At 42.3% G+C, this 143,029-nt stretch overlaps 2 long non-coding RNA genes across 3 annotated transcripts; one reads left to right on the top strand and one right to left on the bottom strand.

Moving 5' to 3' along the window:
- The first annotated feature begins 24,912 nt into the window (after positions 1-24,912).
- Positions 24,913-28,583, top strand: LOC125325250. The gene is made up of 3 exons (XR_007203248.1): positions 24,913-25,276; positions 27,040-27,181; positions 27,496-28,583. It is a non-coding gene; the product is annotated as an uncharacterized LOC125325250 (long non-coding RNA).
- An 18,286-nt stretch (positions 28,584-46,869) lies between these two features.
- Positions 46,870-97,663, bottom strand: LOC125325594. 2 transcript variants are annotated; one of them, XR_007203420.1, is made up of 5 exons: positions 97,404-97,663; positions 57,757-57,835; positions 54,487-54,601; positions 54,061-54,145; positions 46,870-48,773 (listed from the first exon to the last, which is right to left on the bottom strand). It is a non-coding gene; the product is annotated as an uncharacterized LOC125325594 (long non-coding RNA). The 2 variants fall into 2 exon arrangements; XR_007203419.1 differs by lacking the exon at positions 46,870-48,773 and having other exon boundaries at positions 53,575-54,145.
- Between the last annotated feature and the right edge of the window lie 45,366 nt (positions 97,664-143,029).

Below are 143,029 nucleotides of genomic sequence, written 5' to 3'. Positions count from 1 at the left end.
AGTCAATCTGTGACTCTTCATTGTTGATTTCTGGGGTAACTCTAACGCAGTTCATGGTACACAGCATTATTGGGTACCCCGAGCTTGTCCCCTGGGAAGGCTTGGAAGGCTTGATCTCGCCATTGGCAGTGGCCATGGGACTGTGGGGAGAGATGTCCCTGCAAGCCTGGCAGGTAGTGCTAATTATCGGTCACTCTGCAGATACTTTGCAGGGCACCGTTCCTGCGAGCCGGCGCTGGCAGCACAAGCTGCCGAGGAGCAGCGCTGTTATCGGGTAACATGTCTGGTTACTTTATAGACCCAGTTAACAAGAAGGGAGGTGGGGGAGAAATTCCTACATTGTGCAAAGGACTCTTTTCTCCCCCCCTCCCCCGTTGTTGGGATCTTTGCCAATGTTTAAATTTAAGCAGATTTGCTATCCCAACATCTGCAGTTTGATTATTTGACTATTGCCTGGCTCTGGGTCAAACCACAGCAGAATGCACTAGTCTGTGATTTACAGCCTGGGCTGTGATTATAATGGTTTTATTTTAGTTGGACCCCTATTTACAAGCTCATTTGTATTAGTGCACAGTGTTGTAATAACAATGGTAGAATTATTAGGTCTCGCAGAAACAATCGCACACAGTAAATGGCTGCAGCTCACAGGGTGCTGCCCAAGTGCTCCCGCAGCCCGGCGATGCCTGCAGCACAGAGGTTGCCATTTTAATAGCAAGGTGGGGAGGGGAGCGAGAAGGGGACCGGAGAGGGCGGAGGAGCCGAGGAGAAACGTGGTTGTTATTCCTTCTTTTCTAAGTAAATAGAAAGGACGTGTGTTTCCTGGATAAGCTACTGAAAACAAATGCTGAGAGGGGAAGGAGCCGGTGTTTCCCTCAGCCGGGTTAAATAAGGTACTCTGCCTCGGCGCCGATGCCCGACGGCTGCTCGGAGCCGCCCCGCGTGCCGTGAGGAGCCCCTCGGCGGCCTGCCGAGGGGAACGCGTGGCAATGGGGAGGGTTCTGGGTAGCCCTGGGTGTCTCGGCTTGCCCTGGAGAGCCCATGGCCATCCGTGGTGGAAGTGCCTGAGGTGCAGAAGCTCAGCCCCAGGGGCCTTTCCTGGCCGCAGGTGGGTGGAAGGACGAGGTGACGTCGGGGGGTTTTGTGGCACCTCTGAGGGGCCTTGCTGAGGCCTCTCCACAAGCAGCGGCCCGGGCTGGCGTGTGACATTGTCAGGGTGTCCTGCCACCACACAGGGCTGAGGCACAGCTCCACAGGCATTTTTGGGACTTGCCTTGGGACCCTGTCTCAGGGACATCCTCCCTTGTGAATAGCAGGAAAGGATATTGAGGGTTTTACCTGGCAGACCACAGGTGCCGACCCCACCAGACCCCAGCACAAGAGCTTGGCCACACATGGCTGGAGCCGGCCACTGCTGCAGGCCTCATGTGTTCGACCTGCCAGTGTGAGGAGCACTGGTAGCTCCTACTGCAGACTTGCGGGTGTCAGGCATTTCTGAAAACTAGGTCCTTTATGTGATTTGTGGTCCTGGGGGGTCAGTGGCAGGGGGGACAGGATGGAGGGGAAGCCAGGCTTCAGTCCCTGCCACTCTCCCGCTCTTCCTGAAGGGAACTGGGAAAGGACAGCTTACCCACTCTGTGGCAATCCTGTCTGAGGACTTCCATCTCCTGCCCCACCACTGGCTGAAAATTAAATACTAAAGAAGTGACAATTCTCTACCATCTTCAAAATCAAATACTAAAAATCAAAGGAAGAGTAGGACCAAGAGTTATTATCATGCATTGTGAAGAAGGTAAGACAAGGAAACAGCCCTGGTCCGACTCAGAGGGCTTAAGGCCTTTCTCTGATTCGACTCCCTCAGCCGTCACCTGAGTCTGCACATAAAGAATAGATGAGCTGAGTCAACCTCTCTCCTGACTATGAAAGGAGCATAGACCACAAAAGCATTTCTTATGGGTGTTTCAGATAAATTACTCAAGATGCCTGAGATTAAATCAGATTTAAGATATCCTGTTTAAGATGATGGTTATAAAATTCTGTGTCCTTGAGATGTGTCCTGTGCTTAGCTACCCTTCCTCTTACAGGTGTTGTTTGGTATTGCTGACCAGCTCTGTTCAAGGGTAAAACCCTTCAAAGCTAAGAGAAAAAGTAGTATTTCTTTCTCTGTCTGTGTGCCTCTCTCTGTTTAAAAGCTGCTGGTTTCCTGGGTGTTTTGGTCTTTTAGAAAAGAACCTTCTGACTAGAATTCTGTATAGTGAGAGTTTTTAGGGGTTTCTGCAGTCCCTTTGTACTAATTGATTCCCCAGTGCATTAGCATTGCCAAAGCTAGATTAATCTTCTTTTCATTTTAGTGCTGAGATCAATGTCTCTGTCAACATAGTTTATTGAACCTGGTACAGTTTTACCACTTGCCTTTACCTCCTCTGAGATGGCTTTTCTCTTAAGTACGTCCTGAGAAAAGATCCCACTTTAAAACTCTCTCTGGCCAAGCTGCCGAGCAGAATTGCTCTCCTGTGGGGCCCAATCCACTGCCAAAATTCCTCCTGCTTCATCACAGATGCAAAATTTCCCAGCAGCTGGCATGTTGTCCTGTAGCTTTAGGAATCAAGCTGTGTCTTTTTGTCAGGGAAAAATTAGGATGGACTCCTCTGCTAAAGGCAAGGACTAGCAGGAGATAGATTCACACATAGGCTGTGCAGTCTGGGCTCTTCTCGTGGACATAACACAACAGTTCTGCAGTACAAACTTGCTTTCTGATGGAGTCAAATATCTTCCCTGTATTTTTCAGGAGCCATTGAATAATCAGCCTGAGAAGTAATTCCTATGTAATTACCCAGCCTTATAAAAGAGCCTGCAAAGAAGAGGGTTTATAGACAGTCTCGCCTGAGCTCATTTATATCATGCCCCAACAGTCTGGGAAAAGCAATCTTTCTGCTTGTTTTTGTGGATGGCACAGACAGCAAAGGGTCCAGCCCTGCCCTTGGCACTGTGCCTGCTGAAGCTGCTGCTAAATTGCCACCAACTCCAGTGGCAGATGCACACAATCTCTTTCAGATTGGGTTTGCGCTGTTTTCTCTTCTCTTGGCTTAAATAAGGATCAGTCCTTGCAAGCCTTCTGTGCATCGACTGCTTCCAGCAACCTCAAGGATGTATTTGAGAGGATGAAGATTATTTCCTCATATGTGGCTTGCAAGATTAGAGCTGAAGATGCACAAATCCTACCTAAGAGGGCTGAAACAGAGCTTAGCTTACTCATCTGCTTCTGCCACATGCAGTGAACCTGACTTGTAGCTCTGCTCTGGCTTCAGCATGGTGCTAAATACTTTGCAGCACAGCACTTCCCAGAAATGCTGGGAACCCTACATCTGCAGGGAAAATCAAACAAACAGATTGGAGAAATTAATTGTAGCGTTCCCACACACAGTTCTGCATTTAAAATGAGTACAAACAAATAGATCTGACAAGCTGGGCTACTTGAAAAAGAAGTGAGCAGTGCAAACCAGAGAAAAATCCGTTTGCATTCATGATATTTTAATCACTTATACTTTAATTAAACAAAATACTTAAGTAGATCTTATGCTTCAATGAAGTTGAAGGGACTTGAGTATATGCTTTAAATTCTGTAAGTGCTTAAAAGTGCTGCCAAGCAAGGATGCAGGTCCTCAAAGTGCTTGGGCTGAGAGTATACTTAAGTGTTCTGCTGAATCAGATCCATGGTGTCACAGAGTCTCAAAGTGAGCTCAGAGGTTTCAGCTGAGATGAAGGATAAAGCCAAACAGTATAACAGGAAACTCTCAGGATTTTCCAGAGTCTAGTGCATAATTAGATTAAATTCACAATCCCATTTTGGGATTATGAGTGGGTTTGGGGTTTTTTAGACCATTAAAAAGAGAAGGAGTCTTCCTTTGCAGACATACACAAAATCTACCAGGTAACTTTTCCTATGCTTGCACTTTCCTAGTATGTGGCATTTCAAAATCAAACAAATGTCAGTGACACTGCAGTTTAGTTCTGAGTAATAAAAAACGCCCAGCTTGTAGAAACAATTTCTTCTCCTGTGTTCATCTAGACAGCATTAAATTATTTCCCAAGTTTTCCCTGAGAAACTAAGTGGATTGCAATGGTATTGCAAGTAGAACATAACACTGCCATAGCAATTACATCTGAGCTTTGCTAACTGTACATTTCAGCAAACAATTCTTAATTATATACTTTATGGTGCACATAAGTATATTTATTTTAATATAAATATTTAATTTACAGGTTTTAAATGTTTCTCCTACCTCTGATCTGTGTTAGCCACATCCATTGCCTGCAGAAATGCATTAAGCAAAGCAGATTGAACAGTTTTGTCCCACTGCTTCATGTCTTCATTCCCCTTAAAATTCTATCCTGTTACTTGGCCACAGCTCGACCATGCCCTTCAGCACTACTGAATTTCAAAGAGGTGATAACTGCTTTGAAATTGATGGAAAGAGCCATAAAGGAGACTAAAGACATAAAAAAGTCTTGTTACCTTCATGCTGACTTTGTCTGCAACTGCTATGTGATTCCTTTCCATTGTTTGAATGTATTCAGTCAAACCAGAACAAGTCCTGAAACTGTACACTCTGTCAAGCATAACTTAATTGGTTTTATCAAAGACAATGCACCTCTGAGGAGCACTAGACAATCTCTTGCACTTATCTACACTAATCTTACGCTTCATTCATCCTGTTCGCTGGTGTTCTGTAACCTCCCCAGTCCAGGGCCCGGGCCCTTGGGGCAGGAATGTCTGCCAGACCCTGTTAGCTGGGCTCAGGTAGTCCCAAATATGGGTGACCTGCCAGGAGTTGAGCTTGAATGACCCAGGTTGACAACTTGCAGAGACACTGGGGTGTCTGCACTACGCGCTTCAGGTAGCAGCTTTTCCCTTTTCTGGGATATCTCAGCAGTCCCCCATCACCTTCCTCCCTCCCAAGAGCTGGCTGGGGAACAGAACTTGATATGCACTGATGCCTGGAGTTGGGATCACAGACCAGACTTGACTGGCCAGGGCTTTAGCAAAAATGAAAGCAACCCTAAATTGTAAAAGCAGCTTCATTTCCAAGATGTTGTTGGCTTCCTTTGCCTTCCACACTCCCTGTATATCTGACTTTAAAGTGGGTTAGCACTATGGCTTAGCATCCAGAAGTTATGAAGATATGTGAGGGTTTGATTCCCTGTGGGCTCCCCTTCCTCTGCTGTGGCTCCTCCAGGATGTCAGAGCAGGTCTGTGCGATGTAGCCCAGACTCAGGATGAGCCCCCTTTATCCAGCACATGCAATCTGTGCCAAGGGCCCTCCTTGGGGGTTACAGGCAGCTGCTCTGTCCCAGCTCCTGTCTCCTCACCTCACTCTGCACACAGTTGTGTAGATCCCACACTTGTCCTTTTTCTCAGGCTTCAGCTCCACAGTGCAGTAGCCAAATGCAGGGAAAGCCATAAGTTGCTATTTTCTGCTGTCGGAAAATTAGTGCACATAAAAATCCAAAAGGAGGTGTGGGGGCAAGCACAAAATGTTGTTTGCATGGTGCTTGGTTGGTGCTGGCTGCTGCTCCAAAGGGGACAAAACCTGGGCATTGACTTCCCATATACATCTTTAAAGGTTGACTGTAATTACTTTTTAAAAATACCATTATATCAAAATGGATAATATCCTGCCATGTCAGCTTTAAAATCTACTGAATGCAGGACCAGCCAAGATCTAGACCTCCTGTGAGTGATAGGGACCTCAGTAACAAGGAAATTAGCAGCTGGAGGATAAAGATGCCAAGGACAAATGAACCAAATAGACCTTTCAAAAGCACTTGAGAAAATATCATTGAGATTGCTCAATTAAATTTGGATATTGTTTAAAATGAATGGGCGGAGGCAGCAACAGGCAAGGAACAGCTGTGCCTGTTGAATCCCATCCCTTTGTTTGAGCAACAGCACAAATCCCCACACACATGGGATCTTTTTTTATTATCTTTGCCACCACCCCACATAGACTTATCTTTATTTATAGGATCTCTAACAGCATCTCAGGTTGTAACCTTGATTTATAATACTGGAAATGCTGGCGCCCCATTCCATTTGCATGGAAGTGAGGTAGGTGGATTGCATAGCTGAACTGTAATGTTGCTGTGAAGAATAGCAGATGTTTAGCTGTTTTCATTTCCACTCCTCAGTGGACAATCAACAAGGTCTGATAACTTCTCTTGCTTGCTGTGGGGTGGCCCAGAAATCTAAGTGGGGGGTCTGGCCAGAGAATAGCACACTCTACTGGATCAGCAGAATACCTCCGTCAGCATTTACATAGGCAATGACAATAGATAACTCAGAACTGGGGCACTGTTTAAAGCTTTTCTTGTACTTCTGATTGCCCTCGGTCTATTGCCAAACTTTTTTTGGGTTGTTTTGCATATGTGATACTGTCCTCTTTTGAGACTTCCCACAGGAGGTCAGGCACCTTTCTTATCTCTTTTCAGGAACTGAAAGTACACAGTACAGACGGATGAGAAACATTTTCCCCCTAGTAAATATTTTCACTTAAACAGAAACACCTTTATATAACTGAATTTCCTGTAAACTCTTGATCAGAAACCTCCTGCTTTTCAGAGGAAAACAAACAGGCAAGCAAAATCCTCAACCCCCCCTTGTGTTCAGCAAGTTCCTCCAGGTAGGAGTCTAGCCATATCTGCAAAAACTGTGTTGTGTAACACCAAGGAAATGCAAGAAACCAACAAGCACTCTCGTTCATCCGTCAGCCAAGCTTTCTTCCCACTCTTTTCCACTTGATTTAAACTAATACCTGTCTAGTGACTGCAGGGGAGCTTCTCTCTGGGGAAGTCATAGACTGCATGATGCAGGGTCTGTGTCGCCCAAGCAATGTCATTATTTGCACCTCTACAAATCAGCTTAGCTTCTCTCATTACTCTTGATTGATCACATGCATTGGAGCCTCACTGAATTGTAAACCAGTTGAGTCAAGCCAGTATCAAAGATGAATGAGCGTAGATTGATCTAAAATTACCCAAGAAGTGTGGCTACTTGAAAGGGTGTTAACTTCACCAATGTCAAGGGAGTTACTCTTGTTTTATGCCACTATAAACAAGAGCAGAGCTAAGCCATGAGTCATCACTCAGTTCTCTTTTGCTGCTTCTATTTTCAGAGCAGATCTACTGGCTTTACTGCTAGATGAGCTTGCAGAGATGCTTTTTGGAGCTTCTTGCTGGTTAAGCAGGGGTAGACCTTGTTCTCTGTGGGAGAGCAGAGAGAATCAGGATGTTATGACCTGGGAAAGGCTGAAACCCAAAGCCTCACATGGTATTTTTAGTAGTATTATAAAATACAGGTGCCCCAAAGCCTAGGTTTTATCTCAGCTGGTAACAAGCATTTGAGGGCAGTCATTCTGTGGCCATACTGTGTTCCCAAAAAAAAGTGCTTGTCTGAGCAATTAAAATAGAGGTACCAGGAAAAAGTGTTTATGATATTACTTGGACCTGGACAAAGATGCCTGAGGGGAATAGGTGCTTTGAACCCCTGAAATATCTTTGCATTGTCATATAATCAGAAGGTCTTTTTTGTAGGGACAGCTATTTTTAAGCTCGTTCTTCTGACACAGGCATGCACAGGCAGGATGCATCCATTTTCTAAGGCAGGCAATGTAGCAATCTGTCAGCTGAGAAACATCTGAAAAAGAGTGGTTTTCCTCCAAAGGAAAATGGCTAAAGAAAGCATGTGGCTTTCAGAGGAGGAATACTTTATTATTATTATTAAAGAATCCAGTCTCCAAAACATTTTTGGTCTGACATTTAGCATTTGAACTGTACCATGTGGTCCAGCATTGTAGCTATTAAAATCACTTGTTTGCACCTACCAGCCAGCAAGTAATTCTGTGGCCAAGGTGCTGTGTTCTTATCTTCCTTTTCCACCCAAGCTGTCCTTAGCTGTCTGGTCTTGGCTTCCATAAACCACTCATTGCTTTCACCAGGCCTGAAAACAAGATGCGGTAGGAGCCATCACAAATTAACAGATCCCGTTTGCAGGGATGGATACCGTGACCACAGGAGCTAAAGAGAGTCATGTCTTCCATGCTCACATTGCTTTTGGGTACAGTTTGTCCTGAAGAATGCCATGCTGGCAAAGATCTGCAAACTAGGATGAAACTCTCCCCTGTGCAGGCAGCCAGAATGGGATACGTGCTTTACCACAGTCTCCTTTGAGCTTTATTTTGACAATACAGTAATGTACAGCCATTCTGTTGGTCCTCTGGAAATGAGTGAATTCCAGTCTCAGAACTTAACTGGTGCCATATTGTTATGAATCACCACTTAAATATTTTCAGTGCTCCTTGGAAGAAATAGAAAACTCAAGCAAAAGCAGAAGAGCTAAATAGGAATTTAGTCCTTACATCAAGAGCCATAAAATTACTCTAGTTAGAGCCCTGTAAGTCTTGATATAGAATATTCTGACTAGAGTTGCCTCTTTGTTTCTTTCAGGCTACATTTCCCTTCATTTGCAATCAGGCTGAGTTGGGGTGATTTGTGTTTCTGTGCTGCAGCCCAGCAATCAAACAAAATAACATACCATGCTAGCAAACATAAAGAGAGCTTGTGGACTGCAAGCTCCACTCTGGCATGTGTGCAGGCATCTGTAGATATGCCTGGGTCAGGAGAAATTGGAAGAGATCCTCCTACCACTAGGATGGGTTGTGCTGCTATTGTGCCCAGGCATTTTTTGTGCAAACCTGTTGACCTTGGTGGAGTTACTCCATCCACATGGCAAGAATCCCTAAAACCGAATTTGGACTACGGGAACTCGGTGGGAACTGTGCCACATCCATTGGCTTCAGGAGGAACAGGGATATTGTCAGCTTAAAATTACAGTCAGCTTTCAATTTTTATTTCTGGCTTAGGAGGGAAGGACTTGAAGAGGAAAATGGGTAGAGAAAAACATTGATTAAAAGAGTTTGAGAGCTTTCTCAAAACAATAGGAACAGAACGCATCTCCAGAAGAATGTAGGCTGAAGTCAAATTGCAAGACTTGTATATTTTTCCTTAGGAAAAATGCTGTGGTGAAAAAAGTTAATGATTTTTAAATAATGCTCCATTTTGCAGAGAACAATTTTCCAAGCAGTCTTTGCCTCCAAAGCAATTGCTGACCATTTAATGACATAGTAAGTATCAAATACTGGAAGAAAGTGCATGTGGTAAGGACCATATAATCACAAAGTAAATTCACCAGTATTTTTGCCTTAAAAACCAGCACACGTGTTAAATGATATTTTTGGATCTACCGTGTATAATTACCAAGCACTGTACACTTTGGGAATACATAATTATAGGTATACTCCTTGCACCAGGAGTATACAATTACTCCCTGAGTATCCCTTGGATGCTGTGACTGCCCTGCCTGAAGGACCAAGCATAAGCCCAAATATAGGACCCTTAGTGACTAGGATTTTTGGAACTGTCACATAAAGAGCCAAGTCAACATCTTACCCTGTTATGGTTTCCTTGAGAATACTTTGGGAGAGGCCAAGACCTGGAACAAATGTTGCAAAGGAACTACAGGTTGATTTCGTTGCTTTAGCTTTATTACAAAGATGCTTCATCTGCCTGTGTCTTCCTCTTGCTGTTGCATTACTGCACTGAACGATGCTGTGCCCACCATCAAAAGGAGCTAGAAAATTTAAAAATAGGTGCAGGAAGAAGAATGACACTGTGGCTGGAAAACATGCCTGACATGCAGACACTTCAGGCATCAACAGGAAGTTCAAAGGGGTGACTGAAGAAAACACCGAGTACAAAGTCAGCTAAAGGCACAACAAAATGGGTGCAGGCAGATTGTATTGATGTATCTGCCCGAGGCTTAACTTCTCAGACCCTCCACCTGGGCAAATAAACCATTATGTGGAAGGAGAGTGGTAAAACCACCAGTCATGCAGCTGCTGGAGTCCTAGAGGGAAGAGACAGAGAGCTGACTCCTGGGCTGAACAACTGAATGAATCCCTCAGGGATGCTTCTTGGTGCTGTGGATGTGATAGCCAGTGTCAGTATTTTACAGGAGAGAGAAAACCAGAACTATAGCCAGGCATGATATCACACCAGATTTCCAGAGAATGCACAGTATGATTAGCTGGAATAAAATATTTTGCCAGAAAACTGCCAGTTCTATAAAGCTATTTTCTATTGACTGCAAATCTCTAAAGACCTGTTAAATCCCCTTGGTGAGGAAGAATAATCCCTTTTATCTGTAAGAGAAATAACTAGATGATTTTCATCTGATATCTTTCAGTCCTGGGAATGTTCATTGTGGACTTTTTTCAGCCAAGTTCCCAAAGCACTGAGTGAAAATATTCTCTTTTTTTTTGGGTTCCCACTTTGAGATGTCTTTTCCCATATGGTCAGTAGTTGACAAGAGGTCGCTTGTCATTTCTGAGGAAAGGAAGAACATCACTTGAGCAGGTGAATATAACCACAGGACTGTAAACCCAAGTCACTAACACTCTGCTATGCCTTCCTGTGACTTAGTGACCCTGGTATATCTGAGGCATGTCCTGGCGCCCTCTTTATCATTGTCTCACCAAGTACTCGATGCCCGAGTTTGAGAAACCTTTATTAGTCAGAGCTGTGCTGTATTGTTGGAGGTAGATAAGGGCTCCAGGTCACTGCAATTCACTGTGTGCCTGGCTTGCTTAATCTGAAGCCCATTATATGAGGGAACAATAATCTTGATTTTCTCTGTCTTCACATTTGTAAGTCTGCAGTCTAGGGATCTCAGAGCAAAAGCTAATTAGTAAAGCTCTCAATTTAAATTTAAAATGTACTGTAAGATTTTGAGAGAAAGTAAAATTTTGCTTCCACAAGCACACTCCCACTAGTCCTAACCAAATCCTGTCTGTTCCTATTTTAAAAGTCTTCTGTATAAATATAACAAACACTAATTATTTTGCCATCAATTGCCAGTGGAAAGCAACTGAGTGCTGTTTCAGTGTGAAGCATTTTGCCATGCATCTAAGTAGGTGATATAGCAAACCTCAGGCTAATGTCAAAGGTCCAGATGGCTCAAACATTTCAAGGCTACTGCACTTTGCACTGACTGATGTCTGCGGTGGCTCAGCTGCAGAGATTTGTTCGGGATAATGCTTGTAAGTATTTCCTTTGATGTTAGATAGCATTAAGTGAGTAAATGAAAAGGAAAAAAAAAGAAGAAAAGCCAACCCTGAACCTAGAATCCAATTTTTTTGAAATATTCAAGATAACAGTCTGTTTTCACAGTCTGTCTACAAGAGACTGTTAATATCACATTAGTTCCTTATGCTGATTAGTACTCCAGCACCAACATACATTTTGTAATAATTTCAAAACTGTGCAGAAACTAGGGTACAGTTTTCAGCCTGTGCTGAGGAAAGTTCCCTTGTGTCATTCTCCTTGTCAGAGCCTTCAGTCAAGCCTGATGTGAGCAGGAGCAAACTGAAATCTACAGTCTTTATTTGTGAAGAAATAAAAATAGCGGCAACACAGGAAATATCTGGAGGCAGTGTGACTCAGGGGGTTAATAACAGTGACAAATGGTCCTTGTCAAATTACAGCTACTCACTTTTGGTCCTGTATCACAGCCACTGCATTTCCTTTGCCTAGATGTAAATGACCCAAGGAGAGGCCTGGCAGTGGCAAGTTAAGCCCTACATGAATATCTCAGATCTTGTGGGTAGTGACAGGCAGGCAGTGTTGCCTGAGGTATGTGGTGCAATATCCCTCGGTGCACCTGGACGCTGAGGCATTATGGAACAAATAGTGTGGGCAAAACTGGATTGGATCTGCCTGCAACTACACTGAGCAGCATCATCGCACGGGAGTGCCGGCAGCTGGATGGGAACTGTGGATCAGGAAGAACAGAGAGACAGAGTTAAGAAAGACCGTGGGTGTTCAGGAGTGCCTCCGAGACAGACAGAGAAGTTGTTTTGGCAGAGAAAAGGCAGCAGGAGCCTGGACAGCACAGCCAGGTCTGCAAGGTCTGGGGAGCAGGAGGGAGCATCTGCATGAAGTGCAGCTCTTTTTGCCAACTTTTGTTGTTTTTTCTTCCTCTTCTCAAAATAGTTACTTGTTAGAACAAGCTTCTTGCCAGGATGTCGCAATTGAGATGTTTGTTCTTGATCCTGGCTGTGATTCCTGTAGCACAACTATGCTGGGTAAACCAACCCCCCTGCTACAAGTGGCAGAAAACACAATCCTGGCTGCACTGAAAATAACAAACTTTGACTCACTTCCTCTTCAGAAACTCTTCAGTATGCCCCATTATGCAATTCTCCAGTCTCCTGGTACCAAGAGAGAGCTAATATCCATTTAATCCCTGAAGAGCAAGCTTCTAGGGGACACTTTTTCCTGCACAGATCCTTCAGTTGTGGTCATGTTAAAGTGGTGAAGCCCTGTGCTATCCAAGGAATGCTCTGCTACTATCACCAAGTATTTTTTATGTGTGCGTGTGATCCAGATCTCTCCTTGCTATTTATTTCACAGTAGATGTGAGGCGCTTGGCATTTTAGTTAGAACACCTCAAATCCATAGCTTAGACTCCAGTGGTTCAACCTTTCAGCTTTTCAGGGGCAGTGCAGTCTCTAGGAATTATCCCAACTCTCTGTCTTCAAACCAGCACCTGACATTAAAAATAATGTAGGTTCTACCTCAGTGAATAACATGCATTCCTCGGGTGACTGCTGGGAGGTAAGCAGGGAAAAAGAGATGGAAAATTGCTTGTATATGAAATATGCATGAAGAATATTTTCATGAGCCCAGACTGCAATCTTTCTGGGTTTCACATCTGTCATTAAGCCCCTCAGACTTCTGAGCTGCAGCAATAAATCCTTTTTAATTTTTTTTTTTGTTGTTAATGGCATCAAGGCAGCATGGTAACTATTTAGGCAAAACTGTCCTGCACGCACACATACAGACACATGCCCTTTTGGTGACTGGTAGTTGGAATAAAAATATTCAATAGATCAAGGGCAAATGTGCAAAAGTAAAAATACCTTCTTAGTCATTGATGTGAATGAAGCTTTACTAAATAAATGACACGGGTGAAAAGAATTTCCATTAATTCAGGTGCTGGCTCAGCAGCTCAGTCTGTAACAGGACTGCTCCTCTGCTGAAAACTCAGGCACATGCATATGACCAGTACTGTATCCAGGGAAAACCAGGCAAGTCACAGCATCCTTTTTAGCCAAATCACCCCCATGTTACCTGCAGTTTCCCACTGAATACAGCAAAATGCAATACCTACCCCAAGCATGAGGAAATGTAGCAACATCGATACATCGATAATGTACCATGAGGATCAACACTCAGTGCTCACCTCTGAATTCAGTGCATTGTATTGTGACATCTTCTGGTGTATCATTGTGGAGTTTTAGCAAAGCAGAAATACCTTTAATAGGGGCAGAGGACAGTCCTTTTGTAAAAAAACCCTATTTTCATTGCCACCCAGAAAGATGCCAGAAATCCTCCTGCTCACAGGAATCTACTCTTAACTCCTAGTAAAACACCTAACTGCTTTTGAAATCTGGACTTCTGTGTTTTATTAATGCCCCCACCACAAACAAAACCCTATTGCCCCAAGCTCTGTTCACACACACCTCTAATCCTCCAGAATTTATAATTTAAATAAACATATCAGAGATGTTAATCTAGATCATCTAAGAGTCTCTTTGGGGGTTTTATTTCAGATTCCAGTCAAAGAGATAAAGAGCTGGGATCTGGAGTCTTCTGTAGTCAGGTATTTCTTCTAAAACTGGGATAGGGTTAGGAAGAACGCCTCTGGCTGACTCTGGGCAGCTATATCCCCTCTCAGATCATGTCAGCTCTGCTGCATGATGAGTTCTTATTTGGGGGTCCCACACAGTTGGGACTGATGAGGCAGCTGGCAGTGAGGTGGGCAGCCTCTCCCTTGTGACTCCTCCAAGGTGCTGGTGGTTTGGATGCAGCCAAGCAAGCTGAGTGCTCTTGTGGAGATGCACACAGAAAGTTAGCAAAGCACCTGCCTTGCTGAAGAGGCTGGGTTGCTGGAAGCACACGCTCAGTGGGCAGAAGCCTGCTCCTTCCAAATCTGGAGGCAGCCGTGGCCTGGCTGACCCTGTGACAGGCAGCCCACGTGCATATGTGCTGCAGGGAAGGACCAAAAAGGCAGTGGCCCACCTGCCTGGGCTTGCCTGGAATGACACACCCAACTCCTGCACAAAACCACTGCCTTCATTGTCTCAGAAAGGTAAAACTACCGCGGTTGGTGGTTACCTTTGGAGAACTTGCTTACTGTGCCCATTCCCGTGGAGAAAACACCATTAACATTTATGGGGCTTCCCATAGATGGCCACGACACCAGGTATAGTGACCATCTGAGCTACCCATCCTTCTGCCCCACTCTTTCACAGACCCAGGTGACCCATGCAGGTTCCCACCGAGATGCTCTCCAAGGTTCAGTCAACACCCATACCTGGGACCCTCCTTCAGGGCTGCTGAGGATCTGCACCATTTCAGGTGCCATCTCACGTTAGCAAGGGAAATGCAGCTTTGAAGTGGCAGTTTGATGGCACAGTCACTGCCCAGCTGGAAGGATGCCCTGAAGGAGGGAGGCTGCTCTGGCTCCAGCATAGCTCAGTGTCTTCAGTAGTGATGCTGAAGGTTGATAGTGATGGTGTTTGATTGATCTGAGGAAGACACAAATCTGGGAAATCTGTGGTGCATCAGGGTGAGGAATGGAATTTAAAATTATCTCATCACCATAGGAAAACTGACTGGAGAAAGTAGGATGAAATTCAGTAGAGACACTTGCAGGATGTTGTACTTATTGACCATACAATTCCTTAAATCTTTCACCTTGAAAGAGTAAAAAGGAGTCCTATTCTGCTAAGCCTTGGAAAAACTTCAGCTGGATTCTCATGCTCAGTTTCATGATCATCTGGAAGATCATATCTCTACAGAATTTCTTTATGACTCAGTGTAAAACAGAGACTTTGTAAACCAAAAGACAGTAGCTGTTTAAAGATCTGTCATCATCCCCCTCTGGCACAAATATTTCTGCTGGTTTGGTTGACAGCATAAGCTTCGGGGACTGCAGTCTGAGAGCAGCAGTATTAAACTTTGAATTTCTCCTGGAAGGTGGTGACTAGGAAGTGTGTTGGAGACACCCTTTGAGTGGGAGAAACCATGATGATGTGATTGTGCTGGGGAATATGTGGGGAATATGCCTTGCTTTCCTCTGGTGCTTCTCCAAGTCGGTAGTGTTATTACTCCAATAACATCAAGGGAGTTAGGCTTGTATGAAACTGGAAATAATGCAGTGCTTAATTAGATGATTTTGATAAGAAGAACCTAGGGTAAAGTGTAGCTAGAAAAGATTAATTGCAGCTTCATTTTCCAGGGTAATTCCACATAGGATTGCCTCTGGTCACAACACAGTTTCACTGTAATGGTGCTGTGCATTGTTAAAAGTCAGCAGTCATTTATTTTGTGCTGAACAGACTACATTATGAAGGACATAATCCAGTTTGCTGTCATTTTGGCAGCTTGCTAATGACACAGGGCAGCGTAATATTGCATGGGTCCGGAATTCAGCTGCTAAGCTTCAAGATTTATACTTAGCACATACTGTCATTCTTCAGAAATAGTTTTTGCTTTATCCCAAAACTCTGCTTTAAATTTATTGTCACTTTCCGGCTAGTGTCTAAAGGGCAACCAAATGACATTTTTCTTCATGCCTGGTAAATGATCTAGTATCGGGTGAGGGCAGGGGGAAAACTCCGGCAATTAACAAAGCCAGAGCCTTTGCAAGAAGCAGACAGAATGGAAAAGAGAACAGATTTGAGCTGACTCATTCAGAAGAGGTTTTAACAAATCATTCATTGTTCTAAATCTATGTCTTTCATCTAGAAGGAAAGAAAGTCCAGTGGTGTAGATATTAGCTTAGAACCTGTGTATGGCTAAGAACTGCCTGGGCCATCCCCTCCCTCCCATACTCCATCCCTATCTCCTGATTTCCATGTAATGAGAAGTCAGGCCTGTGGCCCAGCCAGGAGCCAGGCACACTCAGCTGGCCTCAGGTTTAAGGCCAGAGAGCAGGGGAAGGTGAAGCTCTACGAAGGTGAACTTCCATAGTATCCTATGGATATGCTGGCCCTCTGCTCTTTGGCACTTAGGGGGATTGCCCAGCTCTGCCCTCCAAACACAGCCTGGTGCCCTTCCTAAGGCATGGGAAAGCATAAGAAGTTTGTGCTGGGGCATCTGCAGCTCTTGCTGGCACAGTGTCTGTGGGCACAGTAAAGCTTGTCTCCTAGTTCTGGTTTGCATGAGCTTATTATATCTTCTAAATTTTACTTCAATTTTCAGGAAGAAAAAAGGGAAAATCGCTGAAAATGGGTAGCTCATTGGCATTTGTGCCACACATTGTCAAGATTGCTCTGCGCTATATTGAGCTCTCCTTGGCCAATTTTGCCATAGGTTTGGTTTTTCAGTGTATTTCATGCTTAGAAATAGTTTCAGGTTCACAGACCATAACAAACTCTTACGTGAATCCTGCAGAGTTTGTTTGGTGACCTCTTGGGTTTGAGATTTGGTTTGGTTCGTTAGTTTGACTTGGTTCATTGTATTTGGAGGTCCCCAAGGAGTAGAGGGCAATGGGATCTTCTGCTTGCTTCTATTCATAAAGGGTGGGAACTCAGGCACCCTCTGACAGTGCAGGCCTTATAAGGGCAGGTAGGCAGAAAGATCAGGCTGTGGAGAGCATTCAGAGTGGATACAAAAAGCCTGACCTTCGTGTCCTGAAGCCAAGGGAGTTTGAAGAGTGAATCAAAGAGGACAGGAGGAACTGACAGTGGGCGATTGATGGGCAAAGAATATGATCTCAGCAACTGCATTTTGAAGGGAGGCCTTCAGGAAAAAAAAAAAGAAGAAAGAAAATGAGATCAAGCATTAAAGTGTTATCAAAAAAGGTTGACCTTTACTGATGTTAACTGCTATGAATAATATCAGTTTGTACTAGCAGAGGAATTGGGCCTGAATTTATTTTTCTTATAGACTTCCCTACTAGATTAATTCATTGGTGATGAGATAAAAGTAGGAGGAAGCTGAATGCTGATATTGCTAACAGCAAAGTTCACCTCTCAGGCCAGACTTTCATACAAAATAGCTGTGATCTCATACTTTTGTGCCTTATGAAAAAGACTGAAATAAAGTCAAAACTGTGCTGTGCTGCACTGAATGGTATTTATAGCAGTGGGAGGCATACCAGGACCTTGATTCTGTCACCCTTCTCCCTGCTTCCCACCCAGTAAAACACAGCCAGTGAAAAAGGGTGTAATATTGACTGAGATGAGATCTGGATTAGGTCCTCCTGGACATGAGTGGGTTGCCATGCTGAGTCCACTGGGGTTTGTGGCTGGTGTGAGGAGCAGAAGCTGAAGTGTTCAAGGCCAGGTTGGATGAGGCTCTGAGCAACCTGATCTGGTGTCCCTGCCCGTGGCAGAGGGTTGGAACTAGACGATCTTTAAGGTCCCTCGCAACCCAAACCATTCTATGATTCTGCAATGATTCTGTGATTACAAGGAAAATACTTGAGTGGCACCATAAAATGGAGCTCGGCAAAGCCAGGCTCTCAGCTCAGAACAGGTGGTCAACAAGTTAAAACATGTCCTTTCAAATGTTGCAGTCAAAACGAAGAAAGACACCAACTGGTAGTCTTAGAATGAAGAGAGGAAAGAGAGGAAAAAGGAAGCGTATTTTAATGGTTGGAATGCTCTTAGATACAAAGAGTCACCCTGGATAAGACAATACAGAGTAGGCAGAAACAGCAGCATTTCTGAATGGCTCAGAAACAAGGAAGGAAGGAAAGCTAAGAGCTGAAGATGACTCATTCCAAGGACCTGAATGAGAAGGAGGATTCAGCAGTTTCCCACGAAGCACCTTTAAAAACAAACCCTACCTTTCAAAGAAAAAAATGTAGGAGAAAAAACCCCAGAAGCCTCTCATGAGATTTTGAATAATTTATAAATGTCTTTTGCATTTTTCTCATCCTTCGAAAATTCCATAAGAAATCAGTGGATCATTATTGTAGGCGGGAGCTTTCATCACCATATTGAGTGAGCAACAGTGTTCATGTCAATCTCGTGCCTTTGGATCACGTAAAGGACTGTGTGTGTCATCACAACGGCTGCGTTTGCACAATGCCTTAAGACACTGCTGCTGATGCTTGTGGAAAGTACAAAGCAGTCCCCGGAAGGCACTGTGCCCCATTGTCCCATACATCTTTTTTTCCACTCTTTATCAGCTGGTGATAGAGATAAATATTTGTTTTTCTCCTAACATTTTTGGTTCCAGATTTGTATAGGGTGTGAGTGAGAAGTATCTCCATCAACACTCTTAGATTTACAAGGTTTTGAATTAGTATGCTGAGAGAGTATAAGCATTCTGGACTCAATTTGTATAACCCCTATTTTACAGAACTGTTTTGGTTTTTTGGTTTGCTGTTATTGTTTTTGTTTGGGTTTTTTTAACCTTTCTCTCTCTGGAGAAAGTAAATTAACAGTATGACACCATGGTTTGAGATGCCCATATCTTTATATGCAGAATAAGGAAAGATCATCTTAATCCTTCACCCATTAAGACAAAAAGCCCCCCGTTGCTTCATGCAGTTTGGGATGTATGGGCATCTTTTCCTCTCTCTTGCTGGCTTCTTAGTCTCCTCTGCCATCTCCATCTGGAAAGACCTTAAAACTCTACATACTCTGTAGGAAATAAGACTCAAAGCATTTCCTATGCTTCTTCCCATTACCCTTTCTCCTGCCTCCATACACCAGCATGCTCTTAGTTCTCTACTGCTATACAGGAGAGAAATGAGTGCATTTCAGGTAGGTATCTGTGTGCAGGACAAGATTCCCCACTTTATGTGGGAAAAACCCTGCAAGAGGGAATGCAGTGAGTCTCTGGGGTTTCCCGTGCTGTGGAAACCTGGGTGGTCTTTCTGATGTGAGGTGATAGGTATAATGGGGAATTTTGAAGCCGCTACCATTGCTCCCTCTCCCAACTCCTCTTCCTCACTCGGGTGTGTTAAAATTTGTCCTAATCAAGCTGAGCACCATCCTCCAGGAGCAGCTCTTGTTTCTGGTGCCTGTTTTCGCTGAACAACAGAGCTGTACATAACCACCTTGCAGCACTGCTCTGTATCACATTTACAGGGCTACTTTATCATGCTCATCCTGTTGTTCCTAGATAAGTAATTCCACTCTCCACTGAGTGCTAAGCCCTTGCAAATATTTATACACACCTCTCCTTCTACCATCACTCAGCCAGTGCCTTCAAACTTTCTTCTAAAGGCCTTCACATTTCTGGTAATTGCTGCTATTCTTTTCCTCCACTCAGTACTCTTCAGGCAGCAGCCTGACCACTATATACATTTCTCTTTAAACTTCTTATAGACCTACCCCATAGGCTACCCCTTCTTCCATAGGCAAAAGCTGTTGTGACTGTGATGGTGACATCCCTGCTCTTCTGTGACCAGAACAGGTGCAGGTATTCCCAAACTGCACATCTGGGTGTTTAGAGTCCTGTGGTGCTCAACTGCTATCTGTAAACCAACAATCTCTTGCAATGCCCCTGTGTGGGAAATTATTTCCTCCCTGTGTCTTCACCATGTGTTAAGTTGTAATGACAGAAAGTAAGTTGCTCACTGTTCTGGTTCATATAATTAAGTATTTGGAGCTTTAATTAGAATGCCACGAAAATCAAAGAAGGCAAATGAATCTTACTCTAAGACATTATTTAATCACCTAGATGTATTTTCAAATTAAGACAGAGCTCTTGATAGCAAAGCCACTTCAAACAACCCTCATCAGTAATCTTATTTACTAAGGGATCATGCACACGCCACCACCTGCATCCATCAAAACTAAGGGTGCTCTAAATCATCCAGTGCCAAAATTAATGCAAACAGCCAGGAAAAAGATAAAGAACAAAGAAAATAACATGCCTGTCCTGGGGCTTTTCTCTCTAATCTTTGGAAGAGCCTTAGGGTAGACACGTCAATTATTTTCTTTGTTCCTCCTTCTGTACACTGTTTGCATTACAATTTGGCATAATTATTTAAGAAGCCCTGAGTTGTGTTGGATGTGGGTGGTGGATTCATGGCCTGGAGACTGTAGTGTTGTTGTTGTTGTATATTACTGCCTAACTCTCAGGAGGCTGAGCTTACTGTACTCCATCTGCAATTAATTTATCACTTTGCCTGTGTGTTTTTATATAGTGTAGATATTATGTATAATGCAGCTATTAAGCAATGCAATTCTGTTTTCCCCTTATTGTTGTAGACAGCAAACATCTGCCTAGCCTTCTCCATTTTTGATCACCTAAAACATGATAGAGTGAGTTTTGCGTCATGTGGTTGAGTGAACAGTAATGTCAGTTTTCTTCTCATGGTAACTGTTCTCAAGCTGCAATGGCATAACTACAAACAGATAGCAAGACATTGCAGGTACACAGCAAGATCTGCAGTTTATAGGTTGACTTGGGTATTCAGGCAGTTCATCCTAGTTTTCCACTGCTAAGGATTTGATTCCAAAAGCTGTAATCTGGAATCTGTGATATTTCTTCTTAATGAACATGATAGCAGAGACATTGAACACATTGAGTCAATAAAATTGTGCTGGAATAACTAAAAGAAAGATATGCTCCATATTAACTGCAGGCTGTACCATTGGCACATCATCCAAGAAAGCTGAAATAGTTGCATTCTTCTAAGATTCAAGTATGCTTTGAGGTGAAAATACCATTTAGCAAGCACATATATCAACAATTCGATTTGTGGCCCTCTTCCTTAGTACTGCAGACTCTAGGCCAAATTCAAGACCAATGTCTGCTCCCTGGCTTCAGTGGGCTTTCATCCAAGCTAATATTTGGTGTCTTCCACTTAAACCAGAACTGAGCTCCTGCAGTGAAACACATGCCAAACATTAAGGGCAGTACTGGAATATATGTAGGTAGTGAAATTGCTACTGAGGAAACTTTATGCTCTAAGTGTAACTGGACACTAAACAGGAAGAGAAACTAATCATTGAAAGCATTGGTAATTCTCTCCTGAGCTGACAGGACAATCGATTTGGTAAACTGATCCTTTGGCAGCACAGCAAACAAGCCCCATCACTTTACAGAACAGATATTGACTGGATTTAGTCACACCTGTTAGGAAATGCTCTGAGCTGTACAGCAAATAGAGCAAACGGTAGTTTTTCAGTATTGTCTGGGTAATAAGGAAACTCTGGGAAAAGCAACTTGTCTGTCCTTCCTAAACTGTTGCACTGGTCTAGTTCACCATCATACTCTACTGAGTAGGTGCGTGGAGGAGAGCAGAGCTGATCCCTCTCCACTAAACTCCTCAAAACCACAAAACATGGGGTACACAGAAGCTGGACGTTAAACCAGCCACTCTCTTGGGGCCACCTTCTTCCTTGCAGATGCAGGGACCGATAATAACCTTGTCCTGGAGCAGGCTTTGTGGAACAAAGGATCACATCATGCCCAGCTGCAGGGAAACCTGCAGATGGTTTCTGCTACATTGGGGCAGGTAGGAAATGAGTAGACAGCAGATGCCTGGCAAGTTGTGTCATGGCGCTAAAGAAACGTGGGAGAAAGTTCTGCTGCTTTAGTTTTATCTTCATCCTCCCTGCAAAGCAGATAGTTCTGGATCATACTTATTCCAGAAACTAGACAGAAGACCTACGGATAGAGAATCATGTCTTTTGTATGAGTTCTTCAATGTAGGAAAGAAAGAGGCCTCCAAGACATGATCTGTGAACATTTTCTGTGGTAGTACTATGGTAATAACATGGTTTTTAAATTCAGAGGTGTAGAGTCAAGCCCTCAATGATGCAATAAAAAAGTCATGTGGCAGCACAATGCTTCTCAAGAGTAATTGTTTGGCCATTACTGCTGTGTAAGCAGAGTATACAATTCAGACATTAATAAAATTGTACTAAAGTGTGAAAAGCAAATCCTCTTATTTACAAGTAACTAGATAAGCCCAACCCTCACTGAAAATTTCTGTGTAATTTAATCATTATGTCCATGGCTATAATTGAGAGGCACAAAAGGGTATCACAGAGGATATATAGAGTTGTTACATGTCAGGGGTCTGATTTTCATTACGTTTGTAAGGTGTAGTTGTGTAAGTTTCTGCTTACATCCTAATTTATGAGGATGTGGGTCAAAGCCATTTTCTACAGCTCAGAGTAAAGCCAGGAGATACGTTCTTTACCTATTATGACTAATGTGACATCTGTAAAGAGTTAAATAAAGAGCATCTCTCCTCCACGGGTTTTTTTAGCACCCTTCTACTACTGTAATGTGAAATAAATTCCAAGTTAAAGAGTCATTATAACACTAAAACCAACAAAGCAAGGACAACCTCGCACGTGTGTCTGAAACCTAATGAGCTTCCAGAAGAGCTCTAATGTCTGAGCCAGAGTATGTGGAAGAAGTTGAAGAAAAATGGAAATTGTGTGCTTGATTCTGTACTCAATTATACTAGTTGGAAAGATGAAGTTTCAACAGTCCGATTCGATGATTAGAGAGTGATAGTGTGTTCTTTTAATTAAAAATGTTGCTGACCAGTTGATCAGCAAAGCTATGATACAACCCTAAAAACTCAGTAAGAAAGTAGATGCACTGTGTAAGAAAGGTATTGCATCATAAGATTATGAAATCTGCTCACCCAGGTTCAGCTCCAGGTTCTGCCACTGGCCTCTCCTGTCATCTCAAATCAATCAAGAGGGTTCAAATAAGTGATCATTATTTTGCATCTTACTGTCAAAGCCCTAAGCCTGACTTTTTGCAAGTCCTTGAAACTCCAGATTAAGTTGAATATTTTTCAGCTGGGCAGAACATTTGAAAATCAGGACCAAAGTAGTTTGATTCTGAAAATTAGAAGGCACTTATTACTTACATATGCACATCACAGACCTAATTCAAGGCTGAACCAATGATATGCTTTAAATCTTGGGCTGGAAAATAATTCACACAATGAGTGGCAGGTTTATTCTTCTGCTGGTGCCCAGTCTTTTTTTCTCACACACAAAGAATTTTGGTTTAAAATGTGGTTTATTAGCCATTTTGATGTTTTAAGGAGTGGTCCAAGCAATTATAGGATTATACCTACACATGATGTCCTAGGAACATTTTAAGAAATGCAATGAGATTTGAACAAGAACTTGGCCTTGATGCAAAACAAATAGCAGGATAAAACATCGCCTCAAAACTTGAGATGCTGGCTGTGACTTGTGTTAAGTAGGGTATTTACTGTCTTGTGACCCAGGTGAAATGTAATCACCTGGTGCATATGTCCTAAAAAGAAGTTTTGCAAAGGGTCAGCCTCTGGCATCAATTTACAGCTGATGCTTACCCAGTGCTCATGAAATATTAAAGAACACAACTTGCCTGGGCAGTTTGTTCACAGGATCCTCTGGATTTTGATATTTAGAAGCCTCGCTATGCCGAGATATTCATATTGATCAAGAGGAAAGGGGTATTCACAAAGTTAAACACTGGATCCAAGAGCGACCTTGTTATGCCCATTACACTGCATGGAGAAACATGAATCACCATGAATGAAGCCACTTGTCCCTGTGTTAGCACTGTTCACGTCCCAGAGACTCCTGTTTTGCTTACCCATGACTGCTCAGACGAGATCTGGGCGAGTTGGGTCACAGTCAGTGAGGATGTGATTGCTCTGCTCTTGAGCATCTCTCCCACTGCTGCAGCCACAGTTGTGTTTCCCTTTTGGATCATACTGTCCACCCTTGCTTATTCTGTATTTTTCTTTCTGACAAAATTTAACTGTCAAAAATATCTAGTCTGTAGATTATAACAGAAGTTTCTCTTGTATTGCAAATGAAGGTTTGTATCCATGTGTGCTGGTTTCAGCTGGAGTTGAGCTGATTTTCTTCACAGTGGCTGTTGTGGGGCTACATTTTTGAGCAAGTGGCTATGTGGTGCCTGGTTGCTGACTGGAGTTAAACCACGACACCATGCAACTTCTCTTGGGTGACTGACTTCTTTTAAAGAGGCATTGCTTTGAAATTCTGTGCTGCCAAAAATGCTCAGCACTTTTGTCATCCATAGCAGCAATGATTCTAAACTCACAGCATGTGTAATAATATTTGAGAAATCTGACATCAAATTCGAAAGGATTTTTGCCTTTTTCTTACTTCTCCAAATTTTCCTCTGACATTTCCAGCTCTCTTCTCTTCCCTATTCCTCTGAGATTTTTCCTCAGGGAAAAATGTCACAGGGAAAAATTTCCTCAGGGAACTATGTCACGGTGATTTCATTAGCTATGATACTGTTAGCTCTGCTTGTGATCTGGATTTTCTCAGAAGTTTCTCATTTTAAAGCTTGTAAAATTTTTTCTTCTGGCTTACAACATCCACTACATGATATCACAGGAATAAAACTTGTAATGGGAGACATGGGAAGGACAGACCTCTTCTGCCCTGTCTCCAGTACTTACTACATCAGAGTTGGACACAAGCTCAAATCTTTGCTGCAGTACAGCTCCCAGATGTCAGGACTCACATAGTCAATATGTGTCAATTTTTGAGAAAGGCTGTGAAAATTTGGTATTCCCAAACTGGGTAAAAATGCAGAGCCAGGTGAGGTTAATTTTTGAAAAGTCCTTAAAAGCAACCTTTATGTTTTTACGACTTTAATGTGGAAGCCCACAGAAAAAAGTTCAGTCCTGCAGAGGATCCTAAATCTTTTCATGCTGACAGTGACGAACATGTACAGATTATCCCTATCCCTAATGCTGAGTGATTTCACCAACCTAGTGGGAAATATCCTCCTCTTAATTACACAGGAACAAGTAGGGAATTGCTGTAGTGACGTGAATGGAGTTATTTTGGATAGACACCAATACAGGAGAGAACACAATCTGGCGCCTTGAATGCTGCCAACAAAAGCTCAGTTGTACTATCCCGTGATTTGACTGTGGCAGGCAGTCTCACTGAAGTGATGTCTGACCTAGCTCCCACTGAAGTCAATGTGAGCCTTTGCACTGATTAAAATGCTTTTCAGGAGACCCTCTCGGCAGCCGGATCAGATTTCGGATCATGGGCTCCCTCACTAACTTCGATTGAAACTCACATCCTCGATGGCGTTGACCTAAATGTCATCTTATCTCAAGACTGGCCCAGCTTTGGCTGGGGTTGTCGGATCAGGCAACCTTCTGAAGGCTTCTCAGGTATGAAATACTCTCTGTGACTTGGTAGTGAATAGGGCTGTGGAAGACACAGCAGTGCTCTCGTCCGTCAGCCCAAGCTGCTCTTTCAGTGGAAGAAAGATTCCTGTACAAGCATCCTTGGGAATGCCAGGCATTATTTAACCATTGTATTAGCATACCTCTGCTTATTACCTTACAATGCTCTCATCGTGTTACAACATAGATGAGGACAAGTCCCAGACCCCAGAGATTTATCTTCTCTAAAGGAATGTTTCCAAGACTTTAGCCCAGTAAACACTGGAGTTTAGCTGGGATTTAGAAGGAATGTATTTTCCTATTTGGTTTGCAAGGTTTTTGTTTCCTCCCTCACTACAGATTTCCAGAATTTTGATTGATAGGGTTTCATTTAAATAATTCAAACTCCCAAGAAAAAAATCAAGCACATTTAATTTTTCATACAGAAAATATCTCAGATGACACAGTTTTGGACCTATGTGCCGGTGAGAACAGACTGCTAAAAAATAGTTTCTGCAGGATCCATCCAATCACTAAGGTTTGTGCCCAGCAAAGTTTGCTTTAAATATTCACTTTCAGGGCATCTGGCCTTTGCAGTTTGTTTCCTCTTCCATCCTAATGTGAGTTTTCGCACATTGAAAAAAGCTATTTTTTTTTCCTGTGGAACTTTGGACCAAGGATGGGGATATGGTAGAAAGATTAAGTAAGTGTGTGAAAAGGAGTACCTATTAAAAATCAGAAGGGAAACAAAAACAGAGTCTCTCTAGACCTGACCTTTCTGCCAGATTCCTCTGTACATCTTGGATTATGGAAAGACTGATGATCTGTCTGACTGACCACTGAAACATATTCTTCTTCATTACTGCTTTTGACCTGAAGAACATCTTCTGAATTGTTGACAATGTTCCCTCCACTAGGCAGATCACACACTCATAAAAGGCAGGCTCATCTCTACCCAATCCTTTTCCTTCCTCTCAGAATTCAATGTCACTGTCCTAATTTGGACAGGTTTTCTATAAAACTGTGTTGCAGTTCGGAGAATGCAGTTCTTTGGTATCGAAGAGATCACATTGGGGTAATTAATCTTCTCCCTTTCCTCTTGAAACTCCAAGCCCACAAGTGGCACATTTATAAAGAAATAAATGGTCCAGACCCCTCCAGATTACCTATAGAGTTGGCTAAATTAAAAAATAGAGGACTCATAGCTGTTGTTATTTAAGTGGAGTATGAAATATTCATAATTAATGGTGAACTAGTCCAAAACTTACCATAATTGCAACGTTCTGACTAAAGAAGACACGTGGCCAAAACCATGAACATTTTGGCAGCCAGCTTGGTACCATACTAAGACACTAAGACAAGCATATCGCATGCAGGTCCAATGAGATTTTGTATGATTATGCTTTTAAACTGGCAGGGTTATACACCCTAGTTGTAGTCAGAAGATCCAGGGCCTGAGATTACTATAATTTCATAGAGTAAAATCTTGGGCAAAGTTTTATTTAATCTGATAGGGCCCACTACTGAAATCCTTACATGGTGAAATGACTCATTGATGTCACTGGAGTTTTGCCTGAATAAGAACTTCAGAATAAGGCCCAGAGGGATTATCTGTGCTCTTCTCTACTTACTCATTAGGTAAATCCCATGTAGACTCTCATGAATGTAAAATGGCCTAAATGGAAATATGGGTCTTATATAAAGTTAAAAAGGATTTACTGGATTTATTGCAGATACCTTAATTTAGGTTACCTTTTTTTTTCCCTCAGCAGAGGACTCTAAAAAGAGCAGGAACAAGAACACCTGTAATCCAGATGTTACAGAAAATCTCTCAAGAACTGTGATTTTTCAACTTTTTTCTTGATGTGGAGAGCTCAAGACAACTTCCAAGGGAAGTGCAGATCTGCTAAGGTACTGTCAGTTGAAAGAGTTTTCTTCATTATTTTTCATGCACCTTTTGAAAGTTGCTTACCCACTGACCCTTGATTTAAAATCAGCGCTGTAAGAGGCTGACTTTTTCTAAAGAGGCAACAACTGCAGATACTTGGGTTGGATTCCATAAGCAAAGACACAAACATTTGAGGGGGGAGCATTTGGATCCAGTGCAGTCACCGGCCAACTCTGGGACCTTGTGGGCAACGTTCTTGCTCCATAATTGTCCAGTAGGAATTGTCCTGCTGGACAAGAATCAGGATCCAGCCCTGACACCTATCCTTCCTTCCCAGTTGATCTCAAACTGAAGAACATGGACAACAGAAGGAGAACACACTGCTGGGGAAGAGAACTCTCCTCCTTTCCCCCTCAGAACTACCGATAACCTTGCAATTTGCTAGCAGCTGGAGGAGAGTAAGATTTCTAATTTCCCAGGCATGATGTTTTTTTTCAGAGACAGTTTCCAGCCATCCTGAAGGAGGTGGTGAAAGTGTGAAGTCAAAAGGATACTTTATAGTCTGACCATGGCATGTGCCCACACTAGATTATATCAGGAGTGCTTGACTTTGTGAGGGACTCTGGCCCCACTGATCCTGGAAAATGGTCTTTTAGTTCCCTAGGTCAGGTTCCTAAAATTCTTGTGGGCTGGTAGATGCTTTAGTATTCATCCTGACAGGTGTCAACATCCTGACAGCTGTATGTCATTCTACCTTGACAAGGCTTTTCTTTGCCTTAAAACAAAAAAAGGAACAAACAAACAGCACCAAAAAGCTGTGAAGATACAAGAAGCACTCAATGGCAACTGTAGCAGCATTAAATTCACTGCCTCTGTTTTCCAGTGCCACAGAACTTCCCATTCCACAGCAAGTCAATGCTGAGAGGCCACTCAATCCTCCCTGGTGCCTTCACAGCACAGGACACCCTCTAATCCTTCTGACAGGCTGTTTCTGCTGCATCCTTGGTGTGTGAAGGTGCTGAGCACCCTTCCCTGTTGATGGCATCAAGGGGAACATCTCAGTTACCCAGCTTGGAGATTGGACAGACAGAAGTAGAAGGGACACAGATAACGCTCAAACCTCTCCCTTCCAAAATTAACACGTTGATTAATTACACTGACATTCAACTAAGATGGGGATGTTAGACCAGGCCTATAAAGTACTAGACTTTTCTGGTGAATACTTTTTTGTATCTCTCATCTTGTTTGGGACAATTCCTTTCCTCAGCCTCTCAAACAAACCCATAAGTGGGAGACTGACCTGAAGTGTTATCCCACTCAATGGCAAAGTAGTTTTTCATATTCTTCCCTAGTACTAGGGCTCTGTTTTTGAAGGCAGAGAACTTAGCTAGCCTTGCTATGTCCCAGCAAGTACAGAAACTATGTTTGTTGTGTCATGAAAATAAACAACATGTTTTCAATGTTAAATAAACATTTATCCAAAGGTTCAATGTGACTGCTTAAAACTTAAGTAAATCAATCACTGTAGGTTAACCTTTGTTCAGTTTTCTTCTTTCTGAAAGCTCTGTAACTATCAGATCTCACAGTTACATGGTTTTTCAACATGCCACTGTCAGGAGAAATACTTAGTGGAGAAATCTGGCACAGGAAATGCTTTTCCACCCAATGCTCTGTGGAGCTCAATAAGTTTATGGGTTGCTGTGCTATATCTTAAGGACATTAAAGATACAGTTTCAGCTACAATCCATCTGGAAATATACCATGAATGTGAAACTATTGAGAGTTTAGAAGAAGTTAATGTTCCTTAGCACATGCATATCAGCGCAGTTCAATTACACGGTTACAAGCATGCTTTCTGTCTAAACTGGCTCTGTGGAACAGATCCTAACATGTTATACCAAGGTGTTTGCAGTACAAAGGCTTATTGTGATGGAGTTCAGCTGAAGGAGATGAGAATATGAAGACACAAGAAAACATTTTCAAGGAATTGAGGCTGTGGCAAACAGTGGCTGCTCTCTGCTCTGACAGAGCAAATATTTTTTTACCTGCAAAGCTTGGTAAGTTGGGTAAGCAGTAAAGTTACCCAGCTTAACTCAAGACCAAAATGGAAATCTGAGAAAAGGAAGGCAGCGTTTTTTGTTTAAGAGTTAATTCCCTCTGCCAGTCAGTACAGATGGCTGTTTCACTCTGCCTGCACATCTGACACAGGTGACAGCACTGCACAAATTCAAGGCAGGAAAACCATATGGATTGACAACAGAAGTGGAGTTCTTTCAGTGATGGGAGGCTATGTTTAGAGCGGGGTAGATGATACAGCAGAGGTGGACAAGGTAGGATCCTTTTCACCACATATGGCTGAGCCAACTAATGTTTGTTCCAGAGGGACTCTTAAAGGATCTTCTCACTTCCCTGGAAATTCCTTTTTTTTCCTCCTGTAAAATACTAGACCACTTTTAGTTTGGATGAGAACCAACTGTGACAGGAGCTGGTACTATGGGGAATATACCTTATGTGTCCTGCCTACCTTTTGGAGGTAATTTTCTTTTGACTAAATGTCTCAGTTTTTCTTCATTCTGCAAAGATTTTCAGTGACAGACAGACAAAATCTTGGCAGTGTTTAAGCCACATACAGCCATGGGATCTGCTTTCTGTGTCTCTACTGAACTGGACTGTAAGCATACTCTGTGGGCTTACAGTGTCCTCCTTTCTCAATCACTGAGGATCCCCTGAAGCCCCAGCGAGCTCTTGCTGCTCTCCCCATATGGAAACTGTTGTCTTTGCCAGACCCAAGAGTCTCTTTCAGGGGTGCTATTCTCTATCATAGGAGGTGGACCTTGCTTCTGCGCGCAGCAGGTATCTGGAGATCCCTTCCTTTCTCTTGTGTAAGTCAGGGCTGCTGCAGTGGTTTACTTCCTCCTTCAGGTTTGTCCTTGCAGGCCTCTAGGAATGATTCAGCCACTTCCTTGCAATGTGTAATCAGGCTTAAATGTATGGCCTGAAGATGGAGAGATACTTAAGGAGTTTATAGGCTCACTAGTGTCTCTTACTCTGTGTTCCAAATTGCATAAGGCCCTTCTCTCCACCCTCTGTGTAGAGATCCCATTTGCAGGGCCAGCCATGTGTATGCCAATTGTATGGACTCGTAAAGAGACAGGCCACTTTGTCACAGCCTCCCTAAAACACTATCATCAGGCATAAAAAGTGCCATAATCTACTTCCACATTGTTTACAAACCCTGTAATTGGTTTCCATGTCAGTGTGGAGCACAATCCATGTCTCCACAGCATTATGTGGAAGCTTATTTCCTTCGTGTCTGCGGACCCTTTGATTTAGGCAACACTCAGCTTTTTTGGCTAAGTGAAAACACAGTAAAACCTTTCAAATCCCAAGAAATTCCAGCCTGCTCCTGGAGCACATGCAAGAGGATACATGAAGCATGTACAGCCTGAAACTCAGGTGATAGTAGGGATGTAAATGGAAGCCAGAAAACCCTGCGAGATTAGTTTCCTCGAGTTTAATGAAGAAAACAGGCACCCGTTACATGAAGGTTCAGAGTAAGCACCTGACTTAGCTGCTTTGCATCTCTCCACAGAGAACACTAACTCTCTGCCAACTAGAGGAGAAGACAAAGAGACAAAGATACCTGTCACCGAGACAAAGATATCTGTTGTGAGTCCCGTTTCTCCCTGACCTGCAGGCTCTCACACGCTCAAAATCTGCAGGGTGGTGGTGTTCTGCCAGGACTGGTAGGCATCTGCTTGTTGCTCAAGTGAGTCTCCCAAGGTGGGAAACAGGACAGTGTTTCACTTTCTACCCGCTGCATCTTGCTGCCATGCAGCCCCTCCACCCTCTGTGGGGGTGTCTAGTGCAATCCCCAGAGCACCAAACCTGACTGATCTCATTCAAATTGCATCTTGGATGGTAGGAAGTTTGGATGACAGACAGCTTCAGGCTATAAATACATCTGCTGAAAAAACATGTAGGTGGGTAAGATACTGGTTTCTCCTGCAATTGCTACTGGGATGCCCTGGTTGTGGATGTTGGCATCCCCACTACCCAGCAAACATTGCTGCCCACTCAAGGCCATGATGGAAAATCCCTGAGTTCTGCCACAGGACTTTCCCTTTTCTCCATGTCTAAGTAATATCCACCAAACACATGCTGCTGCAAAACCACTGTGGCTGTGGTAATCTTCTGGTTAAAGAGCTAAGTGATTTCCTCCATTTTTTGAGGTAAACCACTAACCCAAGTCAATTGTGTACAGTGTTACTGGTTTGAGCCTCACCCTAGAAAAGCTTTATCCAGCAATCAGAGAGGTGTTAATACACATTGTGCCTTCCACTAGTAATGGCAAAATGGGCTGTGGTGGGTGCCATGGGAGTGCCTGTCACCGCTCCCTGCTCACTCTGTGGGCACACAGCTGCCTGCAGGCTGAGGCACAGACACAACCCTTTCAGTGAGTGCCCTGCATGGAAAAATCCAGCAGAGATTTTCCTTTGAAAATTACCACTGCAAGAAAGGGGTTGGCCTTGAAGGTACTACTTTGCTTCAGTCAGAAAAGGGTATTTTAGACTCATCCCTTTGAAAGGAAAACTACAAACAAGTGATTGTTTTTCTCCAGCCATGCAGCAAAGTCCTGTTTGGAGCAATTTGCCCCTGAGGCAGAACATATAAAAGATACACCCCAGTTACAACCAGCTGCAGCTTGCTGGGGAAAAACCACTCCAGCAGTGCTGGATCCCTGCTGCAGAGTGACTCACTAGCGATGTTTATCCTTCATTATGATGCAGGTTTGGTTCATTCATTGCCTAACTATTATGTCACTAATTAGAGACCCTTAACTGACTAGGACAAGGGATGTTCACAACAGCTTGATGTGGTGGAGGGAGTGACAAACATGTCAGGGACTAGATGTGACCTAGCTTTAGAAAGGCAGGAGAGTTGGAAGAATCAGGAACAAAAACTTCTTGTTTGGGGGTCTCTTCTCCAGCTGCCACAAAAAGAAACGTTTTTCTTGCTAGCCTGTGGGCTGCAGAGGCAATGCTTTGCCATAGTTGGCTTATTCTGCACTTACTGTTAATATTGGGAGGGAAGCAGAAGTGGGCAAACAACTGCATCCTTTTAAAGCCAAGTAATTCTCACAAAGAAAGCAACAAACAGAACTAATATCAGTACCCTCTATGGGCAAACTGCCAATGCTTTATGCTGGATGAGTAGAGCATGGCAAAATAACAAGTTTCCCGGAGGAAAATCTGCTCTTTGGCATTATAGCACTTGATTAACCTACTGTAAATATGTGTGGTCTTAGCCCTCAGTAGATGTGAGGTCTCCTAGCATGCTTCTAGGCAAAGACAGCTAAGTGTCCAGCACACTGTACGTTCTCTGCTTCTTGCTCACTCCAAAATGAGTGTGGACCTAATCATTCTAAATAAATGGCTAAAAAAGATCTATGATGGGTCTCCATAGCATCGAAATCTATCAAAGCTGCTAGGTGAAATAATCTAAACTACTCACATGGAAACATCCATGAAAAGAAGGCAGTTCAGCTTGGAAGCAAACTGCCTGAAAGTATGAACTTGAGGAAGTTGAAAAAGCAGGCATCAGTATGTCTGTCCTTCATGTTTGCAATTAGCAACCAAACATATGGGAGAGAGGGAGGGCTCTGCTTGCTCAGAGAGAGCAGCTGTTACACAAGAGGCACAGCAATGCTGAGATTCCCAAGTCCAAGGCACACAAACCTCCCTGTGAAGCAGATGTACAGCCTCGTGCCCTGCATGCCCTGCTGCATGGAGCTGTGGCACTTACAAGTGGGTGATTGCACACAGCAAGCTGGAAGTGGGGTTTCTCATGGTCAGCATTTGATGAGAGTTGTCTCAGATGCCAGCATGTCTCCTGTGTCTCTCCTTCAGCCACGGCATTTCATATAGATACTCCTCTCCAAAGCACTTAGAAATGAAAATAATTTTATAAGCACTAACTAGTTAATGTTTAACCCACTGGTTTTTCTTTTTCCTTTTGTAGTGTACCACTCTGCTTCACATGTTTTGCAGTGGAACCAGCTGTGTCCTTCTTTGAATAAGCCCTTGGCTCTTGGCATTCACTGAAAACATTTTCCAGCTGTGAGATGAAAGGTAAAAGCTTTAAAATTATACAGTGGACAGTAGACCTCTGAAACAGTTTCTTCACAGTGAATCTGACATACTCCCTGCTAAATACCACAGATTATAATAAAACCTTTGAGTGTAACATCCTGGCAACTTATTTTAGAAAATAAAAAAATGGGATGCCTGGGAATCTGAAATCTTTTGGCTGTGTTGCCTGGCAATGGGCAATGTCCACTTTTGTTCTGAGGGTCCTAGAACCTCCCGACTCAACAAGCCCAGTTACATGCTGGTGCTTCCTTTGCTAGGACCCAGCAAAGGAAGCACTGGGCAGCAGCCATTGTCCAATCCTCTAGGTAACCTTTCTGTCGTGATTATTTAGTAAGCAATGTGACAGCTGTATAGAGTCATCCTGCTTAGGGGTCCATGCCCTTTCATCCGTGTATTGTCTTTCCACAAGTGCTTTTCTTTTGGAATCGTAAACTCATTATGCCTTCATCAAGGAAACGCTTGTTCTTCCCCCTCATCTGCCCCCCTCCTTGCCCCATTTGATGGTTTTCTCTCTCTCTGGTTCCTCTTGTTTCAGCTGCTCAGATCATGAATGGTAATATTTTCGTTACGGCTAAATACACCCTCACCTACTCATTGCCACAACATGCCTTTAAACTAGCTAGAGCAAAAACCCATTCCAACGGGTAAAATATTACTGTAGGCTCAAATGAGCCTTGGAACAGTGCAATGCTCTATGAAATGGTATAGGACAGAGCAGATATTGTCTACAGCTGAATTCATTAGGCGTCAACATAAAGGTTGGAGGTGGACCTGTTGGAAACCACAAGTCCTGCTCATTGTGACTGCACACTTCTCTGCTGGACTCACCACATAATTTCCCAGTAGTCCAGGGTGCTTCAGATCCCAAGGTGTTTAAAATCCAAACTCAAATTTTCCTGAAGTTCGAGGTATCTCAATTCAATGGCCAAATGGAGAAAAACCTCAGTGGTGCTATTTCTGTTGCTTGGTCCCAAGCCCAGCATGTGGTTCAGAGATATATCTCTGTAAATTTGCTTTTGGTGGGAAAACCTCAGCTCCAGTCAGCAGCAATCCTTCACTCTGGGAGGCATGTTAGTCCTTCTCTCTGCTGCTCAAGTCTGGTTCAGGGCATCTTCAGTCTTAGCAGGGTGTAAAATATCATCTAGAAGAGCTATGGAAAGAACAAGAGGAGGTGTGACACCTGGCCCGTTCAACACAGTCTCTCAGAAATAAGCATTTGACAGCATAATCTGGCCATTCAGGTCTATAATCTAAGTTGACAACATGGATTGCTGTTACAAAAGAGAAAACTGAAACCATGTTTTCCCAGATTGTGGAGATTAATCTGGTCAGAGGAGATCCCCTTTCCAGAGCGGCAGTAGACGACTCCCCAGCTCCCCCCTGCAGCACCTCTCTCTTACAGGTCACCAGCTGGGATTTGGGCAACAGGGGGTTGCTCAGGGTAGCGAGGCTTCCTGAAGCTTGCAAGAGCAGTGACCTAGAGGTCAGCCCCCAACCTGCAGGCTCAGAAGAGGATGTGAGGGCAGGAAGCCCTCGGCCTCACCCTGGCTGTGACAGAGCATCACGTTTGGAGAGGAGGACTGCAGGGCACAAAGCTGTGTGAAGCTCAGGAGGCTCCCTGTAGCTCCAGCCCAGCCCATGTGCCCTCCTGAGAAGGGCCAGCTATGACAGGTGGCAAACAGTGATTTCTAAGGCCTTTTTGTGGCTGCTACTAACTGATTATTCTATGGTAAAAATGGTCCCTTTGGTTCAGTGCAATGAACTGAGCCAAAGCAGAGAGACAATGCTTAACTCTGGGAAGGAAGGATGGGGCGGTAACCCAAATCCCCACATTTATCAGCCACCAGTAGACCTGCTCTCAGGTGCTCTTCTCTGCAGTGCTGCTGGCAGGGAACACTCTTATTTTGTGAGCTGCCAGGCAGACAGCCCTGGGGTCCAAGCTCCTCTGGGCTCACTTGCACCTTCTGTCTGTTTCTCAGCTCATTGCTCATGCTATAGCTTTTCTGAGGTCCATGGTGAGACCCAGGCCAAGCAAGACCAGGTGGAATTTACTGCAAGGAAGTTTGTGACTGTCTGATTAAAAATTGAGAGGCTTGTGAGTTACTGACATGAAAAATGTTATTCCAGGAATGCTTGTACTGGTCCTGTTAATCACACATGTACAGTGATATGTACAACATAATTGGCTCTTCACTGTTTTTCCCAATAGAGAAAAGTGACTATTTTGACACTGGACTATCACATTTTGCTCTTTTGCGTTACAAAACCACAGAAAAGGTTTGTGTTCCCTCACACTTAGTGTAGGGAAAATGAAAGAAACCACAACCATGCCTCAGTTTCTCTTCAGAGTGGAATAAGAAACAAGCACAAAAAGATACGGTAGCTGAGTGGTCAATAGAAGATGATAAACTAAGTCTAAATTTCTTGACTGTCATCTGAGTGCCTTTTCATGGGACCTTATTATCTTCACTGACTATATTACTTTTTTTTTTTTTAATAACTTTAAAGTTTAAAAGATGCGTTAATTGGGTCTTGGTTATTTAAACTGAAAAAAACCCCAAAAACCAAACCATAAAAGAGGCTAGATACTATAGTGAAATGGCAATGAAGTCAAAAGTAAATGCATGGTTCGAGCCATCATATTAGGATGCAAAATATAAGTGATTTGTTCAGAAAGAAAAGGAAGGTTGACTAGCACATTCTAAATGATCAGAGGCTGAAAACAAGAAGCCTGAATTCCTTTACATGATTTTCTCCTGAGTCTGCAAAGGAGAATATTGACGTAATTAGATCAGTACAAATGAGCCCCAACAAAAGTGGATTGCTTCTTCATGCAGTTTGTTATTAAACCATTCTGAGAAATTGAGTGGTAAATTGAATCAGTCATTGAACTAAATGTTGCATCTGAGGTTAAAGAAGAAATGGATAATTTTGAACTGTAATAACTTTTGCTGCAGAGATGACTAGGGCAAGTCAAATCTGATAATGCAGGACACAGGAGGATATAAACAGGTAACTCTCAGCACTGGGAAGGTGTGGCAACCCTTTATACCCTGTCTGACAGGGCAGAGGGAATAGATTTTCCTAATTCATTACAAGTTGCACTAATCTTAACCTAAATTCCATCAGTACTGATAGAGGAAATGTGGGTGATTTTTTAAGTAAGAGACATAACTGCTCTTTGCATTGCCCTAGTCAGTGGGAAATGCTTGACCAATGCACTTCTGGTGGTGGACTGGACTGGACATGTAAGCACAGGTAGGACAAGCTCAGAGAGCTTCTTACTCTCATACCTACTTGCAAGTGATGTTTTTCTTTGATATTATGCGCCCCTGATCCAGGTGTACTTGGGCCAATTAAGCAATATTACCATTATGAAGTAATATTAATATTACTGAGCTTGAGGTCTGAGTCCAAGATAAATAAAAAAAATGTATTTCTCTTTCTGCTCATGTACTAAGGCATTAGTAAGGACCAGCTCCCAAGCAAACAACTGAAACAAATCAAACCTGCTGTAAAAGGATTTTTTTACTCTAATAAAATCAATATGCATATGAAGAGTTTTGCAAACAGCTTTGCATAGCACTTAATATATGGTAAACCCCACATAGATCTTTGTTATCTGGGTTATAGGATGGTGTTAGCTCCTTCAGAGGAAAAACAAGATCTCAAACTAGTGACAGACAGCCTGCAGCTTTAAATATCAGGTCTGGAGAGCAACTATTTCAGCACAACAGATGCCTTTCTTCTGTGAAATTTCCCAGCACAGGAGATGCTTGGGTTCATGTATGCTTAACTGTTCCATCCTTCAGCACTTCCTTTCCCCAGAGTGAGGGAAAGTTGAGGAGGGCTCCACTTCCAGCAAGGATGCAAATGCTGTTTTGAATTACAAAGAGAAAAGTGAAGGACTCTCCCTGGGCAGTCTGACATGTGTTATAAATGCCTTTATTGGAGGTATAGTCTTGTGTCTTCCTCCAGTGAATAAGTAAATGAGAAGGTTCAAAATGCTTTAGCAACACAAAGAGCCCAGTTTAACTCCCAGACTGTGTGCAATCTTTCCTTCCACCCCTGCTAAAAAACCTCCAAAACAACAGTAGGCAACAGGCTCCCGAATGCTTCTGTTGCTGTTACACTTCAGCATAGCAGAGCTCTGTGGCCACCAGTGGCTTACTTTTTTTTAGCAGGCGAGAAGAAAGCAGGGAGGACTTAGGACAAGCCACAACAAACATGAGCTGAAAGCTGCTGGTGAAGCAGGATGAATTATACAGAGAAGGGCTTCTCTGTGCCAGCATTTCCAAGCCGTTTCTTCCTGATTTGGTCCCATTGCTGCACACAGATATAAGGTTGGCTGTAGGGCTTGTCTTACCCCAAACAGCTTTTTTCTTTACTCTTTCACCCCGCCAGACTTGGAAAGGTTAGAAAATCACCTTTGACATAGTCTACTGCAAGAAGGAAGATATTATCCTGATTATTGTCCTTGCATTGTAGAAGTGTGGGGGGGACACGTGGAGGAAGATTGTGCCTCACAGCATAATGCACAATGGCTAAGAAATAATAGTGAATGCAAAAAAAGAGAAAAAATTACAGGACCCAACAGTCTTTCAAAACTGGTAGTTAAAGATCAAGTAATACAAAATCAAAGGGAATTTGAATTGCCCTGCCCAACAACCAGGAATATAAGCCTGACCAGTAATACAAAAATAGCATCTCCTTATAAAATGAAAAATCTGTGCTAAGCCACAAAGCTTCAAAGCATCATTTGGTTTTTCTGTTAAAGTATCATCCTCCTTTGCCAGACACATTTCTGCTCCTGTCCTTTCAAATAGGAAAAGAGAGAGAGAAAACTGCTCAAACATGATGAAATAGATTCATTAAAAAATTACAGAACCTACAACCATTACAGATACAGATGTGGAAAGGGTTTCTTAGAAGGGAGATTTGTAGTGCTTCTTGCAAATGACTGACACCTGTCACAGTCCTAAAAATTATCACCACTCACTATCTCTAGGACTTTGGCTCTGGGCTGCTCTTCACAGGAATCTACTCTTCTTCCTCTTTATATCTCAGCACCAGCCTTGTATGTCCGACTAATAGAAACATAATGGCTATAAAGCACACTGGATTGTCTGAAGAGGTCTTGGTATACCGAAATTTTGCATTAAAAATATGTTTTCACAGCTATAAATTTTTCTATGTTACTTATTTTTATAAAATCTATAACAGGTGCTTAAAAACACACAGAAAGTCAACAAAAATATTTTGTTTATATGACTCAGCATTTGGAAAGGCAACAGAAAGCTTGGGCCCAGCACTGAGCCACTGGCAGTTTAGTGTCTGCCTTTTCCCCACCCACTTTCACCTCCCTGCACTCTCTCCCCACGCAATTCATTACCAGATCACTTCTAAATCCACTGGAACAGAATTGCTGATGCTGTGTTTTCTCACAGACCTCAAGCTCTCTAAGCATCTCTAGTGTTCTGTGGAGGTCTCTGTTAAAAGCTTTTTAAAAGTATGGCTAGATTGGATCTACCACATTATTCCTTTTGGCTCTTTGAATGTGCAAAATAAGCATCTGAGCTTTGAGTTTGATGGAATTGTGGCAATAAGAAAAGCACAAATAAAATTAATGACTGGTCAATGGTTTACCTAAAGGAATATATTTATTCCTTATGACCTTCATGCAAAACTGTAATATAAGTATTTATTTTTTTCGTGATAAGATCAGTTAACAGTTCAAACATACCAAAATTAGACCTCACAGAGAGGGGTACTCCAGCTCCTTACTTGGTGTGACCTGTGAATACATTCTTTTCTGAGTCCTAAAGCTACTGTAGTTCTTCTTACAACAATCTTCCTTGAGGCTTTTTTCAAGTGCATTTGTGTGTGGAACAGAAAAGGAGGGAGCAGAAAGAAAAGTTAATTATACACCAAGAGAGGGGAAAGAGGGAGAAGATAATCATCCATTAATATAGCTTATGCAATTTCCAGGTATTTGTTAATGAAAAAAACATAGAAGGGATGAAATTAAGAGGAAAACTTAAATAAAAGTACTAGCAAACCAAATTCACATTTGTCTAAAGTTTACTGCAGCTCAGAAGCCCTTTGTGTGGACCCGGACTGATTTATGATTTCACATCAAAACCACTCCAGCCAGGGGATTTTGCATGGTTAGGTTGTGAGACCTGATGATTCTCACTACTTCCAGGGTTTATTCAGTTCCCAGAACACAAAAGAAAAGCCAGAGGGTGCAAGCCTGCATGAGCTGACATAAAAGAGAAAACAGCAAATCTCTGAAAAGAACAAGGGCCAAGTTTTACATAGCTCCAGTTGTGAACTAGGAATTTCCACATATTCTTTCCACACTAGTGATTCCTTTGAAATTGCACCCTCTTCCCCTTCCATCCTGGAGAGCCTGAAGTTACATGTGTCTTGACTCTAACTACATAACTTGGCCCTCTATCCTCATCGGTAACGCTCCATTAAAGTTCCCAGATTCGGGATGGAGGAAGAGCTCCGGAGTTCTGGCGCATGCCCCAAGTCATGTAAGGCAGAAGTGATCCTGCAGCTGCACAGCTCCCTCCATGCTCAGCATGGCTGTCCTGCCTTGCGCCAGGCTATTTTTAAATCACAGTATGCCATTTCCTCATGCTTTTCGTTCTTCTAGCTCTCTATTGCTTAGAAATGTTATTCTCATTTGTTTAAATGTCTGGAATCCCAAGCAGTCACGATTTCCTTTCTCATCTGTGTTGACTGCAGACTGCTGTTTTTCGATTGTGCTTACCCTTTTCAACACAGAATTTACACTCCCCATAAGAAATATGCACCCTCTGACACTGGTTCATCTGCTTCTCTGTTCATTGAAACTGTGTCCAGGCAATGCCAAACTGTCCTGAGAATCCCACAGATGCTCTTTCCCAACATTACTTGGCATGCATTTCCCTCGTTGTAACTGTTCATTACAGTTTCAAATTTACACAGAGGGGATAGCAGTTACTAAGTTAGAGGTACTACATCCTTGCATGTATCATTTCAGGGCATTTCAGGAGTCTATTTCTCTCCTTTGTGGAAGAGATATAGAGATTTACTCAAAAAAGTAGTCCATTTGGGTATCAAATTGATTGACAGTGAAAATAAGAAACCCACAAGTACTACCCCTCTGCAACTAAAAGTCCTTAAATAATTCTGAAATGTGCTCTCTTCTATGCAGCTACGATTATTTCTCCTTGGGATTTGTATTTGTATAGCTCATCTTGCAGTGATCTCTGGGAAATAATACAACTAGCACGCTACCTAGAGGTTTGCAGACTGACAGACAAAAGGCACACCACTAAGTTACTGGGATGTAAATGGCCAGCAAAAAAGAAGGATGTGTCCTCTAGTGCTTGCAAACATCAAGGACCAGAGGCCTGAAACTCTTGCTACTGCTGCCATTGCCACTGCTGGTTTCCAAACCCATGAGGAAGCTGCCTCCTAGGTGATTACTCCTACTCTGAAATCACCATTATTTGCAATTCTCTCTCAAAGACTGAAATTATTCTTGTCTGAATTTGGTCATGTAAGTATCTGTGTTTTCAACAGATTTTTCACTTCATCTTCTGGAAATGCGGTCAATTCTCCTTTTGTTTCTAGCAGCTGTTGGGCAGGTTGCACTGCCCAGTCCTCAGCTGGTGCAGGGCAGCGTAACTCTTTCCCAGTAAATGGGGTTGATCCACACCATGCCGTGGAGGGTGTCACACCGTGGGACAGTGCTTGCTCTGTAAAGTGGTTGATACTCACCTGCCTAAGGCTTGTTTATGGTTTTCTGCATTTGTTTACTGGCTGTGACATAATGGTGTGTACCATACCTGAGTTGTTCTTGTGCTGCTGACTGACTGAAAATGCATCCTGTTGTGAATTGGATATGTGTCATCAACTGGTATTTTAGATTAACAAATATGTTCTTGGGGAGACAAGTCCGAGGCCAAGATTTTTCTTTTTTTTTTTTCCTAAAAAAACCCCCAAAACAACAACAAAACCAAAACCCTTGAAGAGAAAATCAGAAGTGGTTACAGGCTGTGGTTCTGGGTGATCCATTCACCCGTTCCTACTCCTTGGAAGATTTCTCATTACACAAGCCCTGTGCCACTGGAAGAGCACATGCTGCAGAGAATCCTGGCATGGTAATCACAAATCACTTCCCATTCCTGGGTGTCTCAGGCATTTTTCATATTAAGTAGTAGTCCAAATTTACAAAAGTTTTAACATATTTAAATCAATTAGAGGTCTGATGAAAAGGCTGAGAAAGAAAAGAACACTATGAGCTTCATTTTTTATATCAAACTGCTGAGTGTCTCCTGGGTTGGTCCCATTAGTAAAATTTTCCAAGTCAATTAGACTTAAGATGCCATCTTAATCTCTGTTTGCTATGGGGCTTCTCCCAGACTGCCAAAGGATGCAAAAAAGTAGCACATGTTGAAACAAAACTGCCAAATTTCCACCTCCTTGACAGCCACTTAGATGTGAAACAAGTTGGCACTTACCTGAAGTCAGACCAGGCTATAGGACTGTTGGAAGAATTTGACAATTTCAATGCCTCAGACTACTTTCAGGCACACTCTCTGTTGGCTCCTGTGCAGCTGTCAAATCTGCGTGGTTCCTGGCTTGGATCTGACTAAGGACATCTTTTTCCAACTGGGAAATTAATTCAGATTGTGCAATGTTTTCAGGAGGTTTAGAAATTTAAAGCTAAACCTGAAATTAAGCTTATTTTACTGCATGCTTTCCTGGCTTGTGCTGTATCTTTCAAACAAGTTTGTGCAATGCAGCCTTATTTGTCTTTTTGTGGGGTTTGGGCTCGAACAAAAAAAGAAGATAGTTCATAGAAGCTGGCAGGGTAACAGAGAACAGGAACCCTACCCATCATTTCATTTTGCTGTGTGTGTACAAAGTCAAATGCTTTCAGTACACATTCACCCTAATCCTCTAGTTGCCATATGAGAATGGAGAAGAAAGGATATCTTCATTAATATGCTGGTTAATTCATTCAATTTGATCTTTGAATTAATTAGAAAGATGTGCTGACTTCCATATCTCATAATTTCAAAGAGTCTGCACAGTCCTGAGAGAAAAGTCTGAACAGATTTCAGCTTGTGACACTGGGTTTGTGTCCCCACTGCTGGGATGGTCGCTGCTGATGCTGTAACCAATGAAGTGCAACAGCACATCCTCTGGCAGTGGCTTTTGGGCCTAGAGGGTCTAAAATAACGAGGAGTCATTCTGCAGTGTTTTCCCTCATTTTGGATTTTAAAAAGTTACATAATTATGTAAAATCTTACCCATTTAAGAGTAGTTATTTTCAAAGCAGTTGAAAATAGTTGCAGTTATCACTAAAAGAACATGAGAAGAATAGAAATGACATGACATCTCTTTGATAAGATGTTCTCAAAGCAATTTTTATCTCTCATAGAAGGCTGAATGATGAATAATCCCAGCAGCACACTGTTGTACACTGATCTCTCTTTTCAGGATTTTTTCAGAATATTAAGAAACCTATGCCATCTCATCACTTTCTCATCTGGCATAATCTTTAGGATAACTGCTAAGTAGTTATTACTCTAGTTATTCCATGTAAAATTGCTGTTGATTCTCTTTTTGAGCTTGTAGAAAACACCACTTTTAAAAGACATTGTGTATAATAAAATATGTATAATCAAATTCATCTGGTATACTGCAAGGCCAGCTTCATAACTTTAACACTTATATTTTTAGGTTAAAGACTGCATGTGTGTTTGCAAAGCCCAGTGCTTTTTTCCAGTGCTGTTGTATCTTATTAATGTCTTGCTCATTAAGAGTGACCAGCATCAGTACATAAGAGAGAAAAATAAAAGTAGGAGAAGCACCCAGATTACCGAATGCCCCATCAAAAATTACATTCTGTCATTCTTAGCTTCCTTCACATTTTCTACATCAACAAATAGGCCCTTGCAGTAATAAGTCCTCCTTGATTGTGGTGCCAGCACTATTATCAAACAGGTCAAGCCCAACTGATGACTTTAAGCAATTGGGCAATACTGGTTTGAATTGTCCTTTTTCCTTTCTGAGCTACAAGAAAGGATGTAGCTGCTTTCCAGCAGAATCTAATGGGTTTGGGTACCCCAAATCAGAAACCTCACAGATACTGTCCACAGCTAGGAAGCACTGAGCTCCCTGGGTAACAGGCTCCCTGCAGGATTCCCAGCTTGGGCACAAAACAAAATGAAAACTTCAGCAAGGAAGCAATCTCCCAGGCAGCAAGAGCTGATGTCCTGGTGGGCTGATTGTACCTTGCAAGAACAGCACACATGACTTAGGATAACTTTCCTTCAGTATCCTCATTCAGCCCTTCGTGTCTTTTGTGAGCTCTCACAATTCATTGGATGTTCTGAGGGGCCTCTTTGTTACTCCCATTCATCGCTCTTTTTTGTCTTGTCTGACAAGTGCTTCTGCTGTGCTTCACCAGTAGAACACTAATTTCAGTGTAAACCCTGTCTCTGAAGACCAGGCTGGTTCACTGCCCCCTTCTCCATTCCCCTACTCTCTGACTCCATGCTGCCAGCTTGCTCAATCACTGAATTTTCACCTGTGTTTTTGCCAAGTTAATGCTTTCCTTATAGACTGAATAGATGGGCATTTCTTCCTTGCTGCTTTCCTTTTCCTTCTTGAGTTTCAGAAATGCACATAACTTTAAGCTACTCTCCAATTACAGCTAAATTATTCCCTAAGGCAATTAAGGTGAAACATTACTTCGGAAGACTTTGCTAGTGTTTCGAATTAACAGCAGCATTTGATACAGTTGACAGTATTTTTCCATTAACAGTGCTAACCTCCCCACCCTCCCTGCAAACCCATTAAATTGATCTGATTCCCATGGAGCTGATGGGAATAGTCCAGGTGCAGTTTCTCCCAGTGAAGTTGAACTAAAACATTTGCAACAACAGGCTGGTTCTCAGATCACCCCACTTCATTTATTGATCTCTTTCATTCAGTGCATTACAATTCAAAAACCTCTCCCTCCCCCTTTTAATCGCCTTTAATCAGTGGTAGATCATGTTTCAGCAGGGCTTTAATGGATTCTTGAGGATAGTTATGGAGTGCTTTACCCTTACGACTTGGCGGCTGTGTAATCAGTCCACTGGCTTAAAATCCATCTGATTTTCTGGAATTCTTCTGAAGAGAACTGAAAGGAGGCCGACAATGACAGAATTACACTGCAGCAGGGAAGCCTGCTCATGCACATGGTATGTGCTACTGTATTCTTCTCTCCATATGCCTACCAGGGACAGTGCAGGATATGCAATGAGAGAGCAATGATGCTCATCCATGGGATTTTGAAAAGGCCTGGTTATCCATGTGTGCACAACTTATTTCCAAGTCTTATTTCCAAATTACACTGTCCAATGCAGCACTCCCTTTGCACTATTTATACAGCCTGAGTTCTCATTCCCTATTGACAGAGGATAAAGATAATCTTTGGGCAACCTAATTCTCTAAGATACAATCAAGGTCCATATGATCTATCATTGCTTGAGTAATGCTGGCACCAAGCTAAGCTGAATGACAAGGTCATTTTTGCTCAGCTAATGCATATTTTTTGAGGATGACTTCATGCATAGTTCTTGCGTATAATTATTAGCCTGCTTTTTTTTAATTATTATTTTTTGGTAGATTTTAAAGCACATAAACATTAAGATATTGCTCAGTTGTAAGTGTTTTTAGATTAAATCTTTTGAGATAAGTAAAGGCATGCAAAACTCTTCTCCATTGATATACTTGTGGAGAAGGATATATTAAAATGTCCAAGCTGGTCATTCAAGTACAGTGGCAGCTACAATGCTTGGAATACTGGGCTCTAGAAGTACCTGAGGTTGGAAACAAGTTAGTCTCATAGCATTCCCCTGATAAAATTCAAAAAAAACCTCTCTGGGTTTTGCATTTATAGATAAAACCCTCATGAGCATTGTAAACATTCTGTATGCAGTCAGCAAGTGTCCTGAATAAATAATTAGGCATAACAGGAGCCCCAGTGCAAGGACAGCTCTGGTGTGCACCCTGAAGGCACCGTGGCGTTACCCTGAGCGTCTGGCCAGCACAGTGTAGATATGCTGGTAGCTGCTGCTCCTGAAATGTCTCACAACTGGTTCCTGTTCCTGCCACAATCCTTCTTTAACAATGATGGGTGTCACAGGCAAGCAGTGCCGTTTGAAACGGAGCTTAATAACACCTGTTGAGAAGGTAAAGTTTTGAGCTAAGGCTACAGTTTTTGATAATTTTGTGGCCAAGTTTGTATACCCAATTCAACAGTTCTACCAGACCAAAAAAAACTTGATCTTTTTTCCCTAGGTCTTTTCTTCATATTATAGTAGATCTCTCCATGCCTGATGGCATTTTGACACACAAGTACCAAGCTCACTTGTACAGCACATCGCTACCACGTTCACAAGGAAAACAGTCCAACATAGGGCTCTTCCATGTAAAGCACCTTTTGTTCTCCCCAGAAGTCTATGATCTGACCTCATAGCTCAGTTCAGAAGCCATGGACAAAGATCTGTAAGACTTTACACAAACAGAACGAGGCACAGAGCAAAGAACCCATAATAAACTGGAGAAATGAAAAGAGCCAATTGTCTTTCTCAGGAAAAATGGAAATGGTTATGTGCACTACAGACAAAACCACTTTGAGAGAAACCATTCTCTGCAGATGTCTTTATGATTAATTCTGCAGGAATTAATCTCCACATCACAAATATTTTCACTACCAGTAAACATCAAGGAAAATCTACAGATAACAAAATTACTGCTGTGTATGGCTACAGAACCTGTCACTACCTTGGCAACCTGCAGATCCAGCACTCCAGGACAAATGTGTCCTTCTGCCTTGCCTTGGGCTTCCTGAGTGAAGGTAACAAGTGCATAAAATATATAAGAACCAATGCCATGCTGCTGTTTAATTTGAAGCCTGTTGTCTGTCCTGTCAGCTCTCAGCCATGGAATGCTGTTGTCCTACACTGAGGGCCTGATGCTGAATTCATACCTGGTGAAAGATGTGCAATTCTGCTGCAAATTGTTCTAAAAAACAACTTCTAGGAATGGAAATACAAATAAATTCATTAGATTGAGTTCTAGGCTTTCTCTTAAAGGCTATATGAGCTCTGAGACAAGTCAGACTTAAAACTTAAATTTGATAGATAGTATTTTCAGTCATCTTTACTTTTTCCAAATATCCAGACAATAGTTGACCCTGCTTTGTGCAGGAGGTTTCTGCTCAGAGACCTCCTGAAGTCTTCTCCGACTTGAATCCTCCTGTGATCCTGTAATTAAGAATTACTTGAGAACTGGGAATTCATAAATCCAGCTTAATTAGTTTGAATAAGCATCATGTCTACTTTAAAAGCATTCAGGTCTGTCTGTCCTTCTTCAAAGTGCTCAAATGAATGCTCAGCAGTAGGCTGCACCTGTAACAGCTACTGACATAAAGAGGCACTGAAAGAGGTAGCACCCCTTCTTTTGCTGCATTTGAAGCTGCTAGAGAGGGTGTTCCTAAATATTCACATATTTCATCCTCTCAGAAGAGCCTCCATAAGCCCTCCTCGTGGCAACATGAAATTCCTCTTGGCACCCATTTCCCCTTTCATTTATGAGCCTTTACACAATCCTTGCAAACGGCACAGCTGAACACTTCCTGCGGACGTAGAGCCATGCACAAACTGCGACTCTCATTCCCTAACAGAAGGAAAAGCAGAAGTAGTAAAAACAAAACAAGAAAGAAGAAACACCCTTCATGAAATTACATGTGTTGCTGAATCTGATACCTGGCTTTTAGATGAGAGACTGACACAAGTTTCAAAGATAGAAAATGTTAGGAGATGTAAGCTCCTGATCCAAGAACAGCTCCTTGCCAAAGATTTTATTGTCTTGTTCAGAATCATTCTTCTACCAACATAAAGAAATACAGGGTCCTGAGCAACCTGATCTAGTTGAAGATGTCCCTGCTCACTGCAGGGTGGAGTTGGACTAGATGACTTTTAAAGGTCCCTTTCAACCCTAACAATTCTATGGAATACATCTCTCCAACTATTAAAACATACCCCCTGAAAGGTCATCTTCCTTCTGGTTGCAAAGCAGTGAATTTAATAGGTCTCTTTGTTGATTGAGAGCATCTGAAGGAGCCCAGGAACCAGACCTTCATCTCTACGTGGTTGCATGCGTGAGCTGGGGCTCTCCTCCTGCCCAGGCACCCTGTCAGACTCTCCCAGACAGGATACCCAAATCAACAGGGCTGCAGTTCCCAGCTGAGCATCTGGCCCACATTGGTCTAACTTTATCAACTCTTTGGATCTGGCTAATATTAGAGACTAATAAAACTCATCTGTTTTGGAAATAAAGGTGAGCCAACAGTTAAATCTGCCATCAGTAAAATAATAAAAAAAAAGGGTTAGAGGAAGCCTGAGAATGATTAATGCTGGGCCCAAACTAATCAGAAAACAAATACTCCTCAAAGCTACCATCAAGAAGAAGAGATCAGAGCCAACATTTTGATGCATGATGATGTAGAAATAACTCTGACTGAGAAATGTAACGCTGGAATCAATTTTATCCAATAGCGCAAACAATAAAAATCACAAGCCAAAGTCTACCCTGGATGTACACATGGGAGTCCCACTGGTTTCAGTCCTAGCCACACACATGCATCTGAGGGTGTGTTTTGGAACCCCAGGTCTTTAATCCGCAACCTCTACTAAGCTCAAATACTTCTTGCACTAAGGATGAGGGTTGCACAGCTGTAACTGAGAACAGAATTTGGCCCATTTATTGTAAGTGCTGTGTCTGAAGTGGGTTTTCTCCTACTAAAAAGCCTAACTTTTTAGGGCTGTGAAAAGTTATAAGTGGCATATCGTAAAAAACTTCCAGTCTGCAATATAAAATACACCCTGGAAAACTACTTAAATGAACCGAATCCATGTTCCAGAGTCAGGAAATGATCCTTTGTAGAAAAAGAATGAGGAAAGGCCCTTTCACTTTCTTTGACTCTGGACTGGACTGATGTCTTGTCTAGGTTTTTGACTTTTGAGTCCTTCACTACCCTTCTATCCAACATTACTGTCTCTGAACACATCTGACCCTTTGCTCAAACATAATTTTACTGCATCTGTTTCTCCCCTCTTTGCTTTGGCTCGCAACACTAGGAGGACAGATAAATAACCAACGATGTCAGAAACCTACATCATAAATCATTGGGAAATTGAGGTAATTTGAATAGTCTTGCTGAGTTCTGATATGCATTAACTACATGTGCAGCTTTAGGGAAGGCTGCGTGCAATTGCAAGTCATTAACCTGACGTGCATCCCACATCCCACGGTGAGCTCTGCAGAGCCTGACCCGGTGCTGCTGACCTTCAGGGAGTGTTCTCCAGAGTTCATGGCTCACACACTCAATGCTTAAATCCACCTGGAAAATCAAGCAGATTGTGTTTTTCTTAAGATTTCTATGCCAGTGTTTGGAAAACATAAATTATCACAAAAATTGTTAGCAAAACAAACAGAGGATTTCCAGGGGACCACAGAAATGTAGCTCTTTGCACAAGTTCTGCGTTTGCTTAGGGTCACTGGGAAATTCTAGTTTTTATGAGCTGAACTTTCCAAAGAAACAGCTAGGACAAGTATTGCAGTTAAAAGTCAATGGAAATGAGGTGTCCAACCTCTGGTTCTGCTCTCTAGTATTTTCCTGAGGACTTAGCAAACTGTTACTAATAACACTAAGGAGACCCAAATCCCTGGCTGCTGGGGCTGTGAGTGCACACTCTTCAGGGGTCAGCTTCTGGCCGGGGTCAGCAGGGGGCTCTTCCAACCTGTGGTGGTCATGGAGGGCTCTCAGGAATGCTGGGGAGAGGCCACTTTCAGCCAAAGCAGGCACTTCGACCCTGCCAGAGCTTCCGCTGTGCAACTTGGTAGAAGTGTCCCAGAAGGATATAATCATCATAATCTTTAAAGGCCCTAATGACAGGCCAATAGATGCTCCCAGAGGCAAAGCACCCAACCTCTGAGAACATCTGTCCAGACCTCAGCTGACTCCCATCTTTGCGTCCTGCATCTTGGCCATGAGTAGACTTGTAGACTTCAAGAAAATCCCTCTGGGGCTGTGGGAAGCTTTGCATTTGTTTCAGCACAGTGGCATTTTAAAAAGGGGCCAATTTACTGTTCTGAGCAGGTTTGAATTTATTATGTGCAGAGAAAGAACAACTCTAGTGCAATAAGATACCATTCACCAAAAACCAGAAGATCAATTCCCACCAGCAGTTTGGGAGAAGGCTTTTCCCAACAAACAACTTACCTGCCATGGACACTGGCTCCACCTTTTTTCTAGAGTCAGACACACAAATTGTAACACAAAAATCATGAGTATATACGTATTTTTGATCAAAGGTAAGCACTTGCTTCAGAGCACTGGATGTCTAAGTGACAGTCACATCCAACTGTTGAAGCTGTAGCCAATTGTCTGGGAAGCACTGGTAGATGTGCTGAAGAAAATTCATGACAAATCCATCAGCACATCCTGGGTTGCCCATTACAGTATTTCTGTCTTCTTTAAAGAATAAGAGAAAACTTGTTTCCATAGTAAACTGGTGTCTGTTTATGGAAGAAGAAAACACACATTGATATGTGACAGTTCGGCTCTTGGGCTGGAAATATGAGAAGTTGCAAATAGTATAACCTTTGATCAAATGACCAATGTTTGTAAAAATAAGATCTGTACACATTGTTCTTTCCGTCTCAGTGTCCTGAACTGGGCTGCAAGTGGAATGGCAGCTTAGGCAACCACATTAACCTTTTTGGGGTTAAACTCCAGGAAGCTGAGAGACAAGAAATATAGCAAATAAAGCAAAGTTAAACACAGCTGAGTTTTCACTCATTTCATGCCCACATCCACATGCATGCAGAGGCACCAAGTTCACAATAGACTGATTTTGCACTGATGAAACTTCAAGCAAACCTGAATGAGGGAATGACCTCTTCTTGCAAACCAAATCTTTCCATCATTTGACCCTGTTTGTGCTCCCAACCAAGCCTGCAGAAAATACACAGAGAACACCACTTCCTTTGCTGAAGGCCTGTGCAAATGTTTCTGATAAATTTATCTCACAGTGCCCTGCATAATGGATGGTTCAAGTACCTTGGTGAGGCTTCTGAAAGGACTGACTGTCATCAGTTGATACCCCAGGTCTGTGTGCGTACAAAGTTGCCACAGAAGAGGCAAAAAGCTAAAATAGACACCACAGTATCTGATGAAAGATGGGCCATTTCTTATCGGACCCATTAAAATTCCAGTCTTGAAGAAAGAGGGGGCTGAATTGTCCCCTGGAATTTGCAGTCGCCACTCAGGGGAGTGTGGTATTCAATAAAATGGTAAATAGACCAGGAAATGCCAGATACATTTTTTATTACAGTGCTGTATGGCTGACTATTCTCTGGTTGATGCTGTATGACAACATTTCACTGATAAGAGCTTGGTCGGGTGGCTTTGCTTCTGCTTCCTGGGAGAATGGCTTTGAATGGAAAACAAGACTTGCCTTGTTTGAATTACCTGAGTAAACCCAGACATGTAAACAGACTTAGGTGAGGCCTTCTGCAGGAGGTGAATATCACTCTTGTAAATCACCAAAAGCTGTGGAATATATATTCCTGGCTCCGATAGAAGCCAACAAAAAAGAGAAAATTCACAGCTGGAACTTTAAACCTCTGTTGGTTGCTTTCATTTTGCTCTGAACAAGTTCATTGCACAAATGAGAAATGAGCCTGTCTAATTACGTGAGTAGATTGTGGCAAGCCAAATGAGCAGAAGCTGGACATCCAGCTTTTTATTTCTTTGACAATGGGAAACTTTTCTCCAGAAGTACTCAAGCTAAACTTGACTCAGTTGGAGGAAAAACTTGGTCCTTATTTTGATTTTTACTTTGCAGACACTGACTAACATAATTTTGTTCAGCGGGACCTTCAACATTGATATACACATATGTGGAAAGGCTCTACTCTTTGGATATTTAGATAAAGATACCATATTTTCACTTCATTGCTGGAAAGGTGTTAAAATTTTTTCAAATGCACTTTCCAAATAAGCAGGCTTCTAGAAAAGAGATTCAAGTGTCTCTGCATACTAGTGAGTGTTAAAAATATACTGCTAAAGCCTTTTAAGATAGCTTTTATCCTTCCAAATCCATTACCTGCACCATTGCATTAACATCCATTAGTATTCCCTGTTTTCTTCCTGCCTACTGTTTTTATGACTGGATTCAGTTCACTCTGAACTTCTCCCCCATTACCAGAAGTTTTCCTTACTATGCTGACCTTCCAGAAGACGGCTTTTCATTATGGGTTACATTTCTGCAAGGTGTGAGATATTCTACAAACACATCCTTTTGCTGTACTGCAAATAGGTGCCATTGATTCAGCAACGACTTGTGTTGCGGCATGATGAGGGAACACGTTTTTCAGAAAAGATCTTTTCCTGATCTTGCTGAGTTTTTTAACATCCAAATTGTCAGAACACAGCCAACATACTAAGAAACAGAATAGTAATTAGAACACTTTCCCATCTATGTGCTAATAAAGTTAAATCAAAATCCTATGAAGGTCTGCCAACACTTCTTGCAGATTTCTACCAATTTTCCTACTAGTATATAGCATCTTACCAAAAAGTCAGCTATGCCCGTTGCTCTTTAAATGAACTTAGAGATCTTCTATGTGCAAGTTGTATCAATAATTTATTTACTTCCATTGTTCATTGGGAGTTCTCTAACCTTAACATCAGGACCAGTATTAGGCAGGTTTGAGGGAACATCAGCACTGAACCTTCATATGGTTCCTATTTACTGGAGAGCCAGAAGACACATTACATAATGTGTCCCAGATGTTAAGAAGGAGATGTCCACAGATGTAACAGATTCGATGCACGCTCTCTGTAAATGCACAGGGTTAAACACCAAACCTACTTCGGTGTGTGTGCACAAGGTCACGGGTTTTAGAATGGCAGCTAAGGTCCCAAGTAACACTAACTGCAATACATGTTACTCACAGTGGAAGGGGGAAAGACTTTCCAGCATAAGTTCTTGTAAGACACTTGAAGGAGAACAGAAGACAGGTTTGGCCTAGGTTGAGGACAATATGCCCCTACTGTGTAGACACTACTTGTACATGAGTGATGTCACCACTTCCAAATCTGATTTGAGTTGTTCTAAATGAATGACGACCATAATCACCATGAGCTGGCAGCTAATTCAAACCAGAGGAATATGCATTTAGAGAGAGGCGGGACAATTACATAGTACAAAGACCCTTGCATGGCATAACATAGTTTATGAACAGCTGGTAGATAATAGCTTTTTTAAATAAACACTGTCTAGATGCACAATCCAGATCCCTCACAGCTCTTGGAATCTCGGTGGCTGCTGCTTTATTTTCCCGGCCAGTTGCAGCTAGAGACTCAGCAGGATGGCAACAAATTGACTGCTGGTTGCAATTAGAGAAGCCCAGTGAGGTGGCATCCCCATTAGTAGGTGACCTCTCTTGCTACTAAGTTTGGTTTAAAACAGCAAAAAATCTCAGCAGAAAACACTGTGACACTTCCCAGAACATTATCAGGACTCAGAGAGGTGGGAAGAATTTTTCTATATAAATTACTTTTCCAGTCTAAGTATGCTTCATCTAAGAGACTGTCATTATGAGCTGCAGGGTGATCCTTGCTCATAAGCCCTGTGACTAAACTTTGTTTTGACATCCCCCCTCTAAACATCATTTATCTGAGACAAAGCAATCCACGAGTAGCACAGCTGGTCAGGTAGACTTCTTACATTGATTTGGATGGATGAGAATTAAGCATCTGAAGCTCGGTGTCTTCTGTAGGTGTCAACACCAGCTCAGCACAAAAGAGCTGAGCCCCAGGGCAGGACCAACTTTTGCCCTCAGGCAGGACTCCACTGTTTGTGCTACATAGAAGAGGATTCCTCAATGTGATGGTGTGCCCACCCTGAGACCTATTGCCTTTCCCAAGAAGCAGAGACAACAGGAACCACAAGTAAGAACTGGCAGGGAAAAGGAGAAAACATGCCACATTAAATTAAACAGAATCCCACACCATTCCAGCTGCACAAAATTCAGGCCCTCAAGTTTTTTTCTAAGTAAAGATATTAATAGCAAAGACCAGCATTTTTGATGCAACTCTTTTTATGTAGAACAATATAGAGTCTGCTCTCATAAACACAGTAGGACACAAACCACTGGAGGCAACTTTTCTTCTCACAGCAGCAGATCTTTGCCAGCCAGCTCTCCAGCGTCTCGGGCTTCTCCCAGGACAGGCATCCACACAACTTGGCTGTGCTGCAGCTCCGCCTCACTGCCTGTTTTCCGCATGCTCTCTCCTTCCTTTCCCACCTGAACTGTCTCTCATCTACCCACACATATTTCTTTCCCAAAATAATACCCAGAAAAAGCCAGTCATCCCACAATATTCAAATTCCTGAGCTGCCTTTGTTTTGGGTGGAAACATGTGCTTAGCAGTCTATAGCAGTATCTTCCGTGAAGGACAGTTTCCTGCAAGACATAATCCAGCTCACAGTACACCACAGACTGAGGCGCTGCATTCAAGCCTTTGCCCTGAGCTTTCTCCTTAAACATACTGCACATATTGATGCAATACTGGAGCTACATGTCCTCAATGTCATACTAATACCAGTGAAGTTTACCAAAGTTTTCTGCCTTTTTTCTTTGAATTTGGCATTCAATACACATAACAGTTGTATTTGCAGAAGTGCTGTTAGGATCCTGCACCTGTGACAAAGAAAAGAAAAGCAGAAGTGCTGCATGAGAAAGAGAATATGGAAAATGTCCATGAATCAGTGCTGCACACATCCTCTGCCACGTGGCAAGTGATTTCCCCTTCACCACCTCCTCCCAGCTGTGGCCCAGAATACAGCCAGGATAAAATCCTCTGCACCTCAGGGCAGTGAATGTGAATAAACTTCCTCCTCTCTTATGCGGGTTTATGTCTATTGGACACAAGACCAGGAGGCAATGGTCCTGTGCACCTCTGAAAGGTAAATATGAATCACATAAAGTTGCAGCAGATCCCACCTATGCCTGAACACTGGTAAGAAAGCAAGGTTTTATACCTTTGCTGCTTTGGCTCTGCAGCTGATGAAATCTGTGCTGGCAGTGGAATTGAGTCCTGTAATCCTTAGGCATTTTCTCCTGCCCTTTATAGGCCACCCACCAGCCACAGATGTCCTGTGAAGGTAAACCACATAGCTTTGAAAAAGCAGGGGGAGATGAAAGAGGAAATATTAAAGCAGTCTGAAAAGTTCACAGGTAAAGTATTTTATCGCACAAGTAGGAGTGTGGTGGGTCATTTACTTGGCACTTGTGACTGCAATGTCCCTGGGGAATCCCACTTTAATGTTATCATCCTGCAGCAGGGCTTCTCTTCAGAGTCCCATAAAAAACAGCAGGAAGTTCCTTGCATTCCAGGGCCAACAACTGTTAGATCACAACAGAGCACTGATGCCCTGGCTAAAGGATATTGGGAATGGGACATGGGCAGAGATCCAGATCCTGCCTGTGCAGAACTTCATAGACTTCTGTCCTTTAGAGGACAGCAAAAGCAGTACAGGGATACGAGCTAGGCTGAGAGACTGAAGCCAAAAACATTCTTGTCCCTTGATGACTGTCGGTGCCAAAGGATGTGGCTAGACAAGCTTACTTGCTCCATTGTCTGAGTGGTCTGCCATGAAGTCCAAAACCACCCCCTTATAAAAGCAACTGAGGCTTAACTGATACTGCTTCATGCTGGGTCAGTCAGCGTGGTCCCACTGCTCAGCTCCCTTCAAGGAGCAGTAGCATCCACAGACAACCTGTGAGAGCAGCCTCAGGAGTCTGGGAGGAGTCATATTTTTTCTGTGAATATTTGAAATACTATATTTCTCTGAAAAGCAGTTAGAAAATGCAGCCAAGAAGCGGAAGGAAAGGATAGGATAGTTTTTTTCTTTAAGACATCTATATCTTTCAAGCTTGGCTGAACATGAAGACTTTGGAAAGGTAGGACTTTTGAAGTAACAATGAGAGCCATTATAGACTTTTAATATCAATATTTTCCATACCTCAGCTTGGGTATAAAGTGTAAGAGAAATGACAGGACAGCTAGGAGAGGCTGGCTTGGTCTCAGCACGCTTCAAAGAGAGCATACAAACAGCTTGGATCTACACATACATCCCTCTAATTCACTTGAGTACTGGAATTTTGCCCCACTCTGCTAAAATATTACTTCAGTGCTCAGGAGTAGACTCTGTATTGCATTTTGAAGCTATAAAAAGTAGTTAGGACTTGAATTTTGAGAAAGTGCCTCCTTATAGGCACAAGCAAGAGGGCAGAAATGATTTTATCAAGCTAAAGGCTGGGGATGTAAATCTGCTGTGAAAGGGAAAATGGAGAAACTAAAAGTTTTGTCTGAAAACGGGTCTCATTCCAACATAACCAATTCCATCCTGACCCAGCATCAGAAAGTGGTTTAATAAACCACAGCTGAAGTGGGAAGCAGAATTTTTCAGGTTTAAGGACATGCTGTCACCATTCCATGAGGCTCAGGAGATTTGCATCAAGGTTTCAAGGGACACCCCTTCCTCAGATCACTTGCTCCAGCCCAGCACAGCTCATGCTAACACGACTAACAGTTAAAAACAGATAACAAAATGTTGGTTGATGTTGCCAGGGAAATAAGTTACAGGGTTATGGTCTTAATTTTACAGGCTGTATCTGCATATAGATCTATGCATCTTTCCAGAAGTATCTATAAATACATAGATGCATCAGACTCAATTTCATTTAGCCTTTATCTCTCCTTTTGGTAATTTCAGGCCAAAGAAATATATCTTGAAAACTTAATTTCTACTTTGAGAAATCACACTTGATTTAGAAAGGATGTGCTTTGTTCTGGGGTAATCTCTCCTGATTCTGCTGTGCCAAAGCAGCATTCTCAGACTCCAGGTCTTGTTGCAGTGTGGCACCTCTCGGCAGGTGTTGTGGATGTGAAAGACAGAAAGCTCTTGTTTACTCTGGATTCCTTTGCCCTCTCAGACTCTCACAGACTGAGCAAATGGAGGAAAACACAACCTCTGCTGGAACAAAATGTCCTTGTAGAAACAACACATCTTCCTAACTTTAAGCATTTGCTAATTAAGGCTATGCCAAGGAAACAAGGCCTGTTCTTTCTAATCTCTATAGAAACGCTCAGTCATGCTTCCTTCCTAACCCACTGCAGGCATGTCAGCATGCACCAGCAAGCCTTACTGGCTGGTCCAGGATTTTTTAGACAACACTATGTCTGAAATATGCAGGGAGGATTTTTTTTTTAAAAGTGTTTGTTGTTTTATTTATAGGCACAATTATCAAGAAATTCAATTGATCATTCTACCTTTCCTGTTTATCACGTATTACAATGGGTAACCTGGGGTGCTGAAAGCTCTCTGAAATTCCTGGCAATCCACAGATGTGTGCATGCATTCCCATAATATTTGACTAAAGCTAGGACTAAAAGTTTCAACCATGGAAAGGCTCTTTATAGCAGATGTTAGTCTTTTTTTGTTAGAAAACTGGGTTATGTAATTATTTGTCAGATTGAGATATTTTTTGCCTCAGAGATTCCAGTTAGAAGCTAACTTGAAGTCCTAAATGACATTTGAGATGTTGCTTGCAGTTTGATGGCTGGAAATATGATGACAGCACTAAGTAACTGTAAAGGCCACTCCACCATCTTCCAGCTCAATCTAGGAGCTAATGGGACCTCCCCACCTCTTGTCCTTGCAGCTGTTTGACAGTCTGTCATTTGCTTGTGGGAGACTTCTGCAAATCTCTTTGGATGTGTGTGACAGGATAAGGAGCTGTTGGGTGTGCTCACTCCTGTGACTGCCTGTCCTCTGGAGAATGCCTTCCTGCAGTGCATCCATGGGGATGCCTGCTCTCAGGACACACACAGCCTGGCCTTGGGGAGACCTTCAGGTGTCAGGCACACTTACCATTAGGTCCTTTCCTCATAGCCAGAGGAATACCATAATGTTCAGGACAGTCAATAATGCTGGCACTGTGCTTTGGAGCTCCCTGGCTTCCCTGTGCCGTGGACACCAGGATTCTACTCTTTACCTACACCAGCAATGGCTCCTGCACGTAGCTCTGGGAGTCATGGTGTGAGCACCAGGAGTGAGAAGGATCTCTGCTGCCAGACAGGGCATCTCATTTGCCTTAAGCTCTAATGCAGTGGAGTTCTCCATACACCCGTGACTGCTCTGCAGCCAGTGTGTGCTGGATTTTTCTTCCTTCATGCAAGTTCTTGGAAAATAACTTGTGTGCCCTCATTCTGAGTTCATTCATTCATTCATTCATTCATTCCTTACCTCTTTCTTTCCTTTTTGGGAATGGCTTTTTAGTTGGCCTGTCTCACAGTAGCAGTTTACTTAGCATCTGGGAGAAGTTCTAAAGAAAAAAGGAAAAAAAATCCATTCCAGGAAGCAAGACTTGTGTAAGGGATATGAATTCCGTATCTGCTCCCTGACTAGCATTTCAAATCCATCTTAATAACAAAGCAACTGCAGTCTATTTGCATTTTATAAAAACAAAATGTGAAATCCTAGCCTAATGCTTTGAAATCAAATCTAAAAGCTCACAAATTCCATGTGTCATGCTAATCTGAAGGCTCTGCCTACTATAAACATTTCTGAATCCACAAATGCATTTCATGTTGCCTCTGCCACACTTCAGTGGAAGAAGAGAGGGAGAGAGGAAAACCTTTCTCTGCAGCACTGAAAGTAATCAGCCTTACAGTAATCAGTCTTAATTGTAAACAAATCTTAATTGTAAAGATGTTTTTAAAAGGAAAAGGGTAAAATAGAGCTTTATGACATCAACAACAGGATTATCAGGCCATTGGATTTTTAAATTCTATTGTCTAGTTAAATTAGCCAGCTCCCTCCATCTTTCCAATGACGGATTTAGCCAATTAACATGACTTTAACATAAACTTTATGGTGTATAGATTAGTGTTTCCAAACCAATTAAACAATGTTTAGGAGGTAAGTGCAATTAGGCTACATCTCGGTCCTGATGGTATTTGTAATTGGAGCTTCAACCTGAAAGACCAAAGGCCAGATGCTTAGCAAAGCACAGCTGGCAGTAAGATAATTAAGTTACGTCACATGATGCTGGCTGCCACTTGGGTTTAATCCAGAACTTTAGCTGTATGCTAGAAAAATTACTTTAATTACTCACTGTGAAAGAAGAACACGTCCCTCACTGGCTGCTGGTAAATCATAATATGCACCCTTAAGATCTAAATCAACAAAATTCATCCAAAGCAGAGAGAAAGAGCATTGATGCTGAGTCAGACCTGAAGTCCAAGCCATCCCCTGCAATGCCCATGAGAACACTCAGTAGCAGATGCTTGGGGACATCCCTGCCAGCTGGTTTCAGTGGGACTTCAGATTGAGGAAAGGCTTATTTATGACCTAGATGCCAGGGAACTGAAGGGCCAGTGTAGAGTGCATGGGCAGAGCAAATGCAAACAGGGAGACTTCTGCTGCTTTGCCCTCTGCCATTTCCTCCAGGGGTTTAAGATTAATCTTAATTAATAAGGTTATGATCTTAGCTTAAAAGGCCACGAAGCTGTGGGACTGGGTATTTCCACATTCAGCGGCCTGTGGTGGTCATTACCCTAGTCCTTGAATGCCTTAAAACCTGTGAGCAACTCTGACAAGACTAGAAAACTTCATGTACATGGATAAGGTCTCAAACAACATGAAAAGATGGCCACTTATTTCTACGTACAACAGAGAAGTTGTAGTGAACTGTCATTTTTAATGGATACTTAACAAACTAGGTGCTTGGCTGTGAATTTCATTATTGTTTAGGAGACCATCAGCACTTCTTCCTTTCTCCCACAGGAGCTGTTGAGATCTACAACGTAAGCACCAAAGAGATGAGAAGCCAAGGAAAGGGCAGGAAAAGACAGAAATGTATGTATAGCAGAGCTGCAAAACTTTTTTTTACTTTTCACTTGATTGTATTAATATATGTGCTTACAAAGTTTGGGATTAATCTCGTCCAGCTTTGTATATCTAAGAATTATGCAAGTTTCCCTTAGCAGTAGAGAAAAATAAGTACCCCCAGAAGGCATTGTATCCCAGCTATCTCCAGTGGAATGGGGTGACTCACCCTCCACAGACGGGGAGGATTTCTGGGGAGAGATTTTAAAGAGCCTGGGATGACCATATTTCAGTTAGTGTGACAAACCCCACCCAAAGAGACCAAAACTATGAGTCCTAAAGAACAAGTCAGTGATTAAAGTGAGTAGGAAACTGCAAAGGAGAGCAGAGCCTTGCAGTAAGTGACGTGACAGCTCACTTCCATCTATCTCCCCATTCATTTGCTTGTCTGCAGCATTAAACTGCTGTTAAGACACAGCCTGGATCCTTACCCCGTGTTGGCTGAGCAAGCTTTTGAGGTGAATGGGAATTTTTTGGAATAAGGGTAAAGATAATACTAAGAATGCACATCTGGATTCCTTCCTGTGAGAAAAATAGGAATGGACAATCTTACTTATCCTTTGCTACAACAGATGAATGTCATCACCCCCTAAAACCTACCTACAACAGGACGAGTAAAAAGAATTCACAGTCTTTGAGCCAAGCTTGGACTACTCTGTTCCTGGAAGCAAAAGTGGCTCCTTTAAAGATTAAAAGTGCATTTTGCACCCTTCAGCTTAACACAGGAAATGTGTTTTTAGAAAGGTTTTTAGAAAACAGCATCAGCCTTGGGCAATATGTATATTTGGAAGGTGCTCTAGCATATGCCTTTGCTGAGACCTTGCTTTCTTCTTACCATATTTACTCAGAGCTTTCCTCTTCTTTTTATCCCAGCTCATTCTCACTTCTGCTTTTCCCCACTGTATTCTTGCAGTGGGTTGTGTTGGAGGTCAGGTAATAAGATTATGATTCTTCCAGCCATGAAACTACTTGGTGTCTGTTCATTGTATGTTCTTTTTCTTCTTCCCTCCTTCTCATGATCTCATGCTCACATGTGACTTTGGTCTCCAAATCTTTTTTGGCACCATGAGGTTTGCACTTACCCTTAATCATGCTCCTTATCATGTTGATTTATTTTGAACATGTAATGATGATGCAAGCTTCTCTTCAGGTCTTTTGCAGAAAGCTCCCTTTGGATATCCATTCTTGAAAATTACTTTTTTCATGATAGCTCAAATTCATCTGTGGCCTCTAAAGAAGATGAACCTATTCCTATGCAATAAAACTGGTATTACAAAGCCTTAGTGCAACTTCACTGATTTCACAGAATTACAGCAGGGAGGAATTTAGATCCCCTGGGTTTATGCTACTCCAGACCACAGCTTGGTATAACTCATTTATTGTTTTGAAACCCTCTGATGTAATTTGTGAGTCCGTACTTCATGCATTTATCTTGAAAGAGTTTGCCCTACCCCACTCTGAGTGTCTAGAAAAGCTCATTGTTTCAAAGGCAAAAGTCATTAGTGACATTTTCGTAGGAAAACGTCTTTCTAGACTAATTCAGTTTTATCATTATGATTTGAATAAGCTGACAGCAACCAAAGATGGTTTGGGGCAATCCTCTGTTTTAGAAAGCAGTGTGTAGGTAGATGGCAGATAGGTTGGTTTATTCTTTCTGAAGGTATTTATTGTCTCCCTTACTTGCACAATTGATTTGTAATGTGACTGTCTGCAATAACAAGGGCCTGGTGGTGAGCTTAGAAGCAACTCATTACCTGTGTTCTCAGGTATTTCTTTTGTGGAATATTCCCTTGTGTGACCACAGAACTATTATACTACAATGAATTCCTAATTAGAAGTAAACATGCATCTAAGAGAAATTTCTTTGAACCTGTTATCTGAGTTATTTTGCCTTCAAACCTTAAGACTTACATACATGTTTCTGCTGTTCCCATTTTAAGGCAGTGCTTAAAATGAAGCATGTGAGATGTAGAACAGCAGCTTTCAGGTTGTTATCTATTGACAAGGATTTAGATGGATGCTTCATCTGGGAGACCCAGATATGCTTAGCAGATATGCATGGACGGACTCTGATAAGCAGCCAGTGACTAACCCAGGATTTCTCTGTGGTATGATGGCATCCCCACTGTTCAGGGTGGAAGGATCCTACCTGCCCTGGTCTGCTCAGCCTGCTCTACTGCAAAGATCTGATGCAATCAGACTAATGCAAGACAGCCTTTGCAGCAGATCTAAGGCAGAAGGCTGCTGGCTCACTTTTTGGACAAAAAGCACACAAAGCACAGAAATTAGCAGAGTGATGCTTGTAGAAATGGCTAAGGGTGTCATTGCACCAGATGTATTAAAGGAAAGGGGATTTTTGTTGTACTTTCTGAATTGGTACAGACTTGACCCCAGGGTCCAGTCAGTGTTACCTCCCATGGCTGAGAAAGGGGCTGCTGAATGCAAAACCTCTACTCTGGTGGTCCCCACGCCCAGAGCATCACCCACAGCTAAAGACCCAAATCCCAGGGACCTTCCTGAAGCAAAACTCTGACATGCTGTAGTGGCCATGAAAGCTGGCAATGACTTCTTATTGTTGAATGCTTTGGGACACCTCAAATATGAATGAAGCTATATAAAATTCAATTCTATTGTAAAGAAAACAGCTGTCATGAATTAAGGTTACATTCAGCTTTTGAGACGTGGACAACTGTCCAGTAGGGAATGAACAGAAAACTCAACCCATTTAACTTTAAGACGGAGATTTGTCTTCTCTTTCCCAGAAAACAAAACCCCAGAGATTTTAAATCTATAAACCATGTGTAGCATATCACCCAAACAATTTCTTTTGAGGTTTGAAAAACCCCTTGCTGCTAATTGTTGGTTATAGATGGTTTGAAAGAAAAATGTAGTTTTAATGCTGGGTTTAATTAAAATGCCTTTAATAACAGTCATGGGTTTTGCAGCACAAGTGCTATAAGGCCAAATCCTGCTTTTGCAGTGAGTTGAGTTCAGAAGAACTAGATGAGCAAGCAACCCAAGCCAGATTTAGGCCAAACTTTGCAAAACTCTTTTGCTTTTAATGTGACAAAAGTCTGCGTTCCCAATAAGAACATTTTTCTGGAAAGGAGCAGAATTACGGTTTGAACTTTATCATTTCCTCTTCTACAAAACAATAGGGGAGAAAAGGAACCTTTCCAATTTTTCACCCCTTTAATTAATAAGACATTCTTTAGTGTGTGACAGGAAAAATATGTGATGAATGTACTTGATATGTTATGATTAATAGCGGTCTAGGGAGGTTTTAGAGACATGAGACGCCCCATAAACACAGAATTAATACCAAAGTGAACATTTTTATAATGTCCATTTTGGCACTCTCCCTGACCTAAGATGTTGGTAGCTTTATATATCATTTAATTAATGCTTTAAAAAAATAAAATGCAAACAGCTCTTTTCAAACCATAACGATTCATTGTATGACTTATGTGGGTTTGAACTGGCACAGTTAGTCAAAACATTCCTAGTGCCACTTTATTTCCATAAACCATTTGTATTGTAAACTTTACTAGAAATTTCTGTGCCAGGTTTGAAGGGTTCAGGCAGAGGGCACTTTGAATATAGGAGCTGAATGTAGCCTGCTTAACAAAATTATTTAACAGTGTAATTAGTAATAATTAGAGAAAGAGAGGTAAGCTACACTAGAGGTATCTCTTACTTCTAACTAGAGTCTGCAGTGTCTCTCGTCAGGTCTGAAAACACTGGCCCTGACTAACCTCTCACACTGGTGAAAATTACAAATAACTAGTGGTGTAAAGAGTAGAAAATAGTAGGGAAAAAAAGGTATCTTTTGGTCCACTGTCCATCTCTTGCATTGAAGGTGGTGTAGGTGGTATCTTCCACTTGGTTGTGTCTGGAAAGGTCCTTGAGTCAGGGCTGTTTTGGGTACTCTGCTGAGCTGATGGTAGATGCAGTCAGCCATTGAAGAAAAGCCAGCTGGTACGTGGATATAAACCCAGAAGGATGGGATTATACATGGTCAGTGAATGCCAGTCTGGAGCAGAACACAGCAGCAGTGGATCAGTGCAGGATGAGAGCAAGCCCAGGGGGAGTCACTTGTTTGAAACCCTGAGGTGGCCATGGAGCTGAGCTGAGGAGTGCTGATAACAAGAGAAAAATGCTCTATGTGCTACAGGCCCATTGTTTCTGAGCACCCAGGCCTAAAGACCATGGTTGTAAAAATGGAAAGATACTCAGCAACCTTCCCCAGCCTCTGAAGGAGAAAATGGAAAGGAGGAAAATTAGGAAGTTCATACTGAAAGCAATCACATGAATGATGGCACTGTTAGAGAAAGGACAGCTTCTCGCTCACCTACTAGACCAGTGAAAATTAAGGGATAACTCAAATGTCCAAGTTGTTCCTGAAAAAAAGGAAAACAGAATATGTAGCTGAGGATCGTAAATCACCTTTCACCAAAAATCTAAGATGGTTTGTCAAGGATGAGAGAACAGGGATATTGAAGTGCTTGTGATAAAAAAATATATTTTTGGACAAACCTGAGATGGAGTAACATTATATGCTATACTGTAAGAGACCAGAAAGGAGTAAGCATTCACAAAGCATGGATAAAATTATTTGGAGTACATGTACAGTCTGTTACGCTATGCCAAAATATAGGATGAAAAATAAATATTAATATTAAGGGTAAGGTCCATGTTTTCCTGACTATGATAGTAGACAATTTTCTTTATCAATTAAGATAAACTTCATTGAACAAGAGGGCACCCTTAATTACACTTTGTTTTTATAAGTGATAAGAAATAAAAACTTGTTTCAGGTGGATCGTGGGTTGATTCAGTTTAAATACAATTTAACTGTAAACAAAGGAAGTTTTGTAATTAAGGTTTTAGATTTCAAATGGATAAAGGCTCAGAAATGAAGGTACCTCATTAGTGAGCTATCCAAAAGAAATCAAGGACCTGAATGCAGAGGAAACATAGAATTACTCAAAGTCAAAGGGATGAAGCCAATCTGGACTCTGTATCATAAGCAAAGGAAAAATCTTTGTAAATTTGTGAGGAAGCACTCTGGACAGAAAGTGGTAAATATCCACCTTGAAGAATATATTGAGGTTTTTAAAAAAGTCTTCTCAGGATGGGAAATTGAATGATCAGCAAAATGAGCTACATTAGATGTCAGGAAACACACAGGTGAAGTGAGAATCAGTGAAATTCAATCTGAATTACACCTTGGGGAAAAAAACTTGAGACAACAAGCAAAAAGCTGTTTAACTACATGTATAATATTGAAGAAAAAGTAAAGCCCTACTGGAGTGAAGATGGTAGAGAAATCAATGGTAATTCAGGTAAAGTTTCCAAACTCTGGCCTTGTTTAATTTAAGAAAAACAGTGAAATGGAGTAGGGTGGATAATGGAAGTGAGAGCCTCAAGCTGAAAATACACACAGCTGATGTTGAAGCAGAAATCTCCAAACCAGACAATCTCTCTCCTGTAACTGTGAAAGACCTGGCACAAGAAACTGAGGGTTGAGTATTAATGTTTGTATTGGTTACACTGGATTGGCGTCGTGCATTGCAGTTGAGCATAGCTAATGCAATCTTTGTGAAAAGATGGAAGTAGCCCATTGACAACTAACTCGACTTCAGTAGAGTACAAAACATAGGTACGAATTTGAAAGGAAGTATAAGTCGAGAGAAATATAAATCAATAGAAAATGGAGCATGGCTTTAACAAAACTGAATCATGAAAGAACAAACAAGTATATTTCTTAGATGATAAAAATGCTTTTGTAGACAAAGGAAATGCAGCATTTAATCTGAATTTCAGGTAAACATTTGATATGAAGCCGTAGGGAAAAAGGTTACATTATGTGCAGAAGCTGAGAATAAGTATAATAACTATAAGTCAACAGGGAACTGCCTAAAGGGCACCTCTCAACAGCTTCTGTTGAAAAGGAAATTATCAGGTGGGAGGAAATCTATTGTTTGATGGATTGACCTTAAGACCTATTCACTTAATAGTTTCATTAGTGACCTTGGCATGGAAAAAAGTAGCAAATGAGAGATATTTACTGATGACATAAAACTGGAAAGCATTAAAAGAATTGGAAAGAAAGAAATAGATAACCTTGGGGACTGGTGCACTAGAAGTGAGATCATGTGTAACAGAACTGAGAGCAACACCCTTGCACAGAGGGAGCAAAGACACAGGTCTGCCTCCATCTGTCTGGCTAGTTTGAACCTTCAGAAACAGGGAATACTCTTTTCTTTCCTGCTCATCTATTATCAAGAAAGAAGCACTGAAACTGATAATAATTAAATGAATGGTTTCTCAAAAGGGTGGAGAGACTACTTCCTGAGCAAATGTAACGAGGCTCACTTAGGTCATCAAGGTGAAGCTGGAGAAGAGGTGGGATTGTTTCCCCTAAGTACACTGTGGGTGTGGAGAGGAAACCAGAGCATCAGAGCTGTTAGAGCTGACGGACAGTTCTGGCACAAGAGCTGTGTACACTGCTTCCTACACAGAAATGTGAATTTTTGGAGCAGTTTCCCACTAGCTGTATTTGAAGGAAAAAACCTCACTAGCTTGTTATGAATCAGTTTATGCAATTAACTCTACTTCCACCAGCTGCCTGATGTATCTGGCCTGAAGGCTCACAGCCTGCAGGATCTCTTCCACTCCTACTCTCTAGAGCTGCAGCCACACGCATCTTCACAGCTGAGGTTCACTTGCAGTTTTTTTCTGACAAATTCAATGTAACTGATGCATTTTATGACCCATCATCATAAGTATTTGAAATACCTTGAAAATGCTGGCTTTGAAAGGAAGGTGGGAGACCTGCAGAGTGCTGTTTCCACACTTTTGACAGTATTAGCCTCACCATAGGGATTTTAAGAGTTAACCAATCTCAGAAACACTGAATTTGAAAAAAGGAGCAGGGAGGGTGTGGGGTTGGAGAGAGGAATTGTCAAAAGAAGGCAAGTTAGAGTAAGACCTTACTGAGCCCTGTCCTCTCAAATTTCCTGTGCTTGACACATCATCAGGATGATGTCAAAGTGACTTAACCAAGTATGACACTTCATTCCAATAATGTGGCCAAGCAGAGGAAATTTGAAAGGATGTGGCTTATGGTACTGAAAACAATCATTTAGAGAAATGCATGACTGCTGTTTTTCAATTTAAATGAATTTTAAGCTCTTTCTCTCCTCTCCTAAACACATATTGCACCACTTGGAGTATTTGCATTGCTGCTGAGCTTGCCAAAGGTTGTTAAAATGGCTTTACTGTGATTAAAAAGGGAGCCCCTAGTTCTGATGTGGGGACTTCATCATACTTGGTGTTGGGTGCTATAGTATCTGTGGCATGAGTAACCGCTAAAAATACAAATTTGAATTCCTTTTGTTATTGTTATTAATTTTGATACTATTAACTTGTAACAGTAACACCAAGCAAGCAAGCCCTGTGAGCCCAGAAGCCCCCCTTCTGAGCCTGCTCACTTTGCAGCCCTTCTCCATAACTCTGGCCAAGCAGTTGGTGCTGGGGGTGATGGGCAATCTCCAAATACTGTGTCAAGAGCCTGGGACAGAGGGGACTGGCTCCAGGACGCCCTAATTTTCTTCTGTGTGTAGGCAAGCAGCAATTGGTGTGGCCACAGGCAGTGTCTGCAAGGGCAGCTGACCTTTTCTCAGCCTGCAGCAATCCCCACTGAGCGCAGTGGCTTTTTGGGGGGTACCAGAGGTTTCTTGTGGTGGACAGATGGTGCTGTCTCTCTCTCTCCCAGATCCTCCTTGAGAATGTTGCATTAAAGCTTCTTCTCAACTTTGAGGGGCAGCATGCCTCATGACAATATGACGCAACATTTTCCAGAGCACCGAATTTCCTCAGAAGCATCATTTAAAAAAGAAAGCTCATTTTCGAAAATGTTTTAGCCATGAATAGGCTTCAAAAACATGAGTCACAGTTACAGCAGTGTCTCAGTTCCCAAGGCATGTCTGAAAACTCTAGCTGTTCTTTCATGGGTAATAGGGGAGAGAGAAGTATATCTATGATTTAGGGATACTTAGCTCAAATCTGGGTGCAGTAAAGTAATTTCTAGGAACAGAGGGACTGTTACATCCAAAAAACCATCTCAAACAACACCTTATATATCATCAGAAAGAACTGATTAGGTTTCATTTGCTCCTGAGAAAAAGGCCAGATAGATTTTAATATGTTAAGGGATAAATTAAAATAAAACAAAGATGAACATTTATTTTTGAAGGTGGAGAAAAAGGAAGAAAGAAATGCCCAAAAAATTAAATACTTACGTGTCTCAGTCACTAAAATACACAGTAACTATAGCTGTTAAAGAGGTCTGAGGACAAACATAGCTTCAGTACCTACACTCTTCTTAGTTAGAAACAGATAGTTTTTATTTAGAGAATATGAATCCTTTCTTTGCTTTGGCCAGTCTTTGTTAGATGCTGGTTTGCAGTTTCAGCTTCCACTGCTGATTTAAGCAAACAAAGCTTTATCTTAAATATGGTACATGATATTTTCTGGCAAGTCTTAAATCCTTGAATTCATCTTATCTCTATGGTGACAAGCCTACATTTGGAATAAACTATCATGGCTTTTCAGAGTGGAGGCGGTTTCAGATAAAAGCTGATGCCTCTGATTTATGGCAGTTCTCAGCTTCTATGGCTTGAAAAAGAGGAATGCCTGATTATTGGTTACCAACAGCTTTTCCAGGAATAACTAGTTTTGAGTAAAAAAATCCAACTGTAACTATGTGATCTGACTCAAAACATTGCTGATTTACATGGAAAGATAGGTCACTGCTAAAGCCATATAGACACACATGTGCCATCTGTGTTTGAAGTAAAGTCCTTGTTGAGAGGAAGAAAGGGAAGGAAACAACACTGACCAGTCTAGAACTATGAAGAAAAATATTTTTCCCGTGTAATAACTTTTACAAATATCATTTGTAAATGTCTGCCTCGTGTATGCTCACTCCCACATGACAGTGGCCATGAGCTGTTGGCCCATTTATCTTTCTATTGAAAAGGGGGTGGTGTTCAATTCCCATTAACTCTGTTAAAAGAACACAGAAAACCCAACTGCTTAACAGAATGACATTTCCTTCTGAGAGCACAGCCCTGTTCTGGTGGCAAGACCATTCCATCTCTCAGCAGCTAGGTATCAACTGGCTTGCAATGCTTCCCTACCATCCGCAAAGCATCACAGTGAAATGTTGAAAGATGGATTTTTGTGTTCAGATAACACTGAAACTGGCTGCAGGAACTCTTTGAGCAGGTCTGAGGTAAGGTCTGGTGCTTTGTAGGCACCAGGATGATGGTGAAAGCAAGAAGGGTCCTGCTAACATGTTCAGTAGACAACATGAACTTTCTAGTGGAACATAAAGTTCTCTTTTTTTAGTGAGTGTAATGATATTATTTTGCAGTAATATTTTGCCAGGTAATTCTTTCCAAACCCCGTCAACGATTCTTTCATAAAGATGCTATAGGAGACTGTGATGATTGCACAATGTCTTTTAAAAAGAATCTGTGAGGGCAGATACTAAGTTTTTCAAGCTTTTTCACTTCTGAACTCAGCTGTGCTGCTAGTTCAGTCATAAAAACCCAGTGGAAACTATGTACAACACGTTTGGTTTCAATTGTCTGTTGATTTCACCCAATTTATATATACCAGGTCTTTGCCAGAGAGAGAGATTTTTCTTTTTTTATTGCCAGTTGATGCCTTACACTAACTCCTCGCAGTTTGTGTCAAATTTTAACTTCTGTTGGTTTTAACCTTGTTAAAAAGAGGAAGAAAAATGTTCCAAAATCAGGTCCCGTAGATCTCCTTGATCTTATCTGACATTTTCATAGGAGTACCTCTCTAGGTCTCATGATCTCATTATTCGTGAACAAAGATTTATAGCATCAACTTTTTTTGCAAATATGTCAAAGTGGAAACTAGCATTTCAGGCCCCTTAAAACATTACAAGAAATATGATGTTGGGAAAGACCTGTAGGAGGAGAGGTAATAACAGCAGTCATATAATCCCCTAGTGAAAAACTGTTTCCTTCAAAAAGCAATATCTTTTGTCTTTGCATGGAGCTTGATGTTGAATGAGATATTTTAAAGGAATTCCAAAGTGCTACCTCAAAGGGAATTGACCAGACAGAAACATGTGATTTTGAAATGCTGCTGAGCTGGAAGGAAAGACAACACCAGCACATCTGTGGATGCTATAGAGACCGGGGCCTTTGGGTGTCTGCCTGCACAGTATCTGCTGTGTACTCTTGTTTCATTACTTATTTCAGTCTGATCAGCCAAGGTCCGTGGAAGGATGCATGTAGCTACTGGGTGACACAAGACTAAACTTCCAACATAAAACTGCTGTCCTCAGTCTTACTTTTTTTTGAAAGAAACCCAGAAAACAATACTTTTCCAGTGAAATAGATTTAGAAAGAAATATGCAAAGAATTATTTTCATAGTTTGTAGAAAGTTATGCACGTGCAATCACAGTGCATAGTGGCTGCACTCACCTCAGATAACCCTCAGACCAAAAGGTGACATCCTGCTAAAATGAAGTTTCTTTTGCTGGATGCCTCCTCTGAATTTCTCTGTTTTTACTCTTCGCCCTGTGTTTATTTCCTCCTTATCTCTAATCTGATCTCATTTCTAACCTGCTGTTATTCAAATTACTATTTTGGATGCTTTTTGGCCTTGTTCCTCATGCACAGCCATTGGTGTTTTAAACAGAGGGATTCTCATGCTTACACTGAAATCTACTTCTTGGGCTGCCACTACATTTTTAAGCCATGACAATCTTCTACAAACACTGTAAGAACTATTCTTCATACAAATGCTTTATCAAACCAGAGTTTCTAAGATTGTTTTAGCTTTCCACAGCTGCCATAGGATACGTAAATCATTCAGAAAACAGGTTTGTAGCAGGATTCACAGCGCCTTCTTTTTTCTCTTTATCAGTCTTTGGGCCTCTGGGCTCACTGTTATATACGAACCTATTTCAATCATCACATTTATATTTACAAAAGAGAGCAAAAGAAGCTGCCATTAATAAATACAGTTTTCAGGCAGGGAAAGAAGGCATCAAAGATATCCAATGGTTATACCCCTCATTAAAGGCCCAGTGAGGTCAGTAAAAACCTTTCCTTTTGATCCACTGGGCATTGAACAAAAACAGCACCCATGGTGTAATACTCAAATGGGATTTAAAAACCTACCTCTAAAACATGTTAATTCCCCATCTCTTTGTGGATCATGAGCTTACCAGAATTCTTCTGCTGCTTCTTTAGCCCCACTAAGCCTATCCCATTCCCTTTCAGACACTCAACTGAGCTGTGTGCCAAAGCTTTCTAAATTGTCTCCCGTTTTTCCTGTGCAGAGCAATTTCCACAAGATACGGTCTTGCTTAGTGCCTTTGCTTAGTGACTGGGGATGGAACAAGTGAGGAATTCTGTGATCTTTTTTCTATTAAGCCCTAATCCACAAAGATATATCTATAATCTTTATATTATCAGCCCTCCCCTTTTGATAGTAACTTAATGATGACAAGTATTCTTTCTCTGCAGGTCAAATGGCCTAGGTAATGCTTTAAATGATGTATCTACTCAAAAAGAAAGCACTGGCAAAGATCATTGTTACAGGTGAATCATAGGAATAGCAAATTTGATCCAGTCACTGCTGTATGTAATTACTACAGCAAGGATTTCAGGCGCCATGCAGGAGTGCTGTGTGGTGGTTGGATGTTGCAGTGGGGATCCTGCAACACGCATATATCAAACCAGGAGTCCCGTGGAAAGGAAATATATATGGACAGACAGATTCTTGATAGCTGTTTCAGAGAGATGTTTATTTCTCCAGCCGCATGGCCGGAGCTCTGCCCAGGAACTGTTCCAGTCACGGGACCAAGGGTCCTTCTGCCCGCGCAGGGAACACAAACCAACCAATGGGAACGAGGCTGAGCAGGGACAGGGTAGCCCCGTGTCTGTGCCCTCAGGGCCCCTCTCCCAGGGCTACACGGCGGGGGAGGGACCCCAACACCTCACCCGTTTTATTTTAATAAAAGGAGAATGAAAACAACTGGATAAACATAACAAGAACAGATTCAAAACAAAACAAGCCACCCTCCTGAGTCTTTAAATGTCCAAACAGATTCTGTGGAACATCTTAGGGCTGACAGAAGGGAGACAGAACTCTGAGCATGCTTTGTGGGGAAACTGAGGCAGGAGAGGGTTTAACTTCTTCCCTCCCCCTTTTCATCCCCCACTCGGCATTGGAAAGGGATTTTTGGGGAAACAATTGGCAAAAGCATGGTTTTGTGAGGGAAACCATGGATGAAAAAACGGACTGGGAATACACTGGGGGTAATAGGACATAGGGTAAAAGGGAAAGGTGGGATTAGGAAAGGGAAACTGTAGGGGGGGCTTACAATGGAGATACTGTCTAACATGACTACGATTTTTTGCATATATACTGCCTTTTACAGGAACACCATCAGGCCCAGTGACCTGCGATGCTTGTAACCCTTTTCTCCCTAGTACAATATTAAATTCCACCACTTCTCCATCTCCCAAGCTTGGGATCCATTTTTCAGGGTTATTCTTTTTAATAGCAGTTCTATGCACAAATATGTCTTGCTGGTTGTCATACCTTGTTATAAAACCATAATTTTGCTTAACATTATACCATTTTACTATCCCTAAGGTCTTAGTTGCTATGATCTTTTCCTTTTTCCGAGTGGCTGCTGTTTTCTGTCTCGCTGCGTCTTTGCTCTCTCCTTCGGTCGCTCCCGTGTTGGAATTGTCGGAGCTGCTGGTGCCTGCGCGCTCTTCCCGGGGTCGCGTTCGGGGCTGCGCGGGCCGGGCCGGGCCACGCCGCTCAGTTCTCTGTGCGTCGCCTCCTCTGGTCGCAGCTTCGCTGCCGCTGCCGGGCGCTGCACCCACGTCTCGGCCGGGTCCCCGGGCGATGACTCCCCCGCGCCCTGCTCCAGCGCGCGTCTCGGCTGGGCGCGGCTCCGTTCCACCGCCATCGCCGCCAGCCGCTGCCCGCGTGCCGCCCCTCTCAGTCGGGCATTCACGGGGCTCGCTCCACCACGCGCTGCACGGGACCGTGCAGGTCCCGCCGGGTCCCGCCGCTCCCCGCTCCGCCACCGACACTGCGGCTCGCGTGGCTCCGCCCGCGCGCGGGAACTGCCTCGCTGCTGCTCTCAGAGCGCTCGGTGCACGTGGCCTGGGCCGCACGGTCCCTGCGCCAGGCTTCCCTTCGCCAGGACACAGCTGACATTGCTCAACAGTCTCGGTAACTAAATAATATTCACGAAAATATTCTTCCATCGGCATATATTTTGACTCTAGTATTAACTGTGTCCAAACGGTTTTCCAAAAGCCCTTGGTAAGAATTAAATCCCAAGAAACATAGAAAAAGTTCTTAAACAACCATGCCAGGAAGTGTTTCAGTTCCTTTTGAGCTTGAATCAAGCTAAAATTCACAAATCGTTGTTCAAGAATCATTTTAAGTTTAAGATAAATGTCCATATGCGGCTCTGAGAGCCAAGAGTCTTCCCACGGTTCCTCCATAGTTTAGATATGGAATAGCAAAGCAAAACCAAGAAGAGGAATCCAAAGTTTCCAGGGTTTACTCACACAAATCAGTCGCTTAGGGATCGGGGATCGTTCTGCCCGCATTCTCCACCATTTGTTGCAGTGGGGATCCTGCAACACGCATATATCAAACCAGGAGTCCCGTGGAAAGGAAATATATATGGACAGACAGATTCTTGATAGCTGTTTCAGAGAGATGTTTATTTCTCCAGCCGCATGGCCGGAGCTCTGCCCAGGAACTGTTCCAGTCACGGGACCAAGGGTCCTTCTGCCCGCGCAGGGGAACACAAACCAACCAATGGGAACGAGGCTGAGCAGGGACAGGGTAGCCCCGTGTCTGTGCCCTCAGGGCCCCTCTCCCAGGGCTACACGGCGGGGGAGGGACCCCAACAGTTGGACAGCCGTTGTAATGAAGGTGGGAAATTAAATCAGACTAATCTGTTTTACATCAAAAAGGCATATTAGTCGTACTGTATGTCGTACTGTACTGTATGTAATGTCAGCCTTGACATTAGCTGCACAACAAGGGATACTTCAGCCTTTTAAACTCAAACTGTTCCAATGTGCAGAGGGGACAGATATCCTGCTTGGGAGGGAATCCAGGGCGAAGCTGGAGGGATAAACTTTCTGCCCTTCTCTCCCTTCTTATCTCTGTATAAAAAGGCCTCTGAGAGCTGGCCAGTCAAAGTTTACTTGAGGTAGGTAAGAGATGTAGAGCTCAGCAGAGAGAAGGCAATCTGGTGGGATGCCATGAGATGGGTGTCCAGTGTTCCATGTGGGAGAGGCATGCACCCAGGATGAAGAGCAGGGTTTGGTTGTGTGCATGTTTATTCAGAGCAATTTGACTTGGAAGAGGCTTTTTAGACCACATAATGCAGAAAAAGGGATTATGGCATGGTTTGTTGTGTTCCCTTGTGCCACTGTCCCTCTTGGGTGAGCCAGTGGCAGGGTGCATTACACAGCAGGGTGTGGTGCCAGCAGCATAGCTCACCATGCAAGCTTGCTTCTCACAAATCGGTGTTTTCTCCCTGGGGTAGATAGACACCATATACAGAGAAGAAGTGAAGAGCTCTGCACTGAGGAAACCATAACCACCAACTCCAAGAGATGCCCCTATAGTTACACTCCTGTAGAGGGAGTTATAGAAAGCGCAGCACTATGATGCTAACCTCTCTTGCCTGTGTGGAACGAAGACCTGACAAGCAAGCCCCACTGTTTGTGTTTGGCCAGCTCGAACCAAATCACAGGGAAGTGCCCATCTTTGCTAGTGATTGCTGACTTTGGCTCTTTGATTTCACAAAACAAAGCTGCTTTTGTCTTTCAAAAGATAGGCAAAAATCCTGCTTGCTTTTTAACCATGACCCTGGCACACATCTAATCTCTGTTCCTGTAGGGAACAGGTACAGCTCCAGCATCTGCCTGGGGACATTAGCGTGCATGCCACCCACCTCCCTGGGTGAGCACTCCCATCATGCAACCATTGCATGTGAGGCTCTGCCTACCCCTTTTCTCAGACCTGTCTTATTTTCCTTAACTATTTCAACAGTGGCTGGGCACAGCAGGAGGCTCCCTATATCCCCATGGTGTTATAGCTCCAATGGATGAGGAGAAGAGGGATTTCCAATCCCCCACCCAAGTCAATTCCTGAAAAAAACACCAAAGCCACATTAGAGGAGAGGTTGCCTCTAATCCACTAACCCCTGAATTTGTCTACACAAAGTGGAACTTTTATGTCCCACACTGTCATGTATCCACAAAGGACACTGTGATTGTTACAGCTCAAATGCGGGTTAGAGTCTCTGTCCAGGAGATGAGAGCTGCAGGGCCAAATACCGTCTGGAGTGACTTGGATGTTCCTTGCTAAGACCTGCTATCTCCAAGCTGTTCATGAACAAGGACAGGAATCTGCTTCTCTAAAAAAAGCAGGTGAATGTTAGGGTAAGGAAAGCATGGTAAATTCTGTTTTACAACAGCCACAAACAGCACTTTTTAGGGTATTATAAAGATAAATTCATGATTTCCTTGTATCTTCATGGAAAGATTGAATGGTTTCGTAACCATTCATAAGCATAATAAGTCACTGTATGAACATTTTTGGAAATTTTACTTCCCTCTTTGCATAATTTTCCAGATTAACAATTTATGCTACACCAGGCTTCTGAGAGGCTGATAGCATTGATGCCTAGTGGCCATGACAGCAGTCAAATGTCTTCTCAAAGCTTATTGGTAAAATATTAACAACATCACATACTGTGTGTATCAAAAGGAAATTCAATTTGACAAGTCTACTTAACAATAAATAAGGCTTCCACTTTTACACACTGCCCACATAGACTAGAAACTCCTTCAGATTTTTGTGCAAGTATATGTGAATTACTCAAGAAGATGAGCAAAGTGTGATGTTCTCTGGTCCTTCTCTCAGGAAGCTTTAAATATGAAAATTCCCTTGCTTTCTCAGAGTCACTTGCTATTTGTTCTCTTTTCTTTTTTTGAGTACCACAGTTCCTGCAAAGGAAAGTCATTGCAATGTGTAGGCAGTCCCCAAAATGAACAAGTAATATGAAATGTCTTTGTAGCCTGAAATATGACTATTGGGCAAAGGAGCCTTTAACCATATGCCACTGCAAATAGCAATTAGTTCAAGTAGAAAAGATTAGGCCAGGTGCAGGTTTTGAAGTGACTTTTGGTGGGAGAAGGGAAAGGTCTCTCTTTTGTCAATTGTCTGTGTTAATTCATCAGGCATCTGAGGAATTTAGGGATATTCAACCTCTTGTGCTTCGCCAACACAATATGACCTCGGTGGCATCTGTGGACTGGACGGAGGTGCAGGGCTTATTGACGGTTGTCAGTCCACTGGAGTGAAAGAGCACATAAGCAAGAAGAAGCACATGATCTATTTGTCTTCCACAGCACAGCTCTTTTGCAGGGGCTTTGTTGGAGGACTCCTTAAAAAGAAAGGCAGAATGAGCCCCTCCAATGTGGGAACCCACGGGCAAGCTCAGCTCAAGGACCTGAGACAGGCAGCTGGCAGATAAGGTGGCTGCAGCCGTTCCCTCCAGCCTTGCAAAGCTAGCGGTGACCTTCAGAAAATGACAAAGAAAGGGGGCTAACACAACAATGTGTGTCCCTGAGATAAAAGATAATCTCAAAACTTCAAAAACCTCCTTAAAGGATTGGATTAACTTCTTCTAATCCTCTGAATCATGGGTAGATATGAGTTCAAAGGACTAATGTAATTTTATTATTACATTTAATCAAATGTTTAAGAAATAGGAACTGAGCTAAGGGCAACCTTCCCTTATCAGCTTCCAAAGTCTGAAAGCAGGAATGAATTAATTAAGTAAATGTAACAAGCTTAGGGGTATAACACATAGCAGCAGCTGAGTCAGCTTGACCATCGGCCAGTTATTGGGGTGAGATGTGCAGCTCAAGTACTACCAGATGATTCAGTTCACATATCTTGGCAGAAGCAGATAAGCCTAAAGGGATGCCCAGAGGGAAATAGTGTCATAAATTGGCAAAGCAGAGAGTAATTCACCACCTTAAACAAAATGTTGTCATCAAGGAAGTTGTGCATTTAATTCCTGCAGCAGAGTAGGCTGCCCTACCAGATGAAAGCACATTTTGCAGGTTGGCTTTTTATTTAAGGAGAAATCAGTTTTGCTGTGTCCAGGTGTATTTTATGCAACTGTCTTACATCAGGTCATGTACTCCAACCCTTCATTTTCAGGAGATTCACTCAAATATCAGTGTCAAATAGGATCACATTGGTCATGATAAGAGAGTTAAAAGTATAGAGTGTTTTCTTGCCCTTTTCCATAGCTTCCTAGAGGCAAAGACTTCTTCACAAGTGCAAAAATAGAGTATAATTTTTTCAAAGATTGCACATTAGTTTGTATTGTGAATCAGGAAACCGTAATACATAATCAGCTCCACTATCATAATGTATGTCCAAATGACAAGTGACTAAAGACTTTCCTTCTATAAATTAACTATGGATGAGATGTTGCTAATTGCAATAGGTTTCATTTAAGCACAGTCAATTAAATCAGTGCAGTTTAACAAAGGAAATTCTGTTCTAACAGGGCAGGTTTCAGCAAAAGCATTTTGCCTTAGATGACAGATAGTGCTTTTCAGACAAGGACACTTAAGTGCAGCGTAAAATAAATTATCTTAAAAATCAGAGTACATTACAGAATATTTTCAATTCAGTGGGAACCTGAAGAAAGCTTGAAGAAAGGTAAAGTGCAATATCATTTGAACAAACCATTCCAGAGGCTAGTGATTTCTTCTGTTTGCTAGAAAATTAAGGCCACAGAACATCTAGAGGGGAAAAGACAAGGAGCCTTGTTCTGAGCCTTGTTCTCTTGGCTTTCAGCTATCTAAATCTGGGAAAAGCACGGGAAAGTCATGAATAACAACAACCTCAAACCAAGCCAACCACCAGTTTAATATCCATGAAGAGAAGGCACTGGCAGTATGCTGGCTGGATAAAGTCATGCTACCCAGGTCCAGCACAAGACCAAGAGCTAGGAATTTAGGATAGACACAAAGTAGAATTTTTCTCGGCTTCAAGCCCACACCTTAAACATAAAACCCAAGTAACTTTTGGGTTTCTGGCTTTTGCATTCTTCCACAGTTCTTTTTTTTTTTCATACATTTGCATGAGTGCACAGCCCATGAGCGTTAATGCTCCCTCTGATTTCATCCTTTCACATATATAGTTCCTGCAGAAAACCAGGTTGTTGGCTGCACAGCTCTCAGACATTGCCATGGCAATGGGCTGTGATGTCAGAGACAGAGACACGGGATTAGGAGTTCCCTTTATCACTGAGCTGAGGGAGAACACTGGCTGGGAAGGAGAAAACTCCCATCTAAACAGCTTCAACAATAGAAACAGCAATTTCAAAAGCTGCTAGTGAAGAACACTCAGTAGTAAACTATGCAGAAATGACCAGAAATTCAGTGTCAAAAATTTGTTGACTGAACAGAATCCCAAAACAATTGGCGTAGGAATAAATAAGTAAAATCAATGGAGCAAAGCCAATGTTGTGGCAGCAGTAACTGTGTAACTAGAATCAAGATAATTTTGCCATTTTACCAATGAAAGCAAAATACAATGGCAGAAAATGTAGCATCTTTCAGTCAATTACACAAGGAGTATTTTCAGCTCCACTGGTAAAAAGCTGAGAGCAATTTTAGACAGATTATTCCCTTAGACTAAAAGTTCACACTATAAAAGACAATGTAGGAACTGCATGTGTGAATGCCCTTAAAATAATCAGATAGCTTATGTGTGTGGGAACACTGCAAAACTGCAAGCAGTAACAGGGGACCTGACATGCAAAGGCCCCTCCCAGTGATTACTGCGGAAAAGGAACAGATGTCAAGAGCTGAGCCAGCTCCCAGCCTTTGGGGGCTGAGGCAGGACCCTCCCCAGCCCTGCAGCACAGCTTAACGCAGCGTTGGCAACGAGCACTGCTTCTCTCAGCCAGCCCACAGACCTCCTTCTTGAGGTGGGTGTCCTGATGGCCTGGGGAAATCAGAAAAAGAAATAAAAATAAAAATGGGGAAACAACTACAGAGAAGGAAAGCGTGCAGAGGCCTAGAGCAAAAGTTGAAACTGGGTCATGCTTCATATGAGGGTGGTTTGCAGCAAAAGGAACTGGTCCCTTCTCTAACCTTGAAAAGAGGGAACTGGGAGCAAATTGCCCTGCTTCTCCTCTCCTGCCTGGGTGGCCTTGCTCCTTCTTGGATCTGCTATTGTGATGGCTCACCTGCCTATGTGCCTCATTGCAACATCAGGGTGCCTGTGAATCAGGAGAGTTCCATTTGCTTCCTAGACAGGAAGCCTTGATGACTCATCTGTTGGACAGGGACCATGTGATAAGATGAAGGACCTCAAGCAATATATTTCAATGGAAAATTAAATAAACTGAAGGATACACACACCCATCATGATTTCAAAGGTAACTTAAAAAAACAACACAAGAGTCAGTGCCTTTTCAGTGTTCTGCTGTGATTTAAGACTTGTCTACACCCAGCAGGGAGTACTGAGGCAAAGAGCCCTGAGACACCTATTTCCAGAGCTGAATGCTATATAATTAGTAACTGGCCTTGCTTCAAAAAAGGGTGCAGCCATCTATATTGCATCTGGGACAGGAGCCAGTACCCTTATGCATCCCTATGCTGCTCTATGGAGTCAGATCAGAGTTTCAGAAGTTGACCAGGGCTCTGTGCCCTGCTTTGTGGGGTGGACCTGCCTGATGAAAGACTTCTGAAACCACTGTTAAAAATCTGTGTGGAATGAAAACTCTATTTCACTTAACTAAATTCCAAGTAGACCAGCCCATATTATTTTTGGTATGAATGTTGTAACGACTTCTAAGTGATTTGAATTGCTGCTAGAAATTTTGTGCCTGTTTTGCAACCCATAAACCCTGGGCTGTAAAACAGAAGCTGTGATTCTAGTGGACAACATTTTCCTCGGCATTTCTGCTGCTCCTTTCAGTGCCAGTGAACTGTGAAGAAGCCACAGTCTGGATTAACAGTGAGCCCTCTGCATTGTTTTCTGCATTGTCTCTTGTGGTATTTTAAGCACCTGATGTATAGATGACAAATACCCATGCTGCTGGTATGCACCTATGTGTTGCTGCTGATTCTTCGAATTTTACTGCTGCTACTTTATATTTCCCTCAAAGAGGGAGGGGCAGCCATAGAAAATAATTTTGACATTAGCCCATACTCTTCAATAGCCTGGCTCCTTCTCCAGATTTGCTGGGTTTTTACTTCTGCCATTCCCAGCAAAGCACTTTGCAGAAATGCAATCAATGCAAAGCGCTGGCTGCACATTTAAGTGAAAGCAACAGTGTGGGGTGTCAATGCAAAGTGTGTGATGAGAATTTACCCCCCCTAATCAGTGGGGTTGGAAGGGGACTCTTTGGAAGGAACTTCTGGATTTACTTTCAAGAATGTTGCCTCTAATGACTTCTGCCTGTAGTAAATGCTGCCACATGGCACAAGTTATGTCAAAACTGTTCTTGAAGTTGTGGTTCCAGAAAAGGCATCTACTCATAATCACATATCTTTTCAAGTGGTTTTGAGCTAGTCACTAATGTTTTTACTGGAGTTCCTTGAATAACTTAGTCTTGCTTTGTAATAAATATGTCCTTGCTTACAATTACTGGAGAAAGGCTGTGCACCTGCAACCAGCCACAGAGGAGTGCACATGACAATCACATTGTGTCTTTGCAGCTGAAATGAATGAACTGCAGAGATTCTAGCATGGTAGAATATCTAAAAAAAAAAAAAAGAAGTCAGCCAAAAAAGTAAAAAGTGAGAGAGAAGGAATTTTAATGGCATGAAATACACATCAGTCATCAGTCAGAGGAAAACCGGTCCATTTTATGAGCAAGGATTTTGTTACTGACAGCTGCCTTGTCTAACATTTTGCCATACTGAGAGCAAAATGAGACATCAAGCAAAAGCAGTTTTAACTTAAAATATTTGCTTGTTGTGTTTTGCATCATATTTTCCTTGTGTCTAGTTCACTAAGTATAATTATTCTGCTTTGGAAATCATATGAAAAATGATGGGGAAGCTACAAACACTCCAATATCAAGTGCAGACTCATGTCCACATGTTCACACTTGTGCTCTCTTGTGCTTTTTCCTTTTAATTATGTTATTTTTCTAGTAAATAACAGATTACCTGACTTGGGTGTCAATTAGTCATCATTTTCTCACTGCAAATCTTACCATCTCTTCAAGATTTCTTAGGATTCAATGGGAGTTTTCAACTGACTATCCACTGGGCCAGACCAAATGTTCAAAAAATGGTATGATTATACCAGAGTTTAAATTAATGTGGAGCTTTATAGGAGAAACACAGTTTCATCCAGCTGGAGCTAAGAATTAGATCCAACTAAATAATATGTTTGAGGATAGAGACCCAAATTCTCATTAAATCTGGCTGCAATAATTCAATTCTTAATTCTTACTTATGTAGCCATTTTTCTCTTTCTGCCTTTATAGATAACAACAAAAATCTGTTTCTTGCAGAGTGTTTACCATTTGTAAAACACCATGTATTGCACAAAGGTGAGTAATCACAAAAACCCTGTGTAGGAAAGCTGATGCCATGTGGAGCTGCTTGTTTTGCTCCTCACCCCCTGTTCGCCAGTCAGCCCCTGTTCAGGGAAAAGCAATCAGGTGTTTTGCATCCCAGAGGAATTCCTGTAATGCCCCTAGGATGTAGTCAAGTTCAAGAAACCCCAGAGTTTAATCAAAGTGCAACTAACTTCAAGGAAACTAAAGCAGAGAGATACAAGGTCTGATCCTCAAAAGTACTGTTAAGCTCTAAACTTCATTAATTTCTTTAACAGATGAAGTATGCTCAGTCCCTTTAAGGATGCCAACTATTGTGCAACTTGCTCAGTACTGTTAAAAAAAAAAAGTCCTGTTCTTTGCTGTTGATCAGTCTGATTCTTGCAATATTCTACTATAACAAAAAAAACCCAAAAAAAACCACCAAAAAAAGCGCAACCAAATAAATATTGCTGGTGGTTTTCTTGGCTTTGGCAATTTAACATCATAAAAATTAAAAATGAAAGGTCAACTTCACTAAATTATTTTAATAGATTAAATAAAACATTTGGGAATTCTTCCTTTTGGGTAAGATTCTGAAAATGCATCACAAACACCAGAAATTACTGATGCTAAGAATCCTGCCACTATTCCAGCTGACTAAAAATAGAGGTCTGTGACAGCCTAAGAATGAAAACATTCAGTCAGAAGTTTGTAACTGCTAGTCATGGTTTCATCTCTTAAATCTATCTTCAGTGCAAGAAATGATTAATGGTCCTGCAGGAGTAAAAGCTCATTCCCCTGATTGCTCAGGGAGGAGAACCGGGACTGCAGCCCTGGGGTGGGTGGTAGGGGGGAGGATGTGCAGCTGCTACTGCAGGGGTGTGGGACGCCACCAAAGGACCAGGAGCACAGAGGGTGCAGTGGGAGCTGCAAGGAAAGGGAGATAGTCTCCTTTTGGGCAACCCCACTCCACCTGTATCTCAGGGAAGCTGCCAAGGGCCCTGGAGCAGTCATGGCTGGCAGTAGCACAAATTGCTTGGGACGGCTTGTCTCCTTGCAGGGCAGCTGAGGTCAGAAGAGAGACTGTCTTGGCACATGGACATACTTCATCTGGAAAACACCATCTCCATTCACTTTCTCTTCTCTTCTGCTACCTAATATACAAACAACAGACCAGCTCCAGAATTTTTATTTGCTAGGAATGGGTCAAAGATTTGCTTCCCCCAATTCAGGATCATGTTCCTTTGGGGTTTGTTCCACACTTCTTTTCCTGATTGCAACAACTTACTTTCATAGGAAAATGTTTTCATCCTGTCATACTTCACGGATCTCACAGTCTGTGAGCTCTCTTGAAAACAGTTAAAAGTTAATCACCTCCTAAACTTTATTCCTCTCTACATTTTTAAAAGAAAGCAAGCTCTCTTTTTTTTTCCTCCCCTAAATCAATGACAACTCTTTAAAAACCTGGGGTTAAAAATTCCAGCATGAAATCTTATGCAACAGTCAAGGAAGGGTGGAGATATAAATATCATAAAGTCCAAATTCATCACTGAATCTGGAGCACATCCACAAATTTAAAAGCCGCTGGGACACTCAGAGTAGAAATAAACACAGATGGACAACAACATTGCCAGAGAAAAGGATTAGACAGGACCCGCAAGTGACATGAGGGAATGATCAGATCAAGGCAGTGCATTTTATTCCCACAAACGTCCTTGCTTCCCACCTCTTCCAGTAAGATGAGGCAAGAAATTTCTTACCCCCCACTAAGAATTCCTGCAGCAGAGAATCTTTTGAGGGTGCACTCAGTAAGTCTTGCCCGGCTTTGTGCTTCTGGCATGTCCTTCTTTAGAAAACTGACCATTCTGTGACCTTAGGCTGCTCTTCCCAGTTGCTGTCACTCAGCCACGGGCAATACCAGAACTTCCCCTCTGAACTGTGTCCTAATTTCCTAATTCCCGTGACTACTCTGGTCTGCTATGTGTCCTCTGCTGAAATAATTGGCTTGTTGGACCACATGTGCTTTTTGGTAATAAATTGTTTCACTGCATGTACACCGATCACATTCAAAAATTCAGTTTTTCCTCTAATGAAAAGGTTGCTCTGCCTGGCCAGCATCATTTGGGAATTTAAAAAAAAAAAAAGGAAGGAGTTGCATGATATTGCTCCCTCTTCCTTTTTGGTTATCCCCGAGGGCTTTGAAATCTCTGGATGCTGCAAAACATAAAAGGAAAGGTTTAAATTCTGAGACAGCTCATTCTCTACCCACTTCTCTTGCTTGCTCTCAATATCTGTCTACTCAGAAAACTACTACCGGCATACCTAGTACTGCCCTCACTGCCCTGTTAGCAGGGAGTGATGCTTCCCAGAGTCAGCACCTAACACCCCAGCAACACGCTGGATGATGTTCTGCAAAGCTGAAAAGTTTGAATTGGTTTAAGCAACCCTCGTTGCCATTTCTATCTGGAGCAGGCACTTGCAATGAATGTAGTAACCTAAACAGCACACGTGTGAGTCACAGGAAAAGCTTCAGCAAACGGTTCTTGATGTTGCAACACACTTCCCTATATTTAGACACAAGGAATGATGTCTCTAAAGTTAAAAGAACTCAAGCAAGCTTGAAAATGAAACCTCCAGGATGATTTTTAAAATTCTGTCTGACTGATCTGGGAAAAGCAGCGAGTGGTCCTCTTCCAGGAAGGTCAGCCATTAGCAAGTGGTGAGGTTAACACAGCAGTCTGCTCCTATACTTCGGATACTCACACCTGAGAGATATTTTTTACTCTGAGCCAGCCAGAGTCCCCAGCTTCACCTACTATTTTTTTCTCTAGAATTTTTAACTTTTTTGGCTTTTTTTTTTTTTGTTTTTGTTTTCTTTTTTTTAATGTGCTGTATTTGCAGATGCAATCAAATGTTGCACCTGCTGGTTCCCATTTATTTCTGGGCATGGTTGATCCACACTGCCTTATTTTCCAAGAAGGCGGCTGCATCCCAAAAGCCTCATTCCCATTTAAACTGGGTCCTGATTCCCTTTTATGCTCCTATAAAGCAGCAATGGAAAAAGGCCATGGCAGAAGGGAGATCTGGGCCCTAAATCAACTGAAAACACCTATTTGTCAGGTAGCTAATCCAAGATGTTATAGCCATTTATAAAAACTTGTTATTTTTCTGCAGTCATCCAGGAATGCCATTAATAGCTCTTCACCATGGTGCCAAAAGACACTTTTTGAAGGGATTTAATGCCCAGATCATTGTAAATCTGATCTTTGTTTTTGCCCGTTCCCCAGCCAGCAGCCATGAACAAAACAGACTTTGAAGCCTGCAGCATTATTAATCTGAGACTTATTACGGTAAGAGAGAGAGAAGGAAATAAATCCCTTCTTCTAGCACTCCTAACTCAGTGTAATGCCCCAAGAATGACAAGCTAAACATCACTCTGAAGTTATCAGGCTTCATTTCTCATGACGGATAGCAAGCAGCAGATTGCACTTTATCTTTTTAAGCTGACCTGACTGCAAACAAGGAATGCACAGAATGCCAAGGCCCTCCTTTCCCTTTGTGAAGTCTGTTCCAGCAGAAGCAGGGTGTCATGCTGCAATATTTAGCACTTAGTTCTTGTTGTGCTTAGGACAAAGATATGTTCAGAGCAAGGTAGTTCCTTGGAAAAAAAATAATCCAAAGCCATTTCCCTTTGCAGACCTGTGGCGCATATGCCCGTGTTGATTCTGGAGGAGAATGCAGGGCTTGGTTAGGGGGAAGCTCTACAAAAAGTAGATATCATCAACATGTCTGTGGAGCTGAGCTTTGATCAGCTTCCTTTGCTGTCCAGCAAAACAGTTGGTAACCACTAAAACATTTGGAATGATGTCATGAGGTGCAACAAGGATCAGCCCTGAGTGTAAGATGGTCAAATGCCTTTACAATGAAGATACTCCTCTCTCTGTCAAAGGCACATTGGGTTAATGACAAGGCCACACTTTATAGATGCCTAAAGACTTTGCAAGTGGTCAAAATCACCAGGGATAAAAGGGCATTTTAATTTTTGTCAAACTATTTTTATGTATCATCGTGCTCATAGTTGTGTGATGATAAATTGTCAGACTTTTTACTGTTTTTCTTTTCCATTTATTTCTCTCCTGATAGAAGAGCTGCCTAAATAAAACATCTCTTGTATATTTTCTCATATTTTAATCAGTCTGATACTTCAGTTCCTAGAGAAGGAAAACAAGCAGAAAACTGAATTTAACATTGAAATATGGGGGTGGAATCCATCAATAAATCATTGCAGTTTGCTGTAGCCAGGAAAAGGTGCAAACTGCTTTTGCACCCCATTGCTTTGGAAGTTGTGATGACTTTTACTCTCCTTCCAATTTTACCTAACCAGGAAGACAGGCTTGTCTTTAGTTGCATTAATTGTTTCTAAAGAAGATGAGAAATGAATTCATGTAGCATCTGAATACTGTAGTCCTTCACTACTGGTATTTCTCAGCAGGACTCAGGGTAAAGCTCCTATCATTTGCCAAGGCTGTCATCACGTCCATCAAAATATGCAAACATCCACATGGCTGCTTGCCTCCTGCCAGCACTGGAGCATTTTCTGCTGTTTCAAAGGGAGCCTACAGGGACAGGCTTGCAGCATGCAAGCTCTGGGCTGGACAACTTGCTCATCATCCCACATTTTCACCTTTCTTCTATGCTTCTTAGGGACTAAGATTCTTTTCTAACAGCAAAGCACATGTATTTTCTTAATTAATGCATTTAAACATATATTATGCAGAATTTAGTTGCCCATTTTATAACACTGACTCTCATTGTGCTGCAGAAAGAGCTTAATAGGATACAGCAGAAATAGAGGGTAGAAAAATGGCCCTGCAGTCTTTAGTCTGTTTATCGGTAGTGTTTTGTTATTACAAGAATGCTTGGGGTTCTGTTTTTTCTGTGCTGGACTGATAGATTTTGTTTTAGTCTTTTGTAAGATGTTGTTTAGATCCCATTTGGAAGGCTGTGGAGAAAATTCTCTTTTCATAACAACAATCCAATTCTTCTGTAAATATCTGCTGTCCTATTTATCCTTCTGGAATTAAATTCAAAATTTTTTAAATTAAACTTGCTACCAGAGGAAGCAATAGTTGCAAAAACTGTTTAAATAGGTAACATTTGTGAATATAAACAGTTCTGGATTTTTTTTTATCTGAAGGCTTAAGTGGTTTCATAATTTCTGGTGCTATTTTTGAGTGTTTTTACACAGAAATAGACCAAAGCATGCTGAAGCTACACATAAGGAGTGGAGAAGGGGGAGGAGGACGGCCGTTGTAAAAAATGGCTGGAGATCAGAATGGGAAGCTGTGAACACAAATTAATTACACATATGTGAGTAGCAAGAGGGGGAGGGAGGTACTCTCTCCACATTTGGAAATTTTAACAAATATCAGGCTGTCCTGTGATCTCACAGTCTGGAACTGTAAATCCAAGGAGAAAAAAGATCAGTCGGATCTTTTGCATTAGGATACAAGCCTTCAGTGAACATGACAAGGTAGATGTCTTTTCTGAGCTCTAGTGGTGGTTCACCAGGCACCATGCCATAGATGCCTGCAGATTCTACTGCTACATAATGCCTACTTACAGGGGCCCTTAAGAGAAATTACTTAAAGATAAATAACTCATAATGGGAAAAAAAGGCAAAGAAGGAAGCAGAAACATGAGGAAGACTGCAAAATGAGAGAAAACACTTTTGCTAAGTAATGGATTAGACCCTACCTTAAAACAAAGCACTCCAGTCCTTATCATTGCATTAGGCATGTTCTCCTGAGCTGCATCCCTCCCTGCCTGCTGCAGCCACAACATCGCCTCTCTCGTTCATATCTCCCCCTGTATCTGGGAGATTCCGCATCAGCAACACAAAACATGGCAAAGAGAGGTAAAATAACCTGCCTTTCCAAATCCATATGGGCACTGCTGCTGAGGGCAACACCTGTGGGCACAGCCTGATCTCTGTCTCCCCTCTGCCCATGGTGCTCTCCTCAGCACAGGTGGTTGGTCACCCTCACACCAAGCAATGGGATGTCACAGCCCTTCTGCAATGCAGCCTGGGACCAAGGGTGATTTAGTCTTAAAGATTTTGAAGCTCACACTTGCCAGTGGGGAAATGTCTAAGTTTTCACTTCAAGCTGCATGAAAGAAAACCAAACCAAAACAGATGACCCTACCGAGGTTGCAATAAGTTTGTGAAACTTCCCTCCAGCACCATTTTGGGTTTTTTATGCTCTCAGCAAGTGTCCTGGTAACCCTGTGCAAACACACACAGGTAAGCACCCCTGCATTGCTTTGCTTTGCTTGTCTGAGCAAGGCTGGCAAGAGGCACCCACCTCACCCACAGCTTTGAAAACTTGTCTGCAGCAGTGTCACAAGACCGGTCCCCAGAGAATTTCTAGCATTCTCTCCCCTGTCTGAAAAACATTTCTTTGTCTTAGCTTAGCTGTCCTGCCCAGCATCATTTCCCCCTCCACCAAGTCCTTAAAAGCTGACTGCTGTTTGAAGAATGACTTCAGTCTCACGAGATCAGAAGCTGTGGGTAGTCACACACAGTTATGCAAAGCCTCTGAGGTAAATGATGACACAGTGGGCAGGGAAATGGGAAATCAGACCCATCTGGCTTTCCAGAGGGCTTTTTTTGTATCTGCTACTTTGTTATGTAGTCCCTCCCAAAAATCACCAAGGGAAGTAAAAATGCGATCATACTACTCCTCAGTCATAAAACCCTGTTTTCACACAACATTGATTTACTCCACATTTCATTTTTTGTGGCACACAGGATAGGAACTACCAAAAAAAATTGTGAATTTACTGTTTCATCACTTAAGAAGCAGTGCTTGAGCTCGCCATTTACTGCTTTGCTCTATTGTGCCCAAGCTGTAGCTGATAACAAGTTCACAACCAGGAACTCTGGATGTTCATTTGTCTCCAGATTCCATCACTTGCATATTTTATTATAATTTAGCTATTTAAACGGGGATGTTTCATCTCTCCCTGTTATACAGCCACAAATCTGCTTCCTCCAAGCTGCTAACTTATAGCAAACTTCTGATTCAGTCTGCAGTTCCTTTGAGCTCTGAGAACCAAACACTGTGGTTTAAAAAGATTAAAACCAGAGACGAAACCTGATTGTTCTTCCATGCATCTGCTTTAAATTGGTTGTTCTGTTTATTTTAGAGACTTCCACTGGTGAAATGAAAAAGCCAGCACCCATTCTGCAGAATTAGTCTTGCTACGTTGGGCTTTATGCTTGCCTTTTATTTACCCTTCTTTTTAAGAGCATCAATGAAATGTTGCCTGCATTGTAAAGTCAACATGACTAACAATTAGCACATGCCATTAAATTAAGTGCTACCTCTAAACTGCATTCTGTAAGTTATAATCAGTTGTGGTTTAGCTACGGATGACTGGTCCAGGGTCCTGCTCACTTAAGGGCCACTCATCACCTTACAATATACCCTTGTCAGAAGGTGCACACACACAAATGCCATTCCAGTGCTAGCAGCCCTGTCTTGTCTTGCCAGGGCTCTCCCTGTGTGCCCAGCGCTAGTAGGAACACTTTTCCATGCTCTACAGGGAATCAGTAGTGTGATTCAGCTCTCCCAGGATTTAGAAAGAGAGAGTGAGCCCCAGGGGTGCCATGTGATGAAGGAGAGGGACACCTCACTGCCTGGCCTAAGGCGACACTCAAGATGGATGAACCGGAAGGGAGAAACTCAAGTGCGGGCAACATAGTTAACACTGACTGGGACCCAGGGACAGATCTTCCATTTATATCAGCCTCATTTCCTTACTCATGCAACCCTTCCACAAATCAGGGAGGTGAGATAAAACCTGCCGAGAACCAAAGCAAAGCGTTAGTGTCATTTAATTTCACTCGAATGGTCTTTGAGGCTTGACCAGCCTTCAGCAGGTTGATGTATCCCTGTCACTTGTGTTTTGGGGAACTGAAATATTATCTTAGCAGCACAGCTTTTGTGCTGTGATCTGTGGACCACATGAGCAGCCCATAACTGCTCTTAAAGAGTCTTTAGAAGACAGTTTAATGTTTTGAAGCTCTATTGAGCAACTCAGTAAAATGGGCTTATAATTGCTGGGTGAGTCCCTGTGTCACTGCAAACTCTGTTCAAGGGCTTGTGCCCATGCTTTGAAGGGCCAGGGAGCTGATGTGCTCTGGGAGTTGGCAGGAGCAGAGCAGATGTCCTACAGACGCTCTCCTGATGCATTTGTGTACTGGGTTGTTTGGTTGTCAGCACAGAGCTCACAGCATGGCTCATCTACAAGGACCTGAAAGGGGGTTTTAGTGACGTGAGGTTCAGTCTCTTCTGCCAAGTAACAGAAAATAGGATAAGAGAAAATGGCCTCAAGTCACACTGGGGGAGATTCAGTTTGGGTATTAGGAAAAATTTCTTCACCAAAAGGGTTGTCAAGCACGGGAGCAGGCTGTCCAGGGAAGTGGTGAATGCCACACCCCTGGAAGTGTTCAAGGCCTGGTTTATTGAATGAGAGCTTTGGTGGACATGTTTGGAGGGCATGTTTGTCCCTGCTGGGTCCCTCGTGGACCGCTTAGGCAACACTCTGCCAGCACCTACGTGTGCACACAATCTCACCTTCGCAGGTGGTCACGAACAGCCGCTCACACGCACAGTCTGTGCACGAACTGGAGACAGAGAGGCGAGAGGGGTTCTCTGCATGCAGTTCCGAGGCGTTTAATGGCAACACACCCGAAGGGAACGGAGGCAAGAAGAACCAAGAACTGAACGCCCATGCCAGTTTTATCCCGAAAGCTCCCAAAGGCGGGCAGAGCATCCAAAACCAATAGTCTAAGGGCTAGGGGGCAGAGGCAAGGTTGAGTGACATAACAGGGGCCAATGGGAGAAGGAATGGGCAGGGGGAGAGGGCCAGTGACCAGCAGAATCTAGACAAAGGGAGAACTTTCTAGCACAGCGTTGTAGGGAGAGATCACTTTTAGGGTAACTTGGGCGGTGTAAAGTGGACTTAGCCACTGCAACACTGGCTGAATGGGGTTTTGAGCTACCTCATCTAGTGGAAGGTGTCCCTGTCTATGGCAGGGGAGTTGGAACTAGATCATCTTTAAGGTCCCTTCCAACCCAGCTCGTTCTATGTTTCTGTTGTATGATTTGCATTGTAAGGGGTGTGATGAGTTTCACAAAGCAAAATCCTAGCATTTCTTTTTAAAGTGAGTAGACAATCCAAGCTTGTGGCAAACTGCAGTAGTCTGCTTGAGTCTGTGTAATGTATGGGGATTTGACATCCAATTGCATCCCAGGCCATTCTAGGGACAGAGATAATGTGCCAGGCCAGGTTAAATGCATCTGCACACTAAACCCTGCAGATGCTCAGTTGGACAGATGCAGAAGCTTGATGTTATCCTATTCTCAGATGCCAAACAGAGCTTATTTGGTTCTTACAAAGCAAGGACGTAAGAGCCATGAGAAGGAAGTGGTTTACCGCAACAATGGCATCCATGGCTTGTAATGGCCTTCCAATTACAAGGAGCAGACGACTGTTCATCACAAACATTAGCAAGAGAAAGCTGAAAGAAGAGAAAAAGCAGCCTGCCATGAGCAGGAATAAAAAGGCTGTAAGTGAAACTGCATATTCTCATAGGCTGATACACATCTGGCATGACTCTGCTGTAATCAGCAGTTAGCCTGTACTTGCACCCATCCACACAACAGCTGAATCCAACCCCAGAAGTCTTCCCTGGTAATTGTGGCAAATACCACTTCACCAAAACCTCTTTTTTGTTCTCCCCAGAACACTGGGCTTCCTCCCTTTCCAAGCAAATCTCTGCTTAAAATTTATAACAATAAAGTTTGTGCTCTTTCCCTGCTCATCTGACACACAGTCTATTTGCCCAGGAACTTCCTGGCAGGGTGGAGGGACCCGAGGATGTATTAAGTGTAAAGAAGGCCCAAACCCACAGTGTTTTCAAGCCTCTTCAGCCAAATGCTATGTACCACTGGGAAAAAAGAAAACAAACACAAACCCCTGAGGTTTTAGTGAGCCTTTCAGGGTCGTCTTGTGAATGTGGTTTTCTAGACATATCCATGTGGTGACCAGTAAGACTTGCTTTAAATGGTTGTTCAGTTAGCTTTGGTAGGTAAAACTGATATTCCTAATTTCTCATTTGCATGTTTCTGGCTGAGACATGCAGAGTATGTTAGGTTAGGGAGTATACCACCTTCAAAACACTAATAGAAAAACCTCAGAGAGCTTCCATCTGTCCCAGTCATGTGTGACCATAGCTGCGTTACAAAATTGCAATAATAATACCTTCTACTGCATCCTGCCACAAAGCTTTGTGACTGCTGAAAAACACATGTGGGCAATGATGGAGGTGCATCCAAAAGGGAGCAGTAAGTTGCCTGTCACCCAGAAACTGCAGCTGCTTTATAGCAACCCTAATAAGTAAATAGACATCTCCCATGCCAAGGAAGAAATCCCATATTAATCACCAGCAACAATGAAAAAGGGTCACTTTTTATGTTTAAAATTTTTATTTTACATAAAGCTACGCTGGTGAAACCACTTCTCTTCATATTCTTATGTTTTTCTGATGAGGAAATGCCAAAGATACATGGGAGACATCTTTCTCTTAGTGCACCACCTGGAGACATGCAAAGCAAATTAACTGTTGTACTTGCCCAGGATCCCAAATCTTCACAGCAGCACCACATGGAAAAAAGGCAGAGTTGTGACCACTCAATCTCTACCAGGTACCTCCTAGTACAAGAGTGCAGCTGTAGTGCTTCACTAATCTGTGCAGGGCCTCAGAGAAATAAATCTCACTATTTAAACTCTCACCAGTCAGAGGAGGTGTGTCCAGCAAGATGCAAACCAGTAACGTATCAGTAAGGCACTGGCTGCTACTAAGATACATTCCTGATAAATGAGTGGCCCTTCTTGAAAATATGGTCAAACCTTTCTAAAAAAATCAATTTTTCTTAGCTGGTTGATAAGAAAGTTGGTAGTTTCAGTCCAAGACAAAGACATGAATCAGAAGCCATGAATCAAATGACTATCCACAAGAGATAAATTTGGTTATATCTTCCCTAGCTCAGCCATGCCAAAGAACTTCTTAGCTTAATAACACTGGTCGACACTGGCATCAGCCCAGTGGTTCCCAGCACTTCCTTATTAATGTGAATGCTTTTGACTCAGCACTTCCACAGTTCCATAAATATCAAGGCTGACATAATTTAAGCTGCAAAAAGCATTTATAAATATTAAAACTCAATAGCAAAGCTAACCTTCTGCTTGAGCTAAGCTTTGATTTATGCACTGAAGGTTTCTACCAACCAGGCTACAGGATGCCTTCAGCACAAAAGTGAAATTTTCATTTGCTTCTTCCTCTGTAATAAAACAATGCCTGGAACCAAATCATCAACCTCCAAGTCTGAGTTGTTTGGTTTGATTTCCAGTCGTTCTGCATTGGATGCAGCATAACTCACTCACTATACGGAAGGTGCATGGAGACATTTAGAATAAGGGCAGCTTTCACAAGGCAACCCTTCTATGTTGCTGCTAAAATAACTGTCTCCAAGCAAAACCTGCTACCAGTCCTGAAAGTTTAGGGATGTGAGACAGGCCTGGACAAGATGGATTTCACGATAACATCACCCCTGTCACCAAGGATCATGCACACCACCTACTGTGCCCAGAGCATTATACCAGCATTTATTCAAAGCAATGCCAGATTTATGGCATTGCTACAATAACTATGAAGGAAAAAGAGTCCCTCAAGATTAACAGTGTAGGTCATCCATGGCAACCTCCCTACTCTATGATACTGAGTGACAGTGAGTTCACTGTAACCATCTTTATTTAGTGCAAACTGAAAACTCCATCTAGTTCTTTCAGTGAGTGAAAATGGCCCTGCAGTTAAGAAACATGATCTTACAACTTTTCCTTTTTAGTGCACCTTCTTCACAGTAGACTCAAAACTCCGTTTAACTCATCTTGTCAAGGTTGACTCAGCAATTTTATTTCTATACCCTTATCAGCCATGTAAAATAAAAGAAGTATTTTTGTGAGAAAAATATCTTTTGACATATTTAAAGTAAGTGTTCAAAAGGTGTGTCTGGTACTGAAAATTCAGTTAAATAGACTAATACAAATCAATTTAGTAGAACAAGGATAAGCAAGAAGAATGCATTTGGGAAGAGAGTAGAGACTCTGGGGAGGGAATAAAGCAGGGGGAAAAAATCAAAACGAAAGAACTGATGCAGCTCCTATTGCAGATATTTGCTGCTGGGCACCTCTGTATGGTAAGTTTTTCAGCACAGTGTTTCAGTCTCTGCTATAGGCAAGGTAGAGCAGTGCTGTCAGCACTCTGAATACCTTTGAAAACCTTTGGTATTCTTCAAAATACAGAGAGACAGGAATAGACTTGCAGCCTTAATGGTTACTGCAGTGTGAAACATGAAAGTTGTAACCTACAATGAAAAGTCCCAAAAGTCAGTGAAGCCACTGCATAGGATGGTTTGTGTTGCTTTGAGAGACCCTCAAATATCCTGTTTCAAGTTTCTGGCAATAGGAACTCTTTCTTCACTGTGCAAATCCAACTTCACTACATCAAGAGCTGCAATGGTGATGTGAAAAGTGCTGCACCATGGGTGCTTACTCAGCATCCCAGTCAGTGGCTTTGGGGCTGGTGGCTCACCTTTGGGCCAAGCTGACCTGCCTTAGTGCATCAAAGCTGTGAATATGCACCACAGGCCTGGCCTGCCAACACCCATCAATGGGAAGACTGGTGTCCTCAAGCTGTTTCTCTTCCACATCTTGTGTCTCCTCTTGCAGAATTGTCCCCCACAACCTACAGAGAGATTCCTAAAAGTAGCACTTCCAAATAGAAAGTGCATGTCTGAACCAGATGGTTGGTGCATAGTGAACATACAGAAGGGCCAGATTTGATTTGTGTTTCATTAAACAACTCTCTGTGATACATTCTGATCTATCCTTCAGCAAGAGACCGGGCACAAGGCTGGGAACATGGAGGTGTGGAAGTGGACTGGGCTGAAATGATAGAAGCTGTGTTTCCACAGCACGACTAAAGGTGATGAATGAAAGAATATACCTCAACCTAAGCATGAGCATAGTCCAAAAAGTCTCTGTCTATTAGGGAGAAGAGCCTGCTGACAAATGGCAAAGGAATGCATAATCAGGTTTTGTCAGGTTTGACTTCATAGGTCTTTCTGCTGCAAGTTCTGCCTCTCAGATTTGATACTCGGGGCTGGCCATGAAACAAGAATTTTTGTTTCATAATTCAGAAGGAGAAATAACAAAGAGGGTTTTTATTTTAAGTTTTTTAAATCTGTTTTCATTACATATCAGAACAAAACCACTGTATTTCCAAAACTTTCACACGTAAGGCCCAGAAAGGAAAGACAATAGGGGCCAAGCAACAAATAGGCCAGTGCCTCGGTGATTCCCCTCTGGAGGGGAAAACTTGGCTCCCAGCTCCCAAGCACTGCCAGACAGGAGAGGGACGGCAACTTGGACTCCTCCACCAGAAGGCCAGGGATGGCCAGGTTTTCTCCCTGCCCCCCACACTCCTTTAGTTAACTCTCTCTCACTTCTGCCCCCATCTCCTTGGAACCTCTCCACTTCATGTAAATAATTACATATAAACCAAGCTACAGAGAATGAGAGTATGCAGTCCAGTGGTTAGGAAGTTCCTGTAGATAAAAGGGAGCTGCAGATTCAAGTTCTTGCTCTGTCTGATTTGAAGCTGATTTCAATTAAGTATTCATTGGAAGAAAGAGAAATGGCCGGTGCAGCTTGGCGGCCAGGGAACCACTCCAAATCAGAGCAAGGACTTGAACCTGGGGATGCACTTCCCAGGGAAACCTCCTAAGCACTGGCAGATCGATCAGCTCTCACACGTGACGCAGGCTTGGGACGGAGGCTGAAGCACTCAGCCAGTTCTGGGGGAGCTGCCTCATCTGGGGCCTTTGCTCTGAAAGGAAACCCATTGGAAGGCACGTATCCAGCCAATGTGCTAGAATCATCATGTGAACCGATGTACAAGCATGTCTGTTCGCCTCACCCCACCATGGAAGCCCCCACACAGACAGTCTCCCACCAGAATTGGAGAAAGCTGAGAAGTTGACATCAGGCATCTCCAGAGTAGGACTCGCTTTCTCCTTCCCTGCAATTCCCCTACCAAACTAGGAAGGTTTTCTGCCAATGTTACAGTTGAAACAGATACATTCTCTCAACAAGTTCCAGAGAAGCATCATTTTCAGGTGGAAGAGCTGGTTTTGGATTGTATGGGACAGATCCAGTACTAGTAAAGAATAGCAAAATTATCATTCATAATGTGGGAAATGGAGAAGTACTTGACAAATGTTTCTGGTTTAGATTCAGAAGGAAGCAGGACGATATATTCAGTCTCACTTGATAGTTACTGTTCCACTGGCAATTAGCGATGATGTTAAACAGCAGTCGTTAATAACATTTGTAAACCTGCAGGACTTGATTACTGTCTTGGTGAAGATTGCCAGCTTGGCTGACAGGAGTAGATGCAAAAAGGAAAAATATTTAGATCTTATAAGGTGTTTAACTCCCTCCCACATAACAATCCATTAGTGTTAAATGGCTTAAAAGCTGTCTAATGAATGTGTTTCTAGAAGTATTTTAAGCAGAATCACTCTCATTCAGCGAGGTGTTCCATCTGGAGTCTAGAGGGGGTTCTATTCTTCGTGTCGGCTACTGCTGTCACATACCAACAGTGTAGACAAAACCAAAACAACCGTGGTAGAAGTTTGAGACAACACCAAAGGGATGTAGGATGATAAAAGTGATGGGGGAACAACTTTGTTATAAGGATTAATTCCTTGTCATTTCTATTAATTGCATTTTCAGAACCAAATGTGAGTCATACATCTTGCAACAAAAGCTTTATGTCACACTTTAAGCTACAACCAGCGATTCAGATACAATTAACTTTGCAAAAACTTCATGGTCACATTAGATAATCAGTTGAACATGACCCTCCAGAGCAATTCTGATCCTTAGATAAATAAGCAGGGGAGTTTGAAAGAGTCAGTGAATAGCTCTAGTGAGAATATTTCTGAAATACCACATGCAGTTCTGGCATCCAAACTTTACAAAATGCATTCAAAATTTGGAAAGGATTCAGAAAAGAGCTACAAGAATGATCTGTGGTCTGGAAATCAGACTGAGACTAAAGAAGTTTAATCTGATTTATCCCAGAGAAGTTTAAGAAGTAATATGATCACAGCTCACAGGCACCCAGATGGTAGAGTAACTATTACAACTATGAGAAAGAAAATTTTAACTGTAGGTGTCATATCTAGTGTAAAAGGCATAATAAAATCCACTAGGTAGAAGCCAAAGCTGGACAAAATTCAAGTTTGGGGCATATATTTTCTCTAAACTGTGAAGGACATAAGGATTGAATACAATGAACTGAATTGTCTATCTCACAGTAGTTACAGAAAGACTAAAAGCTGTCCTTTATTATGGACAGGAAAATTCATGAGGTACTGCAATAAAATTTGTAGATGTGTCACACAGGAGGTTGGACTAGAGGATAACCATAACCTATCCTGGGTTTAAAAATCTCTGAATGTGTAGCTATAATTGCCTTTCTAATGGAAGATGGTCACTGGCTTTACTATATAATTTCCTACGTGTCAGCATCTGTCAGTGTTGGACAGCTTAGGTATATAATTACGTAAGAAGAACCTTGTTAAATATCCACTGCTAAAAATAACTTCTAAGGAGCTTTAGTTCTATTATTGTAAGTTAAATAAGAGTCCTGCTGCACACTGCAGAAAGACATTGCTTATCTTCTTATAATAACATGGAAACTTTGGTTCTCCAGAATATTCACTTGAGTGGACTATGATGATTTTTACTTTCTCCTCCAACTAATAAAGAAGTTCTATGTTTTTCTTTAAACCAAAAGGAGACTACAGGAACTCTCACAGAAAAAGGCTGTCTTTTATAAAGACCAATATCCCTTTTGAACATTTTATATGCCAGTCACATCAATAAGGGACATGAAGGAAACTCATAGATACTGTTATTCACTGTTCGTTTCATCAGTCTTGTAGGTACCATCAAGTGCTACCCTTACTGTTATCACTACACAGTAGGAGGAGGTTCCATTTTCTGTAGGAGATGGCTACAGAAAGGCTGAGCATCAAGAACTTACATAAATTGGATGTTAGTGCAAAAAAGCTTCCATAAAGAAGGCAACAAAAGAAAACTTACCTTTCTCTAGAAAGCCTGTTCTGGTTCAGGAGTGCTCAGTTCATAAACACTTCAGCAAATCTTGAATGATTAATGGCTTTCCTTGGCTTCCAGTACAGAGCAGATGTGTCCTTGCAGTTGTGGTCAGGTCTTTCTTTGAGTTTCAGGATTCATTGAAGCCAGAAAGGTATCTAATGCAGTAGGGGGGAAGAGAGACTTTCCACTGATACTGTGTGCAAGAAATTTCCCCCACGGTTCCCCTCCCTATGGTTTAATAGTCAAAGCAGAAGCAGAGGTGTCAATGGTCTAATCCTCATCTTACAGTAACTTCATACCTTGATCTCATTAGCAAAATCCTTGGCCTCATAACAAATGCCATGCTGGCACATCAGTCCCCTGGACAGGACACTGACAGCTTGCATTTAGTGCTACAGTGGCAACCAGCTGAGGCAGCATCTGCCAGTGATCAGGGTGCTCTAAGAGGCTCCACTTACTTCTCTCTTAAGTCCTCCTAGCTCCCATATCTAGACTAGGGAAAATCCCAGTATCTCTCACTGTATGATAGCCACTACTAAATACTGACTATTCATAGTGTCACTTCAGTGTAGACTTCAGCCTTTCTTCTATATGATATAGGTGGCATATCCTTCTTCTCATGACACTGAAACTCAGGGGTGAGACTTCAGCTTGCATTTCAGCTGACTTCCAAAATTAAGTATATAGATCTTCATTTGGCTTCACACATATAATACCTTCCAGTATGTTTTGCCAAGTTTAAGAACAGCACTTTCACATTTTGTTCAGAATTTGTGCCTGGCACTTTCCACTAACAGAAGGTTATATTTGCCCACATGCTCTGTATAGGGCTATGGTGGACCTAACAGACCTAACTCTCTCTAATCTCTAGTGTAGCAGACTAGACCTCTCTAATATCTAGCAGAACAGACCAAAGCAAGAAGAGACTATACTATTGATTTAAAAGGCATTGCTCCTAAATGGACAGAAATCTGGAATTGCTACTGAGTAAAGACTAATGCTATTTATTGTATTGCAGTGGTAATCTCACACAGGAATTAGTATTTCAGCATACTTGGCATTGTAGTCTCACACTTGCATTAAAATTTAAACTTCATGATCCTCTTCTACTCCGTCCACCTCTCAGTAATGATCCAACATAGTATCTGTGAAGGGAAAATATCAGGCTGTTCTGTGAAATTTTGAAATACAAAATCATTCTCATGAGATGAAGAGAAAGTTAAAGATTATGTAGGATAAATTCAATGAGCCATAGCAACATCACCTGCCCAGTAATTTTGTTGCCCTCCCTTTTCATTCTCTTCTGTTTCAGCATGCCCCGCTTGCCCACTTGTTAAAAAAAAAATTTAAAAAAGACTGTGTCTTCTTTGCAGAGCTAAGCAGGGCAAAAGACTGTCTGGGCATGATCAACTTGGGTGTTGGAGAGCCAAAATAATAAAACTAGCAGATGCTTAGGCAGCAGTATCTGCATGGATGTATTGCAAAGGGTGTTTCTCGCTGTCCCACCCCCAGGGCTACACTGACTTTCAGGGCACCAAGGCCACATGGAATCAGCTGTGCAACCCCACTGTCACCAGCGGTGGGTATCAGCAGCTGGGGAAATGTTCCTGACACGTGGGACACGCCTCCCAGCAAAGCTTGTCTGGAGACACAGTGCCACATGCTGCACAGCGCCGTGGCCCTGCTCCAGCTTGGGGCCGCCGTGCAGCTGGCAGAGCCCCAGCAGCTGGGGAGCCCACACCGCAGACGGAAGCAGGAGACGGGGTCTGGGAGCATCAGCCTTGTCCTGACAGCCTTTGACTAGACAGGTCTGGTTACAGCAGCTGAAGGTCTGATCTGCAACACACAAATCCAGCATGAACAATACAAAAATGGAAAGCATCCTGTACTAGGGGAACATCTGTTTAGGCGGTGAAAACCCCGTGGAGTGCATCATTCTGGGTGAATCAGCACAGTTGAGACGGCTGTTCAGCTACCCGAGTGGCTGGTTTAATTTTTTCCCAGCTTAGCTTTGTGCCATCACTGAGATTTATTATCCGCGGCACTGCACAATTCCAGGAGGCGCGGTTATCAGGAAGTAGTTGGCTCCCCAGCTCTGTTACTGGGCTTTGCACTGCATAAATTACAAGGTGTGCACTGCCTAGCAGATAAGCAGACCCTCTGTTTGCCTTGTGTTCTGAATTGTCAGTCCTTACTGTATGCCCATGTTGGTACTGATAGCACTGAACAAGATCGAGATTCTTCGCTGACGTGAATTGACATTGATCCGTCAAAATCAGTGATGCACTGTGGATTTTCCCTCTCTAAGCATCTTTCCCATCTTCAGAACTCTCTGGATGAAAACTGTTGGGTTTCAGGAACCTGAAGGTCTGATATTCTCTGTAATTAAGCTGACACTGTTAGTTTGGATTGTCTTGGCCCTTCTGCAGTCACTGTAGATGGGAAGAACAAATCTTGTTCTTTGGATGCCTCCTCTGACAAAACAGAGCCATGGCCAGTTGACACAAGATCACTATTAACAGCTTTATCAAGCTTATGAAAATGAGTCCAGGAGAAAGAAAAGACCCTGCAGCCTTGAGATGAGTTCTGGAGGGCTCTATTGCCTCTCCTGCTGTCCTGAGGTTATGCCATCCCAGGGCTGCTCAGGTGGGGTATAAAATCACAATTCTAATTTTTTTTCTCTGTCTAGGCAAGGCAGTGATTCCCAAACTGATTTCCCGAATTGTGCCAGGTCCATGTATAGGTCAGCTGGCTGATATTGCTCTTTGTTATGCATATCAAAAATTTATCAGCAAATTAAACCAGAAATGTGGTCATAGAAAATAATTCAGGAGGAAAGAAACCTGTTTTGTGATACAACTCAGAGCACTTGCACTTCGTGACATCATCTTTGACTGAAAATGTCAGTTTTCAGTTTACTTCTGAGCAAAAAAATATTAAAACCACTTCCATATACAGTAGACACTTTAGAGGTGGTGAAATATTGCAGAAACTCCAATTCTTTGTCAAAGTTGAAAGTTATAAAGCAAAATTTTGATAGGCTCCACCTGGATAAAGCTTGAAAAAAGAAACCTGTGCCATTGCTTTATTACTCATACCTCAGCAGTAGCCATTTTGTGACCATGGATACAGAACTCAGATGTAAGCCAGGATTCAAAGAAGGCATGAATCAAGTCTAGCACATAAATCCCAACACCTTGAAAGAGAGACATGAATAAACATTTTTCTCCTTATAGCCTATCCTATAGTTATAACCCAGAGCAGACTACTATAAAAGATGATCCTCATCTTCTTCAAAAAATACCACTTTCCAATTATTTAATTAATTAATTCCAACTAGCAACCAGTTTATTGGTGACCTGAGACATGGAAAATGTGGAAATGTGCTGCTCTTGAAGAGACTGGTCTTTGATTGAATGACATTGAATTCTCCAGAAAATGGAACAGTGCATTTTTTTAACAGCCAGGGAATAACAAAGAAATCAGCTGACCCTAATCTTGACGTCCTTTTTCAAGCAGAACTCAGTTCTTGGCAATTTTATCTGACTTAGTGTTAAACAAATGCCAAGCAGAAATTGAATAAAAAGATCAGGTTGTCAGTTCATAACAATAAGTTGCTAAGTCTTGGCATACAATAAAATCCAAATTAATGGAAAATGATAAAAAGCCCACAGGACAGTCATCTATCAAACTGACGCACTGCATTGCAAAGTATAGTTTACCTTATCTATGCTGTTTAACATGTTTTGAGTAATGTGACTACTCAGCCTAAGGGACAGATCTGCAGGCCCTCATATCACCTCCCTCCTAGCACTTTGCTCTGCTATTCCTGAGAGCAACATGCTGAAGATGAATACTTGCTTGAGTCACCACCTTAAGACCAGCACCTTAAGTCCAGAAATGGGAAAAAGATTACCACAGTGTTTGTTTTCATCTCCTGTAAGGATCTTATCTTCCCAAGGTTTTGCATTACTACACAGCCTGGCAGGGCAGGATGTAACAAGTAACTCTGACAACAGTACAAATGTGTCACTGATATGTCACTCAGTTGTTATCTTATTATGCCATATTTCCAAAATAAGAACTGACTGGTTACAAATCACAAAATCAATAGAAGATACTTGAATCACAGTGGGGACAAAAGAATTATTCTTGAAACAGCGTATTTTCAAAGAGAATTCCTGCGAAGAAACAACTTTTAAACGTAACTTTATTAAATTTAGTGTTTGAATACTTTTCCCCTTGGTAAAGACCTTTTATCCATTAATGCTGGAAAACAGCCTTTTGTGGGATTCATTCCAAATCAAATTTAGGGGAGAAGCAGGGATAGTGTGTTCACAGACACATATGTGCAATTAAATGAGTACATGCTCTCATAACAAAGAGCCAACTCAATTACCTCCCAAGTATAAAGCTTACAAAGAAGAAGATGTGAACTTTATTCCAGAATGTTTACCAAGCAAACATAAGAGAAAGAATGTGGAAGAAATTTATGTGAGAGCAAGTACTTCATACCTTATAAAATCCCCACTGGCTGATTGCAAAAAACTCTTGGAAATGCCAATTAGTCAGGTGTCTCTTTGCCCTTTTTAATTCTCCTGCCTTTATTAAATCAATATCTCAGACAACTTAATGGCTCCCCAAAGTCTAGGTCAAACAGAGAGGCAAGAAAAGGTGGAATTAAAGGCTGTGCTTAATTTTGTGCCATGATCTAACTGTGGGTGAGGAGCGAAGGAATGATTTCGCCTGATTAAATAACGAAATATACAGTGCCTTGAAAGGAAAATTTGCCTTCACTTACAGAACTATGGAGATAATCCCTGACCAAAAACCATTACCACTGCTGGTTGCAAAGTTGTGACAAATTCTTTTCAGAGGCCTTTCATTTTTTTTTCTGCCCTGCATATAGTGACTTTTATCTCCTCTCTGACAGCACCCTGTGAAGGAGAACCTCAAGACTGAGTCTTAGCCCTAACTGCACCCAAAGCCCCTCACCTTCATGGGCTAAACAAGCCGCTGCTGCCACCGAGTTTGCCTCAGCCTTTTCCAGCAGGTGTGTGAAATCTGGTCATGGCACACGAAGGAGAGCCGTCACCCTAGATTTTTGTCAGGTTCAGGGACACTTGGGAATTTGGAATATCATAATGTGGAATACCATACATGAGAGGGAAAATTGCATTGGTGGAGCAAAAACACCCTGACTGAGAAGAGTAAAAATGAGGAGGACCAATCTCATCCACAGCAAAGTTTGCAAGGACAGAGCCTGAGTTGCAAAAGCTGATACAATTCCACCAGCCTTGAGAGAGGTACCCACCATTTGCATCAGCTGGAGACCTGGCTAAGGAGGTGTATTCCAAGCTACTACTTTTTGAAATGATGGTATTGAGTCAAGGTAAGAAGTGAACTATCTGTTGAATGTTCTGTTTTCATCCCTCTTGATTTGATAGGACTTTAGAGCAACAAGTTGCTTAAATTAAACACTTCAGCTTGATATCTAAAGAGGGGATGAGATAATTACAACCTAATCCTACTAAATCCTCTCTTCCCATCCCCTCAAGACTGCTTACATTCTTGCTAAGAAAGCAGATCTTCCCCAACTCAAAGATCAGACTCGTAGGAAAGACTATTTTATAAAAAGCGGTGTAAATATGTAAAAATAAACCCATGCATTTCTGGGAACCTAGATTAGATTTAAATGCTTCTCAGTAACATCTGCGTGATATGAAAATGTTTAGAGGTCCCAAGGAGAATGAGAAGTGGGAGCATGCTTAATAATGAACTTTTTTCTTAACACTTGCTATCGACTAAAAGCAGAGAGGGAAAGCAGAGGCTGCACTGTGGTAAAAGGGCAGAGACCAAGACTGAGAGGGGCAAAAAATACACAAAGCCTTTCCCTTGATTTTGGAGATTAGTTAGTAGTTGAGCCAGACCACAGATCAGGGTAGGGCAGGAGGAGAATTATTACTGCATGTGTCTTTGCTTGGATAACATGAGGAATCACACCACTAGACACAAGAGAGAATGTTATTCTCCCAATGCTCCTGTAGCACAAACAGAGTCATCTTCAGCCTGGAAGTGAATAAAATAAGATGCAAAGTGATCCTAGCAGGGTTTTGAAAGGCTAATTAAATTATTTAGAATGCAAGCCACAAAAAACAGCATCAGGTTTTCAAAGAAGCCCAGGTGTAGAGCTTTTGCTGTGTTGATGTCTTCACCTACTGGTAACAGAAATTGTAAAAAGTATTAATCAAGAATACTTTAATTTCAAATTGATCAGAAACAGTTCTTCCTTCTCCCTAGCTGCTTCACTTTCACAATGAAAAGTGGATGTTGAGAAGAGGAATGATTTTATTAGGTTGACTACAATGGTTTGTTCAGCAATGGTTTGGATAATTAACTTCTTAAATTACTGAAGTGAAAAATTAGCACTGAAAATCCATCTGAAAAATCCAAATACTTCACTTATCAAATGGTAAAATAATACAATTGCTTGAATGACTAGAAATTGCTTTCATGGATCTGTACAGTTATCAAAGCAGAGTACTTTGTAATGCAAATCCCAGTTTTTCATTAAGAACATTAGAAAATGGGGAATTTCTTCCATGTTTGAGCAAGACATCACTTTTTGCACAAAAAGGAGTGCCAAAAAGAATTCTTGCTGCCATTTACATCTCCATGCCTCATGTCTGACTTCCTTGTTCTCTGAAAAGCAGTGTAGCAAATGAACTTGATCAACAGTTTTCAATGTGCATGGAAGAATGTGGCCAGTTCATGTTTAATACAGTTCTCTGACCTCTAGCACTAGATTTGGTCTGTACATCTCCTGGTACTTCACATGCTGATGACATGGACCAAGCAAGGTAACACAGATCTCTCCTCTCACTGAGAAGCCATTAAAAGTGTTTGTATTCCTCATTTGGCCAAATCAATTAATATTTAAGATCTCATGAGAGAACAACTGTTACTTCTTTTCTAGTATTTTTGCCTATCAGAACTTTAATGCATGTGGCATGATGAAAATTATAGTAATTTCTGTGCTTAGGGAGATTCAGCTGCCAAAATAAAAACTCACACCTGCACAATTCTGAGAAAGGAAGGCTGCACACCTTGGGGGGATTCATGTCCATGGCAGAGTTTCCTGGATCAGGGCCATTGTTTATTTTATACCCATGAACTGAAAATTCCTGGATTCTTCTGTTTGGCCTTCTATGAGTTGTAGCAGTGGTAAGTCATTTTACCTCATACCTAACATGTCATTTCCCATCATCTATTGAATACGCAACCACAAGAAGATGAAGCAAAAACACAGCTATTTCTTATCTCACAACTGTGTTTATTTTGAGCTAATCAGTCATACTGACATCTGTTTGGCCCTAATCCTGATTTTGCTAATAAGCCATTTGTGTAAATCTGTTCTGTGCAAGACATGCCTTACTGCACCCTGAAGACTGATGAATGCATTTTAGAAGCCAGTAATACTTTAGGATAAGTCCACATTGAAACTCCACTAATCTTCCAGTAAATGTTGTCTGTGAATGAGCTCATGAACCTCCAGAAGACCAACTTTATCTCTGGGGTCGAAGCCATGCAGTGGGCAATTTTCCAAATAGGAAAACAAAGCAATGTCCTTACTCCCCATGATCTTCCCCCAGTCTCTGCTGCTGCTTAAAAAAAAAGGTCCACTCTTTGATATGTGCCCTTGAAAATACCGTGGTTATTTAATTATTCTGTTTCTTGTCTCATGGTAATTCTCCTAGATCCTTGCTACAACAATGCTTCATATTTCTGAAGGCTGGAGCAAGCCAGAATGATCATCTGGTCTGGCCTCTTGCATAACGTGCACCACAGCATTTCACTCTCTGATCTCTAAATCAAGCCTTGTACCTTGTGGGAATTCCAGGGTATCTTTTTTTTTGATTCCAAGCTCTGGAGAATTTACCACATCCTTGGTCATCCATTCCAGTCATATGTTGCCTTCATGGTTAGGACATTTGCAATTTGGATTTTTCTGATTTTTCACCTTTCTTCTGTCCTGCTGTGTTCAAGGCACAGTGAAGTCTCTTTAATATCCTTCATGCCATGCAAAACCCAGGAGGCCTCTCTGTCTCCTACTCAGATAAACACACCACCTAGAGCTGCTCACATCCTCAGCTGTCAGAACTGGATTTAACACCAAATTCTCTCTGATAACTCCTCTCTGACATCTCCACAGGTTCTCAGCCTTTGGTCTGAGGGTAGAAACCAGTACAGCAGGCAGTAGAACTGGGGAGGGTGGGACACATTTGCTCCTGAGCAGTTCTTCTTGGACACAACCCAGGCCTGTCTCACTGCCCTGGCCCCACTGCCACCTCAGGCCACTTTGGTCACTGTTCTGCCTGGTGGCACCTTGTCACCACTTCCCAGGACACACTACTTCCTCACCCAGTCTGCAGTGTTTGTTCCTCGTCTGCCTAATCTCTCATTCCTCCTCTTAAAAAGCGTGGTTTTTCACCACTGGGCTTCCTGGATAGCACGGTTTTGCCACTCTGGATATAATTTTGGCTATGTATTTTCCCAGGAAATGCCACTTCACCTGGAAGCTTAGTATATTCTCTGTTACAAGAGAAAGCTTACAGTAATGAATTCTTATTTCTGTCAACATCCTCATGTCCTTATTTCTGTTAATTCCTTATGTTCCTTGAGAGGCTCTGGCTGGAAAATGGAGTCCAAAGACAGACTTCTCAAAAACTCCATATTGACTGGCTCCACAGGCTCCCAGAGTCATTGGGATGTGACCTTCACAGGCATGTTTCACAGGGGAAGCACAGGCATGGCTATGACAAAGCTATAGCACATCAGCAGTGACTGTATTCACATGCAGACATTTACTTTTCTTTCATCCTGCAGTGTGATATAACCTGTATTCGTAGCAGGCTCCTGTGGACGCACAAATAAGCATATCTGAAAACTGGGAGCACTAAAGCCTGGTTTTCTGCCATCCTGCCTGCCTGTGGGCCCACAGTAACCCCACAAAATGTCATATTCATCTAGTCCTGCACCCTCTCCTCCAGATGAGGAGCACTGGCAGAGTCTCCTGCTCCAAATCAGATGTCTGCTTTCCAGATAATCCCAGGACCTTAGCAATGCTGAGGTCTTTATCGTTCAGCTACTTCAGCTGAAATAAGTCAACCACTTCAAAAGTTTCTGAGAGGAGGAGGAATGACACACAGGCAGGCAGACACTCACACAGATGGACAGTCACAGACTAAAAAGGGAAGGAGATAAATAATTTGTCTTGTGGGAGTTTGCTCTCAGTCACCTTACCAATCTTTTCTCCTCTACTTTACGATCTCTGCTGTGAAGTTGCTGGCTGCTCACCCTTGATGCACACTGAGACAAACCCTACCAACTTTTTTATCCTTCTGGTAGTCACTCTTCTAGAAAGATTTATTGTCCTGGTAAATTCATGTAAGAGGAACCATTGAGAAAAGCTACAAAAAAGTGACTGCTTAGTGTACCCAGGCTCCATCTGTTGCTCTCAGCCAGTCTCAGGAAAGTACTGACAGGCTTAATTTGCTCTAAAAGACCACTGAAATCTGTGAGAGATTCGTCTGAAGCAGCTCACACCCTGTGAGTCTGCAAACCCAGAAAGCATCCCAAGAGCTTCATTTGGGACCATACTACACTAAGCACAGCCCCAGAGTTGCTGCAGCTGAAAATCAGTGCAGAAAGCCCCAGGGTGCCACTGAGGGGATTCCACTCAGTGGGAAGGCGACAGTTCTGTCAGCCTGGGAAGAGCTTCACCTTGACTTGCCTGCACAATGGGTTTTCCAGAGCGTGGATCTGGCCAAGCGCCTCACAGCCACACCAGTTTGGGCTGGGATCACCCCATCACTCTTTCTCCCTGAGGCAGAAGTGCTCTGGCAATACCAGGGTAGCAAGGACAGACCTTGAAGCAGGAGGCAGAGAAACAACCCCCACTAGGTGCCAGGTTTGGTTTACAGTGATTGTTAGTGCAGTTAAAACACCACCAGCAAAAAACAGGCTGCACACCCAGAGTATCACACAAGGCCTCCTCTATCAGCCCAGTGCGAATTTGCTGCTCTCATGGGAAAAATCAAAGGGCCCAGGGCAGCAGACAGTCTGTTAGCAAGCTACAGAAATAGTGAGTGGCTGATGTCTAGACTCAGGAAAGGAAATTCCTGTCCGTGTTTAGAAGAGCCACACACAAGCACACACACACACACAAATAAAAAACAGTGCTGCTGAAGTCTGATAGTGGCCCAAGGGAAACAGTGTGATTTGGTAGAAGCAGCAAACCGGGCATCTGCTTAGACATAACCTGTCAGGCCTACTGAGGATGGTGCCCTGACAGACAAGTCTTAGAGAAACCTGATCCAGTACAGTAGCACAGCACTGCCTTCACAACAAATGTAGGGGGCAAGGCCTGGGGAGAGAGCCCAGACACATTAAACAGCTCAAGATCTCCTATGGGAGAAGCAGAAGGTTGCAAGTTTTCACAATGGCTGAGAGAGATACATATTTGGAGCTGTTACAGCTTCTATCTTTTGGCCTGGGAGCGCATCTGTGTTCAGATGCATTCATCTCTCCCTGAGAAGGGAGATGGGTGATATGTGCATACCCATAAGACCCTAGAAAATTCCTGCCCAGACATATTTATCACATTACAATGACCTGTAGAAGTGCCAGGTTTTGGTGAGTATTATGTAATGTGGTTCCAACCACAGACTTTATATTTCTGCCATGATGAGGACCACAATCTCTTCTCCAAAAAAATAAAAATAAAAAATGAGAAGGGTCAAGGGTCTGTAAATCATACTGACCTGGTTCTCTAGCAATACAAAGTGGAGTTTTCTTTGCCTTTTTCTTTCCCCCCTAAGATATTTGCTACTAGACTGGAGGGCACCCTGCTCCATTTAGCAAAGACCAGAACAGATTCACCAAGACTTGCCAGGCCTCAGACATTATGTGATCTGAATGCAATTTCTCCACCCAGTCAACAAACACCCTATGTTTATTAATTTCATAAGAGGCTAGTGGGGATGCAGGGAGGGAGGGAGGGAGGAAGGAAAGGAGGGAGGAGGGAGGGCAGGAAATGCTCTTTGACCAAGCAGAATGCCAGAGTTCAGAGAATTGTTACTAGCACATTATGCTGAAATTAAAGCTGGGCAATCTCTTTTTCATTTCGCAGCAAAACTTGCCTTAGGACTGGAAAACAAGATTTCTGTTCCACTGGGCTGGCACACAGCATACGACACAGGCAGGAAGAGAAGAGGAATTTACCAAGGAGAGGTCAGAGAATGCAAACGAAAGTGGTTTTCTTTTACAAAATAAGAGAGTTGGGACTATAACTCTGCCCCTGCACATTACCAGGTTATCTGCTGGCACACTCAAGCCATGGCAAACCCTTCTGGTTGACTGGACCACTGCGGCAGGCCCCTCCCACAGACAAGCCTCTGGTAGGAGAGGGCAGCTGTGAGCAAAGCTCACAGGCTGGTGTCCACTGAGAACCTGGACTCACAAAGTATGGCCAGCACTCTCAGAATGCCACCTCAGCAGTGCCCACAGCTCTTGGGCAAAATAGGGAGTGTCTAAGTGGATTCTAGAGAAAAATAAAGGTCAGGAGATAAAGAGTGCCACCCTCATGTCAATTCATAGTCTCCACATCCTTTTTCTCCACTGGCCTCAAATAAAAGTGTCTCTGAGCAGATCAAAGGCTACTTAGCTTGGATCAGTGAGCTCTGCACCTTCCTGTAAGGATTTCTCTTATACCTGGTGTCTCACCCTCTTCTGAGATCCACAGCTGAGCCTCACTGCAAACTTTTGACAGGGGCTGGGAATCAATGTTTGCTCCTTAAATCTCCTTCCTTGGCCAAAGGATTGCTTATCACAGCTCTCTTTCCTTACCTTGCATCCTGATAACTGCCTTCTTGGTTCACATTTGAAAATTTCCTAAGGAGCCAGCAGTGTTCCCACCTAAACAAAGAGGCTGTGAAGAAGATGTGGATGCACTTCATCCACCTATGTACAAGTTAATGCAAGTTGTACTTAGTTCAGTCCATCCCACCATTTGCCTCCCACATAAAAGAGGCTTTTTGTTTTTGTTCAAGACAAGTATTTGGTTTAGAGTGTGAGGTACTGAGTGAAAACCTCATACCCTACACTATGCAGGAGAGGAGGCTAATGGATCTATCTAATTCTGTCTTTTCACCTTATACTTGCACATCCTGCACATCTGGTTACATTTATGTGGGATAAAGGAGAGAGATTTCAGGTAGCTCAGCTAGCAAAAAATCCTCAGTAGCTTTTGTCCTGATAAAAGCACCATCACATTATATGTGCATGACACAGAAGGTAATCAATTGTCTGTAAATGATAGTTGATACAGGACAGTGTTCCCCTCCAAGCTTTCTCTCAGCAAGATTCCGATCGGGAAGCTAATGCCACAGTTGCACTCTTCATTGATGAAGAGTTACACAAAAGGGATTTCAAATACCATGAACCATAAACCACCTCCTTGGAACCTATTCCTAGGAGCAGATGGCTTACACTGCTTGCCAAAATTTTTGTCCAGCATGGAGAGCATTCAGTGGATGCTAAAAATTAATATGTGATTTTTTTCCCCTGCACCCAAGGAATGTGCTATGAATTTCTACACTGAACACCTTTCCTCTCAGTTGTAAGACAGATGAGGTCACCAGAATTACAGTAAATACTGAGCCCAGAAAAACTGAATTTCATGTTGATCCATCATGCTTTTTACCTGTCAATTCTGCTCATGTAGGTGACAGTGACTGTTGAACAATTTCAAGACTGTAAAGTCACAGACTAATTGAAAGCTTATACAAATCTGGCAGAAGCCTCTTCCAGGTGCCTTGGGCCCCTATCACACCCTATTTATATACACACCCTTTGGAAGATTCAAAGTCAGCTAGTAAGGAGAAAGCAAGAATGCACCTGGATAAAGAAACACATCATCTGTTTATTTTCTTCCCTCTGTCCTTGCATCATATTCATTTCTTAATGGGTAAAAAATTTTTGCAGTCCCTTAAATTCCACACTCAGTTCCTTAAGTGTTTTTTAACTATATGGTGCAGCCAGGTGGTGAACCAATAACATTTTTCACGTTGGTTGACACAATTAAACACTATGATTTTCAACCACCGAGAAAAGTTGGCTGGTTGAGTAAGGGCAGTTTGACAACTGAGATATTTATGTACAGCCAAAATGAGATAGTGCCCTATATTTTAAACAGTTCAAGTCAGAGGAGAAAAATGTAAAATTGGTTCCTAGATAATAATGCCTAATCTTTGTTTTTATGGCACATTGCTGTGCAATTAAGGTTGGCTCATGAAAGCTGTGCGTGAGTACACTCAAATTGCTGAATAACCTCATAGATGGCAGGAAGGAAAATAAATATTCTACTGTTTATATTTTCTGAGGTAAAGTCTTCGAGATAAACAGTGTGTCAGGCTGACAGGTGTGACTTCTTTAGCCTTTGCCTGATGAATTTTTCATTCACAGCTGAGGCTGATAGCCCGAAACTGTTGATGGAAAAACCCCACTGTTCAGATTTTGATGGGAATATGAATGTCTGGGTTTTAGAAGGGTCTGACTTCTGTGCAAAGAATTACAGGCACTCTGCTGTGCAGGCATGGGGGGAGGATGGTGATGCAGTCGTGCAGGACTGGTGTCTCACTCAAGGTATGGAATATAAGAGCGTGGAATTTTCTAGTATGATGATCAGATGCTTCTTCACCATGATACCTGGAAAGCAGAAAGGTTCTTCAGAGGCTTCTTCTTAATTCTTCATAAAAATCCCAAAGAGTCACACTACCACACTGTTCTTGATTTTGGCATGCTCTTTACTTGCCAATGTCCAGTTCTTTGTGGAACTGCAGCTTGTAAGCAAAGGACAGGAGTCTTCCTCTGGTTGGTTGTGCTTGGTTTGTACCAGGATTTTAGCTTAGGTCAGCCCAGGTCCAAGAAGGACTGAAGCATGGATGGAGAGACATGTATTGAATACAGTTAGGAGAAAGACATGAGCAGGGATCATCTGTACAAGCAATTTCACATTTTCGAAGAAAGGCTGCAATCTCCAGGCTAACCAAATGTGAAAAAAGGCTTGCTGAGCCCATGCCAGTACATGGAAATTCCAAGAACAACAAGCTAATCCAATAAGATCCAATAAGACATTGAGATTGAGAAGTAGAGAGACAAATTGTGTTCATACTCCATGAAAATACAGAGCAATTGTAAGTCCTATAAACTCCCCAAGATTATTTTTCCTGTCCAAGAAAATCACTTCTGTCTCATATGGCTTGAATTTAAATCAACTAGCTTAAATCCTTGCCCTTAACTCAATCACTGAGAAAATAAAGAGAAAGTAGGATCGAAGTTCAAAGTGAAGCAGTGGGGCAGCACATGGAGCTGGGCACAGGGATGGCGTGCCAGGCAGACCCAGACACTGCCCCACCACTCCCACATGGGGCTTGGGCCAGATGGGGTTTGTTACCTTGAAAAGCTGTAACAACTGGGCCCAAAGGGGCACTCCTCCCCTGCCTGGGGTTTCCTAAGGACTGTCACACTTCAGAGGACTTGTCAGTGGCCAGTGGCCCCACACGGATGCACGACAACTCCAAGATGTCTTTTCTGTATTGACAAGCATCCGCAAGTGTTTGGGAAGAGGAGGAAGGATATGTGTAACCCTTCACTGCTTCTCTTACACAAAATATTCTACTGCATGTTAACAGTTTTCCCAGCTGCTTCAGGCATAGATCATTTCAAGTTTTTCAGAGTAATTATCTACAGAGTCCCTTTTCCCCCCTCTCAAACACCTGATTTATAAGGTGATGGCAAGGCTGTACTCCATCAGGTCACCTAGAAGTGAAGGAAAGATGAAAACTGAAAACTCTAAAATCTTTATCATTTTTTTAGGTGGTAAGTTACAAATATTGCTGAGGAAAGGCAAAAAGATTGGAAAGCTCTGAGCATGCCTTTAATGTAAAACAATGGGAAAATCAGGGCTAGGCTATGACTAAATTGCAGGAGAGTCTAGACCACACACACACACACAAATGCATGAGTCAGTTCAGAGCTCAAGACCAAGCATGGACTTTTTCATCCCCACAGCTGACAACTGGGAGGATCAATTCTCCCCTAGAAGTTCCCTTTCACTTAGAAGAGTGAATTTGTAAAAAATCTGCTTTCCCTGAACATTCAGTACCTACCATTCTTACCCCAGCAACCATAAGTGCATTAAGTTTTGCTGTTGTTAGCCCTGGACAGCCAATGGAGTTACGACAGTCAATTCCAAAAATCCAAAGAAAAGGGGTTTGGAACCAAGAAAAGACTGGGACCAGCAGACTCCTTACTGTCAGTGGCAACGCTCTGCCAACACGACTGGCAGTGACAGGAGTGAGCATAGGGAATGAAACAGAAATCCTCTACCCTTCTCCATTTACCACATTTAATCCAGGCTTGGCAATGCCCTGTAAACACAGAACCCCACATGGCTATTTTTTTTTCCAGAAGACCTGCTGTTCTGTCCACAGCACAGCATAACTGACATATATAGCACTTCTAGAAGGGCAAACATTTTCTCTTTTTCTTTTTTTTAAGACTGAGTTCTCTTTTCTTCTTGCTACCTGAACTTTCCCTGAAGATTAAATTGCACAATATCTCCTTTGATATTGTTTCCTCATTTCCTTAAAAAAAAAAAAAATCAATTAAAAATAGCTAGGAGGAAAGAGATGGTGTGTCTCTACAAGGCTATTTGTGTCAGATACCCTATGTTATAAATTTACATGCATGGAATAGTCAAATGAAAAGGCTGAAGTTCATTTTAGAGGCCCATGCCAAAAGGAAATGGAATCACAGTGTTAGTTTGAGAAAGCATTAGGTAGAAAGAGATGCAGAGGCAGGAGGAGCAGAACATCCTTGTTTTGCTTTGCAGAGCCAGGGAGCACCCAGCTGAGCAGGGTGGGGGAAGATGAGCTCCCAGCTGGGCACGAGGCACAGCATGGCTGGCAGCCCTGCAGTTTCCTTCAGCCGGGAGGGTGTTCCTAGAACATCTGAAAGGAAAACTTGGCAAGTAATATGGGAGCTGGGTGCAAAGGGAGAAAGACTGGGGATTAAAAACAATCACTTTCCAGAAATAAAAACAAAAAACAGCCACCAATTTCTCCCTTGCATAACAGAGGATGTGGGGATACCATATATATCAACAGTATGATACACTCACTTCCCAATTCATGTTAGCTTGCACTGCCTTCTTCACTATTTATCAGAAGGAAAAGGCAGGAGTTTTGTTTACAGAGTGATAAAAATAACAAAGCCTGAACTGAGGAGCATGATGCCCCAGCTCTGCACCAATGACAAAAGCAGCTGGCTGTCAGGCACACTCCCCTATCTGCTGGCAGCACAGTGATCGAACACTGTGCTACCCAAGGCTGCAGCCACCCACTGCTGGTGCAGGCACAGAACACGACCTTTTCCTCCATAAATAACAGTACTCCATCCAAGTGTCATTATTAAATTCTTTCATGTGTGATGCAAGCCATTCCCAGGAATAAATAGTCTGGTGCGTGATTATGTAGGGTGGTTTTATTGGGAGACAGTTAAAGAAAACACTGCCCACACCAGATTAGTCTTGGACAAATCAGAGAAAACTATGAAATAGCATACACGTTTTTTAAAGTGTTGCGTTAAGCACACTTCAAAATCCCAACATCTGACTATTTGTATTCTTTTATCTGATGCTGCATAATCCCTAGCCTTAAGTTCCAGCAACTGAAAACACTTGAGCCTCAGACAAAATGGTTTCAGCCTCCCCAAAATCCCACCAAGTGTCCAGTTGGAGCTGACGGGGTGAACATGTCCAGTCAGTGCTGACTCTAATCTCGTTAGGTACAGCCAAGGACTGCTGCCTCACAACACACAAAAGCAGGAGCTTGCCAAAGAGCTGGTTTGCAGTCCAAACCAATACTCAGACAAAAACAATTTCAAAATAGAAACAATGTCCTAATTATATCTCCCCGGAATATTAATAGAATATTACAGTCATTAAAAATAGAACTTTCAAAAAATGAAGGTCTTTCCAAGGGCTTCAGCCACTGGCCTCTCCCTCCCACACATTCGTACACTCATTGCCTTTACTCATGTGTTGTCATCCTCAAGCTGCGAGAGGTCGCACATTGACCCTGCCAGACCAGAAGAGGTACAGGGAGGTCTCCACCCACACGCAGGAGGAATGTCAGATTACACCTCTTATTTGAGGAGGTGGAGGGAGTCTGAGCTTCCTGAGAAAGAGGCTCAACTCACATTGGTATGGCCACCTACGTTTTTCTTCCGAATTCCTGTGCTTTAGGGAAATTTAGGCAGCATTGAGCAACTCTGCTGCTCACCATGTAATGCATGGTACACGTCACTCTCTCTTTTGTCCATATAGGCTTTAGCTGTCTGGGCAGGGAAGGGAATTCTTTGTTTAAATCAAAAATGTTTCAGGGTCCCCTACATGTCATTTAAATAATAACAACAATTATAAAAATATTTCTGATTTACCTTCATGTGATGACACTAAGGTAATTCATTTCTCCTTGCTGCCTGTACTAGCACAGAAGGGAAGGAAGACTAGTATGAACAAGCTGCCCCATGACAGGGGACAGTTTTCCTTTTACCTTGAGTCCTCTCACTTGCTTTTACACCTTCACTGCACCCACAAGTCTCTTGTGGGAGTGAAGGAGAGAGAATAACTCTGAGTAACAGACACTACACATGCACATGCACATCACAGTGCATTACTGGAAGGTGTTTGGACACTGTCACCTATAAAGTGTACATAGGAGAGAACAGCAAATGGGGGCATCCTCCCCATGTTCCTCATTTTAGAGGAATTATCCAAATGGTATTCGAAGTAGTGTCAGTATTTCGATTGAGAAGTAAGCCTAATGAAAGAAGGAGTAATGTTATACCTGGAGGCACAGTGGGGGTAAGAGCATATGGAATTCAGAGGCTTCAGACTGACATTCAAAAATCTACTGCATGGTCTCTCTAGCTCATTGGTTCATAAACTCTAATGGCCATGGGGATATTTTATAGCACTCCTGCCCTCTCCCTGATATGGCTTGAAAGCAGTACAATATTTTGATCTCTAAGTTGTGCCGTCACAAACATCTGCTGAAGAAAAATTAAGAAAAGACCAGCTGTGTGAAGGATAAACAACACAAACTTTATCATGTCTGTTTTTTCCTCCACTAATATTTTGTTTATTCACAGAACTACTTTATTTTATTGAAAATTCTCGTGTTCAGCTGGTCTCAGTCTATACAAAGAGTCTTCTCCCAATGGCACGACGCCGATCTGCGTCAGCTGTGGATCAAGCCCTACAAGTAAGAGACGTACTGTACTTCCTGTTTTCCAGCCCTTGGTCTCTGGGTTATTATCCATCGTAGGTTTGCCAGAGGTGTCTGCTTGCTGCATAACAGCTTCAAAGGCAGGCTGGGCAACTGCTGGATGGAGGATGCTCAACACATATGTTCCCTTGTACTCACTTTCATGTATGTCTTTCACCCTCTCAGCCGATCATCACTGTGACCATAAATGTTGCCTGGGACATGCTGTGAAAGTCCACAGAGGCATCTGAGCTTGTTCATGCAGCAGCACAGTGCTGAAAGGGCAGTGGCTGACAAACAAGAACCACTTCTCCCCTCAGGTGGCCTGCTCTTCCTTGTCAGTCACACATCATGGGGAGAAGTAGCTGAAAACCAGCTGTCCTGCCAAAAACTACAGAAGAGCTTCTTGTGGGCAGTGTGACTGCTTTATTTATTTATTTTACTTATTTGCCACACTCTAGTCACAAGCTTGATTTTCCTTAATCTTACAAATCGCCTGCCAAGGACACAGAGCATCTGGCTTTCTTCAGCAAATAAATTGTTTGCCATGTGTCTGCTGTCCAAAAAGACATGCTGCCCCCAAGTTACAATCCTGAAAAGGATTCTGTCAACATGTTTTATCAACTAATAATAATAAAAAAAAACTCCTGTGTTTTTCTTGCAGCTATTTATAAAATGTCTCCAGAAGCCAGACAGTGAATCAGCCTCCTTATCCAACTTTTGTTTCTACCAATGCAAATGCTCTTGGGTTTCTTATTGGAGGGTTGTTCAAAAACAGCTGGGCTGCTGGCATTCAAGCTATTCCTTTATTTAACGGGTTTTGTTCTGAGTACAAAGGCCCAGATTCAGAGATCATTCATGGACTTAAAGTCAAGCATATTCTTGATTACTTCGCTGCACTGAGGCCTAAAGCATTTGCATTGAAGCAAAACTACACACAAGCAGCCTTTCCAAACAAGAACACAGAGGCATCCACAACAGGCTGAATGCTGGCAGGCCTGGTGCTGTGGTGGCTGAAAAGGGGCTCTAAATTCCCCTCACCCTGGTAAGCTGGAGTGAGTCAAAGTAGTTAACTAAGTTGGGACAAAGACTGTGTATGCACAGCTTTCACTTGGAAGGTGGCTGTGGCAGAATGTGGAGAGAATCACATCCTCAGAGATTTTCCACAGGGGCTGGCTGCACCGGTTGTGCTCAGGCAGAGAGCATGGGTAAGGAATTTTAGCCTAGTGTGGTTTTCAGCCATGCATGCTGCTCCTGATGCTAAAAAGCCAGGAGCAAACCAGCATGGTTACCTCTGTCTTTCCGGTCTTTGTGCTCCCACCCAGCAGGGCTGCATTTGCCCAGGTGGTAGGTGCTCACTCACTCACAAGTGAAGATCCCCATTGAATTTATCAGGGCCATTGCAGGGAACTGCTCATGAATTTGCTGTGAGTGAACTGGGTGTACTAGAGCATAACAAGAACAGTTGCTAATCCTCATTAAGTGCTGTATGAGGATCTGACTCAACCCACACTGATACCAAGGCAAAGACTCCCACAGATTTAAATAGGTACTAGGTCAAAGTCTCAGACTTCTAAAATCTTCAGGGCAGGGACCACAGCTTTGTTACAATGCATAGCATGTGCTTAATGTGCTCTCTAAGTAATAAGAATTTGGAGGTAATTTGATGGGGGCTTGGGAAGAAGTTTCCAAAACTTTCCAAGGAGCCTTGTTATCCCAGCATACTAATGTATCCTGCCAGAGCTGTGTCAATCTTTTAAAATACCTTTGTACAAAGACTGTAAAATCTTAGTTGGTTACGTGGGTTGCAATTATTCTGCAGAAACTATTAATTTCAGATCAATAGCTCAACTTGGGAGAAAAATAATATAAAATTAAAAGCCTATCTATCTGTTAATAATTCCTTTGCATGTAATTAATGGTTTGCTGCTAACCTCCACTGCACAAAGTCTTTGAACTCTTCTGCTCCCCTTCACATGCTTTTCCTCCAACATGAGGTGCAACTCAAAAAGTTATCTTCAAGTTCAGAAGTCAACAAGCTATCCATCACTTCCAGGGCTTTGCAGAGGAAGACAAATTAATGCAGGAATGAAGGACAATGGAAACTGTAAAATACACCCCATTTCCTTTGACTAACTAATGGATAGACATGAACTGGCTCTTGCAGTTCACACTCGAGGAGGATTGTAAAAACTTTTGACAGCTAAATGAGGTGGGGTGGGGATTTTTTACATAAAGATACTGATTTAGGACTGTTTCTTCCCCGTGAGTGAGGTGTTAGCTCTGCCAGCTTTGAGTGAGACATAGACTGGCCCCTTCAGTCTTACCTGGGAAATGCACAGGGAAGTCACAGGAGTCTGTCTGACTGCTTTCTGTTAGTAGCAGACTTCTCTTTTCCATCTCTGCAAGACCCTCAAATTGCAATTTACTGGCTAAATCACCACAAGAACAAAACCTAGAATTCACCCTGAAATCTTATATGGCACTTAAGGAAACCAATGGGCAAAATCCAGGCCTGCCATGTATCCATTGCTTGATGTCAAGGAGGGATATGTTTTACTGGAACTGCTTATCCCAGGATCTCTGCCAGGATACCACATGTCGTAAGTGCTTCCTCTGAGATACACTTTCAGTTTGCCGAACAGGCTCTTTGAGTGCTCTCATCAGTTGTTGGTACAGATAACTGAAAATGACAAGTAAGGCAAAGCACAACAGATTATCAACCGAGCTCGAGATGTTGATCTTGCTGACAGTCACAAGAAGTCTGCGGTAACTCAGCTGGTCTCTGTCAAATTGTGCTCCTCAAACATCACCAAGTTCAGGCACCATCCTGAGAAGGGGGAGGATACTCGTTTTGTCAGCTTTGTATGCCTAACTGTGCACTGGTAGTTGTGAGCAAAAGTAGTCACAAGTCCTTTTCTCTCTCAGCAGGCCTCTGAGAACCTTGCAGGATCAGAGGACAGGCTGCTGTGTGTAAGCTGCTGTGCTGGAGAAGGCACACGGCCATGCTCAGATGGATGAGAGCAGTGCAAATCTACCTAAAGCATCAAAAATTAGGAAGACAGAATAATCTTTACTGAGGTCTCATATATAATACAAGGAGAATTTTTCTCAACTGCCTAATTGTTTTTCACTTGAGCAGTTGCAGTCATAAACTCATCTGAAGCTGAAACAAGAAGGTGTGTGCCCCCCCAAAAGCCCTCATTAAAGTTCTACATGTGCCACTTAACCAGAGGCAACCAAAAGTTGTTGTCTGCACTCCCTATTTCTCCATTTAGCTATTCTGAAAACAAAGACCTTTCAGTCAAATGGAGGGTTTAAAAAATGCACTGAAAGCCCATAATCTGACCTCCACTGTAAAACTTAAGAAATTCCACAGGTAACTTCTCCAGCTATCCCACCTCTAGAGCAGCCTCCCGCCCAGCAGAGCTGCACCAGCTGAGAATGAAGCTCTGTCTGACAGGCTGCTAGAAGTGTTCCACACACTAATTGCAAGGGTCACTTACATTGCCATAAATTCCATAAATTCTGAGTTTAAAGATACCTTAAGAAACACCAGAAAGTGGAACAAAACTGGACCACTCAGTCATGAAAGATCCACCTGAATCTCCCACAAGGATGCAGCACAGTTAACCTCCAGGCTCATAGGAGATGTTCTGCTGGAATTAATTTTAAATACTTCCCGCCCTCATTCTTCTTTACGAACATTGTTCTTGATCCAGGCTAATTCTCCCTTCATCCATTATTGTTCTCCAATGTTTTTACCAAGTTTTCACTAGTGAGCCAGTGACTTTGACCATGAAAGTCTCTCAGAAGAGATTTTTGGATGAGAAGAGATATCATCACACAGATGATTCCTTCTATCTCCATTCTTGCTCAAGACATCACCTTACATCCTCACTCTCACAGCAGTTCCTTACCCTGAACCATGACAGATCTACTGATAGAGCTGTCCTGATCACTGTACCAGAACTAGTTTCAGCTGATAGCTGCATCACCACATTATTCCTCATTTTAAATTGTAACGTCCTCCCAACCCTAATGGGAATTCTCCTAAATCTCTGCTCCATTGACTGACCTTCTGCCTCTCTGTCACCCCTTCAGACTGCTGTCTGCTTCTATCAGTGTCTCAGTTAGAGCTATCCTTTCATGTTTTAATCCCTGCAACATCCCTATTAAGGTCATCCCTGAGTAGCAGACTGTAGCAAGGACAGCAGAACCTTCCACCCTCCTCTCCAAGCAGGGCCGCATAATTGTCCTCAGCGAAACAGAAGACTGTTCTCTGCAAGGAAATCCATGGTTAGAGGTTAGTTTGAAGGAGGCCTGTGTGAAGTTAGCTGCAAGTATCCCCCTTGTGATACCTTCAAGTAGGGTAGGAATCATAATTTCATCTCCACAAAATTAAGGACATACAAAAGAGAATAGAAATGTTCTTTCTTCTGTCACGCTGAGACCTTGAGTGGTTGAGTCACTGGAGGTATTTATGTAGATGTGGTGCTTAGGTTTAGTGGTGGACTTGGCCACCTTAAGTTTATCATTGGGTTCAATGATCTTTTCCAACTTCAGTGACTCTAGGACTCTGTGAGTGACTGCAGTCATCAAATGAGGAGATAGAAGAAGGTTGCAGCATTACCACCTCCTTGCACCTCCAGTCATATCCTCCTCTTTCCCTAAAAACTGTTATCAGAAGGATGAAGGGCAGCAGCTTTACTCCTGCAAGAGGTTCAGGGACCATTTGTGTTAAGCAGGAGACAGAGCTCAGGAAACTTCAAGCAAGAGGGAGGTGATTGTCCAGAGAAAAAACTTGCACTAGCAGATCTGAGCTTGGCTTCTATCTACATGTAGAGAAGGTTCTTTGCTGTTCATACATCATTCAGCTGGTTGTGAGCATGTTTCCTTAATGAAAATAAATACAAATATTAGCTGTCAGACAGGGAAAGATTTGCCCAGTTTGGAGAGCTATAAATAACCCTTCCCAAAATGTAAAAGCACTGTGATGCTGAAGTGTTTGGACATGCTAAACAAAAGGTTAAGTACATGACTTTGGAAGGAAGAACCTGTCTTTCCAAAGGTATAATGATGGGCCTGGGGGCACAATGGTAAGAGCTGACTCACAAGTACAATACAGCATTCAGTGATTTATGAGCTTCCTAAAAGACTTCAAATACCCAGCACTTGTCATGAAGCCCAGTGAGACACAGAAATCACATAATGGACTATAATGAGCATATATTCACCAAAGCAAGTATTGTAGTTACCATCTACATTTCTTAATGGCACGTTAGTGACTGGGATGTCCTGGTCTCCAGAGTGTCTGCATTTCTCTGGTTTTGGTCCATTTAATATCTGTGTTTAAGTCAGTGAACTAGAAAGATAACAACCAGTCTTCCAGAAGCAAGGACACAGTTACTGCATCTTGAAATACCCTGCAGGTTCAATCACAGAATCACAGGATGGTTTGTGTTGGAAGGCTGGTTTGTGTAGAGATTACCTAGTTACACCCCTTCCACCACAGGCAGGGACACCTTCCACTAGACCAGGTGCTCAAAACCCCATCCAAACCGCCCATCCAAACCTGGATGGACATTTCAATGAAGGTTTCATTGCCTACCTATCTTACCAGAGTGCGTATCTTACTAAACACTCCTGGCTTGATTAGTTTTTTTAAGGCCTGGCATTTCACATGTCCCAGACATTTGATACTCACTAGCAGATTTGCCTTTATTTTTGTGTGGGTTATCACTGGCACCTCTTCTGGGTTGCCGTTCCCTAAAGTTGTACTTTAGCCCACAGCAGGCCATTTCAAGATCTCAGAAGGGTGAGTTCAGCACTTCCTCCCTGCTTTCTCCACAGCTGGACAATCCAGAGGAGAAAGGAGACACTGCAAAGCTTTACTGTGGATTCCCAAGAGATTCAGTCTTGCAATGATTACCCAGTAAGCTTAGAAGGCAAAGGCTGTTATTATATCTGACAGAGGCACAAGTTTTATTGGGACCAGCACATACAAGAGATCAAGCTGAGACATGGTGCAGGAATATAGCCTGGTTCTTAGTTCACTGATATGGTCCATAGAGTGAGCGCAAGTTTGACAGAATAATTGCAACGTTTTTTTCCCATACATTGCAGTAACATTTTTCTTTTTAAGGGTTGCAGCATAAATACCTGCCCTTAACAAAGCTGTCCAAGCTTGCTAGCAACTGTTGTTGCCAGTCCTTGTTCAGAAAGAGCACTACAAGGACACAGAGTCTTGCAGAGCTCTGGTGGGAAGTCCCCTATTGAAAAAGGAGCCCATGTTTCCATGCAGGACTGTTTATGTACTGACGTGAGAGACATGAGACACACAATCAGCCTGGCAGAGGGAAGTGCACTTATTTATTCTGTTTATTAATATTTTTTGTGTACCCTTTTGTACCATGTAATTGGAACTAGCTTTAAAGCATTTGTATTTTGGGACATGGCTTGAGTTTCTGGCCATGGCCCTGGATTTGCAAGCTAGAATTTTTTAACAATACAAAAGAAAACCCCCAAAAACCCAACTGGCACCTCTATGATCTTGTAGGTACAGACTGCATCAGAATGTCTCCCCCAGATCTGCACTCAGGCTGCAGACTGGTAATAACTGACTCATTTAAAAGAGCACAGTTCAGCAAACACAGCATTCCTCTAATGGATATGTGGTGTGCATTTAACAGAGCTTTTAAAACACTATCTGAGAAAACAGGCATACCAATGAATTCCAGCCAGAGCATGAGAGGGATGGTCCAGATAACCTCTCAGGCCTGTTACATTTGGAGGTGGAATCACTGTGACCTTTAAGTGAGTCATCAGCAGGGGAGTAGCCAGGCTCTTTGTGCTGTCCCTTGCTGTGAAGCAGCAGGGTGCTGCTGAGCTTCTTTTCCTTTGGTGGATAAGCTTGCAACAGAGAACAAGGCCCACAGATGCTGACTTTTCTGCTTCTGGTCCACCTAAGCTTGATCTCTTCTTTACTCTGCTCTTTCTCCATCTCACCTCCCATCCCATCTTGCCTCCACCTCCCTCCTTGCCATATCCCAGCCCCCAACACCAGTCACACGCTCCCTTCTCTCCCCTCACCCATATGATAACTGATTTGCCTTTTCCTGCTCTTCCTACTCCACAGGTGAGTCCTTTGTCCTTTCTGTAATTGTGTTAGTTACTTTCCTCTTTGATTTAGGCTCCATGAGGCTTTGAGAGAGGTGAGAAGTTTCTGTTGTATCACATCTGTGTAGCCAGCAGCAGCTGAGAAGGAGGGCCACTGACCCCAAATTGTGCACTTCTCACCAGCTCCTGAAACCACAGGACAGACTTCTGCATATTCACCCCTGCCCCGTGCCTCTCACCTTCCCTCTTCAAGCATAAAAATCAAACTCTGTATACAACTGACAGTGGTGACTGCAGGAGAACGACTACTTGGCCTCTGTTATGGTAAGATTCATCTGAGTATAATCCTGTCAAGCTTTTAGTGTTTTTCAGACACTGTCACACAGGCACAGCAATGTAAGCCCACTGCTAGTGTTACTAAACACTCTCCTTTGTCTGACCCCGGGAACAGAGGCTGCAGACTGGGTCAAACACTGCTGCAGATGCAAAGATAGGGCCCCGCAAGCTCTCGCCTTCATTTTTTAAGTCTAACGTAAACAGCCCATGGCACCTGGAGGCTGGTGGGATGACCCAGGAGTCAAGAGGAGGAGTTTAGGTCAGTTTACAGCTCTTATTTTCTATTTGTTTTCAAGCCACCGCTTTCAACTTAAATGACCACTGTTTTGGGTAAAATAATAACATGTAAAAGATACAGCAAACCCAACATTTGATTATGCCTGGAGAGCTAAATGTAAGCAAGTTGTTAAGCCTCTCCCCTCCGATCATCACTTCTGCCAGACTGAAGGATCCCAAACTTGACAATTCAGATAATTAGAAGTGGTGAGGGAAGAGGAGAAAACCACCAGTTATTGCAGTCCCCCAACTGTCAATCTTCCTTAAACTTCACAAAGGGACAGCACAAGAGTGCAAACCCAACTTCAAAAAATCCTCTGCAGATTCTGCTACATGTGTGCAGGCTAAAGAAAATTGTGAAGGCAATGGCAAAGGAAACTACAAGTCTGAGGAAATGACAACGTGCCTTTTGCAGATCGCACCATGCCTTCATATCATCATTAATTTAACATGCTGGTAGAAGCTGCCTGGACTGTGTGTTAATGAGGTCTGTCCCTGTCAGATGACATGAAAAAATGACCATGGTCTGACCCCTGGAGGTCACCAATAATCCCGCAGCGCTTCTCAAAACAATATGATGTTAAACCCGTGTCATGGGCAAATTGGCTTTATCTACCAAAATTTAAAAATTCAAACAGCAGCCAGCATTTTAACAAGTTTGCCCCTCCCAGACCTTGATGGTCAGGGCCACTGTTAACAAGTGATCAATTAGCCTCCTTAAAAGCACTGATAACAACATTTTTGTGTCAGGGTGAGGGCTGACTGCCAGTACCTAATCTCCCCCTTCCTCATGCAATAATTTCTGAAAACTAAACAGCTGAAAGGCTGAATGACACAGCGCTAAAACCTCTTGCTGGGTTTCTTTTCAAGCTGTCCTCAGAGAAATTAAGTTGAATTTTAAGACAGGTAAGGCTGAGGAGTGGGGTCAGACCCCCTTGGTGCTGTTGGCCTTGTGTGGGAACCAAACCATTCCCGCTCCTCTGCCTGTAACACATATTCCCCCTCAGGACTCTGCTGATGACCAGCCTTGGTGAGGTTTGTGTTCAGAAAACAAAAATGGAAATTACCCTTTAATGAAAACGATTGAATGAATGGCTGGGTGTGGTTTGCAGATCCCAGCCTTGCTGTGATCAGGTTATTTATTCTTCCCATTGCTGATGTTCCCACTCCTATCAGACGCTTCCTTTCCTATCAGTCCCTGGGCTTCAATCAACACAGCTTGTGGGTTCACCTTCCTTTACATCGTCTTCATCTTGGCCCTCATTTCAGTCTTCTTAAGGCAGAGAAATGAAGCCAAATTTTGCCCTGTGGCAGAGCAGACATCCACTCCCTGCCCAGAGACCAGTCTGAAGCCATTGGTCCTCTCTGTGAGCTCACAGAGCCACATGAGTGTTGGAACCCCAGCTACAAGGCTGGGACCTTGGTTTTGCCCGGTGCTGTAAAATGCTTCACACTATTCCTGTCCTTACAGTGCAGCAGAAAGTTTCTTAATCACTCAGAAATATCTAGGACCTATTACTAAAGCTTTTAGAGAAGAAAATTGTCTATTTCTTTAAGACTTTTTGTCTAAACATGCAGGTTACCACACAGAAAGACAAAGCACCACCAGATCTGTAGAGAGCATCATCTGATGTGATTCTTTACCTGTGTGAAGATCCCATGAAAACAAAGGGCAAACAGGCTGGCACAGCTGGGGCTACCGTGTGGCTTTGCCTGAAGCCCTGGGCATTGCAGTGTCCAGGGAAAGACTGAGCAGCCAGCAGTGCAGCCAGAGGCACCTGCTTTTGCTCTTTGCTTGGAGAGGAATAATCACCGTACCAGACCTGTGCCTGACAGTGCAAGGGCCACCTCACCCGGGGTGCTCCAACTCTCTTACAGTGGTCTGTGCAACGTGGGAACAGAAAACAGTTACTTCTCTCTTCTCCATCCCTCTTCTGCCTCTGGATACAGGAAACTTGGCCACCCATGGGTGATGCGGCCTCCTTTTTATGCATCCCTGCACCTGGAGCAGCTGATGCAGGCAGCAATGGTGCTTCATGCATATGCTCCACACCTGCTGGCTTGTGTATCCCACCATCTGTCCTAAAAACAAACGAGACCCTTGAAGTTTCTCACAAATCCCACTTTTAACAGAAATTTGTCACTGAGATCAACAAAACAGAATGCCAAATTTCAATTTTACTTTCCACCTTATGCCTCCCTTATGCCCCTGGAGAAGGGCTGTATGAAGCTCAGTATATAAAGCCTCACCCTCAGGATGTCAGCCTCAGAAACACAGTATTTTCTAATAAAATACCAGTTAACCAGACCAGTTCAGGCAGATACTTACCTCGGGGAGAAGCCTGAATCCATGATGTTGTTGCCAGCTAGAGTACTGAATGGTGCCTTAATGCACCAAAAAGTCATTTTTATGAGCGTTTCTTTGCAGTACAGCTGCATCTGGCCTCCACATTTCCACTAATTTCTCCCATTTCTGAGTAATTTAAAATAACTCCTGTTACTTCATTTTCTCCCCTCCTGCCCGTTGCAATTTTTTTAGTCACTGATGTCACCACAACTCTTTTCTTCAGTCACAGCAGAAACAACCTCTCGCTCCCACTTTGGCTTCTCAGTTTCCAGTCTTGTCACCTCATTCTTTCTCTGTTCCTGAAAATTTACGCTAGCTTGGGCTAAGCAAGCTTCTTTTGCTGCTATTTCTTACCACCTCTGGTTTTCTAGGTCTGGACTCTACACTGTCCACCTCTCCTCCTTCTTGGTGTGCCCCTGAGGAGGTGCTGTTTTCTTTCTCAAGGCATGTTTATTTATTCTTCAATTTTTACACAAGAGGACACAGTGAGTCATTCTCTAAGATTATCTATTTTAGACTTCAGGAATGTTATTGTGTTATTGGATGCAAAATCAGCCCCTGAACTGTTGGTAAGATTACTTAGGTAAGGTTCAGAAATACATCTAATAGCCATTTCCCACTCCACATAAATGCTGCCTTTGCTCTTACCTGGAAAGAAAATAGGTGTAAAGTTACAGATGTGCAAGAGACATGCCTGCTCAGGGCTGGTTTGTCATACAGTTCCAGCTTCTGTCCTTTGTCAACTAAAGCTATTCCAGTGTGTGTTCATGGTCCCACTGTCCAGCCACTGAACAAAGGGCTGATGCTGGAGGCCACTTCCTTTCCAGCCAGCTCTGGCTTGGGGGTGGGATTCACACCAGCCAGTTTCTCACCTGCCCGTACCCAGCAAGAAGAAGTCAGAGACTTCTCCTCCATGTGATGGGATGAGTCCAGCTCTAAACTGAAGGCCACAGTTTGCTATAGAGCTAATAATAAGAGCTTCACTTCTCTGAGGCCTTAGCAAGACAGTGTGAAAGTGGACATAAGAGCCATCAAGTTGGAATTAGGTCACTGTGCAAGCAGGACTTTCCCATGGACAGCACATATAACTGCCAAACACAACATGAGTTCTGCCTCGATGATCTCATTGCTGAATAATTCAGTGAATCCTTTCAGTTAACATCAAAAGGCTTGAGGAATCTTCAAGGAGGGCACTGTTTCACCACAACCCTGTAATAGAGTTATCACAGGTGTGAGGGCTCGGGGAGCATGGGGAAGACTAAGCTGACAATTCTTTCATGTGGGAACATTAGAAATTAATCTGCAGGTCCAAGGTCACTCAGTCATCTCTTTGGAGACCTTCCTCAGAATTGCTCTCCACACTCCATCAGAAAGTGCTACAGACAGTTAAGCTGGCTTGTGCAGTCACTCTGATAAATCACACAAGAAGTTAGAAAATAAATGTTGGCTTCTCCTTTCTAAATTATTTTTCTCCATTTTGTTTAAATCTTAGAAGTTATTTGATTGTTTCTTTTAGTTTCCTTTTTGGCAGCCCTTGACAGTCATACAAACAGCTGCACAGAAATTGCAAAATAAACCCTCCCCCTTCTCTTTTATTTTCTGGTAAGTTATGTTGGGAAAATAAATATGAATGGCACAGATGTTCCATTTTTCTCTCTTCATAAAACAGTTTATGACATCTTGCAAATGCTGGAAAAATATTTCTTTTAAGAGAGAGATTTCTCTTTCTCAAGCACACTGTGTTTCAAAGAAGTTTTAAGGACAGTTACAGAGCAAAGCCTGGTTTTTAGATGTCTTTTTCTTGTTTATTAATAACTTCAGAGAAATAAAATAAATGTCTTCAAATTAATTTTACTGGTACTTATTTGGATTAGGAAAACTATTAAAGTTTTCAGTGTCATTGATCAGCTACTACAAATTTGTACATTTCTGTAGGCCCCCGACTAACAGCCTCAAGGAACAGAGTTTCAAAGTAAATGATACATCAGCTGCAGCGGAAGATGTTTAGCATAGAAAGTAAAACATGACCCCAAAACCTACAGAAAAAATAAAGTAGGTGACTTTTTCTGTTTGATTATGTAAAACAAAGAGAACTATGGTGGCTGAATAAAGCACTACAATCAAATGTATAATCACACTGTACCGAAATGCCTGCAGGCAGAGAAAGCAGTAAGGGAACCAGATAAGGTACCATTCATCATGCATTTCCTCTGCTGTCAACTCACTCTGTCACTCTCATCATAAGTAATTGGACCTTCCTCTCAATCACAACCACGTGGGCTGGAAAGGACCTTGAGAGGTCAGCTAACCCATCCCTCTGCCCCAAGGCAGCATCAGCTAAGCTTACTGTCACTCCTGACGGAGGCTTGTCTAACAGCTCAAAAATCCTCCAGACAGGATTCCACAACACCCCCGGGCAACCTATTCCCCTGTCATGGTCTCTTGGCCTTTGGAGAGTTTTGTCTGGTGTCTAATCTGAGTCAGGCCTGTCACGATTAAAATTCTTGGCTGCAAGGGCACAGAGGAGAGATGATTCCTGCTCTCTTTCTGTTCCTCACCAAAAAGTGCTCCTCCATACAAACTGTGTCCCCAGCCCAGAGGTTTCCTTGGAAATTCTCTTTCCCCAGAATATTTCCCATCTTCTGCACTCAGAAGCAGAGTTTTGGCACAGTAAAGGTCAATGTCCCAATGTCCACTGTTCTCTCCATCAGGTTGTGAATTTCACAAAAACTGAGAAAGCGAGTGGATGGTCATTTTATCTCAGGGAATTTCCTAATTAACAGTAATTTCAGAGCGGCCCCTCTCCTTTTAAACCCTCCTGTGCCCCATGGCTCTGGTTCAGCCAATATGCTCATTTGGCTTTTCAGACACCCAGTAAACAAGAACTTATCCTCATGTCTCAGAAAGACTGTAAGGACAAAACAACACCTTGTTTGAATGGTGCTAACAATTAGCATTCCCACAGACTAGCTCCACGCTGTGGTTATGTTGCAATCGGGCTTGCAGATTTCCATAAAAAAAAAACATTTTTGTGGAGGAAAAACTCTCTCCAGCTAAGTTATTGAGAAATATTCCACACTGATCATTTGTTTTCTCTTTGCAATAAGTTCATAGGTTTTATAAAGTAAATAGACAGCCCCCTTTTTTACCAAAGAAAACCAGAGGATTTTGATAGCAAGAACATGAAGTAGCCTGCACTCTTCATAGGAAGCATCCACGGTGTGAGTGCACTTCCATCTTGGTAGTGAGCATTGTTTGTTGTTTAGATCCAGTCTGAATCAGCTCCGATACCATCCTGCTACTCACAGGTTATGAAAAAACTATTTCTCACCTAGGAGTTATAAATCAGAGTAATTGTCATCAATAGTGCTGAATCCACCAGACTGGAAGTTAAAATAGAGTTCACTGTTACTACACCAATAGCTGAGGAAAAAAAGAGACAAATCCTTAAAGGCGATCGCAAGATCCTCTTGTTAACTGAACGAAAATGATTTTAAAATGAATTGGGCAATTCAGTGTTAAAACATTACATGGGCAGAGCACAAGATGACCATAATTCTGGTTTCCATATGAAAAATTGAGAAGGAAAACAAAGGCTGGAGGAACAATCATGGGGGGGGGGGGGGGGGGGGGGTGAAACCCCAAACAAACAAACCAACAAAACTTAATGAAAAAACCCACTCTTGACTTCTAAAACCAGCTTTTTCTTTTAGCCAAGCTCAAACTGTAAAACTAGTAGATCCTAATACTCTGCACAGAAGTTCCTTATTTTTCAGTTAAAACTCTGTAAAAAGATATTATGAGGCTGAAAAGAAAGGTTCACTAGATCAAGACTTCCATGAGATTTAAATGTTATCATCTGCAGTATGAATTGGGGTCACCCACTATCATGATTCACTAGCAAACAAGGAAAGAAGAAAAGGAAAATGCAATCAAGCAACCATAGCACAGGCCATGAATCAAGTCTCATTATTTGGGTCTGCCAAAGGCTTCCTGTGGGAGCACTTCCCTACCCCCAGTTTCTTCCATCTGCAAAACAGGAGCAATACCTTATGCTATGAGCCTTATTTCAGACACTTGTGAAGCAGTAAGGCTCCCCAGGGCAGTGGTGTAAATGGCCATTTACTAATTGTCAGTCCTATTATAAAATAGAAATAACTCAACTTCTGCTAACATTTGTTCCACCTCCAAATAGATCTTGCTCAATCACAAGCTCTACATCTAGAAAAATTCTTGCCTTTTGAAAAATAAGCTTCTTTGTGACCCCTGGTATGTTGTACTGCAGTTGGTAAGGAACCAAAGGCCTCTGATGGAGCCCCATAAAATGAGCACAATAGGAGCAACTAATTGATTTGTACCTGACTTTTGAGTCATCCACAAGAGGATTCTTCTTCTTAGCCTGACAGTACTATAACTCACAAACTCGCTTATGACTCTTGCAGAACCACTGGGGTTCAAAATATTTCCATCAGAAGACAAGAGCAGATGAAATTAAACAAGTGAGTTGTTTTGTTCAAGTCTAGTGCTCAAACTAAAACCTTGATCAAAACAGATGAAAACAAAAGATAAGCTTTTCATCAACTCTGAGCAAAGAAATCACCAAAGCAATCAAAGCATGAAGTAATTACAAACCTGTGCAAAAAACCACCAACTTTTAGATACACTGAAAACAATTTTTAAACCATTTATTTACTTTGACATAAGAATTTTATTACAACTCAATTGGCATTTAGACATAGCAACAAAGGAGGACTTAGGCATGTAAAATGCACCCCTAAAACCACAGATCAGTCACTGCCTACCAGGAAGGTGGCTAAACTTCAACAGCCCCGCAGATTCTGAGCTAAGACTTTCCCATACATGCACTTGGGTGTCACAACCTTGACAGGACTGAGTTCCACTCCATCTGCTGCACACCTAAAGATCCTGTTGTGTTCTTCTGTTTATTGAAAGGATAAGGTTGAGCAGTTTTGGAACTCCTAACATAAGCAAGAGGTCTGAACTCCTCACAAAATGCGATAACAAATTATTTTTTTAACAACCAGTGCAGTTTTCCATTCCATCTTACATGTAAAATTCAATAAAAGCTGCAATGTTCCTGAATAGAGGGTTACTTCATCAACATGCCCTGTGAACATTATGATGATATATGTTCCTGCCATCCTTCTTTCCAAAATTAACTACATTATTCACCATCTGTGAAAGTACGGGCATCCAATTAAGGAACAGGAGAGAAGGGGAAAAATAAAGAAAAGAGAGAAAGGTGAGAATCACACATTTCCATGAACAGAAGAATAGTATATTCCACAAGTTCCAACCCCTAATACAAATTTTCAATAGGGCAGTGGTTCTGCTCTTGAGGCTAAAAGCATGGTCTAATGTGGAAATAACTGAGCTTCATATCAAACAACATTTTTATTGAAAATTCCACTTATGTTTTCACTTTCCTAAGTGATATTACACAGGAAATGCCGGTAGCTGCATGGATCTTTGAAACAGAGGGTAGATGAAATAGGTGAGAGTGTACATTTCAACATATAAGACTTAAAATAACATGTATTATGACTTTTATGAAAAGCATGATTCATACTTATTTTGCACTGATTTTCTTTTTCTTTCTTTCTTGGGGCATGCGGCTTTGTCCTATTCTCTCTTTTTATCCCATCCCTCACTTGATGTTGCCAGGCAGTGGGTCACACTGCTGATTGCAAGGAGTGAGCAGAATCTCCTTTACCTTTTGGGGTGAATTGAACAACAATGCGAAATTAGTTCTCATTTGTGTGAGGTTTAGTTTAAAATTCATTGGCTCCCATGTCCCCAAAATCGTTGGGTAATTTGAAATTAAAAACTTTAAGTTCTTTTTCATGAGTTAGAACAACAGCTTTTATATCTGTTGGCACATATAACTGACAGGGTGCTGGCAACAGGCAATTTGCAGCGTGAGTTGCCAATGCTTGTATGCATATTTCTAAGAATAACTCAGTGTCCAAGAATTTGGCCTGTTATATCACAAGCCAGGACTAGCTGACAGCTGTTTTAAATTACAGTGGACTGAATGATATTAGCTTTATTGTAGTTGGACTGATGCTTTGCTTTCTCTTAATCGTCCTAATGTTCTGATTTGTCCTTTAGCCAGCGGTTGCACAGCATTTATTTATAACACTCAAGGTTTAAGTCGCAAATGACAGATCGGTTGGATTGTCTTGTACACATGGAACATGATCAAAGTAAAGGACTACACAGTCAGGGAAATTTAAGCTTCTTTGCAAGGGACAGCCTATAGATCCAAGGCTAGGATTTTCCTTGCAAAGCAGAAATGACTGGTTCTCAAACAGACCTATTCTAATTTTCCTAGAAGGAAAGCATTTCTTCCAAGACTTGCATGCTATTGTGAGCTACATATTCACATCCCACTTCAATTTCTTCTTGGGGAATAAGACAAAAGGTTAGACATGAGCCTGCAAACTGCTGTGCACTTCAATTAATTACAGAGTTTGGAACTAATTTATTTTATCAAGCACTAATGTCTACTCGGGGCCAAATCTTGTTCACATTATAGACAATATTTAATTTTCTAAAGACTTTTCTGGGAACAGAGTATGGCTATTAAATTTTCTTGCATGTGAACCTTTAATAGTTCATTAGAAGTTTCCTACTCCTTAAGGAGAAAAAAAATGGATATAGATTTTGTTTTGTTCAGTTGTCAAAATAATGGAAGAAATCAATTACAAGGAACACCAAAAAAAAGAATATTCTGATTCAAGGTGCAGGATGGAATTCTTCTACTCTACTTGGCACTGGGAAGACCCAGAAGGGTTCTTCTGTCCAGTTTTAGGCACTACACTTAAAGGAAGATACAGATAAATTTTGGAGTCCACAGGAAAGCTACAAAAGTCATTAGTCTAAATATAATTCATATAAAGAAATGAGAACTGTGGGAAGGGGATGGCAGACTAGGATACTACGAGTCAACAGCCTTCAACTATGTGAAAGACTATGGTGTGACAGGAGGGATAAGCCCATTCTCCATTTCCAACAATACTAAACCAAGATGCAGCAGGCTTAAGCTGCAGCAACAAAATCAGATCAGACCTTGGCATGGGTTCTCTCATGGAAAGGTAGCAGAGCATTGGAACTGCCTGCAAGAAAACATGAGGAGTATTTTTCTGCACAGGTTTTTGAGAAGAGCTTGATCATGCCACAGGTGGAGAGATGAGTAAGGAGACCTCCCAAGGGCACTCACAACTCTATCTTCTAAGATCATGTGATCTGTAGAGTTTTTTTATTACTCTTTTAATTTATTTGAACTTCATATGCTGGATAATAGCCTTTACTCTTTGTCATTACTACTGCTACTTGAATATACTTGGAGTCAATGCTGCATGCTATTAAAAGTATGCCATCCAAATGCTTTCTTGGTTCTGCTGAGGCGATGCCATAGCAGTGGTAGGACCTTGCTGACAGGCAGAAAAAATTTATAATAAGTAAAACAAATGAAATACCACACTTCCAGACTGATCCCAAAGAACTCCATTAACCGGAAGTTGTGTCAGACCCTTCAACGCCAATAGTTTGAAGGCTGAGACCTTTGTTTTGTTTTACTTTGTATTTCAGCCTACAAAAGAAAAATTAAAGAAAGCACATGAGAGAAACCAATGTCTGAAAATGACAATATCTGTCTCTTTATTTTAAGGATATTGCATTGGTCAAGCATTGGTACAGTGAAGGTAGACTTGAGTCTTGCATTTAGTGCTAGGGTCTACCTGTCTTGTTATATGTAGAGAAGTCCATGTAACATTGTGACCTATGAAGATTCTACTTAATGATACATTCTCAATTGTAATGTCATAAAGTCAACTTTCACCTAGTTGTGGAACTACTAATCTTTACTCCTAATCAGCTGTCATACATGAAATCCCTAATCAGCTTGGTCTTTGCATGTTAAGTGCTTTAAGTAGTTAATTTTGAGTTAAATATATTTTAATTGAATGTTAAAATTAACCCATCAGCCCATAACAGAAATCAAGTTCTGTTATTAGTGTTCTAAATGGTTCAAAGCAGTTTATTTGCACTAGTTCCAGTTAAAATCCCCCAGTTAAAAGTTTCCCACTTAAAAATCCCTTTTCAAACTTTAAACCACTTGAACACTGTAAGAGTTGTTTCTCCCATGTTCATTGTCTACTTTTACAAATGTTTTAAGATGTATTAGACGTATTTTAATATTTTTTTAAGGGTTTCTACTTTGCGCCTTAGACCCAGGACCAACTCCAAAACCCCAGTTTCTAACAGCCAACAGCTATTTTTAGACCCATCACCCTTATGCTGCAGGCAAGCTCCGTGGCAACCTGAATCTTAATGAGGGCATGTTACCACCCTTGTTTCAGCTGTTACTACCCCCCGACAACGACGAGCTATTGGTAGACAGAGATGATCTGTCAAAGGGAAAGTACCAATCACTTTGGACCAAAGGGGTGGGCTGTGGGCGGGCTGTGGGCGGACTGGGGCGGAGCAAAGGCACTATAAAAGAACAAGCTTCAGCATAGCACAGACCACTGCAGATTGAGCTGTCGTGGGTGTCTGTGCTGGGTAGTTAAGCCTTACTCCTATTAAGGAGCCTTTAGTAATAATTTTTCTTGACTTCTGGATTAGCTAAAAGTCAGCCCAGCACTGCAAGTTCTTCCACCAGAGGTCCAGTGCTGTCTAAGCCTGAAGATCTCAAATCCCTGCGCTCCTGGGGCATACCTCTTGAGCCACTAGGATCCCAAATTTTTATATCTTTCTAAATTTTATAATTTTTCAATTTTTCCGATTTTAATAAATTATTTTCATTTTTCTAAAAGTTGTCTCATTCCTCACATCAGCAAAATTGTGAAAGAAGAAGAGAATTGCTTTTTAAAAAAGAATCTCTATCTGTTCAAGACTCTCTGGATCCTTCATGGTCTCTGCAATAAATGTGCATGAGAGAAAGAAAATCTCCATGTTCCTATGGTAAAGTTTCCTGAGCTTTCATGGCTCTGTGGTCTCCTTCATTACAAACCTAATGCTGCACAGAACATAACGTGTTTTGTAGGGAGCCAAGAAATAGTCAGTAGAGCCTACTAATTTTGTAAAAACAGCAATAAAGAATGAAAATGAGGAAAGTTGTCATATGCTCCAGTGAGAAATGGTAGTGATAGCATCAGTGCTGCAGCTGTGGCTTCCTTCAAAACCACTCTGTCCACAGGTAAACCAGAACAGAACACTCCACCAGTGCTGCTCCTTTCATGCACACACACACACACTTTTTGACAAATACACATTTATAAAATATTTTCACTGTCCACTTTATTTTTGGTTGAACACCCACGTCCACACCCTTAAGTCATTAACATATTTATTCCTTTGTTCCACTGTCTCGTGGGTATTTCCTCTAATTCAGTATGTAGGCATTGCAAGGGATTAATAGAACAGAGAGTAAAACATCCAAATCTCTCATCATTCAAGAAGTGGATAATTTCTTTTTATCTTTCCAGATATTCCTCACAGAGTTGTCCATTAAAATAACCACATGAAACCATTTTTCCTTCTAAAGGTAGGTAAGCTTTTGGAAAAGGATTTATTTTTAATCAGTGCTAGCAATCTGTTATGGTCTACAGAGTATGCTCAGTATGAAAGGGATAAATCTTCAGACCTAAGTATAAAAATCTGCTAACCATTACATGGATTTTGAGGCTGTACCTCCAGCTTGCTACTGTGAACACTTGCCCCTTTGCCTGTCTTGAACTGGCTGAGGAATTTCCAGATCTGATGTATCATTAGAAAGAAAGTACTGCATTGGGCACTAATGGTACTGTTTGAAATTCAAACATACTGGGCTTTCTCGACATGAAAAAGGAAGTATTTCCAAGGAATGCTGGGAATGTATTCAGCCAGAAAATATATTTAATTATATTGAAACTGAATCCTAACCTTATTATAGATGACTACCCTTGGTGATAGCAAAGGACAAAGAAGGATTTAAGGAAAGAATTGCAAAAATATGTTCTAGTGGCATAAGCACTAAACAAGGTTAAGGGACAAAGGTGCTAAACTTACCATACTTAAGCCACAATAATCTTTCCATTAGTACATAAAAAAAAATCACAACTTTCCATCTCAAGTCATTATGTTGATGGGGCATCTTTGATCTGAAAAAACAGCAATGATCCCAATGGGAAGCAAGACGTGTTTTTGATTTTTATCTGTAAAGTCTAAAATTCCTTAGGTGAAATTCAGTATGAAATGCATCCATGCAATGATGAAGGTGAGTGAATATGTCAACATCTGTGCTTTATTAAAGCTGGACTATTTTTACTAGGCACTGAACCAGAGAGACCAAATGCCCTGATAAAACCAGAAACTCCAGGAAGGGTTCTTTGAAGGTATTTCTTGCTGTCATGTAGCTGAAAAATACATCTTAATGTTATTTTCCTACATGTTTAATATAAGCAGTTTGGCCCACTGCACATGGTGATGCGAAACTGTCGTCTTCGGAAAATGTACGGGGAATGAGACAGATTTTTCTTGCTCACCGTGGGTATCAAATGCATCATGAAAATGTGTTTTCTGATTCTCTGAGTAATGGCATTTCTAATAAAATACATCAAGGTCCAGAAACCTAAAATAAATAATCAGAAGTATATCTCATTAGGATTAATTACTAGGTTCTTAGGCTTCCAGAGATGCGATTTTTCTGATGAATGAATACTGTAAAGTGAATATTTTTAAGTTCAAAATTCAAAGAAACTATATGGATCCTGTCACTTGAGTTCCTGTTTAGCACAATATTCTGCATAGTTAACCATGCTGGAGTTAAGCAGACCCAGCAGAAGGGCAATCAGTGTTGCTCTGGAGACACCAGAGATGGTGATTTCACAAAGAGGAAATCCAGCATAAGGCTAGCAGAGAAATGGAAAGTAGAGGGTGTGGAGGCTGCTGGTTTAAAATCCATGTTAGTGGATGGAATCATTCCTCAGTCTAGGTGAGCTTCAAATTAGATCATTCTCACAGTGCAGATGCTCCATTTCAAGAAAGAATAACTCTAAATGCATCTCTGTGCACAGACAGTAACCAGAGCTTTTTTTCATGGCTGGGGAGACATGAATAAATGTATATTTGTGCATTTTTACCTCAATTCAATTTCCATGTATTCTTATATGGACAAATTCAACTTCCATTAGGTTGGCAAGAGGCCAAAAAATGAGGTGCCACAGGAAGTACAAAGCACAAAATACAATAAAAATTGCTGGAGACATTCTCACTAAGCTATGCAAAGAAGATCCATTGCAAAAAAAAAAAAAATCCTTTTGGTTGATATCAATGCAATTACTACTTACGGTATGCTTTTGTGTATTTCCACAGAATTTCTCATGGCTCTTTGAAACTTGCTTATTAGCTATGCTTAGAGAACTATGGCAGACTTGCAAATTCTGTGAGAAAGAAAATAATTTAAAACAAAGGCATTAGAAACCCAAAAGTAAATTACAAACTAATTACAGAAGCACTTTAACACTACATAATTGGATGTGGATGTTACAGTCTGTCCAGAGGTAAAGAAAGGGAATATTAATTCAGTCTTTCACAGTCCAAAGAACTTTTGTCCTGTTTCTAGCAAATTGCCCTGATGATAATACAAAAATATAAAACCAAAACCAGAAATTGGTATCAATGTCAGTATAATACTGCCTCTGGAAGTTCAAAGGAAATTCATGACACAATATCAAGCCGGCTTAAGGCCACTGCATTTGATTGCGAGAACCAAAGCTTTCTTTAGCCAGCACAGAGAAATTGTGATCATCTGTGGATCCCTGATATTTTTTCCCCTTGGATTCCCCATTTGAAATACACAGGAAGGTAGAAGGTAAAACAAGAAATGGATCTATCGTAGTCTTTAATTCCAAATCTCAACCTCACAAGATTCTCCTCATGCACTTAGGCTAGTTGCTGCTTGAATATATATTCATCCCACAGACATCCCATGCAGATTCCAATCCTCCACATCAGTTCAATGAAGATCTGCTACATTCTCCACTTTGAGCAGTAGGTGGATGTGTTTTCACTGAAACCATTAGATCCCTGCAATTGGAAATTCCCCTGGGCTGTAGAGTTCAAAGCCAGACACAGACAATACCAAAGTTCAGGATGGCATATACAATTAAGGAATTGCTGTTGCCATTCTAGAAAACCCTCATCTCTAGTCAGTACAATCACCACAGAATTTTAATTTTTTCCCCCCAGTATTCAAACTTTTCAGAATGTCATGCGTCCTAATATTCCTTTTCTTTCTCCTTGAGCTCTTGGGATTCATCTCCTTATTGAAGAACCTGTTCCAAAGCTCACCCACGGCAACAGAAGTCTTGAAGACAGCTTCAAGAAGCAAAAGCAGTTGCAGTGCATGTAGGTGTGGTCTTACCTCTTTTCAATATGTTTTCCTGTGTGAGATAATGTCTGCTTTCCCTGTTGCCAACATGTTACTATATTCTATCTCTTCTAACATACCTACTGAGACCTTGTGGATTCCAGTGATATTTTAAGACAGAAGCTCTTAAAGCACAGGTCATGACACATTGCCCGAGGGTCATAAGCCTATTCCCCTGCCCTGCCTCTGTTCTCCCTCTGCAACAGACTTGCTTAGTCATTTGCCAGTAGTCCTGGAATCGCAGCAGCACTCTATAAATCACTGTGCCCATTCCTGCATGTTTACTTTGAAGCCCCGTGGGAGTCAGCCTGCAGGATTGTGGGACACATCCAAGAAGGTCACATAGAAAACAAGCAACTGTGGAGTCACCGCAGGGAGCGAGGATGAGGACACCTCATCACAGTGATTAGCAAGATAGATGACACCAAAGAGCTCATGATCCAGTTCAGTTTTTAAGTGTCCAAGGATCTCTGAAGGACACAGATGGAGGGAGACATATCAAAACTCACTGGGAACAAGCGTCACAAAAGCATTTTCTGTGTGGATCTGCCCCTTAGTGGCATACAGGCACAAACCTCCTTGCGAGTCCCTAAGAACTGTGCTCCCTTGTTACTTTTGTAGGTTGTGGAGAAAGGAGGACAAAAAGACATATTTGGAAAACTTTGTCTTCCATTTTGATCCTCAGACTATCAAATGGCCAAATGATGAAACCCCTTGCATCTGCCTTAATAGTGCAGGTAGCAAGAAATTCCCCATGCACCAGAGCTGTATGTGCCCAGTTCCTCTGGTGTGTTTGGCTGATGACTCCCTGCACACAGGCAACTCCTTGAGATGAATCATGACCTCGGACTCTTAAAAAAAGCTCTTGCATTGTGCCACACAGGTATGTGGCATGTAGATGCCAACCAGCAGCAACTTGGATGTCACAGGAGTGGGAAATAAAAAGCCTGACTTCTGCTAAAATGAAATAACATGGATGGAGAAAACAAAGCATGTTGTGCTTGGAACTAAGTCCCGTCTGTGTGCCTGACGCTGAAAATATCTACTTTCACTGGGAAAGCTACTTTCACTTTTCCTTAGGTCTCTAGGCACTTGAATGCAACTTCCTTAACCTGTTGGTACAGACTTATAGCAGAAAAAAGCCAGTGACAGATGATCCTTTGTAGGGTGGTGTGGAAGACAATATGATTTAGGGCAGAGGGATATTAGTGGAGTCTTCTGGCTGTGTCACCCAATAGCTGTACAGACGTCTTTTTGAGGATGGGTTATGCCTGATGTGCTTGTATGGGAACAACTCAGAAGTGAAAGCTTTTCAACAGAGCAAGGTCCAGAGAGAGAGGCAATAGCCTAATGTCCCTTCCCACAAACTTTACCTTGTTTATCTCCTTGCATCATCTTGGCTCAAACATTGTTACTACAGCAGCTAAATATTTAAATATTTCAAAATACAGCAGAAACACTGCTGTCCTGGTTTGAATTTTCCTGAAAATGCCTCTACCTACAAGTAGGCTTATCTAGTTCATATTTCAAGATACATTAAAGCTATTGGGGAAGTTTATGCAAAGCCAGATCCCACTTTATGAAGTGTGGATCCAGGGCACAACTCCTCTTTTCTGACAAAACTTTCAGAAACACTGAGGATTTCGTTCCAGGAAAATCATGTAAATGTTGCTCTAAGGTGATCACTTTCTACTGCAAAATTATTGGATCCTTATTTAGCTGGTTTTATAATTAAATCATAGGTTCACTGGTGGATCCACTTGTCCTGGTTGTGAAATGAGTGTTTTAAAAAATAATTTCTGTGAAGAAAAATATGATAAACATGCAACTTTTAATGCCATTCACAGGGTAAAACTGGAGCTGGGCATATGCTAAAGAGGAGGTTAAAGTAATAACTGTGTTGACTGCCAAGTCGAGGCAAGGCTACTGATTGCTGGCAACAACTCAGTAAGCCAGGAGTTATTTTTATGCCTTTTGGCTTGTCAGGAGGATTACATTTAAACTGTTTCTTGAGCTGGGAAAGGTGTAAAAATGGTGTCTCTCTTCAGTAAATCATGCTGAAGGGAGAGCAGGTGATCTCAGTGTACAAAAGCACCTAAAAACTAAGAAAGATAATTAGTTTATTTTTAACTGGTGGTCCTGTATCTGACTGTAAATATTGCAGTCCTCAAGCTCCTATGAATGTTAGATTATTTTTATGTTACTTTTCATGAGTTTGGACAATTAGTTGATGTCTTTTTACAGAATTCCTTACATATACAAAATGCTCTTGTGGCCTGGAGTTACTTACTGCGCTCCATAGGCTTTAGTAGATGAACCACAGTAGGAGTAGGGCTGAAAAAGAGGCAGAGACTGCACTGACAGTCATCACAACCGGCCTGACATTAAAGCATTCTTCAAGTGCTGCTGCGGATGTTGGTGGTACAAGCTGGAGGAATTGGTGCATGCAAGGTCAACTCCTCCAGTGCTGAACACAGAAGTTCCTGTATGGATATCCTTACTGCTGCTTATTGAAACAGGCACTATTCTCATTATTTGTGGATTGATGCCTACCAGCAAAGGGAGTGTTTTCAAAGGCTTGTTGATTTAGTGCACACTGCTGTTTTGGGTACTCAGCACTGGAGGAGAGAAGAGTTGGAGAGGGAAGCATCTTTTGTACAATGAGAAGCTGCCCATTGGTTTCTTAGCTTCCCCAGTCCCATTCACTGTTCAAGGCATTGTTCTTTCTAAATATCCGGACCTTAAGGTAAACCCATTATTTTTACCCAGGCAGAAGAGAGAGCTTTCCAAAGCCTACAGGGATTATGGCTTCAGCTTGGTGTGTGCTGGGTAGAGCAGGGCACCGCTCACACCAGGCACGCTGCCCATAACCCACCCACGGTAACTTTCCCCTCTCCCAAGGGATGCTGGCCCCTGCTGCTCCCGACACCCGACAGACCCTGCCCAGGAAACAGCAAACAAAGGGCAGCCACAAATGTTCCAAGCAAAGCACGGGACCTGCTCCATGCACACAACCCATTTCCAAGCCATCTCCCCCCTAAGTTCTCAAATGGGACGGGATTCATACATCCCTTTACTGCACAGGCAGCTTGTTCCCCAGGAGGCTGTGAGAAGACTGCTGGGGGATCACAGGAGCATCCTTTGGCTCCAAGTGCCCCAGGCTACTCTGGGCAGTGCTAATGTGCATCGCAGCAGCCTCTCCTGGCCCTGGAGACAACTTGATCCTCCCTTCCTTCAGGATGGACACTTACATAAACACGGGGAAGAGAAGAAAACCTTGGAGTGTGAGTGAAGCAAAAACCACCTCAGCATGCCTTGCTTCCTCTGCAACATTCTGATTTTGCCTCCATCACTGTGAAGTGAGTCCCAGGCTCTTCTTGTCACCTAGCAGTGGTCTGAGTGCTGGCAAGAGGACAGAGTGACAGCTCTGGTAGAATGGCAAGAGAAGACTCCCTGTTTGTGGGAAAGGAAGAAGGGACATCCCTTGGATTGGAATATGTGTGAGTTTTTACTACACACCAGTGCATGTCCATGGAATGTCCATGGAAATCAAGTTCCCTCATTTCTGCTGCAACTTCTGCTGCTTGAGCTGCGCTCCCAATTTCCCAATTGCACTGGCAAGATAAAGGGGAGTTTTCTCTAAAGACCTGCTCTATCAACTTTCCAAGGTCTCTCGTTATTGGGGTTGTATAAACAGCTGACAAATAGAGATTAATCTCTGTATAGCCACTCACAGCCACTCCGATTTTGACAGAAATGGGAAATCACAGCTAAAAAATCTAAATCCTGCCTTTGTTCCTTAAACTTGAAACTACAGATTAATTTGACAGATGTCTGAGCCTCATTAATATTGCTATTGTCTTGCTCTGAATAATGAGCCTGATGATCACTCTGCTCCTTTGGGACAGGCAAGCTTTAACAGTACCCTCATTACTATAAAAATACGAGCACCACACTAACTGTGGCTTTTTCACATAGTCATGAAAAATGCATTTGAAAGGGAATTCTGCAGTCTTCCCAGTTTTGTTAAAATACTGTAGAAAAAAAATGGCAAATACTTAAAATCTGTTGCTAAGGGATTGACATAACTGGGAATGTTTTCAACTCATTTTACAGGCTCTGCTCATGGCAAAGCTCATTCGACTTCCCAAGGACTCAGTGGCACTGTGCCTTCTCCAGTGTGGCTGGAGCAGGAGGAATTCCTGGGGGAACAGGACCACAGCCAGTGTACTTCCATGTTCTGGTGGTTATCTGACTCCTACAACGGCTTTGCAAAATCAGAAGCTTTTAGGCACAACCTCAGTAATCCCTAAGATTTCTCTCAAAAGCTCTGAGAGACTTGCTGGCCCATGGCACATTTTTTTGTGGAAGAACCATCATTTTGCCCCTAAGGTTCGTGTACAGCTTATACATATCCAGAAGCCCAGCCTCCATGGAGTGGATTTTCAGGACCAAATGGCAAATTGTTTCCCTGCACAAAGTGTTTGCAACACTCCATGCAGCAGCATTGCAGCTTGAGGTGCTGCTGCTTCTTTGTGTCTTGAATCCAGGGGATCCAAAACTAGAGGAGGAGAAAGCAAAACTGGTGACCACTTGGAGATCTTCAAGCAGGTTTTTTAGGATGAAAAATGAACCATAGCCTTTCAGCTAGATAACTGCTTCAATCTAACCTCCGAGCATATTCCAACTGATCTCCATACACTAT

This window comes from Corvus hawaiiensis, chromosome 4 (genome assembly GCF_020740725.1).
Source record: "Corvus hawaiiensis isolate bCorHaw1 chromosome 4, bCorHaw1.pri.cur, whole genome shotgun sequence".
Taxonomy (NCBI): Eukaryota; Metazoa; Chordata; class Aves; order Passeriformes; family Corvidae; genus Corvus; species Corvus hawaiiensis.
This window is presented reverse-complemented; position numbering and strand designations above follow the sequence as displayed.